Consider the following 116,236-nt stretch of genomic DNA (forward strand, 5'->3'; position numbering starts at 1 on the left):
AAAAGAGGTAACGCCGTCAGTGTGTGTTGCTGAGTGTTCCTCTACCTTTCGCAGGGGTACATTGATGATTCAGATAAATAATTAGAAATATATTCAACAAATCGATTCTATTATAGTATAATACAGTTTCATTGCTCCCATTGAAGAAAACAAATTAATTTCATTGTATTTATCAGGCCTCACTGACAGAATAACGAGTTCAGCACATCAGGGAATTCAAAGTTTTATTCCGTGATCAAACACCCAACATTCACACGTCTGTAGCCAGAAACATGCATGCATCCTTTTTCTCCTTCATGAATATTTCTACATTTCAACCCTGATATTCTCGACTAGTTCTTTCAGATCAGGTAAATCCAGACACTGGATCACCGTCATTCCTTATTTAACTTCATACACACACATAATAATGTCTCTGTTTTTATACCCTGAACAAGTTCCTTTGAGCAAACCATAACCGCCAAACCCGCCTTGACTGTGAACCACCTAGAGTACAACAAATACCTAAGATATGCTCATTATATACAGAATTACTTCATATACAAGATCAGCTCTTTGGACTACAAACTCTTTCACTTCCTTTTTCAAACATTTTGTTCAAAGATGTTCGAAATGCCTTCGAGGGCAAAGTCTCTGGATCAAAACCTTAAACATGTACATTTATTTGCACGAGGGATGGCAACAGACCAGTCGATATACTTGCCATTGAAGCTGTATATAACTTTTGTACATTTTCCATTCCAAATAAGTATTTGTTTCTTTGATTGACTGCAAATAATTCCGCATAAGATTTATAGCGGTGCTTAATACATGTAAAAAATAAACATGATGGTGTAGGCAAAATATATTTACAATATTCCACAAAAAGTACATAGGGGCTTGACATAAAACATTTCAACAGAAGCAGGCAGCTGAGTCTAAGAACAACAGAGAATGACCTTCCACTTCCAAAAGGGAAGAGATATGGCTTCAATGGCGTCTTCACAGCATGAAAAACAAAATGTGGCTGCTAAGCTATGAGATGGAGATCCACACCTCTAACTGCAACTACCTCTGGAGAAAACATTGACTTTCTTTGAAAACATATAAAAAATAACAGACAAAGACGGGAAAACGACCAAATACATGTAAAATGCCAGAAAACATTTGCATAGGATTGTTAAATTACAAATGGAGTCATTTGCCCATGTAAACTTTGGTAAACCAAAAATAAATTAAGAAAAACACATTGAATAAGAAATAAATCTTTAAAAACATTCTACCAACTTTTTGGATTCGGCCACTGATCTCAAGTAATGCAGCAAAATAAACCTTCCTCACAAACAGCTGCTGCTACTTCATGGATCTGAGATCCCGGTTCCTCCCAGCAAACAGCTGACCTCCACTCATGGACCGCGGAGCGATTCCACGATGCCTCCTCAGATGCAACGGAGCAAACGTGAAACCGAGACAGAGCGACACAACTTTAAGGCAATCAAAACATTTAGACAGAAGAGTAATGGCTGGATTAATGACTGCGACAGTCTGAATGAGGAGCTGCTTCGGCTTCATTTGGCAGGCAGCGGAAAGTCGGGGCTCGTTGGAGTCGCCAGCTCCTTATAAAAGCTGTCGATCTGCTCCTTGTACATCTTCACAACCACCGGCCTCTTCAGCTTCATGGTCGGGCCTGAGGAGGAACAAGTAAGGAGTCACGTGTCACTTCTGGAAACCACAGGTCAGACTGGAAAGGATTTAGTCCAAAAGGTGGGTCCTACGTCCTGTGGACCTCGTCTGCATCAACCACTACTGTATCAACGGTACACATGATTATTGTATGTCAGTATTACATGTGAGTCACTGCTACAATCTGCTGCTTTCTAATTTAAGTTAATGCATTAACTTAAATTAGGAATTTGGTTCATTATATCTTTTGTTGTAATGCTGTAACTAACAATTGATTCTAGTTAACAATTGAATATATGTTATTTTTTAATTATTTTTGTCATTTTGACTATGAGGTCAGAAAATAGTAAAGATGTCCCTATCCGTGTGTTAGAAAAGTCTATTCGTACTAAATCACTATTAACGTCTTTGGAATTAAGAAAAGTAATACATCTACACACGACGTTTATTTGCACTCTCCATTGTGAACACAACACTCTGCAGGTTTCACAGACACATCTGTCCTCTTCGTCTCCCGTCTCACTCACCCAGCTCTCCTCCCGACACGGAGAAATCCCGATCCAGAACGATCCACTTCTGGATGCGCTGCGCGTTGGAGCTCGCCTCCTTGTTCACTCGGTTGATTCCCTCCTGAATGGCGGCGTGGATCGCTTTGTCCTGGCCGCCTGCGATCGTTGACACTTTGGTGGCGTCGCTGCCCAACTTCTTGCAGAGCTCAATGGCTTCCGGTGTCAGTTCGTCCTCTGGTTCTCCCGACTCTGCGTTTAGCTGGCACTAGAGAGAAAAACAGTGAAAAAGTTCCATTAAACCACTTATTTCTTTTAAATACATGCCAATCATTATTACAATTTGGACTCTGTTTTCTATAAAGCCCTTTAGATGGCATCTCAAAAGCTGCATTCTTATCAGTTCAAACATGATATGCATATTGGCTCCTGTTGAGATTAGATCAAAAGTATTATAAGATGTCTCCAGGGCTCAGATGCAGAGTCGCTGACACGTCATTCTCCATCTGATGTCCTTCCCCGTGTCCAGCAGCCGGTCACATCCAGCACACATCTCCTTGAGTTCAGCTCATGGCGTAACCATTGGTCCCTTTTCTCTTTCGATGGGTTATACAATAGCGAGACTATTTAACATCACCTGGTTTCTCAGGGTAACACGAGGACACGGCATGAAAATAAGAGAACTCACCTTGATGGTGAGCAGCATAGAAAGGAACTTCCTCTTGTCTCCGATCAGCATGGCATTACTAATCAGCGGCACGGCCTCCTTCACAGCATCTTCGATGGGAACAGGAGGGATGTTCTCTCCTCCCGCAGTGATGATCAGCTCTGGAAGAAGATCCCAGTTAAGTAACAAACTTTACTGATAACAAATGTTCAGAGGCAGTAACAGGACACTGAATCCACGTTTCCATTTGAGACAGTAAAGGAGAAGAGTCTTCATCTTTCTCTGGATCCAGTGCAAATCCACCCGAGTGTTGGCTCACTCTGAAAGGAATATATGCGATTAGAAAAGAAGCACCTTTAATTCTCCCGGTGATGAAGAGGAACCCGTTCTGGTCGTGTCTGCCCAGGTCCCCGGAGTGCAGCCAACCCTCCGCGTCCAGAGCCTCCTCCGTCTTGTCGGGCATGTTGATGTAACCCATGAAGACGTGACGGCCCCAGAAGCACAGCTCCCCGTTCCCTTCCTCGTCTGGGCTGTGCAGCTTGGTCTTGCACCCTGGGATCTCCTTGCCACAACTGCAGCACACTTGGGTTCAACGAGTGGGTTCTGATTCGTTTAAAAGGAAATGGAAGAGAGAAAAATCGTACCTGGTGAGCTTGAAGGCCTCGGCGACGGAGATTGTGTGAGGTCCGGTGCTCTCGCTCATGCCGTACAGCTCGTACAGAGGGATGTCCAGGCTGAGGAAGAACTCCAGGGTGTCTTTGGTTATGGGAGCAGCACCAGTGTAGCACCTGCTGCAGCGGTCCAGGCCCAGAGCCTTACGCACCTTTTTGAACACGAGCTGTTTGGCTATTTTGTAGCTGATGGGCGTGCGGCCAGCCGCTTCGCTCCTGAGAGAAGACACAAAACCGCACAAAAGACGAGACACAATGTCATTAGAACATCTGGAGCAGAGGTTCTCAACTGGTTCTGGCTCCAGGACCCACCATCACCCCTTGATGACGAGCCGCGACCCGAATCGAGAAACATTCTCAACTTCTCAAATTTATTCAAAATCAAATTCATAAGCTGAATTTTATAATTTATAATCAGGATGTTTAATTATCCTAAAAACCCAAAGTGTCCCCCATATCAGAATGGTTTGACCCGACCTGGCACACGCTGCTGAAAACATGGACGGACGAGCAGGCAAATAAAACGACACTCCGCCGCATTAAAAAAGTCCCTTCAAAATAAAATCACAGGATGATTTTTTATTTTTTTATTCTAATTTTTATTTTAGGTCCGCGACCCATTAAAAACCCACTAGTGGGTCGCGACCCACCAGTTGAGAATCCCTGATCTAGAGAATAGCTAGTGGTTTGATAAAAAAGAAAACCCAAAGATGTAAACAGCACTTCTAAATAAAGCTTTAATTTAATACCCCATACGTACGGATTCATTTTGGTCAAATTGGTCTGCAGGCCGACATCTTTGGCCCAAGAGGCCAGTTTCCTGCGAACAGTTGACGATTTGGCTCCGACCGACTTCATCTTCTCCTGCATCTTCTCCCAGACACGCGGGACGCCCATGAAGGCCGTGGGACGCACTTCCTTCAAAGTGTTTACCAGGGAGCCCTGTTTTAGGAAATAAAGCGGAAATGAGCAGAAAGGCCCCCCCCCAATGTCCTTGGGAACTATTGCATGAATAACAAATGAGCTTTTCATGTCTACTGAATCACACCCTCGGGACATGCTGATGAATGCATAGGGGTGGTGAAATGATGCAATGAAAGGACACGTTATGGCACATGATTAGGCTTCAAAAGGCGACCATCACTAAAAATCATCCTTTCCGTTTTTTTATCCGTGAAATACCCTCCTTCCCAATTTTAGAATCTTTAAACTCTCCCTAATCATATTTTATGAGAACTGCATTTTATTGGGCGCTACATTTATTTTTATTGTACATTTCACTTGCTCAATTGCAAACAAAAAGAATCCGTGTAGAGAAATTTAGACATTGTCTGCATGAAAGGAGATATACAAATTCATATCAACGTCGCAAATCTGATTTAAATCAAACAAACTGCATGAATGACAGCTGCTGTATGAAGTTCTTCCCGTTTTATCCGAAATCTGTGCCGTTCATGATGGGCCACGTTTCATGTGTTTTTGTACTAAAGACCACTCTCATCTCACCTTCAGCGCATCCGGCTGGGCAAAGTGGGTCGCCCCTCCGACCCTCATGGTGACCCAGATGTCGACCATCTGAGCAGCGATGTGGCTGAGCGGCAGGTAGCTGACCACAACCTCCTGGTTCTGAGTGGCGTTGGTCAGACTGACGTGGCGGCCGGTGGAGAGCGCGGTCCACGTTATCTGAAGGGCACGCAGAGGGCGCCTTTATTATTTCACGTATGGGAAGTCGCATACAGACATGCTCCATGCAAGATGAAGAGAAGAACAGTGAAAGTGTTTGTTAACTCCCATAAGTTAACTCCATCTTAGCTTAATCTATAATAATGATTCAGATTTTTATTTGATTTATAACTTGAATCCGCAAACTAAGTTATCAAACTGTGAGATGTAGAAGTTCTCTTTAGAGTACTTGAGGTTACATTCCGTCACATCATTTGTCCACCTTCATTGTCTTTAACAACAAACAAAAACAGAGCCAAGTAAATTCCTCGAGGTTCTCAACTCGAACCGAAATAGAAACTTGCCCAACAAGCCGTGAGCTGAAATGTGAAGGTCTGTCAGCTCCATTTGCAAGTTTCACGTATAAGTTCCAGGAGTCAAACATGTGACCCGTGTCTATTTCCAGGGGCCCGTGTGACTCACGTTGTCGTGGCTGAGCATGACTCCTTTGGGCTGGCCTGTGGTGCCGGAGGTGTAGATGAGCGTGCAGCACTGGTTGGGCTTCTGGCCGGAGATGATGTCATCGAGGCGCGCGTCCGGCACATCGCGGCCAAACTCCATGAAATCCGCCCACTGCCGTGCACAAACCAGACCACTTAGACCAGGCAGGTTTAACTCAGCTCATTTGTTTGTGTTTGCCATGAACAAACTGTGACTTACGGAGTACAGATTTGGTCTTTTCTCTTTCACTTCATCTTTGTACTGGACGATGGCTTTCAAGTGTGGCAGCTTGTCCTCAACCTTTAACAAAGAGAACACAATCCCACATAAAGCCGACTATCCTTGACAAGTAGACTGTAATATTCATAACAATTTAATACATACTGTATTGTTCAGTCTAAAAAGAAACTGTAAGTGAAATGTTTTAAATTCACTTAATAGAAGAAGATTGTTGCCTTTTTGCCTGTCCTGCATTCATAGATGTCTGCATACACAACTCATTCTGATCTCACCTGAAGGATTTTCTGCAGCTGTTTGTGATTCTCCACCACAATGACGTTGGCCTTGCTGTTGTCGGCTACGTACTGGCAGGCCTCGGGAGAGTTGGTGGTGTAGATGCCAACAGCAAACCCGCTGCAGCGGAGCCAAAAGAAATACTCTCGCAATCAGATGTCAATCGATACCATTGCAGTGATTAAGGACCAGACGTAGCAGCGTTCCCGGCTTTCCACCGAGTTAAAAAGACAAAACATCTGATTTGGCTCTTCAGGTTTGACGAGTTAACACAGTCCTGTTGTCACGCGTCACCCAGCGCGGAGCAGAGCGTGGGAGTCTGGGATGGACGTACCGCACTCTGCATTCTCATCATAATCACAGATCAAATGGGGCAGAAAACCCCAATGTCACAGATGTGTGGTCTGGTGAAACACACACTTGACTAATCAATGGCTTCTGTTATTGATTACAAATTTCAGCTCATTTTTGCTTGCTGAAGGAAGCACAGAGTTTCTGTTGGAGGCTCAAACACTGCAGGTAACTTAGCTTGTGATCTGCCTACAGATCAGGAGTTGAAGAAGTACTCGTAAGGTACAAGCATAACTTGCAAATCGCCATGGTCATTATTAATGTGCTTGGTTGCTTTCAACTTGGAAGTTCATCCGCCGCCTGTTGGGCGCTGTGCTTTCACCCGTTATTCAAGACGTCTCAGCTCAGAGGCCACGTGCTGATCCACCGGTCCTACGCTGCGATGAACTCACTTTTCGAGTCTTGGATCACACTACTCAGCTGTGGAAGACATGCGCACAAACAAGAGCCCAGAGCCGGCAGTGACAACGGGAGTGAGGGAACCCACAGGTCATCCAGAATGACCAGCTGAGAGAAGAAGCTCACCCAGCCAAAATAGCGCCAATGTCAGAGATGAACCACTCAGCCGAGTTGAAACCCAGGATGCCGACGCCATGGTAACGCTGCAAACCAAGCTGTGAAAAAATAAAGAACAAGCTTTCTGAGTATATCACAGAGATGACATTTTCATTCTCTGATTCCGTTTGTAATTCAGCAGGTACGTTGAAGGTAGAATGTAATCTGCTTTTTGGTTGTTTGTTTGGACTGCTTGCTGTTATCGGGGGATTTTAGGGTCCCTGCAAGTTTAATAGAGAAATTATATTCTCACACATGCACTGAAATCAGTCCAACTACTACTGATACGTAGCGCTAAAACCATCCCACATAATACTGTAATAAGAACAGAGGGAGCCAGAGAATTCAATATGAATATTTATGACGACACAATTTATCTAAAATGTTGCCTCTTTGCAAACCTCTAAATAATTTGAACTGAAGCAGAGAATATTTGGTCTAAGTGTAGATTCAGCTTTAATTCAATGGATATAACAAAACAAAAACACCACATTAACAGTTTAGGCCATTTTTACACAGTCGTCCCCATTTTCAAATGCTTGGAAGTGATTGGCCAACTGTTTGCCAGACGGTTTCATGGCTTGGTGTGGCCCGTTTTTCCAAGTCAAATTAGGCAGATACAAGTTCCAGAGTTGATTCAAAACGTTATGTTTGCATTTGGTAGCTTGGAGCACTCAGCATGCAGAGTGAAGAGGGGTCAGTGTCAGTGAAGGAAGCTATTATCAGGCCCACAGCAGAAAGATAAGGATGGGACATTCTTAAAAAGAAGGAATTACTGGCAAGCCCATCGACACCAAAAGGCCCAGAAGAGCATGGAAAACATCTCAAATAGATGATCGCAGCGTTCTTTCCTTGGTGGACAAGTCGCCAATGAAGAGACCACCGCATGAATGTTACCGCTGATGACAATGAGGGACAGGAAGGTCAAATTAGACTTTGCCAAAATGTCTAAAAAAAAGCCTAATCAGTTTCGGAACCAGATTGTTTGGACGGATGAAACCCAGACCAACATGTTCCAGCTTGGAGAAGGAAAGCAACAGCTCAGGATCAGAGAATGTGGGAGGAAAGTTGTAGGTGAGCAGAATTCATCATAAGATAGAACAACTACCTTAAGAAAGCTCTTGGCAGCTGCGCGGCAGCTCTTGTAATATTCTCTGTAGTTCAGGCTCTTCTCCTGCGCGCCCTCCTTCCAGCTCAGAGCTTTGAAGTCGCCAAAGTGCTCCACAGCCGAGGTGAACATCTGGTTGACGGTCAGAGGGGTCTCGGCAGCCAAGCCCGAGTCGCCCATCCTCAGCCTCACCTCGGCGTCGCCCCGTGACGTGCACAGGCCGAGCCCTTCTGCCGCTGCCACCGGAAGGGAGTTCGGTCGCTTGGTGTTCACTGGAAGAAGAAAAAAAAAACAAATGAGCAAGGAAGTTGTTGTTTGTTGAAACGGGCAGAACTAAAAGGTTCTGCTAGTTCCTCTAGTCTGTGCAAACCTCCATTTATTGCACTGAAGGAGATGCTACAAACCCTCTGGTGTTACAATAAAAGACACACAGGCACTTTCTTCTGATTAGACTGTTCTAAGTTTCCCAAGTAGTAAATTTCTCACCATCACACCAACGGTCTTAGAGGAACAAACGTTCTCACAAGAAGGAGTTAGATAGTAAACAATTATTTTAAAAAAACACACAACGTGGCGTCTAATCTTTTTGTTAACTCTGTATGCAGAGATCCATTTGAAAAAGATGAATGAGAACAAAAGAGATAACGAAAGGACTCGGTCTGCAGAACTTCCTGGTTCCACACGGGCCCTCGTGGTGTGCACACCCTGCTTAGTGCTCCGACCTCACAAAGTGAAACCGTGGGCTTCTTTTCATTTTGTCTGATCATCGAACTGCCATGTTTCTTTTTATTTATTTGTAACCATGTTGCAGTGAGTGGAGAGGTCACAAATCACTTTGATGGGTACACAATTAACATTATGGATGTTCATTTTTCACCAAGAACGAATAGTATAATAGTAAACACAGATGATGACAAAACACAAACAGCTAAAGTTAACATAACGTGTAACAACAAACATCACGAAAGTACTCGTGTCAGGATTTTCCTTCTTAGAACACAGGAAGGAATGTCAAAGTTCGCAGTGGAAAAACCAGGCAGGAAAAGGGAAGTCAAGTTGCTCTTTTGAAAGAATGTAGAGTTCGGCCCACTTCCTCAGGGGAAAGGGTCAGAGAGACCTCGGCTTCGACTGCCAATAAACCTCCCAGTGGATCCGCCTGCGTATTCCCCACCGCCCCCGACAATGTTAAGAGTTCAGGAAGGGACAGAGGACGCTTTGAAGACACCGTTGTCTGGTGGCTTTTCTTCAGCCCCTCACCTGTTTGCGCGTTGGAGGCCTGCTCAGCAGGGACCTCTGGAGCTTCAGCCTGTGCACAGATCTCCTCCTCTCTTTCCCCAGTGGACTCTTCCTCTGAAGACTCACTGAAGACGGAGAAAAGGGAAACACGTTTCACTTGAAAACGGACACTTGTGCAACACACACTTCCTAACCACCACCCCGAGGCATCACGTCAACTGGAGACACGACCACATTCACACCGACAGGGATCCTGTAACTCAAAGCTTTGGCGTCCCGGGTGTGTTTGCGGGGGGGGGGGGGGGGGGGGACGTACTTTGCCGCGTCCACGGTGCAGTCATCCAGGGAGGCTTTGCTATCGCGTGCACCGCGGGACGTCTCCATCAGGCCGCCTGCTCGGGGAGGCTCCATCACCGCGGCTCCAGGCGTGGCAGTGGGCTCACACGTGGTCACTGAGAGGGGAGCACAGTACATCAAGTCGAGGCTTTTACAGTGGATGAATGAGATGAACAGATACAGTCATGTGTGCATACGCAACACAGAAAAAGAATATCTCAAAACTGTATCAGGTGCATCTGCAAAAAGGCAAAAGGTGTAATGGTTATTTGTGACAGTGAGTCTTCTTTGTAGAATGTATCCTAGATTGGTTACTTATTCAGAACATCACCTCGGGAATAAAATATTTCTTGGCATTGGCAGATATGTGACTGAGACAAGGAGTTTTCTGTTGTAAAAATTATCAATAATTTGAAAGGTACGTTATAGCTGTGGACTCGTGGCTCAATATGCGATGAGCAACGACTTCTAGTCTGTGTCCATTCTGGGCCAGGAGCTTTTCATCTGGCAAGGAGTCGATACACTTTTTTGTGATAAGATACCTTTTAACGTCCCTCTTTAAGAAGTTGCTCTCTTGGTCTAATTGCGACGCAGTAACGACACCGCGTGAGGGCCGGGAGCGTCTCGTACCCACAAGACTCACACGCCACTGCTGCCAGCACCAGGTCACATTACTTTATCCAGCACCTGTAGTTAAGGTTATATTTGCACATCCAGTTGTATTTTTGTGCTCTTAAGCAGGTTTCAGTGTCCAAACGTGATCTAAACTTCCTCTAGATTCCTCTAAATATGACGACGAATGGTGACTGTACACAGCTGAATTCATACAGATCAAATATGTAATTTAAACAAATGAATATCAGCTTGTAGCTGTTACAAACTGTTTTTGTTTACACGGCCATATTTCTTCACAAAACTTGGCTGCTCGGCAGAAGTTTTGGGCTCATACGAAGCGAAGCAGAAAGAGAACATTGTCCTGCTGCAAATAACGCATTGGGTTTCATTGGCCTTGGTCAACAAAACCCAACATCGCCATTGGCCGACCTTATCAATAACTAATATATATATAAATAATGCTGTACCATTTACATGGTTTTAGTGTCAGTTTCATTTTTAAAAGGGCTGGAGGGAGAATCCTAATCTTTACTTATTACCTCATCACGGGCAACACTTTCGAGCCCCCTGAACAATAAACCATCGCCGCGCCTCCAACACCAAACACACACCTCCATCATTGTCCCTCCCATTCAAAACCCTCAGTTTGATGGTTCACAGGTCTGAGCCTCTGTTTGCTCAAGAGGGCTGAAAAAATACATACCAGCAGCCTATTGTTACAGCCGCCTATCATGACCAGAGAGTCGAGGACAAACGGGCTCCAGTGAGGTCAGGGAGCAGGAAAAAAAATAGCTCCACACCTTCAGTTTAATGAAAACAGGTGAAATGGCATTTTCCATGTTCGAACATGGCTTACCAGCATTCCTGAATTTCTGCACTTTAAAAGAGACTCAAATCGCCAGCAGAATAAAGGCTTCTTACTTCCAATACAGCTGCAGATCCCTCACGACACAGCTGTCAGGTGATGTGAGGCTCAGATGCAGTGGACTGCCGTGTGGTTTGGGCAAGCACCATGAAACCAAAAATGAAACCCTAGCCTTGTTTGGTATCAATTTCAGATGTGTCTTAGATGTTGGGATCAAGGGATTCCCCTTGAACTTTTGCCCCCCCCACCTTTTTTGCCAGGAGATGGTTTTGCTTCAACTTTTCTGAGCTTGAGTAATTCAGTATTTCCAGTACAGATTAAACTGCTGATGGATTCATTTTTGTGTATAGTCAGCAAAGTATGAAAAAGCTAGAAAGGGGGATTTCTTCTTTAAAACACAGTGCAAAAAACAAGTGTATCAAATTTACAATGATATTATACAGAGGAAAACAATGTACTTTACATCACAGAAGCTGGAGCAAATATTTGGCATCAAAACAAGTAATTGATTCGTTGCCAACAGAACATCTGCCATCCAACACATGTACAACATGTACTCTACTCCATCTAATTCAATCTGCTTTCCTTCTATTCCACCACAGTTAATGCCACGTATGAGTCCATTACACTGGCACTGTGCAAACTGACATCATGGAATCAGGGGAGCATTATGAATGTAGCAGAGTCTGCAACAAGAGCAAACACAATGAGGAACGTGTACCTTTTGAAGTGGTTGTCACTGATTAATGAAATAAAGAGCGCACCCTCTCGGCCCAAGACCCAAACGAGCCTGCAAACTTCAGTTGGGTTTAATCCCCCCGTCAAGCGGTTCAGACAAAACCCAGCCCCTCCCTGCTGACCCTCCATTGTCATGCAAAGTCCCCCCCCCCCCCCCCCCCCCACCTCTTCCCAGGATGCCAACCATCTCCACTTCGCTGTCTGGACCCGATGGTTCAGAACACAACAACATGAGACGAACCGGATATCAGTGAACCCGTCCCGTGGAGGCCTCAGCAGCCCGTGCGCGCGCCGCGCTGCAGGCTTTACGCGGCACGGGGTGCGTGGTGCGTGGTGCGTGGTCACCAGCATCCCCGACACGCAGCCCGACACGTCAACATTTAGCACCCACTTTCAAATATGTGCACGACTATGCGGGCCGTAATGAGGCAAACGAGGGGGACGTCCTCTGACGGATGTGCACCCGCCCGATGGTCGGGTCACACCCTTTTACACCCTTTTACAGATGGCCACATGTTGTAAAGATCCTTTCCGTACAGATGACACACATATTGTGTATCATGTGACATCTGAGCTCAAATCGTGGTACGAGTGGATTCTTTCGTTAAAACACTGTTAAATACGAATGTATTAAATGTAAATCATACATCTGGTGTATAGAAGGAAGGCGCTTTCTGCCTGTTTCTCACCGACTACACATCAGCTACGGTTACATTCAATCACGGTTACATTCAATTTAAACATTTTTTTTTAAATGAGCTACTCACGTTGCATTTCAGGAAAATAAATATTTGTTCCCCCGGTATTTATTTCAGATTTTCCCTGAAATCCCCAGTCTTATCCGTAGAAAGTGCTGTCCGCTTAGCACACAATAGCCACACCAGCGCAGTGTTTGTACGAGTCGAGCAGCATATCATTCATTCTCTAACAGCAGCCGGCTCGCTCCATCCCGCCCCTTGAAAAAACCCCACCCAGACCAGGCAAGCCGGCTCCCCCCCCCCGCTCCCCCATCCCCACCCTTCTCCATCACCGCTAACCAACCTGATTGGTTCATACCGCTCACACCACACGATCCATCTTCCATATAAGGCCACGCGGTCCTTACGAGGGGGGGGGGGGGTTAGGGGGGAGTGGCTCAGAGAAGGCGCACACACACTTGACAGATGAGACTATAAAACTCAAACCCATCCCCCTACGCAGTCCCTTCCCTTCACACACACACACACACACACACACACACACACACACACACACACACACACACACACACACACACACACACACACACACACACACACACACACACACACACACACACACACACACACACGTTGCAGCCGTGCCGGGTAACTATCGGTCGTTTGAAATGCAGCTGTGCTGGTTTGACTTCATGACTTCCCACTGACATCCGTCTTATGCGCCACAAAGATGCTGTGACCTACATTATTAAATATGATTTCCCCCGTAGAACATGAGGTACTATTATAGATTCAATTACCTTGCTCGTTAAATTGGAGCCAAAAAGATTGATCAATTAGTCTATGAAGAATAATTTTTTTCTTCTTAAGTGTTTCAAACTGGTTTTCATAATGCTCGCTGAGCTGAAACTACTGATCAAAATATCAAAGTTGCTTACTGCATCACATCAGGAATAAATGAATTCATGAACTCCTTAGAAAATAAACATTCTTTGATTAACAGAATTTATAAACATTTTGATAATTGCAAACATAAAACTGTTAAAAAAATAAATTTAGTCCTGAAAGCACAGATCAGTACTCAATACAACAAGTCTATCCTGTACTTCTAGTTCTTCTGAGACCAGATGGGCAGGGTGCTATTACAAAGACAGCACCTCTGATAGAGGAACCACTCACAAAGAAACACAGGTATCGGCAATGACTGCACTTATACAACTCCATAAATACAGGTGTAGTTGTTCCTTTTCGTCTCAAGGTTGTTGAGACTAAAAGGAATTGCTTATACACAATTTCCTCTCACCCTCCTCCTCCAGCTTTCCATTGGTCAGGAGGTAGAAAGCACATTTCCTACTAAAAGTCATTCGAATGTGTGATCAAATTATCCCTGATCGTTTGAAATGTGAAAGCTGTCTCGTTACTCAACACTATATCTGATTGTAACAATTTATGTATCTACTCCAAAAAATATCTCACGTGCACAGATGCTTACATCACTACACCATGGACAGATCCGCCTCAGCCAATCGCCGTGAGGAACGAAAATGCAGATCCAGCACAGCGTGACACTCGGAGGCGGGCTGGTTCAGTACAACATGCTACTCATGCGCAACCAGCAAAATGCTGCAAGATGGGTCTGGTGCTGATGCGCGCTGTGCAGAGGTTACAGGCGGTCGGTGACATCCTCCTACTCGTCCTGCTGAGGCTGTAAACCAAATCTTTGCTGTTTGATCATATGTGAAACTGCAATGACTACACAAGTTATCCAAACATACAGATTAGGCCAATCATTCAAAAAGATTTCTTATTAGTGTCATCTACAAAGATGAAAATCTGCATGTTGACGTAATCATTATGATAATAAAGTTTGTGACTTTATCTAAGAAAGAACATATTTGTAATATCAATTATAGGCTTAGAAAACCTAGTTCTCAAGTAAATGGAAAAAGAAAAGTAGTTGAAGAAGAATCCAGATTTTATTTCATAGAAGCTTAACTCTCAAGCCCTATTGAATAATTCACTATTTTACTCTATCTCCATTAAGTAGGGGGGTTTAGGAAGCTCATTTAGGAATGGACAGACCAAATGGAAGCAGCCGAGGTCGAGATAACCTGGACTTTGGTCTCCTTACTTCCCATTTTCATGTCAATAGCGTTGTTTGTGTTCTTTCCGTAGGTTTGAAAAAAAAATGAAATAATTCAGTTTCCCTCTAAACCCATTTCTTATTTATGTATTATGTTACTCCGTGCTCTTGGGGATGTCACTGTAACTTATGTAAACTGACTATTGTTTTGCTTTGAATGAACTGCTGAGTAAAACGTTTCCATCCCGTTCAACACTAAGACCTGATAAAGCAACCCACTCATCTGACACACCGTGACTATCTTGTGTAACAATATATGATGCCACCATGTGCTCAAGATCTGAATCGCAGTGTCTGTTTGCACAATAACCTTCATGTGTGATAAGCTAAATATAATATAAGATATATATATATATATATATATATATATATATATATATATATATATATATATATCTGACCACTCAAAGCGCTTTAACACTACATGACATCATTCACCCATTCATACGCTAATGACAGGACCTACCATACACAGTGGGTCCTGCCCATCAGTAACTGTTGCAGGTTAGCTGGGCCTGGGATCAAACTGCCAACCCTCTGATTGGACGACTGTGCTCCCCACTCACCCACAGTCGCCCAAACAATGAAGTAAACAGTAACAAGTAGTGTAGATATATTGAGAATGCAATGATGATCAAATCCAGTAAATGAGAGAATAATGCAGGGAGCTGTTGAGTATTTATTTCAGTTTAATACAATCAATATGTGGAAGAGAATAAAAGGTATAGATCTACATTGTAATAAAATCACTCAATTATCACAATCTGTTTACAGCAAACTATGTTTCCACAAGTAAACTTTGTGCATAACAAGAGAAAATAAAAAAGTAAGTACACTGCTGAAGATGTCGAAAGAAATGTAATAGAACTAATCTAAAGGAAAACAAATGTATAATATGAGTTTTAAAAAAGAGGTCTTTACTACTCTGCTTAATTGCCTAAAATGATGTAGTATGAATAAACTAAATTAATCTGAACGATGACTTTTCATCAGTTTCTTTGCTAAGTGCGCCCTCTAGCGGTTTGATTAAAATCTACATCTTTATTGAGTTGGGCGGAGCTTTCTTCGTGGCCCCTCCCTTGTACAGTGAGGCCCATGACGTAGGCATTCAAGGGTAGCAACAGTTGCCTCGAGACCCCGTCGCGCCATAGTGACTGTAGCCGTGGAGACAGTTACTTACCAACGGGCGCAACACTCAGTAACAGCAGCCGCATCTGGAAGTCACCGTGCGAGTGGGAGAAAGGTTAAAGAGAGCAGAACCACGGCAGAACTTTTCTCAAAACAAAGGTGACTATTATCTTCAAAAAATGTAAATGCCAATGGATTCTGAATTTTTGCGGAAAATTCTTGGGGTTCGAGTGCGTTACTAGCACATCCAGGTTATATTTCACAATAACTTTCCCTTCTTCTAGGCATCCAGCCCAAGTTAAATGGTTCTACGTTAACTGACGTTCACCTATTACTAGCAAACGATTTTTGTACCTGGAAAAAAAAGAAGCTCTGTTTTTACTTCTGCTTAATCATTTGCTCCACCTAACCCACACGCCCTATAAAGCGGTGAGGTTACTCCAACTCAAAATAGATATCACTTCACACTTGTTGCTCCGTTCCGTGGCGTGTTTGTGTCGAGCAGTGAACGCACTTTCAGCCCAATCCCGGCAGGATGGATGGTGGGGCTACCAGTCGAGCTAACTTACAGCTAATGCTAACCACCGGCAGAGTTCGGCTGGGAGTTCAGCCGTTTGTTGCGTTGTTATAACGGCAGGTCGTCTGGATCGTCCCGACACGCTCACACGTGTGTGAGCACGTCACTCCGACATTTTTTTTTAAAAATAGGTGGAATTATGGCCAGATAGACGTTTGTCCCGGTGCTTAAACTGTAACTAACGTCCGTGTCGAGCGAGCTGTAACTCGACAGGGGGGGGGGGGGGGGGGTAGCTTTCATTTCACCATCTTCTCCGATGTGATGTTCATATATATTCAGATATATATTCAACTGGATCAGAAAAGGGATTTGAAGTTATTACGCGGTCGTGAACGGATATGAACTTAAAGCGGCGACGTTACGACGCTTACGAACGTTAACCGATCCCGGTGGTCTCTACCTGAGGAGAGAAATCACCAGATATAACAAATCCGATTCTCCAACACAATCAGGATTCTTCGAAGGTTGCTGTTTAAATGGAACAAACTGCTCCACAAAGTCATGGTGTTTTTCTTCTTGCAGAAGTATCTTGAAAAACTGGATGTGATGCAGCTAGGTGGTGCTGTGCTGGTTCTTCTAAAACAACCCGCTCTCGTTTTCACAATCGCAGGAGAGTTATTTAGCAAACGGTTTTATATGTAAACACGTTAAACTTACTTTATATAAACCTCAGGGGGGGGGGGGGGGTCACTGATTTCGTCACAAGCGAAATGAAAGCGGCTTCTACTAACCGTTCCCGTTTTCCTAACCTTTGCCGGTTGGTCGTACACCGGAAGGGAAACTGTCGGGACGTGTTCTGTGTCATTGTTTCAGTGACAGGTTTGATCGGGCTTGTTGTTGTGTGACCTCTCATGTCAATCTGTGCTGGTGAAGGAAATGAGCCGCAATGATTTCAAATCCTCCTTTCATTAGCTTACAGAGCAGCTGTTGCTGGGTCCCAGTCCTTATCTTTTTGTTTTCACCTTTTGAGATCCTGTCTCTTTGTGTCCCCTGTGATACATTCACTTTATGGACCGTGTCCTCAGAGCCATTCGTAATGTGGTTGGCAATTGAAGCATCGGGAGAAATCTGTCTGGCATTTATAAGATTAAAATGTAGTGTTTATGAAGAGATTGGATTGTTCAGGCCGTTCTAACCAGCTACACACAGAGATGACAGCAATGAAACTCTCAGTAACCCCCATCCACCCCACCCCCAATTTGAGCGTTACACGGTTACGTTGACATGGCAACTCAATATACAAATACAGCAAATTCATGGAAAGAAAGAGGATGGCTTGGGCCAGGGGGGGAAATGTCATCCCTTTGAAAAGTCTGTGTTTGTAATCAGGGTATTTTTTTATCTCTCTATATAGTGAGTGAGTAGCGTTGACTTGTAGAGGCAGGTCAGAAAAAAGACTTGAACAAGTGGATAGCTGCCTGTAGTAGAGCAGTTCTAATAACAATATTGCCTATTTGAAAAGGGGTGATTTCATTTATTTTTCTACTACTGCTAATCTGTGTGCATCCTGATTTCCCCTTTATTGGTCTAACCTTCAGCCCATGAATGAGGTTTTGCCATAGGCCAATTAGGCATAATGTTCTCTCATCTTGCCTTCTTTTTTAAAGTAATCTGTAGAGTTGCTTGTATGGATATTCTAAGGAGTGTCCACATTTACCCGTGTGCCACTTGGAGTGTTTTACAGTCCCATGTGTGTGGTGTAGTGCAGTTCAGCTATCAATAGGACAGCTGCAGTGGTCACTCGGGTAGCGGATGTCCCAACACAGCTTTTGGTCACATGTTCTCTCCGTGTGAGTGTGAGGCACATACATGAGTGTGCTGTGTTGATGTGCTTGTGTACGTGCGTCTGTTATTTCTGTCTGTCTGTCATTATTTTGATGAGGCCTAGGACTGCCCCTGGGAGAAGTTCTCCACCCAATAGCCTGCTACGGATACAGACCCATGTACCCAGTCACCGTATTCGTATCGGGTTGCATTTACCTCATGTTGTGCTAACCGAGGAGCCTGGCTTTTGCACATTTCATTGTTATATTTACACATTTAATGGGTTACCCCATAACCCGAGTCAAAAGCATGTCAGGAAATCACAGAGCAAAGCAGGATAAGTGAGAGGAGAATGCCTTGTGGGGCTTGTTAAGTGGAAATTAACAGTGTCATTTGTTCACAATGTTACAGTTTACTAATCTCTCTAATTCATTTATTTGTGAAGAGCTTTCATCCAACAGATGTGCTGTTACCATTTTCTAAGAATCTGTTGAAAGGAAAGTAGTTTTCTGGTGACTCTCACATCACATCTTCCAGCTAGAAAGCTTTTGAAAATCAATGTCGGCTTACGCTGCTAGGATACAAAGAAACAAATGTGGTTTTATACCCCCAAAATGTTGCTACTGATTGGCCCTTGCATATGGCAACAAGTTAAGACTTGTTGTGAAATGAAATGTTTTTCAGCTCGTCTGTGTGTCATCAGCATTCTTAACATTCCACCTGTTGTATCGTAGCTACACAACTGCTAATTAAATTTCCTGCCACAAACAGCGGACAAGGCAGGCCATTTGCATCACAATGGCTGCCCACCCCTTCCCCCCCATTTCAGGCAGGGATAGTAGCTCAGCCCCCCCCCCCCCCCACCACCACACACAGCCCATCCTCTCTTCACTTTCTTTTGTTGAGTTTTATGCTAGCTTGTTAAGAGATGTTTATTTGGCTTAAAGAAGAACTTCTGTCAGTGTAAACCTGCCACAAAAGTAATTACCAGAACCAAGCCCGCTTTGCAAAGCAGCAGACCCAGGGGGTATTTATTAGATGGCATATGCTTTCATCAAGTTGTCCATGGTGGAAGAAATCCCCATTTCAGTTAGGTTTAGTTCCTTATTCACTTCAAAGAAGAGCACATGTTAATGTTTCAATTTTAAAAGCAGCATTGTATGCTAATTGTTGTCATGTTGTGTTGCCTTTCTGAAGAGCATTTCAAATTGTAGTGTTGTACTGTGATTGCGATGTCTTGCCACTTACAAAATATGGAATCTCATCTAGGAAATGTTGAATTAAAAAACATTTTAGTCAAATGGCCCATAATGAAATAACATGGGGAGTAGTTGGTGGTTTGAAGCCTGGCTGCTCCATGTGCCATGTTGAAGTGTCCCTGAGCAAGGCACCCAACCCCCAATTGCTCCCCAGGCTAAATGGTTATGGCATGGGTTATAATGCAATGCACGTTGCTTTGGATCAAAGTGTCATTCAAATGTCATGTAATGGATAAATTCAGTAAAAAAAATAGGAATTTAAGGAGCACCCTACAGACGGGGAGACAGGATGTCTCCCGTCAGCACCTTTTGATGATTTCTAGGATGCAATTTACTGAGCAAGACCACTTGTTCGATCCTTAAGTAATGGTTAATGGTCTGGAAATGACGCTGAATAGAATTTGATGAATTAACATGTGCATGCTAGTGGTATTAAGTATCTCACAATTGACCGCTAGCTGCCACAAAGATGATTTTAAATCTAGACCGGGTTCAGTACCTCTATTCAATTTAGATGAACTTGGGTTCAATTTTGACACTACCAATTTTAGATTGACCAGAAAGTGAGTTTTAATGGTTGCTGTTTTCACATTGCCCCGTCTTGAACTGTTAAGACTGCGCCACTGGATTAAATATACATTTCGCAACTGCAATTATTAGCAGCATATTTTTACAAAAAACTTGCTCTAGACCCAGCTAGTAGGGACCATGTCCTGTCAAATGCAGAATAAACCCATGTTTATATCTTCATAATGTCTTGTATGTTTAATTATACACTTTATAAATACAAAAACAAATATTCGGCGAGAAACACCTGGATCCCTCTCAAATTTCAAGTGATGACTCAATGTTTGTGCCAGGTAGCGTCTGTGGAAGCATACTGTACATCCAGTGTGACGATTCTCCAAGTCGTGTCTATGTGGACCGACCACTTGCCAAAAAGGCCGACTCCTCCAGTGTAACAAAAGGCTGTATCTCATGCCAGCCTCTTAGGTCATCTTTTCAGAATGTGGTTCCATGGGAAGTGAAAACACAACAAGTGAAAGCATATTTAAGGAGCTTCAGTGTGATGTTTTTGTGCTTGGCGTAAGTATCATTACATTCCACGTGTTACGTTACTGGGCCAAGTGGTGATTGGTTCTGACTTCCTTGCAACCATAGATTGCAACATTACTACCTCCGAAGAGTAAGTTATGTTTGTTCTTGTTAACCTGTAAACGGATTTCATAGAATGATGTATAAAGGTAGGTCGCTGCCCAAGGAACATGGGATTCGCACTCGTCATCCAATTTGAAAAAGATCTCCTGTTTCTTGTAACGTTCCGCTTTTGCTTAAAATAAATTCATTTAAAATCTTTTGATATTTTCTATTATTAGGATTTGGCAGTCCTGGTACGGGCGTGTTAGAGTTTTAAGATTGGTTCCATTGACTTAGCTGTGGCAATGGACTATTATTCAATAAAATCTATTGGTGTTTCCGTGGAATCAGGATGAAATCCTATATGGAGATAATTGTCATACACAATTGTTTTGCAAAAATTCCTAGAATATTTAATTATTTTTTATTAAGGTTTTTAATTAAATGAGGACATGACAAGCCATTAAAATGTCACGGATTTAAGTCACACAACAAAAACACATGCTTATTCTATATATACGATTTTTGAATTATGACAAAACTATGAATAAAATGATAATAAGATGATAATATGTTCTGGGGTTATGCTAAATATGAATAATGCTGTGGAAATGAGGACCAAAACGGATCTGCAAGAAGCCCAACAGTAACTGTCAGCATTTCTCATCGGTCTCTCCTGAAGCAGCCAGGTGACAGAAGTTCCCTCCTTTGTGTCTTCTGTTTGACGGCCTCAGATAATATTCAGTGATCCCCAGGAAAGACACGGATGGCCACATGTAAAAATAGTCTGCTTGTTACCATGTCCCCGTGTCCTCGTCTTTATGGTGTTTTAACAGTCTTTTCTTGTCAAAATGTTTAGTTTGTAATCCTCATTCTGTATCTCAAGATGTTAAATGTTAAGGATGAGGGGTGGGGGTGGCTGAGAGGGGTGGGCAGCGGAAATCTGGAAAGGGTTAGAAGAGGTAGGGCGTTGGGGGAGGAAGTTGCGAGTGTAGAGCATTGGCGAACACACAATCTCCATGGCAACGGTTTGATCTTTCTCTCTGTGGCTGTTGGGCCACATGGTGACAGGTTGTGCTGGTGGCCAGTGTGGGGAGTTGAGCTGGGGGGGGGACGGGGGAGGGGGGGGGGGTCTCTTGGATCAGAGACAACGGTCTGTGTCTCCTATTTCTGGTCTCTTTCTCTCCCCCTCTCTCTCTTTTTCTTTCACTCTCTCTCCCTCCATTAAACTCTGCCGTCTACAGACCCGAAGAGCCGCTTTGATTGGATTAGCCATGAATTAATGCGACAGGCTTGAAGAACAGCCTCTGTTGTGTAAATCTCTTATCATATCTTAATTTGCTGTTTATGTGAGCGCGTGTGCCTCTGTGATCTTACAGTTTTTAAAATCAAATCAAAGAAAAATAACATTTTTGGTTAGGGAAAAAAAGGACTTCTAAAATCAGGGAACAAACACTGAATCTTTATTAAAGACGTGTTGCCCGTCCTTGTACATTTAAAGGTTTGACAAAAGAATGTCCCTTTAAAAGCGCCTGTCTCTTCTTCAGTATGTTATATCTTATCCTGAGTTAGAAAAAGGACTGCTCTGGATTTACTAACTCCTCAGCCAAAGAAAGTTTGGAGCGACTTCACTGCTTTTTGAAGTGTTGTTTTGGGGTGGCATTAACAGCAACCTTTAAGAATAGACTATTGTTGCCCTGATGACTTAAACATTCCTCCCCATTTTGAGCACCAAGTAGTTAGAAAAACAGAACACTTGATCTTATATTTTATATAACTGAGACAACTTCCTCCATGTCCCCTGGTGTCTGAAATGAATAGCTTACATAGTATTTATTATTGTAAGTTTCTACTTAGTGAGAGATAGAGGCATCAGGTGGGGGGATGGCATTGTTTGGTTTGGGAAGTATTCTGTTGGTTGCATAGCAACAGGCTCCTGGAAACGGGAGTGGACGGTGTTGCCACTAGCAACCGTTGTTGCTCAGCAAACAATGTGGGCCAATGCAAACATGAGCCAAGACTGTGGGCTCCTGCTTTTAATTGAACATCTGTATGTGTTTTTCTCTGATTGAGCCCTGTTTAAGTTAGATGTCATTGACATATGTTTAAATCTTCTCTGCACTGTTACAAAGAAGGCCATAGCATTAAGGAGGTTTTATGAGGCCACAGGGTTCTTTCTAATGGTTTTCTTCTTTTTTTCCGTTTTGCTTTTAAAAGTCAGGTAACTCTAGAAAGGAGTGGTTGTTGTTGCAATGTTGTTAAGTGCTCATCTAGGATATTCCTGAAGGAAACCAGGCTCACAGACCAGACACGACAACAGAGTGTGTGTGTGTGTGTGTGTGTGTGTGAAGTTGTCTCTTGGTTGAAGGCAGCTCATCCAGAGCAGCGTTTTTGCGGCCGTGGGTCCTGCTGTGTTCTACCTTTGTGCTTTTCAGAGCTGCTGGTGGGATACTTGTGTGGCTTTTGACCTTCTTTGAGCAGTCCGCAGAAAGACTCCTCTGCCTGCATTCTAGTTACTCCCCCTCTAAATCAATGATTTGGCACATGTCACCATACCTATTAATGGTCACCCTAGTGCCTTAATTGAGCATTAATGGATGGAAACTTGCAGGTTAGTGCTCTCTTTTCGGATCCCCCACCATCTCACCACTGGCACAGAGGATCCCTCAGACTTGTCACTTGTGCCACTTCCGCTGGAGAGAAGGAAAGGAAAAGAAAGGAAAACTGGGATTACACTCCATAGACACATTCCCCTTCTTTATAAAGATGAACAATTTTAATGGAATGGGAGAGCTTTGACATAGCTGTGCTAATTGTGCACTGCGCTAACAAATACATTGAAGATTAACTCAGAGGGCAGATTTGTGTACACCGTATGGTGCTTGGACCATGTGCATGTCTGAAGATAGACACGTATCAGGAGTTTCAACACAGGCCTCCTCCACTCAGAGGTGTTAGTCATGAAGGCAGAGAAACGTCACTGCCTGTGGCAAAATCTCCACACATGGAAAATGTGGTGACACACCCAAATCTGTTCTGTAATAGGTATACTCTTTGATTTGTATAATGAAAACATCAGTGCCCCTAATTCCTAATTGTTGATTTCAAGTTCCAACTTATGGGTAAAACCAAACACTTTCCTTAGTTAGTTGTGTGAGTAGAAGGGGCGTGTGCTGTGGAAAGTTCTGGGCTGTTGGTTTGGTTAGCCATTCTGTATTTATTTGTATTTTGTATTTTGATCACTTACATGTAAGTAATTGGTAGGGTATCGAGAATCGATTGGAATCGGGACTAGCTTTGCGATTTACCCGGTATCGTTCAAAAGTTTAAAATTCGATTCCTAGTTTCGATTCTCAGTCCGCCGGCGCCGACCGGAAATAGAAACCGCTGAACACCAACGAAGAAGCGCCCACCGGAAGTGTTAGCATAACAGCACGATCGAACATGTGTAGCGTGCGTCGGCGGTCCAAAGCGTGGTTACACTTTTCGAAACAAACCGAAAACTCGGCAATAAACTCCAGGTTGTTGTGAAGTTGTGACGCATCAGACGAGTGTGCGCGCGGGTGCCGGGTGGCCCGAGCGGAGCGGTCCTCTGTTAAAATGAGCAGTGAGGCTGGCGCTGCAGTGAAAAAAAAGATTGTGCTAGCACTCACCGCGTCGACCGCTAGCACCCCCCCCCCCCCCGACCGCTAGCACCCCCCCGTCAGCGAAAGTGTCCCTGGTTTGAGGTTGGGAGAGTTGGCCCCCCCTGTGTGCTCCGCTGCCTCTTCCTCTGGCTCCAAGGGCCCATCAGTGGGAGCAAGGTAACGTTTAAGTACCTGCAGCATCATCATGTGGAAATGTGTTTTTGTGAGGTTTCAAAAATAAAGCTCTCTTGAGGAAAGTGTACCCCTGTTAAAATATATTCATAATTTATGTTTATACAATATTCAAGTTCATAGTTTGATATTTATATTGTAGTTGAAAACAGCCCTGTTAGAAATTCATAGTAAAGTTAATAAAAAGTTCATAGAATTCACATTGATGGAGACTATTTCCTTCAGAAAGACCCTTGGTTAGCTAGCTTATTTAAAATATCTTAAACTTAAACTTTTTTGACCCTGCCTCTTAAAAGAATCTGCATCGAGAATCGCTGGGAACCGGAATCAGAATCGAAATCGTTCAAATTCAAAAGATACCCAACCCTATTTGGTGGATTGATACATTACATTTCAATCAGAAAAAAAGTGTGATTAACAGACTTTCTCCTCCTGCGAGATTTAGCATGATACAGTACTGGACAATATCCTGAGCCATGTCAGACGTGAGGTTTGATTCGGGTTAGCTCGACATTTGACATTCTGTTTTTTTGTAATCATCCTTTTTAACTGTGTGAATCATCTGGTTGCAGAACCTCTTCATGCTGTTATATTTAATGGTTTAGGTGGTTGTATAGAGTGCTTTTAATCCTCTATCGGCATAGTTTTGAACCCTGAAAATGTTTCACTAAAAAGTATGTAACTCCATTTTCTTGGTTGGAATAATTTTTGGTGGAATATATTTCCTCTTCCTATTCATCACCAGTTGGGTTTCTTGATAGAGATACGTCTTTCCCTTTTTAGATCTTCTCTTATCTGTTAGATTTTTTTCTATTCCATGTTATTTATTAATACACTACTTACTACTTAGTACTTTTCATTAAAAAAAATTGGTCGGATCTCCAGAAATCCAAAAGTCAGCATTGGCTGCACCTGTTGCTTGTATCTAACAGCTTAGCCCTTTAGATGACTGCCGCCTAAGTGGTGTTCATCTAATCTCTTCCAGTAAATTCAACTAAAATGATTGCGCAAGTCTTGTGTTCTGACTAATCACGGCATGTCCAGAGCAGGTTGCATCTTGCAGTCTCTTGCTGTAATGCTACAGGTAAACACCCTTCTCTTGTTCACCCACTGACGTTTCCTGTTGCTCCCGGATTTTTGCTCATCAATTCAACCCGCCCCCCAACTGTGTTGTGTCTCCCTCTCTCTTATTCTTATCCTCCTCCCCCTCTTCTCTTTGCAGTTGCACTCGAAAGTTCCTGTGCTAGTGCTTTATAAGGGGGGATAGAGGACTGAATGGGGAGGGGGAGGAGGAGGGTTGAGTTGGGGGTGGTCGTCATGGATTCCTCACCATAGCAACCGACAAACGTTTACAAAGCATTGAGGAATTTCCTCATATCAGCTGGATTATTGGAGCCCTCGGAGAACAGCTTCATACAAAACAATCGCTGGATATCATGAGGACCCCGTCAGGGGCTGGAGCCCCACTGCCATTTTCATCTTTTTCCCCCTTAGTTTTTTGTTTTTTCAGGGAGTGGGGAAGTTTTTTTTTTTTTAACTACTTACTCCCCCTCACAGTTCCATTCTTCTCATGTCCCACCCTTGTTCCCGCTCTTTCCCTCTCTTAGCGCTTTTAAGAGAGCCTTTGTGTCACTCATTTTTAGTTCCCCTTCTCTATGCTGTGCACACAGTCAACCAGTGGAAAGCAGAGTGGTGACAGTACGTTTGGTCCTCAGGAAGCAGCTCAGTCATGTTGATAATTCCAACTCCTGTACTGTGTGATCCGTCAGAGGGGCCAGTAGTGTCTGCGTAAAACTGTCGCGCTGCTTATTTTGCCAGTGATTTCAGTTCAAAAGTGGGCTCTGAGAGCTTCACTGATTCAGCTTGACTTGGAAAAGGCAGGAATCCCCCCCCAGGGAACACGGAAGGCCCTGGTGGCTCCAAAGAGAGAGAGGGTAGGGTGGGGTAGAAGGGCATTTATTTAACATGGCTGTGCATGTGAATAATCTTAAAATGCTTGTATATTTTTATTTCAAGCTTCAGTGTACCTATTAGACTGTTATTAAATTCCCCCTTTTCATACCTTTTTCTCTTTTGCATTTCCTCATGTGTCCACTGCAACCCAGCATGCAGAGCTCAGAAGGAGGCTCGGACACCACGACCAGCGTGGCAGCGCTGCGGACATCATCATCAGCTCAGGCCCCTGTGGTGCAGCCCGTGCCGGCCTCCCAACAGGTACGTGTGATGCCAGGACGGATGGGGAAGTCTTCAAGCTCGAGTTAGTAAACATGAAAAACATGAAAAATTGAAAAATTGACAATATTTATCATGAAGGTAAATAACAGCGTCTATTCTTAGTACTCACAGCCTTCAAACAACAACCCTCACGTTAACGGCTTCATCCTGTCTCATTAACTATAATGTTGATTCTAAAAGACTAGTTATTTTGGAAGCCAAAGCAGCTACTTTGTTATATTTGTGCTCATGCCTGGTGTTTAAAACAATTCACAGCAACAGAGGAGCACACTAAGAAAATGCGGTGAAGATGCGATACTAAACATACGAGCGGATGTGTGACTGTCACAGAGAGGTGGTCATTTATGTTTACAATGTGAGGATAAATCTATCAACGCTTGCTGCAAACCTCGGTGGCTGTGGGGGAAATGTTTACCCCGACCTGTGTTGACTGTCATATGTTTACAAAGAAGTGTGTATGTGTGTGATTGTACGTGCATACCTATGTAATTGAGTTATGTCTTGTATCCACACAGAGGGTGCTGGTTCAAGCTACAGGCTCAGCTCAGAAGGGAGGACAAGTACAGCAACTGTCAGTACCCAGGGTTCAACAGCAGGTACACAGTGCTGTACATACTTATACAGTACTGTGAAAATACTTGTACACCCCTTGACGTTTTTACAGTTTTTTAAGATCAAACTATTTTGTCCTTTGTGACTGAGCTGGAGACATATACTGTGTTTTCCAAGAAAGTAACACAAATACTACATAAGCAAGTCATTATTTAGCTGGGGACACCGGGGCTTTATTGTGTCACTAATATGTGATTGATGAGTTTCTCATTCAAGTCAGAATTTACTTTAAGGTTAAATAATAACAGACGGCGGCATTGTAGCTTTGTTGTTAATGAGTAAACAAGTTAAACAGTAACCAAACCATGTTGGTTTAATGCAGATCCTTTCACTGCTCAGAAGGTCCTCATCCCAAGCCAGTGCCAAACTGTTTCTCATGCTTCCTGGGCCCCTCCCGGGTGTACAAAGCGTCTTTCTCTGGCTGAGCCTGACCCACTGCCTGCGTACATGAATAACATAGAAATAACTTCTTAATAGATATTTATGTAGGTTTTAAATCGACTTCGCCCCAATGAGTGTTGATTGTTCTGGGTCTCAGTGTATATAATGGCAAAGCTTGGTGCTTTCTGGGGGCTTGAACCACATCCCTTCATGATTGTATGTGTTGCATCGATTCCAGTGGTGAAAACCAGCAGCTGACCCAATTGTCTCGTCGCTATCTTTATGTATATCATTTGTTATAAATGTTTTGATGTTTGTCAAATCAATCCTGTCTTTATTAAAGTATATTTGAATCCGTTTAAGTTAAAATAAATTCAATTATGATTTTGCTAACTTTGTTCTTAAATAAACCGTAAACGGTAAACGGTCCAAATTAGGTCCCCTTTTAAAATACAGTACTGACTTTGCTCCCTGAGTATAGTAGAACCTTGGTAGTAATTAAATAATAATAATTATAATAATATAATAATAATTTAGAAAGCAGTGTATTGTTTTGACACAAAAAACAAGGGGTGTACAGAGTTCATGTTTGCACATGCCTACACTCAAACAAATGTTTTCATTTGTACTTTTATGATTAAAAAGAGCCAGCTCGGCTTATAATTCCAGTTTGACTTACATGTGTATAAATAGGGAAACATAAATAAAGATTTCCTTTCCCTGCCCTGATTTCCTGTTGTCTCTTTGTAGGTGCAGCAGGTGCAACACGTCTACCCATCCCAGGTCCAATATGTAGGAGACGGCGCAGACGCTGTTTACACCAACGGAACTATGTAAGCAATGTCACATGACTTCATAAAACAATTCAGAATGGCTTCAAAGTATACATTATTTTTATTGTGTGTTCAAGTGGATGTGAAGTTCAACTCAGCGATGTATATTTTTCCATTGAAATATAGATTTTTGGTAATAAGATGTCATCTTTGCACGATGATAAAGTTTTGCTTTTCGAAAGTAGCTGCACTCCAAAAGAATTTATCTTCAATAATGAATGAATATCTGCTCAATGGAAAGCAAATGGCTTTCTAGACCACTTTTTTCATTTTTTGTATAGCCAAATGCTTTTACAGAGGCTCTGCTCAAAAGACAATTTGAGCTAATTAAATCTAAAGTGATTTTTTTTACATTTTGATTCTAGCATGTTCAAATGTTGCGTACCAGTTATATTATTATTATCATAACCCAGGGAACGGTATTCTGGTGCCCTTGGAAAATAATATTACGAAGATTAGAAAATGCTCCTAATCAGCCAATTATTTTTTATGAAATTGGTTTGCCAACATCTTGGGAATACATCCTCATTCCTAATTACAACCATCTCTCTCCAGCCGAACCGCCTACTCCTACAACCCGGAGGCTCAGCTGTACGGACAGAGCAGTGGAGGGACGTACTTTGACTCACAGGCTGGTGGAGCCACGGTTGTCTCCTCTGCGGGGGGTGGGGTGCCCTCTCATGGCATGGTGGGCATCGCGATGGACGTGGGCAGCAGCCACATCATCTCCAGCGGAAGCACCTACCTGATTCATGGAGGAAGTATGGAGGGAAGCCGCAACCACATATCCCACTCATCCCGCTCCTCCTCTGCTATGGTGAGTAACTCCTATACCAATGTTTGTGATACTCTGAAGCTCTCTGAGGGATTCATAGGCTAGTAAAGATAACAAACAAACGTAAAATCAGAGCTTCACAACCAACAAAGATCCGTGTCTGATCTCATATACTTCTGGGAGTATTTGTCTTCCTCAGCTGCCATGTGGCCAAATTCTGTTTTCTAAAGAATGTAAAGAAGTTGTTACTTCTCTTAGTACAACTGAGCAGACTCTCCAACTACAATGTGGCGTCGTGAGACTGCTACCTGAGCCTGTGTCCTGACTGGCCTGAAAGACAGAGAGAGACACACGGTTTAAGGCAACCTGAGTTGGGGCCTCGTGGCTCTGTAGTACCGCATAGAGAGAGCGGCGCAGTACGGCCCAGAGACCTGTAGAACCGGGACACTGGCTTAAATAATTCAGCGATGCCTTGTTTCAGAGGTTTTCACAGCCACTTGAGCGCCTTGCGAAACAAAGCAACCCCTGGGGCTCATTACCATTTGGCCATGAGCCCTCTGGAGCCTTCTTAAGGTTTGGAACGCTGCCTGCTTCTTTTCCTCTTCTTCTACGTCTCCAGTTTGGCTGCAGTACCACATATCTTTTCTTTTTTGACTTTTTCTTCTGCAGCTCAACAGAATGGCCTTGGTTTTGTCATGCATTTGCCCCAAAGGTTGGAGTTTTTTTGTCTAATGACAGGATAAAATGACAGTGGGTTTTATACCACTCCTGCTTGTCTTGTAGGTACAACTCACTCTCTGATTTTCACCTGATCTATAAATTATTCCCAAGTACTTTTTTGATGGGACTAGTGTGGGGTGCAGTTAAGTTAAGCTTGTTGACCTGTTGTCCTCACCACTTGATTTGACCTTTGCCCCTGTTTGTGGTTTACATTTGCATACATTAGAGTGCCTGACCACAAACCATCACTGAGCAGCTTAACCCAATGAGTCCATTGATTTGCATGCTTTTGTCAGCCAATAACGGGTTTGGCTACAACACTGATTGATTTTAATGGAAATGCAGAGATCTGGCTGCTTGCTAACAGTCTTATTTCCTTTTATCTGTTTTAATTTTTTTTTTATTTATGTTCCCATCTCCTTTCTTACCTCTCACTCTCCTGCCTTTTTCCTCTTCTGTTTTTATTTTTTTTTATTTTTTGCATGCTTCTTCTTTCTTTAGCTTGAAATGGCGATTGAAAACCTCCAAAAGTCTGAAGGAATTGCAAGTCACAAAAGCAGCCTGCTCAACAGCCATGTAAGTCAACCAGGAACATTCTTCCAAAACCACATAAAGGAAAATAAAAACAACAAAAGCTGAACCTAAAGGGCGTGTGTTCTACTTGCTCCATGCAAGGTCGAACACACAACCTTCTGCTAAGTTTACTTTGCTCTGTCCCACTGACATGACGAATTTTTCCAAATAGTTTTTGTCCTTGGTTTGAACTTGCGTATGCTATCTTTTTTTTTACTTTCTTAATACCCAGCATGGAGTTCAATTGTTTAATCCTTTCCCAAAATATGTTTTACATTTAGGCATGCACTGTGTCTCATTAAGTTTATTGCAACCAAACTGGTTTTTGATGTGTATATATATGAATCTTCTTAGATTACATCTAAAAAGATTAATGTGTCCATCCAGAAGACATTTGTGGTTACGGGTGGCTCTCTACCAGCTCCTGACCTCAGCTGGGATCTGACGATATCTGCACCTAGTGTCTGAAGTATCTGCTACGCAGCTGATTTGTAAATTATAATTGGAGTTTGAGTTTATTTAATTGGGCTGTTTCAGAAAGACTTGAAACTGTGTGTGCCTCAATTTTGACTTGTGTTGGAATGAATAGCACTCACAGATGTTTGAGTGTTCACTCCATCAGCATTTCCCTGTGCTGTAGTCACTTTCTGGTTCAGTCAGAGTAGCCTCAGCAAGAGTGAAGTGATCTTTTTGGTATTCAACCCCCCCTAATCATGTGATGCGTGTGTGTGTGTTATCTGTATTTTGATGCACTAATCAGATGCACTGCCCCTCTTCATTGCTGGCTACATTTCACAGAGCCTTGTATCACTGCAGGGTCTCACCCATTGTGCAACTGTGTGTTTATAGCTGCAGTGGCTGCTGGACAACTATGAGACAGCGGAGGGCGTGAGCCTGCCCCGGTGCTCCCTGTACAACCATTACCTAAGGCACTGCCAGGAACAGAAACTGGATCCGGTCAATGCGGCCTCCTTCGGCAAGCTCATCCGCTCCGTCTTCATGGGCCTGCGGACCCGTCGCCTCGGTACCAGGTACAAACAGGAAGAGGTTGTCGCTGAAGATGCTGATAACTGTAATCATGTAATCATTATAGATATGACTCGTGTGACGATGCTTATAGGCATGGGAGACTAGCTGATGGAAGAGGATAATGATGGTGATTACACACATGGCAAGTCTTCTCCTCTTCACTGGTTTCTGGCTTTTCTCTCTTGAATCTACCAGAGGCAACTCTAAGTACCATTACTACGGCATCAGGGTGAAGCCAGACTCGCCCCTGAATAGGCTGCAGGAAGACACCCAGTACATGGCCATGAGGCAACAGCCTGTCCATCAGAAACAGAGGTAAGCCCTCCCCCCCCCCATCTGTTTTTTTTTTTTAATTTGTCACAACAATTTTCCAGTTTGCCTATTTGAATAAATATTAAGTGTTTCTTTGCCTCTCTTTCTTGTCCTTTTCACTTTCATTCGTGGTTAGATTTGTTTTTTCTCACCAATCTTCTAACATCTGCACCTTTTGTTGCAAACAAGTGAATTCATAGAACTTTGTTAGCAAAGATCTGAATGTATTTTCAAAGAGCAAGAGACTCCTTGCTGCCACGAGGTAGGATGGACCTTGTGTTAGAGGGAAAACAGACTTGAAACGTCATAACCGAGTGGGAGTGAAAAGGCGCATTTCAGCCTGGTTGTAAGTCACTTATGCAACAATGAGTATATCAGTAAACCAGAATAATATTACAAACTATTTTTAAATCGTGATTTCATTTTAAACACACTCCTGGTCAATCAATAAGTAGCGTTTGTAATTGTTGCAGGTGCTCTTACCTGGGGGGTTGAAAACTTTCCTTGTCCCAGCCCTCAATGGCACATTCATACCTATAATGTGTTTTGTTATACTTTCAAAACCCAACCAACATAATTCCTTTGTCTTTCGCTGCATGTATAGATTCAAACCTCTCCAGAAGGTGGACGGTATGTCTGACAGCCTGTGCGGGAGCTCACAGAACTGTAACAACACTCCAGAGCAGTCTGTGGCGGCTCAGAGCCAACACCACCAGCAGTACATCGGTAAGGGGTCAATTAACAACTAAACATTAAACATTGTTAAGCATCTTGACTGTTTAAGCAACACAATGTGATCTATCCAAACAGCTTTATATACAGTAGATGGAATTATAATGAGTTGTTAATGTTGTATGTAATAAAATACAAGTTACATTTGGTAAATAACCAATTTTATCACCATATAAAAACCTGAGAAATATTAAAGCCCCTAATCTGGTGCTACCAATCTCACATTATTAGTGAAACAAAGTCCACCTGTGTGCAATATTTGTAATAAAGATTAAATTCATTATTACAAAATGAAAAAAATAAAGCAGCAAAAATAACCCGCCAAAAGAGAACTGATACACACGAGACAGGAAGTGGAAGGTAATAATCAGAGAGCCAACAAAGAGACCAAATATGGGAAGTTTGGATTGGAGTCGATAGGACTCCTTCATTGGAAAGTGGGCCAGAAGAAGTCTTTGCTTAAACAGGAAAATAAGGAACACACACACACACACGTGCATGTGTGCAACTGAAATGAGTGACACCTGTCGACATTTTTCACACAGATACTTCCCACAACTTGCCTCCTTTCCCCTCTCCTGACTTGGGCACCCAGCCCCTCCCTGAGCGCATCAACATGAATGATATCAAGAAACTGCAGACGCTCTACAGAGACCACTGTGAGGTACAGCTCTATGCACACGTTTACACATGAACATGGGAATCTGGTATGAACAGGAGGCTGATTCTAGGTCATTGTGGAGCTTTTGTGTTGAGTTTGACTGCATCAAATGGTGAAACACTTTCTTTCATTATCAGGATAACCAGCACAAAGTTTATTTTGACACAATCACAACAGTTTACAGCTCAATCACTAAAGCAGTGTTTTCTCTACCGTTTCTCTACCATTTAAAAAAAACCTAAATAACAATGTGCAAATGATAATGCACAGTCAATAATAATTATTTTTAATAGGTAACCTTTTATTATTATCAGTGGGTAAACCTGTCATTTCAAAGAGCTACACGTTTAACAAAGTGGACGTAGTGGAGGAAGGTGACACTTCTCTACGGCGTGAGAATTAAGGTCATTTTCTCCAGGCCGCACTATCGATAAAAATGTTGAATAAATGCTATTTAGGGAAGTCTACACCTTGTCTACCACCACAAAATCTCACTTGTTGGTCCCGACCCGGTCCTTGTGAATGACTCCAGTAAAGCGCTAAATGTGTGGGAAGCCACTGCTGAAAATGGTCCACTAATTACAACAAATCCACTAATTACTCCTGTTTGAGTGGCATTTGCTTAAAACAGCAAGTTCTAAGGGCAGAGGCTCAATGAGAGGAAACTACAGGAGTCACGGGGTGTCCAGCTTCAACAGACCTACCTATGACAGACAGTTAGAGGATGCATTAGGAAGAGCAAGCGCATTGCATAATGACATTTCACAGGTAGGTTGCAGTCTCACAATGAATGTGAGTAGGCAGAAGAATAAGCCGCCAGGATTAAATGCACTAGCGTACAAATAACATTAAAATCTGGGGGGTGGGTTTCAGACAGGAGAGTGGCTGTGATTAAAGAAGCGATGCTCTGCCTTTATCATATTATCCCTGCCCTTCCCTTGTCCAGCCTCACCACGCTCCCTTTGTTCCAGCCGTCTTTTCATCTCTGTGCAGCTTTCAAGACGTGCCAATTAACCTTTCAGCGCGCTGGGTGGACATCTTGGTGTCTTTGTGGTGGCCTCCCCTTGGGCCTTTGTGTTGCCTTGTCTGTGGACAGGCACATGGGCTCCTGTCTTTGTTTGCCAGCACATTTCTGTCCCTCTCACAGCTCAAATGCCTCTTTGTGTAATGTTTATGCATTTCAACCAACCAACAGTGACCTGTTAACTCATTAGCCAAAACATTTAAAGTTACAACACAAATACAGTTGGCTAAAGTATTCTCATATTTCTATTTGACTTTCATGCAGTTAGAGTAATGTTTTTGAGCAGGACTTGACTTTTATCCGTTGTTGGCCATGTATTCATTAACGTCATGGTAACGACAGTCAATTCTTAAGGTGTCAGCTGTAGCAATAAATGAATGGTTGAGCACAGATGATTAGGTGTTTAATAAAACTTTGAAGGGGGTAATAAATCTCACTGTAAGCCTCATTAACTGGGATGTGTATGTGCACAGATGAGAGGGGTTAAGATACGTGATTCCCTGCCACAGGCCGCTCATTTGTGGGACTGTGCACATGAGCGTCTTATTTCTCCTCCCTTTTTTCCCCCTGCAAGGCACGTTGTTTTTCCTATGTGTCGCAAAACACTTGTTCAGTGCGGACGGGGAATTCTCCCTTTTTGTTTTGGAGTTCAGTGTTTGACCTGTTGCTTGGGGCAACCGTAAACAAGGTTTCCATGGAAACAGCCGGAGAGGAAGCAAAAACATATCATGTGATTGAAGCCAACGCGGCTGCGTAACACGATCCAGCAGCAAGTGCATGTCCGGCCACAAAGAGTAAGCAGAGAATGTCTGCGCAGTGCGAACCGTGAGCTCAATGCAGAGATGGGCTTTGACCTCTGCTTCATGTGGTCAGGCTGACAGTTTAACTTCCACGCCGCTGCTTTTCTTTGATTATATGGGTTTAAAGTTTAGAGTGAATCCGTTGGCTCTCGTCTCAGACTCTGGTTACTGCTTCCTCTCCAACCGAGCCCTCACACTGTACTTTTATCATTTCGGATCACCAGCTTGCCGCTGCTTCCCATGCACGCTGCAAAGTGTTCACTCGAGTGCAGCCGGCTTCGCTTTTCTGAGAGCCTCATGCATATGAACAGGAAAGAGGAAATCAAGTGGGTTAGTTCAGGTCATCACCTCGCTGCTAAACGGAGACAAACGCATGCAAAGATCTACGATACTAATCTGCATTTCAAAGGAAGCCAAGATAAAAAAAATAACTGGGCAAAATCGGTCCAAAAAACTGCCGATGAAGCCTTCTCGGATCCTCCTGATGATTAATGTGCGGGGAGCTGTGCTCATTGTCTAACCAGCAGGGCCGGAGTGAGCGAGAGGCTGCTTGCCTGCCTGTAGAAACTTTGTTGTGTGTCTGGTTGCCATGGTTCAGCTCTGTATGTTTTGTCCCCCCCCTCCCCCCTCCCCCCAATCCCTTGCAGGCTACTTTGGATGTGGTAATGAACCTCCAGTTCCACTACATTGAGAAACTCTGGCAGACATTTTGGTATTCAACAGCGCCATCTAGTGACGGAAATACAACCATCCCCAACAGGTCAGATGACATACACTACTACTGTGCTTACTTTTAAATGAAGCTAAAGTCAAGTCTCATTTTCAAAAGCATATTATTTGAACCATTTTAATCCACAGGTCGCAGTATTTCTAATGATTGTATTTGCTGTGTTCTCCTCCCGTCGGTGTGTAGTGACGATGACATGGATGGTGTGATCCCCAGAGAAAAGCTGGTGGCTCTGTGCAAATATGAACCAGTCCGACTATGGATGAGGAGCTGTGACCACATCCTCTACCAGGCTCTGGTCGAGATCCTCATCCCTGATGTGCTCCGTCCTGTTCCCAGTCAGTACTATTCATGTTTGTATTCATTAGGATTTAAACAAGATGCTATTACCAAGTAATAATAAGTTCTCAATGTTCCACCATAAACTATTTGAACCCTCAATAATTCACATACCAGCTCCCAACATCTGATGTATATAATGGCTGGTTTATGCACACAGTGTAGTAAAATACAGGCAGGTTTTCCCTCCTTTTGTGTGAAAGTTAACACATCAACCAACATTATACAAACATGAATGGCAATAAGGGAGTTCTACTCAAGTTGAGGGAGTTCTACTCAAGTTGGGGGCGTTTGCTTGTGGTTGTAGTGAAGTGTGTTTGTAACCCAGGCTGCTGTGTGTGTGCAGGCACGCTCACTCAAGCCATCCGTAACTTTGCCAAGAGTCTGGAGGGCTGGCTGACCAACGCCATGACCAACTTTCCTCATGAGATTATTCGCACCAAGGTAACAAGAGCTGTTCCAACGGTTTGATATTAAAGAATGTGCAGTGCACAAATCAGCTCCTCAGTTACTTATAACCATGTCATGTGACTCATTTACAATGCACAGAACCCGTATCGCAGTAATCTGAACACCAGATTAGATCCACCCATTAAAGATGGCTGTAGTTTTTTAAGTAGCTGCAAGTCTCACATTTCCACCATGTTCACGTTGGACTGACTTCTAGACATCCTTTTGTCATTCTAACACCTCTGCTGTAGGTGGCGGTGGTCAGTGCATTCGCCCAGACGCTGAGACGTTACACCAGTCTCAACCACTTGGCCCAGGCAGCCCGCGCCGTGCTGCAGAACACCTCCCAGATCAACCAGATGCTCTCTGACCTCAACCGGGTGGACTTTGCCAACGTCCAGGTCAGCATGTCACAGCGTCCCTGTTTAAGCAATGTTTCTTTACCTTACCCGCCTTGTGGTTCCTTGCTGAATGTGGTTGTGTGTGTTTTGTCTAACAGGAGCAGGCATCGTGGGTGTGTCAGTGTGACGAGAGTGTGGTTCAGCGCCTGGAGCAGGACTTCAAGGTCACCCTGCAGCAGCAGAGCTCTCTGGATCAGTGGGCTACCTGGCTGGACAATGTGGTCACTCAGGTCCTGAAGCCTCACCAGGGCAGCCCCAGCTTCCCCAAAGCGGCACGCCAGTTTTTGCTTAAATGGTCCTTCTACAGGTGCGAGGGGAACTAGTGAGGCTCTTTTCACTTCCCTCCCCGCAAACGGCACTTTGTACATGATGCGTTTGTTTCTGATTTCTTCCTGCAGCTCCATGGTGATCAGAGACCTGACCCTGCGGAGCGCGGCCAGTTTTGGCTCTTTCCACCTGATTCGCCTGCTGTATGATGAGTACATGTTCTATCTGGTAGAGCACCGAGTGGCTCAGGCCACCGGAGAGACTCCTATTGCTGTCATGGGAGAGGTAGGACACAAGATACTTCTGTGTAAACTGTTGGAGTTTCACTTCATTGTAATCATGATAATAACTACTGATCTTTCATATGTTGAACCCAGTTCAGTGACCTGACCTCTATGATGCCTTCACTAATGGAAAAAGGTAAGTCTATCTGGGTTTATCTGTAGTTAATGCAACCAGTAAAAGGAACAGAATCAATGGACCAGGTTCATTACTGAATGAAACATATTTTAGTCTTTTAAATGGATCTGAAATGTTTTGTCCAAGTTGCTCTTCCTATATTTTGGGAATGGATTTTTATTAAAACTTGTTCTGAAGATGGGGATTTGTTATAGGCTCACAGTTGACATTTGCTGGCTGTTTTTGTGCCACTAGATGCGTCCTTCTCTGATGAGATGAGCGACCTCGGCAGTGATGCCGATGTGTCCCGGGGGCCGACTGAACCGGCTGTGAAAAGAGAGCGGATCGAAATGAACCACCCTCTGCAGGAGATGTGAGTTACGTTACTGAGAGCAACAGCACCTCCCCAGAAAAAGGCGAGCCCACAGTGGCATTTGGGGCGTTCAGTCGGTGTGCAATGTACATACACACAAGTAGCAACGTCAGTCCTTCCCTCACTAGCAAATGATACGGACGGGGACCTTTCTCCTGGAAGCTCTCTTACTATTATTATTTTTTATTCACAGGGGTGTAACACAGGTCTAAATCGTTTGTTTTTGTTGCAACTGTGAATGACTATGTGCAGTACCTTTTTATTGGATGTGTAACTTTGAGTGGTGGTGTGTGGTGTTTTTGTTTTTAAATTTTAACTAGCTGTGCCATAGTGTCATTGGAGTGCCTTAGATCGCTAACCTTGAAACCACCACTACCGATGTCGCTGTGCCTCTACCGCAGTACGAATGTATCCTCTCCAAACCTCAAACATTCAAAGCACCTTTAACATTGAGAAGCGTGTAGGCGTGTGTACTCGTCGTTGCCTCTGCTGCAGCTTGTAGCGAAAAACAAACGCACAAACACAAAGTAAATTCAACAACAACAACATGCAACCTACTGACCCAAAGGACTTTTCCCTCAGTCGTCCCCACCAGGCAGGGAGGTCTGTTTACCTCAATAGATTTATATTCCGTTTGGCTAAGATGACATTAGGGACGTATTCGATATGTAGCCAGCGTTGCAGTTGTGTGTCTCCCAGTGTGAATAGTTCTCTACTAATGTTTTTAAACCCTGTGACGCTCCCCAACGTAACGATGCATTCGGTAGGTTCAAATGAAGTGACTCGTGGTGAATCTGGTGTCTCATACTCAGCCTCCTTTCCCAATGAAAAAGGAATACGCGTCAGAGCGATGGATCTGTAAAACCAAAACCCTCCCGACTTCAGATATTTGACCTCATGCTGTTACTGAGATTAAAGACTTATGTTCGGTTTAAAATATATAGAAGAATGCAGTGTGTTGTTTGGGGAGTTTGTCCATAATACATTTTAAATATATATATATATCTTTGTGTGGCCTTTGCCTAATTTCTCTCCTCACACTGTATCAGAAGAATATCCTTTGATGTGTAATTGATTAGACTGGTTTGTGTTAAAAATCTGTTTCCAATGTGTGAAATTCAATTATTACTGTGGCGTTACTGTGCCCGAGTACGCTGTTAGACAAAATACATTTTTATTTATATGAATGATTCGGATTATTCCTTGAGCTTGAGTTATTTAAGGCTTTTGTCACAGTAATCTGCCTTCAAGTGCTTTGGAGCATATAAAGTCATTTCTGTACGTACTTTGTAATGTTGTTTTAGATTTTTGGCGGAGGATTATTTTTTATTGAACTAGATTTGGTTCTTCTTACAAGTATACTGAACCCTTATTTTTGTGCATTTTCAAACCTGTTCTTGACTACACTTTAACTATCCCAAGGAAAGATGGTCTGTAATAAACTGCATAGTTCAGCTGTATTTTGTACTTGGTCACAATGTGTAATAAATTGGTGTAAACCAAAATGTCTAAGAACATTTATTTTTATTTTAAACATCAACATCAGATTAACAAAGTTTTTTTTTCTCAAGGTATTAACATAATTTAAAAATCCTATAGTTTAAATAGCAACTCAGTTCCAGATAAATTTATTCCTTTTGTCTAATTCAGATTCAATAGGAAAGAGTTTGCTGCTTAAGGCAGGAACAGTAAGTGTACAACGCAAACACATTCAATGAGACAGGAAGAAGAAAAGGCTTGGTCCTAAAGCAGCAGGACACAGTCAGAAGTAAGTGCACATTGTCTTCACCTCTCCTCCATCTTCATCCTCTGCCACTGGACTTGGAAACAGTGCAAAGTTCTGACCCTGCAGCGATGTTCCTCCACACGCTTCACAAGGAGCAGCTGGCCATGTACTTCCCTATAAAAACACAATAGATTTAACAAAGGGGAAAAGCTCTGCCCAGAACACATACACTAGACTGCTGATTGTCTTTAAGATATATTAAGAGTTATTTCATTTTATTGTTTATTTGGTTTCCATGGCATGCCCTGCTATGTCTTTGTAGGACTGATCCACTGGTACATTTTAGTACAAAAATAATTCACAGTATAGTGTTTCATAAAGACTCATGGTAATAAAATGAATGTTTTTAAAAGTTTAAATAAATGCAATAGTATAGTACGTTATAGAAGTCATTGTATGTCATAACAAAAACGCAAAGGATACAATATTGTAAAAAGAAACCCCCTAAGAAGGCAGAATATTATATATACATATATATAAAATGTACCATATGGTACGCATAGGTACGGCTGCCAACCGTCCCGTATTACCCGGGACAGCTCCAGTCCCGATTCCCCCCCCCCCCCCCCCTCTTCTACTATAGTCTACTATAATTTACTATACATTGAATTATCTAATTTTAGTTGCTATCAACCCCACAATCCCTCTCTCTGTGTACGTACCTGTGGCAAATCTCTTCTTGACCAGCGACATGCGGTAGCGGCTTCCCACCAGCTGCACGTCCATCCCCGACAGCGAGGCCCCGGAGCCCAAAAACTGCACAGCCAGGCTGGGGGGGGGACCGCGGGGGACTTCGAGGCACTGCCAGCTGGCACACAGAGTCCCCGAGCCTGGGACAACACACGCAGGAACCAGCTTAAGAAATTATATTTGAACTTAGTACATTATTTAATGACGTTACATTACAAATCAACAATTTCATTTTCAGGAATGGTTTTGATTATTGTAAAATTCAGCGCGTGGTAAGAAAGTTTAGATGTGGAAATGGAGCCCAAAAACAGGATTTACATTAACAAAGGGGGAGTTTTCCCTGTAGTGAAATAATTCAGATGTCATTTGTAATAGTGTTTGAACCGTTTATCGCACTTTGTTATTAAAAAAGTCAAAGTTTTTCTTCTCCTTGTTATTATTATAGTGAAGAAGAAGGGATACCTAAACACATCTGGAGTCACTTTTCGACTAAATCCACCGAGACGTAACGTCACAAATACAAATGTTCATAGGTTTCCAATGACAAGAACTTCTTTTTAGTCATTAAGATGTCCCACAAAATAACCCGCCCGACCCACCAGACGCTACTCGTGTAAAGCAGCGCAATCCAACAGGGAGGAGCTCATTCTAACAACTCTGGACAAATAATGAATGAGGCGTGTGGCCTCGTGCTTTAGTGACATGAGCGTAAAATGAGAGCCGCAGCGCTCGGACCTTTGCTGTGGTTGGTGGGCGAGATGTTTGGGAGTTTCCACAGCAACCGTCTTTCCTCTGCGTTCCTGCAGAGAAAAAACAGTGAGGTCAGTGAGGCTTCGGCCCGTCAGTCACCTCGAAATGCTTCAATGCCAGGTCCCCATTTACAATGAGCGCCTGCACCGTTATCTTTAGAGCACGAATGAATCGGTTTGGGTTTTTTTTGTCACTTAGTTCATACGTTTAATTAGAAAATTGGAAAAAAAGAGCCCATCATACTAATTATGTTTGATAAATTCAGTCTACATAATGACAAAAACAGATAACAATAGCAAAACAATACTCCTAACATAAGCAATGGTGGGCTGGTTTGCCACTTTGCTCCAGACTGGATGGATTAACATGACATTTTAGTCCAGTCAGGCTCCCAGAGGACATGACTTTTCCTCCTGGGCCCCCATTAGGTTGACATTTATGCTCTTCAGTGAAATACTGTGACAACTTTTAGTATGGCCATGAAATTTAGCTATTTGCATTGAGGATTTATTGGGAGAACTTTATAATCTTTTCCTCTTTCACAAGTCGTTTTAATTTGTCCAATACTTGGATGGATACTCTTGACATTTGGTGTGAATATATCTTTGCTTTATTATTCATTCAATTAATTTATAATTCAATTTAAGTGTATAAAACAACCACCCTGGTGAACACAGAAGCTGCTCCTTATACATCCAGGATGACATCATCACTAACCAGGAGGCGGGAGGCTGGCACTGCACATCGGTGGCAGCGTGGTCCAGTGGCAGCAGCACCTGAACGGCAGCGAGCTGGGTGGAGGGCGCGGTGGCGGGGCAGCAGTGGTAGTCCAGTGACACCCGCGTCACCGTGCCGCTACGCTGACACTCTGCCGACAGGAGGAGGGGAGCCCGACCCGGGTCCTGGGACGACACCTGAGGAAACAGAACTTCGGTTCAACTGGGTTTAAGATTAAAAGAAATAAAAAATAAAAACATTGGCAGTGGGTTTTTTACGGGCTCGCAATTTCTCAATAATTAATTGACAGTTGTCTAAACACTTTGTATTATAGTCTTAGTTCATACACTTCCATTATGCATAAAGACATCACGTAAGAACAAAAGTCACAAAATGGAATAATAAAATACAACAAATATTGTATAAAGTATGATATACTTAATGAGCGCTTTTCTTTCAAGGAAAATTCTACATTCCCAATAAGCTTTTGGAAAAATGTGTGAATTACAGACTGTTAATTTACGTAACAACATGCAGAACAGCGAATTACAATTGTGCTTAAAATATGAAGGACAAATTGTATTGGCTCATACTAATTTCAAATCCTGACCTGATACTTGAGCAGCGCGATGTTGTAGTACGAGGCCTGAGGGTTGAGCTCCGCCTCCCTCTGCAGGTAGAGCTGCAGAGCCTGCATGTTGAACCAGAAGTCTCTGGTGTCCGGGTCACTCTGAGACGGATCACTGCAGGGACAGGAGGACGGTGAGGACTGCCTTACGGTTTAAAACAAAGTTGTGAATAAACAGCTGACCTGTACAGCAGCTTTTGATTTGGCAGGAAGTGATCGATTCTTGAGGTGTTGACCAGTCGGAAACTGAGCACGGGAACGTTTGGGTTGGCTGTGAAGATCCGGGTGATTCCAGCAGGGAAGGACATGGTCAGGTCTCCTGTGATCTTCACCAGACAGCTGGAGAGACACAAGTTCACAGGTTCAAATGAATCCTGTTAACAAGCAGCCCATCTTTAAGAGCAGAGAATGTACAAAATGTGTTTTTCTTGGATTTTTAAGAAAGGGGTTGAATGCTCACCGGTTGTGTTGTCCACCTTTGAAGTAGGCATTGATATATTCTGTAATGGCTGCAGCCACAGGCCACGCCTCCTGTGCACTGAGCGAAATGGGACTGGGACCTCGGGACAGGTGCACTGCAGAGAACAAGTGGGATAATTCTACCGTTTTACCTGAGTCACTTTGAAAGGACAGTTTGACATTTTGGAATTACTCTCCTCATTAGCAAGTTAGAGAACAGTTAAACATGAGCAGCAGCTGGTTAGCTTAGCTTAGCATGAACAAAGACAGCAGGTAGCCATTCTGTTCCATGGGAACCGAATGTGCAACATCTGAAGGTCAATAATTAACACAATACATCTTGTTTAACTGACATTAAATTGCTGTTTTGCAGGGTTGAAATAGATTTACTACCCACACGAGATCAAAACACATGTCTGAATACGTCTCTCTTGCAGTAGAAGGCCCACTTCACCAGAAATGAAACTGCGTTTATGCGGAGGCTTACACGCCCTTTGTTGGTGGTCCTGGTGCTGGTAAGGCAGAGGTGAGGCTTGTCCAGCTCTGCCGGGACTGGGCGCTCGGTTTTGGCCCCCCCAAGTGTTGTCCCTGACCTGAGGACCCCACTCGCTGGAACTGGAGGAGGAGGAGGAGGAGGTGAGGGAAGGGCTGGGCTCCGGCAGCGGAGAGGAGCACAGAGACCGCGACTGAAACACAAGAAATGGCAACATACATTACAAGATACATTTGGTCACATGCTATTAAGAATCCTGACAGTATAGCTGAGAAATGAACGTTACTCTCTCGCAGCCGCCGAGTCGGCCCGACGTCCTCCTGGCTCGCGTTGCTCTCTGAGGAGCTTCACCCTCCGCCGTGTCCTGTCTGAAGTTGTGCTGGGATCCTTACAGACAAAAGGAATCACACAACGAGGCAGATTATGAAAAACAGAAATACGAATAATAAAAAGTCAGTTTCAGAACAGCCGGGGAAATGCTGCCAAATACAAGCTGGCACAAAACCTAATGATTAAGGGATTTAGGGCCCTGTTGCTGTCTGATTGTTCTTCATATATTTTGTCCTTTTGTGAGAAAGAACCCCCCCAAAAAACTGCCTTCCTGGTACTAAGAGCAGAGATTCATTCATCTGTAAGAATTCTTGAGGATATGATAAATATTGAAGCTTGTTAAAGGAAGGGGGGGGCATTGCATTTTAGAAAGAAATATGGTTATATTGTTGGAATTCAGCAATTAATCAATGAAACACTCAGTCTTTGCTGCTAGCTTGAAGCTGTGAGCCCACAGCAGCTATATCTGTTGGTCAAGTTCACTTGAACATTCATTCATTTGGGAGGTGTGGTCCAAGAGGGAGGCCCGAAGGGACGGGCTGTCAGCGATACTTTAAAAGTTCCTAAAGCTAGACAACGTGACGGTTAGTCACATTCATCTGAAAGTGGATTTTCAGATATCATGGCTGGTTTGATTGAACCGCGTGAATTATGTGAACAGCTAAAGCTGCACATTTAGATGATTGTGCTGCAACGGCCTTCTGGCAGGACTGCCAGCCAGCACTCACAGTAAAAAGCTCTTTAAATGGTCCAAAATGTCCCTCTCCACTGGCAGGTCCCTGCTGCTGCTCCCGTTAAGCTCAAGTTGCTAATGATCGGCCATAAAGAGGCCACTAGCACAGCACAGTGTGGGTTTACACACCTTCTCATTAAATACAAATGAACCAAACTAGTCATCCAATCTTTCAAACTCTTATTCTGCTGCTTACTTGGTGGTGGAACAAGGTACTGAACTCAATTAGCTTCAACAGGATCCCTGAGATACCTCTCCCTCTTCTTACTCATCTTCTATGATCTATTTACCACTCTCTTTAAAATGTAACTGTGCACCTTTGCTACCTCAAACACATGCTGCCATGCTATATTTATGTTGAGAGGAACATGCAACCGTGTGTTGCAGGACTTTGGCTTCGCCTCGATGTACTGAGACTTATAGATTGTACATCATTTATACATTGCTTTGGAAATAGATAATGTAATCTTAGAATCAAAAGACCAAAAAACCCTCAATGTAAATAAATCAAAGAATCAGTACCCTTGTGCGAGCTGATACTGCAGGTTATCTGAGAGTTCAAATCCAGGCAGTCTTGATCTTTATCTGTGGAAAAACACAAATCCTCCTGTGGTCCTGAATGCCTCGTGAGGGGGGGGGCGTTCCTGCGCGGCTCGCTGTCTGATGATCGATGCTTCTTCCTCTCGCCACCTACTTTGCCTTTGCCCCCTCCTTCCTGTGCTTTGGAGCCGCCTTCGCTGAATGGGTTGTGGAAAGAGTTCCAGTGAATCAGCTCCTTCTTGGACTGACAGGTGGGCAAAGAGCTCGAGTTGGTATCAGGTACCAGCCTGCTGCTGCTGTGTGGAGGGACGAAGCCAGCTGCTGCCGCCGCCGCCAGCGACGACTGGTGCGTCGGGCTGCCAATCATGGTGATGGCAAACGGGTCGTCAGGTGTAACAGGAGGAGGGAGGCTCTGGTCTCTTTTCCTGTCTTTGTTTTTACGATTGGAGGAGGAGGAGCAGCAGGAGGAGGTGTGTGGGAGTGTCGTGGTGTCGTTGAGGGCGACGGCGAACGGGTCTCCGCGCGCATCCCCCCGCCTGCCCTCCTGGGTCCCGCGAGGCGGGGGTCGCGCCCAGGCGTCCGACAGGTTCAAAGTCTCCTGGGCGGACGGTCTCTCAAACGCAGCAAGGAAGGGGTCCTCGGGGGGGATGTGTTTGCAGTTCCACACCGACAGCTCCACCTCGGACGGGGGGAGGGACTGGGAAAAAGCGGGGAACCGTATGGCTGAAATGTCCCTATCTGGGGGGACACGGGAGGGCCGCGACGAGGCGACGGACCAGGCGCTGGCGGCGTCGTCCTGCAGGCGAGGACCCCGCCCGGGGGAGGGGTCACGGAAAACCGAGAGGAAGGGGTCCACGGGCCGTCCGAGTTTTGGCATGTTCTCTTTGCTCTGTGAGAGCGGAGGCCAGGCCGCCCAACCCGCCGGCTCGGGGGAGGGCCCAAGGGGCTGATGGGAAGGCGAGTCCAGGCCGGAGTCTTCAACGTTCTCTGGAGAGGAGGAGTCCGACGAGAAGGCAGCATCTGACACAGCACACACATCGCAGCTCATCAACAGCAGGAAGCAACAAACCAGTCGCTACAAGTTTCAGAACAAAAACTAAAGCGGCCTTTCATTGCATGTCACTTGTATTTTTATCTCCTTATACTTATTAAAATAAATTATTAAAATATTCACTTCCATTTGTGTCATAACTCCTGGGTAAGCTACAGCAATGTGGGATTTATTTAATTTAAGTATATAATGTTTTGCTTCAAGAATGAGGACAGTTTAAATTGCCTGTGACAAAGTTAATCAACCCTGTAAAAAAGTGACAATTTAATCGATATGAACAGAATGGAAATGTACTAGTCTTACATTGAGAGGCATCAAAAGTGCTCTGCTCTCGGACTTGTTCTCGGCTGTCAAAGCTTTTGGACTTGAAGGCCGAATCCAGAGGTGGTCCGAACAGACTGTCTGCCGCAGATGCTGTTGAACTCAACCTGGTGCATACAAGGAGGGGATGAGAAACAAAACAGGGAGGGGACAGGAATGATTCAGGTGGTGGAGATGAGCAGCGGCAGAGAGTGTGGGTCAATGCATTCAGACAGAGCTCATGTCCACATGTGTAAATCTATTTAAAGGGTCTATTTAAAAAGGCACTTTCCTCACAAACAAAGCTGTAAAAAACCTGGGAGGCGGATCTTTGGGGAGCATTTTCATCAATAAAGACTGAAGAGTATAAACCGCTGTTTTATTAATTGAAGGACACAGTTAACACAGTGTATAGATTACATTTCTCCTGTGTTGACAATATTCAAACAATAAACCTCTGGCTGAACTTAACCACTGATTGTTTTATCCGTTTCTTTATTCTGTTAAGTTTGTAAAAGAAAGCTTAATGAATCATTTTATTTTTAAAAGTGGGTTAGATGTATAAGATGATGACAATGTGGAGGGGATTGTGAAGCATGGAGAAATAAAGTTTCATACCAGTTTTTTCTTCCTGTATCTTTTTGAAGAGGTAACGTTTTTCCATCTGTGTCCGACTATTAGCATAACTTTCCCAAACCAACCATCTGTCATCCACACCCACATCCCAGCAGGACTGTCAGCTTTGTGGTGGTGAGAGAAAATGCCTCCGACTTCTACTCCAATGAGATCTTTTTTTCACAACACGACTTGGCAGCAGGGTTGGGTATCGTTTGAATTTGAACGATTCCGATTCAGATTCCTGGTTTCGATTCCCAGCGATTCTCGATTCAGATTCTTTTAAGAGGCAGGGTCAAAAAAGTTTAAATTTAAGATATTTTAAATAAGCTAGCTAACCAAGGGTCTTTCTGAAGGAAATAGTCTCCATCAATGTTAATTCTATGAACTTTTTTTTGAAACCTCACAAAAACACATTTCCACATGATAATGCTGCAGGTACTTAAACGTTACCTTGCTCCCACTGATGGGCCCTTGGAGCCAGAGGAAGAGGCAGCGGAGGACGGGCGGCGCAGCGCGTCACAGACGGGGCACACAGGGGGGGCCAACTCTCCCAACCTCAAACCAGGGACACTTTCGCTGACGGGGGGGTGCTAGCGGTCGGGGGGAGGGGGGGTGCTAGCGGTCGACGCGGGGAGTGCTAGCACAATCTTTTTTTTCACTGCAGCGCCAGCCTCACTGCTCATTTTAACAGAGGACCGCTCCGCTCTGGCCACCCGGCACCCGCGCGCACACTCGTCTGATGCGTCACAACTTCACAACAACCTGGAGTTTATTGCCGAGTTTTCGGTTTGTTTCGAAAAGTGTAACCACGCTTTGGACCGCCGACGCACGCTACACATGTTCGATCGTGCTGTTATGCTAACACTTCCGGTGGGCGCTTCTTCGTTGGTGTTCAGCGGTTTCTATTTCCGGTCGGCGCCGGCGGACTGAGAATCGAAACTAGGAATCGAATTTTAAACTTTTGAACGATACCGGGTAAATCGCAAAGCTAGTCCCGATTCCAATCGATTCTCGATACCCAACCCTACGTGGCAGTGGCTCCCAAACGTTTCTAGTCAGGGCCCATTTTGAGGATATAGGCACATTGTGTCATGGGAACAACAGAGAGGAGCACTATGAAGGCTTTTTGGGCGAAACTGTTTGATAACCTGCTCCATTATCTGCATGTTTTAACGAATATTGCATCAACTCCACCCGCTTCTTTGCTTCTCTGTGCCAGTCAAAAGTTTGGACACACTTTTAACTGGCACTGGGCATCGAACCTTCCCGTTAGGTAATAAGATCCAGATTTCCAGATCAAAAAGCTGTTTTGTGGAAACAGCTTGGTGATGAATCCATCCTGCGCCTCCCAGCATTAAACCAGGAGTAGAAGAACTTCATTAGGCCTAAATAGAGCCCCGACATAAACCCCGTCCACCAGCTTTAGAAAGAACTGGAACATGTACTACAAGACAGACCTAATCGGCCTGAATTAGTGACACACTTCTCTGGCCCAATGGAAGCAATTTCCTTGAGGCAGAATTCTAAATCAACAGTTCCCGTTATTGTAGAAGAGCAATGGCCCGGTGTAATGTGTAGGTATTGACAGGTCTGGTCTTTTATGGGGGGGGGGGTTGTTTCTGTTTACTAGAATCAAGCTAGATTAAGACTTTGCACTCTAATTAACCTGCCAAGGAACGGAATGTGGAGGAGAGAACAGTGAGAAGTTAAAACGGTGACAGAGGAAGAAACCAGAGGAGCTTCAAAGCTCTGAAAAGGCCACAGATGACGTAATTTCACCTCCAAATAAGTCTCTCTAATCCATGAAAGAATATGAAAGGTAGAGCCACCTCACCTGCTGTGATCAGGACTGGAGGTGGATCGGCGCAGACCCTCCTGCTCTCCATCTGTCTCACACACACACACACACAATGAGAGAGAGAATTTGTCCTAATCAGATCTAATCAGCTGCATGTGTGCTTCGTCACAGCGATTGATGGGAGGCGGAGCTCAACGGAGATAGAACGACGCGAGAGAAAACCCGTTTGGAATGACCTTCCCTGTGATAAATACCACCAATTAGGTCTCAGTCTGCTCCAGCCACCGCTGCTTTAATCAGGCGCTCGCCGTTAATCCTGCAGCCTCATAAGCAGGAGAGACTCCACACTGCGGTCAGGTTGCAGCCTGCGGCCCAGACGACTGGCGGCTGATCGGTGATAAAAACGTGTCCGAGAGCACGAGGTAGAAGGCCAGGTGCGACAAATGGAGCCTGGCTGTTTACGCAAGGTCGGCCCAAGAGATTTTCTGTCTAGAGGGAGTCATGGTTACACAGGCTGGAGGTGGGGAGGTTCTGCAGGAAGGACAAGTAACTGGCATCCTTCATATGTGGTTCTCTGTGAGAAAAGATCCTGCATTCTCTTTAAATGATCCAACATGACACATGACAGACGTTACCTCTCGATGACTGATGACATTTTGTCATTTCAGTACAGCTGGCTCAAAATGAACTATTAATCATCTTTTTGTAATTATCAATTAATTCACAATTTGCTCAATACAACGTAGAATAATATGAAAAAACAAAGAATCATCAACAATGTTGTATACTAAAATGTATGTAAAAGAAAAGCTTGACATACAAACAGATAAATATGAAAATAAGAGACTAAAACCAGACTCACCCCTGTGGGATGCAACTTCTCCATCTTCTGACAGACCTCCTGCAGTACTCGAGTTCCCTGAAGAGACACAACAGCTTTCACGAGAACTACAACACGCAGTACACAAAGAACAGTGCTGGAAAGACGATAAAAAATAACTCATACACATTTGTTTGAACTTACTGGAGAGGTGCCGCTTGATTGACACCTGAAAGTCAAGAGGGGGGGGGGGGGGGGGATTGGGTCAATAAAGGGGCCTCGTGCAAAAGGATGGTGAAGCACGGCCGAAGAAACAAAACGACAAATTAATCCATGTCCAATTACTTTCTGACTCTCCTGCCTAAGAAGTACGTTCCTACACTGCATCTAGGTCTCTAGTGGGTCTATAAAACAGGTCTTTAAGCCCATGATTATTGCAATGTCAGATTTAACCGTACAGTTCTAGGGTAAAAACACACAGCACCTTACAAAAACCACGAAAAACAATCCCGACCTGCTGGCGGACCCCTCTGTTGGGCGGCAGCGTCAGCGCCCCGACGGTGGCCTTCAGCTCCTTCTCCGTGGCAGCAGGGTTGCTGCGACCGCTGCTGACCACCGGTCGGATCTGGATGTGGAACTTCTTGGGCTCCTCGTCATCAAAGTCCGAGTCACTGGAGTAAAAGTTGTTCTCCTTGTCTTCAGAGCAGCGTAAAGAGGAAAGGATGTTAAGGAGAACAAGCTTGCACCGTATAATAGGGATGGACGGCGGTGAAAGGCGAGAATAAAGACAGATGATCAACATACGGTCTGAATGTTACTGAATTTTATAAAGACGTGCAAGAGAAGATTTTGAGGACAACATTTTAAAGCTATGGTAAAGTACTGTAGAATCCAATTCCCCAATGAGGGAAAAATACATTGAAAGAAAATATTTTAACTACCTCAGTTCATCAGTGAATGTTAGTATTTGGAATAATTCAATGACTTGTTTGAAGAGTAAATTTGGAGTCACTATTAGACTGATTAAGTCAGGACAGCTGTGCCACAGACACATATGAAAACAGATGCCCTGCAGAGTGAAGCGGACTGCTGCAGAGCTTCAAATAATCCAAAGTACCACACCCCGCCTCACCAACGCCGCCTCCCCTTCCTCTTGGTCTGGGCTGCACGTGGAAGCGTTGCGTCATGTGCATTTTTGTGTTTGTTCAGATAAACTGAGGCACACGTGCAGCATGAGGCCGTTTAAATCACAAATGAATAGATTCTGCCCACACAGAGGGTCAGATACACGGGATCATGAAATAGAGAAGAGTTGTTATCTAGTAAATGTCAGGACGGGGGGCCGGTGCCGATAAATCAGTCAGGGGGTTTGGTTATGAACACCATTTGTGAATGTCCCACGCAGCCATCTGCTTTGTCTCTATTCAACAAGGCTGGTGCATTTAGTCATTTGTTTCAACTCACTCACTCATTAATATGGCAAATCTTTTTAATAGTTACATGCTTTCTTAGGAGTCTATTCATTGGTTTCTCTAGTTTTTGAAATCTTTCAGATATCTTTGTCTCCAACTGAAGGGAATTTAAAGAAAGCTCAAGTTGTGCTTTACATTTGTTAACATTAAGGTCCAGATGCTTATCATTAAAATCATTGTAATATATAAAGTACAGTTATCATATTGGACTTTATATCACTTTTAAATTGATCAGCATGAAAAAGTTCCTTTCAATGACACCGCAGATGATGCAGCTTCCAAGGGGATGAATCATTGTACTCAAACATTATGATACTTACACAGACCTACAACAAAGAATAATTATAAGAAATAATTAACCAAGGAAAGGAAATGTTAAAAAGTGATACCATTTTGTTGAATTGTCCTGTGAAACACCTGAAAAAAAGGATATCATTGTGCGTGCTGTCTGCTCGGATGACAAATCCCTCATCATCTACTTCCAGGGGTAAATTCTAAATGAACAGGGACACACACACACACACAGGAGAAGGAGAGGGAGTCAACAGCATCGGGGCATCAGCATATGTGACACGCTTGGTCACACAGCTGGAGCCTTCATAATGACCAATGACAGCTTTCTATCAGGGTGCGTGAGACAATAAACAAACACTAACAATGTTGACGGTGGGAGTCAGTAACAAACTTCAACTGTTATTACCGGCAGGTCAAACAAAGCTTTGTGCTAAAGGGATCCCCGACTACATGTCACATCATATTCAAAATAAGAAACGAGGAAGGCCTTCTTCACAGTGCAGACAACACGGGAGCAGATATTTTTAGATTAGAGTGTGGACATAGACAGATGGTGTTTGAAATGATGTGATCTCAGTAGGTCAGGTTCACATCACAAGTGTAACTGTGGCCATTGATGATACATTTTGTATCAAATCACAGTGAACGGAAATTGTATTTATGAATACAGTATTTATGAATAGACAAAAGTAAAGCTGCAGGAGCCGCTTAACTGCAGTTATAATTTCATTATGATTTCAGGCAGCTATAGTCAATGTTTAATAATATTAATGAATATGAATTAATATAAATCAAATAAATATAATAAATGTGAGGAAAAAGCTGTGATAATGAGAAAGGAATTTCATGTCCCAATAAACCACAGGTTAATTATTATTATTACATCTGCTGCCACTCTCAGATTTTTCTTCTCCTTCTCTTCTATATTTAGGGATTTCTGACAGAAGACATCAAATACTGTCAAGTTGTCCAGGCTGTCACTTTGCCCTAAATTCCTGTCTAGATTTTATTCAAAACACCATTAGCATATTGATATGATCTAAAAGTCAGATTAGTTTTTAAGATTTATTCAGTATGAATGCAACTTCTGCAGACTACTCAGTCATTAATAACCATTATAATACTGAACACATGTGTTTATATCCTGTTGACTCTACTGTTCAGTCTTAGGTGGCAGCGTCCAAAGCAAACACATTTTCATACTCACATAGTAGGAGTAACTGCGCACACACACACACAGACACACACAATCTCAAGAACCTCTTCTCAGAAGTACCGAAATAAACCTGGGAAACCCCACACCGTCAGTGAAGTCATTACCACACGCGCTCTTGCGATTTCCCGCTCAACTCTGTTCCACAAACACACACCAGTACATGATTTGCCTTTCCACCAACCCCTAAAAGAACACATGTTGTTCTCGCTGTGCAGAGGTTCCTTTCAACACATTAGTCTGCGGGGATCACTGCAGCTTCAGGGACGATAATCGGTTTAGAAGCTGCAGCGTTTTTATTTGGATTATTAGGTTTGATACTCACCAGTGTCTCCGTCACAGTGGAGTCTCTGCAAATACAAAACAAAAAACACATGAGTTTTATTTTCATTTATCAGTAATTACCCAAACCAAGGCTGGTAATAAAAAGCACTGTGTGAGTGTGTGTGTTTGTGCACACGCTCACGTAGAGTCGGGCTCCTTGTCTCGCTTGCCGAGGCCGGGGATCCTGAAGGCTTTTGCGCGACTCTTTTTCCCACCTTCTGGTGGCAAAGCCGTCACGTATTCCTCAAAACCAACAAGAGCTGCAGATGACACGCAGTAAAAACACAGATATGAGCATGTAGCACGCTCACTCACCGCGTTGTGTACTCATATTTCCATTGTTACGCAAGCTGGAAAGAAAGAAAAATGTCCCCCAGGTGCGCCGTACCTGGCCGGTCTTTGCCCGTCCCCTTCGACTCTGCAAATTTCTGGATGAGGCTATCGATGCCGATGTTCTCCACATTCTGCTTGAATTCCTCGTGGACCTGCGGCAGGGCAGAGTGATGGTTTGTTCAATACAGAAAACCTTCTGAAGGACCAAAGTAACGTCAAAATGATGGTTTTTGTTATCAGAGCTTTGTGTGGTAATGTTGCATGTGTCTGCATATATTGTCAAAATACTACCACCACCACTACTAATAATGATAATTGAAAGAAAAACTGTAACATTAGAATAATTTTGCGTCATGGGCTGTAAAATCAAACAAATGCTGCTGATAGCGTTGACAGAAATCAACATGCGTGGCAGATCTACAATTGTAAATGCTGAATATCTGACCAGTGACACGTTATCCTGTTCAGCTTTAACTTAACGTCAAATGAAAAAAAAAAAAAAAAAAAAGAAGAAGAAACTGCTGTCAATGGTGGTCCAGGATTCAGGGGACACAAAGGATCCTTCGGTCGTAAATTATAGCATAACGAACGGCATGTTCTCATTTAGATTTCAATTCTGATGTAAGAAAAAGGGTTTTGGTGGAGAGTGCAGTGCAAAGTTCAGTGTCTGCTACAGCGTACCTGTCCCACTTGAACATGCGTGTCTTCTATGGAGTGCGAGTAGCCTTTAATCAGCTGTTTTATCTGGCGCAGGTGGGCCTCCTCGATTTCCTGAAACTTCTGCTCACCAAACACGCAGTGGGAAAGACAACAAGTCACAATGGGAGAATGCTTTCTTGTTGAAGTTGATTGATTGTAGTATATTTTAAAATGTATTTCAGTGTTTCTTTCAGTTGATCTTTTGTCTCTTAAGAAAAAAACTATTCTTAATTCACTGAGACGCACCACAATCAGATTAAACAGAAACTTTTAGAACTTTAAACAGAAGCATTCAGGAGCAGAGGAGCAGCCAGCAGAAGGGTCGACTTTGAGACGGTTTAGTATTTAACTTTCATCCTTCCTATAATTCAGCCGACTCGGGGGGGGAAATGGTCTTGACATAACGCCAGTGGCCTCCGACTCGTTTCCACTGCGGTCAGCCTGCAGCAAGGCACTGTGTTTACTATTTTATATGTGCAACTTTCTCAAAGATGTTCAGACATTCTTTATCTTAAATTGGACTAATGAAAGTTGGACAATTCATCAGAACATAAAGACTTATTTAAAAAGGGAGTGCTGTATGAAATGCAGAGCGTATTTATTTTGTTATTGTTTATTTTCCAGCTTTATATTCCATTACCAGGAAAGAAGACCTTTGAGTAGCCTTGATGTACGACGTGTGAATTCTGTCTCCCACATGCAAGTATTATTTGATAAATGTCCTGTATAATAATATAATAATAATTTTACAGCGGTGTCGAGACATTTTCCCACTGGAATAAAGAATCAAGATTTGTGGGTTTAACACTGACACTAATGGAGCAAACAGACTGATGGTACGTTCACACCGAAGGCGTCGCCAGCGCTTTGTGCGACAGGATTACACACAAAGTCGATGCACAGGCGCGACGGCGCTGGAGGGACGCCAATCGGCGACTGAGCAGCACGTTTCTCGCGTCGAGTTTGCGCCGAAGTTGAAAACGATGATAGAACTTTTTTTGGCAAAGCTGTTTCCATAGTCTACTTTTAGAGTGTCCGCTTTTCAACCACTGGACCAGAAAGGGTCCCTCATCTTACCTTGTTCTATAGAAAATAAACCAAGCGACAGGCATGAAAGTTGCCTTTGGATGATTTATCTTGTGATCCCCTCTAGTTTTATGCCTGATAAAAAAAGGCTCTTAATTTCTTATTTACTTAGCTGTCTTTCATTTGGTTTACATATATTTTCCCTTTGATCTTTTGACACATTTCTCTCCAAGAACAACAAAAGCCTTTCATACTAATGAGCAAATCTCCCACCATAAAGCCATCTCAAGAAATAATTGGTAACAAGGATTTCAGTCATCATTCCAAATGTAAAACGCAGCCATACACATTAGGGTCTGTTGAAGATCTCCATGGAAACAGCAGCAGTAACCATGGAAGTGTGGAGGCAGTGATTAAAGGTAATGAGAGAGGGTCCGGATGTGCTTTCGTGTGTGAGCAGGTGGGTGTTTAGAAGGTTTCCTTTTTTGGGGGGAAGACACGATAAAGGAATAAATTAAGAGGATAGTATGGAGTTCTCGCGTGGTGTGAAGTTACAGAGAGGGTGAGTCAGAGAAAGATAGCGCTTGAGAGAAGAAGATTTACATCACAAACACCAGATCAGAGGGTGGGAGGGACACAGAAAAAAGCTGCAGTCGGCGCTGACCTGGGAGGACTCGCTCATCTTCTGCTCAAACTCTCCACCCACGCGGTTGTACTTCTCGATGCTCAGCGCAAATGACTCAGCGGCTTTCTTAGACTTCAGCTCCGCCTAGTGAGAGAGGACAGGAAAAGGATAATGATGGCCTTCAGCTAGGGACTCCCATTCACAGAAATAAATGGGAATTGCAATTTCTGCCCCATGATTACAAGAAGCCCATTCAGTATTCAGTCTGTACTTCCAAAGCAAGAGAGGACATGGAGAGCGGAGCAGTTAGAAACTGTGGTTTTCCATAATTGTCATGGGTGAATAATGCATTTAACCTCTATAGAACACACCATCATGTATTAAGTGATTCATTTTAGGGGCACGTGACACTAATGACACGACATCCCAGAGTTAAGGATCAGTGATGCACAACACTAAATCACTTCCAGCTGTCCACGAGATGAAAGACACACAGTGATTAGCTTTGCACCTATTTATACACTTTTAAAACAAATTAACAAAAATAATTGTATCTATACTTTTTTTTATTCGTGCTTTTTGGTAGCGTGTAGTGCTAGGCCTTGTGTTTGTTGAAACCAAAATGATTTCATTGTCAGTAATTAAGCCGGCAAATAAAGTCACAATTAAGATTTCTTAAGACAGCTTGTAAAGTATTGACTGCTGCAGTCACAGGCATTTCACTGACACTGCTCCCTCATGGCATCGTTGTGAGCTACTCCAAGTCTCTGTAAAACTAGCTTCTTTTGCAGCTCGACCACAAGTGTGCAGCGTAGCGAGGGGAGCAATATGCCCTACGTAGAGAAACCTTCACTCCATCCGTACACATACTAAAGATCAGAGGGTTAGCTTGTGCACACATCCTCCGACATAAATACACATGCATCATCTGTCTTCTGCTCTGTTAAGAAATGGCTGAGATATGTGAACAAATTCACTTGTTTGTAATTGTTAATTGTGTTTATAGTGTGATCAAATTGTTTATTCCAAAAGTAGTGCAAACCGAACTTCTAAATATTTTTTGCAAACCCATTAGCTTTCATTCGTTTGAAAAACATAAAACTTTTGAAAATATAAAAAGTTGTGGCTAACCTTCTCCAGTTCTTTCTGTGGAGCTCCCTCCTTCCTGAGCCGATCCAGCTCCGAACACTTGGTGTGATACCCCTCCTTGGACTTCTGGAGGTGGCCGTTCTGGACCTGGACCGCCTGCACCGCCTCAACGGTTCCCACCATCTCCTCCTTTGTCTGCATGAAGAGGAAGAACACCGTGAAACCATCATCAATGCACTTTGAGGGAAAACCTACAGGTTTCCACGAAAGAGGGAGACAGTGATGAGATATTGACAGGGCCTTCGATTAAGGGCAATTGATCGGTGAGTCTTCACAGGAACATACAAACACAGGCACATTCCATCCGCCACGTCGCAGGCAGGGTGGTGGCAAATCCTCTTGAGTTTCGGTACCTACCCTGCGGTGAATTTTGACCTGCTCGTCTCCGTACTTGTTGATGTCCCGGATGAGATCGTTCATCTTTCTCATCAGGTCCAGGTGGCAGAGGGCCAGTTTGTCCGAAGACACCCTGAACACATCCCACATGGGAGCAAAGGTCCTAGAAATACATACACACGGATTAAGACACACAGGAGACTGGTCTCCTCATTTAAGACCCATTCCAGTACCAAGAGTCGCTGGTAAAATGTTAAAAAGTTGTTGTTTTTTAAAGCATGGTTATGACATTCTCCTATGCATCATCATAAACTATGACAAATAAATAAGTAACATTCAAGGGTGAGAAGAGAGGTGTGTCGCCTAAAGCACCGGAGGTCAGTGAAGGCAAGATTTTCTACCGATGGTCAGATTCCTGTTGTTTAACAGTCAAGACCAATTAAGGAGCAATTTCCTTTTTAAAAAAACTGTTTCATGGTGCTGAGAAAACGTGATGAAGGGGCTGCATCGCTCATACTACAAAGGTTGACTCATTTTTAGTCCCTTTAAAAAAGGGGAAATGTGCTGTTCGATAGTATCTATGCTGTCCCTTCATAGAACATCGGTCACATAATAAACATGTGTTTAGGCTAAGAAGTCTTTTTAAATCAGAAATATGGACATTTGGTGATGCAAATAAACTCCTTCATATCTCATCTGCAGCCATATGACCATAGAGGTAATGACAGCAGCATACACCTTTCACTAGCATACATATGCTACCCTACGGGGGGAGAACAGACGCGGTGATACGTACCCCAGTGGACTTCCGTTGCTGGCCATCTTGGCTAGTTTGCTCATTGATTTGGAGTAAGTCTCTTCAACAGCAGCACTGCAAAATAAAACACCAACGATAACCAATGGAGGACTTCAAAATCATGGACATGCAACATTAAACATATGTACTGTATACATACAACGTGCACTTCTCGTTCTTTTTGCTCCTCCACTGAAGTTGCCAGTAACCCCGGAGGAAATGCGTGCATTCTTTCAAATTAAAAAAAATCTTGTAAATAACTTTTAGACTGGTGAACGCAAGGTTCTCCAATAACATTCCCCCACAGGGCTAACGGCCTCGTGTGTTATGTTCCATATCTGGAGTCACACCGATAAAGATTCATTTTCATCTTCGTGAGATCATTCCTGCAGTAAACAGTCATTGAAATGAAGATCGACTGGTTCTTCCATGCCGGCATGAAACTTTAATAACCGTCATCTGTTGACCCCGAAGAGAACGAAGGAGTATTGATCCAAATAGCCTCAAGGTGAACAGAACTTGTTGCTACGGAGAGTCATTAACAATAAACAAGCAGTGATAAAGATGTTACTGGAACTCATTTGATCACAAGCAGGGCAAACAAATACTTTACTTTATTTTCAAGTTATCATCAATCTGAATCTGTTTATTTTGATCTTTTGCTTCAGAATCAAAGCAAATATCTGTCAGGACACTAATTGATTAACTCATTCTGAAATCTGGTAGTTATAACGTGTCCACTAACACAAAGTAGCAGTACATTGTGTATAAAGTACATTATTGTCTTATATGGTGTCTTTTATAAAATTGACCTTAAAAGCGAGCGGCGGAGGAGAAAATCTATGAAAACAATTGCCTTTCCTCCATCCTGCGGGGTGGGCACACGATTACCTCGCAGTGGCCGTATTTCATTTCCTGACCGCTGATTTGTTTCTCTGCTGCTGTCCGAGCAGATAAGGGAATTTCCCCCGAAGAGAAATGTGCACGTGGGCTGAATAAATGTATCACACACACCATGTGTGCACGTTGACTTCCAGCTGTGAGAGCACAAACTGCAGCGCGGACCTCATTACGAGCCTTACATTACTCACTGATCGGTTCCTAATTAGAGGACAGAGTGTAAATCTACCCACTTTGAGGACAGTTTAAATTAGTTTAGTCACTTCCCTATTTAGGAACCCATTCAGTGTATGCACAGCAGTAGTGGATTTTACAATGGTGAAGGGATTTACAGTTATAAATATTTATTATTTTGATTTCAGATGGAGGGAATGCATGCCCTTTTTTTTCCCTTCATGTTGCCGTTTGAGTAGTTGTGGTACAGAACAGATCGCTGTAGCCAGTTAGCAAAGTTTTTTTTAGGCTTTACTTTAAAGCCCATGTCAAGCTACGAGTTTTGCATTATATTTTGTGATTCAGTATTGAACATTTACATGTGGACAGGGCTTTGTTTCGTGTCATCAAACATAGGGTTCCAGATGCTGCACTAGTGAGGACACAGGCCGGAGATCGGAGCGGAAAGACTGAAGCAGCTGTAAAAAAAGACCAAACACCTCGTTTGATCGAGCGAGAGATAAAAGTCCAAAACGGGTCACTTATCATCGCAGCGCATTTCAACCGACGGTGGCGTGGTCTCATCTTTCAACCCAACCGCACACATCCAAGAGCGTGAAATTGCTCCACCCGAATCCCATCGCGAGCACCGTCTCCAACAGACGCACACACACACACACACACACACACACACACTTACCTCTCACGGACAAACTCGGCTAGCTCCTTGGTTGCCAGCTGGCCGTGCTTCATATTGTGGTAGAGCACGTCAAAGCCGGCATTTTTCTCCCCCTGCCAAGATGGAAATAAAACACACACACAGACGTTTGTTAGCACCACAACAACAAATAATAAGTGAAAGAGTCACTTTGAGCTTTAGTAATGCATCATCCCGTTTGTTTGGACTTTGAATTATTACATTTTTGCCACTGATGTCGGTCTAAAGAAAGTCTGATTCATCCCAGAAAACATTAAGAACAGAGTGAACATTCAACAACATTCAGGACTCTGCACACATTCATATGAAACCGGTGTTGGATTCAGTTTGGACCTGAAAACCACACAGGAATCCATCGACCTTTTATGGATGTGTGTAGCGGGACGTCGCACATACAATATTAGCTTTCGGGAGACTAAACATGTAATGGAGGTTTTATTTAAATAAATAATTAGGTCTTTGTTTCTCAGCTGATCAGAATGTGCATAGAGGCCTGTTTTAAACAGACCCGGGTGATTAGCTTCAGTGCTGATGACATGATTTAGCCCCATAAAGCTGTAAAACTATTACTTAACTTTACAGGTTTTTGGCACAGTTTGTGCTACATTTTCTCATCGTCACAACACACAAAGATATACAGATAGTATGTCATCAATACAGATAGTATAGCCTTACATGTACTGTCAAATGGTCCTTTCTTGTAAGCTCTTTGGGTGATTGGGTGTTTGTCTACTGTAACTTTAACTACTGTGCAACACCGAAAACGACCTCGCAGTACATCGGTAGAGCAAAGGCCAACATGTAAAATGTGAGAAAACCCCCGCACAGGAGAGTGGGGTACCTTGCACATCAGACAAAGCTACACCTGTGTTGACACACGCCTTCATAACCGTGAGCAGAACACGACTGAGGCAGCGCTGCCACCAACAGACCTCGTCTGTTCCTCCTTGAGCAGAGACACATTTTTCAGTCCAGAGACAGCCGGGACGTCTGTGCAGACAGAGGCAGCTGCCTCCCAGAACCTAAAAATACCCAGCCGGAGGAGAACAGACCATTTCCCAGGTACCAGGGGAATGGCTGGAATGCCACACACACACACACACACACAACCGGGAGGCGACAGACAGATTGACGACAACACCTGACAGAAATCACCCAACGGGTTCAGGTACTGAAGCGTAACTGCTGAGCTCATCAGACCTTAAAAACACAAGAGCATACCGGACTGAAAGTGTTATTTTTGGTATTTGCAGCATTGAAAATTTGATTGGGTAGAATTATTGACTTCATTTCAGTCTGATAATAATTTGGGATTTAGTCAATAAATGAAATTGATTAAACTTTTACTCCTGAAATAAGTTTACCAATGAATTAGTAGATAAACTGAAATATTTCAATAAGCTATGCATTCAGGGAATAATACAGTAATGTAAGGATCTAGCATCTCAAATGTGAGGATTTTATTCTGGTCTTTTTTCCATGTGGTAATAAACCGAATGTCTTACAGCTTTGGGTTATTTGACAAATAAAACAAGCAAACTGAAAATGTCACATTTGGCAATGTGCACACAACTGCCTTTGTGGATCTTGTTTCCATAATAAAAAGCAAATAACAAAGTTTGGGTAATATTTGCATCTTCTGAAACAAATGTCAAATCCGCCGTTTTAAAAAGGTCAGCTGACCCACAGAACCACACAAAAACACACGACACATTTTTAATGAAGGCCGTTGCCCTGAGGTTCATTTGGAAGTCATTTTAGAGTATTGTCAACACAGGTTCAATTCTTATCAGAAGTGTAACTTAATATTGATCAAACTTTCTTAGATCAAAACAAACGGCCCGTGTCTCTGGAAGGTAGTTTTACAATTTGGATAAACTTAATGCTCCTGTGTGTCATTATGTAAAATGAAGTCTCCCACTGTTCATTAGCAGACGCCTTTATGTTGAAACTCTAAGCTGACAGTCTAACACACACACACACACACACACACACACACAAATATTTAAATGATTAAAGGATTTAGCAAACCATTTTTTATCCTAATTTTGTTGCATATATATATATATATATATATATGCAACATATTAGCAGTTTAGCCTATAATATAAACTTTTTGGAAAAAGACCTTATATTTATTTATGACATGGTGTTATTGTCACATCGGATTGGTGGCAACATTCACACCATCTATTATTTTCTTATTTGCTACACAGCTAATTCTGTCACTTGTGCAACACTATGAAGCCCTCAGAGAGACGGCGTGTTTATCCCCATAAGTGAACATCACAAACGGGCTTAAGTGCCATAGACCGGGTAGGTATTAACAATTTAACGGCGATAAATGTGCCGTGGATGAACTTTTGTTTAGGCGCAACAGAAAGGACATCTCTCTCTCTCTCTCTCTCTAAGATAAGAGAAGATACTCGTGGATGTCGAGTCAAGCCAAACGATCTGATAGCACACGATGGAGAGCTTGCAATCCACAGAGCGATCTTCTTCAAGGGTCCTCAAGTGTCGTGATGTATTCGTGAAGCCTTCAGTGAAGGAGCATCCCTCATGTCTGATATATGCAAACCCCCCCCCCCCCCCTTCTCTCCCTCTGGGTGATCTTTCTTTTATCCATTAAGTTGACCGTTTTGGTGACGCACGATGAATTCCATTACCATGACAATAGGGGGGACTGATGGGAGAGAAGAGGGTGGGGGGGGGGGGGGGGGGGGGGGTGTAAAATCTGTATAGGGGCAACTTTCTCATAACTGAAGGGGATGTGTAGGAGTTTGTTAAGGGGGATGGTGTGCAGCAGGGAAATTATAATTTTATCTCAGTAAATCAAGCGCCCTGCTTCCTCGGTTACAACGTCTGGTTTTCCTCTCATTTCCTCAAACGTATTCCTCAGTTATTATGATGGTAATGGGATATTCAAAGGAGCATTAAAAAGGTGCTGTGCAGATCTTCAATCTCAAAAGCAAAACAAATCAACGCATGACATTTGCTCCGTATTTGACGTGAAAGGAACCGCTTAAAATGACAAATCCTTCCTCTTTAGGAAAAACCATCAACGTGGGTCAACAGCTTGGTTCAGTTGAGGAAGTCTTTCAGCCTAAATATTTACCAATTGTTTTTTGTATTTTTATGAAAACCTGAATCAATTAAACAACCTTTGCTTTAGAAAACGGACTGGATTAATGTTGCTGTGTCCGATCAATGATCAGCCATCAGTGACGGCCCCTCCTTTTTAAGACTTGATGCTTCCAAAATCCTGCAAAGTGCAGAACAATGAACAGAGACGTATAACCGCAACAGTTAAGTCTGTGTGTGTTTTTGTAACAAGAATGTTATTTTACAATATCAAAAGCCAAATATCCGTTGTATTTGAGATGCGGTTCTCTTTTTGTCAAGTTTCCTGTTCTAACAGTTTTTAAAGCCTTACTTGAGAGTTGTAAAACATAACAAGGCCTGATCTATCCAGAGATTCTAGCGCTATTGTACAATATCTTTGGCACACAATGTTTTAGGTAAAAATCTGTTTCCTATCTGAAACAAATGGTACAACGCTCCACTTCAATCACTGACTGCTCCTATTTGACGGCAATTAGACGCATTGTCAGACTGTTCAAAAAAGCTTTTCACTTCACAAACACCAACGTGTGAAATCGTCATGATTAGAAGTATAATTAGTTATGACCAGTTATGTGTCAAAGTGACCTTCAACCACCAAATTCTACAGACGGACAATCTGAAAACATGATGCACCCGTGTGGCTGTCACCGGCGTGCAGTCACAAAATGTTAGATTTTAATTTGAATGAAGTTGCCATTGTGGCAAAATTGTACTTTTCTGTAAGAGCAACTGCGACCGATCAAAAATACGGACTAAAAGTGATCCAGCTCTGCACGACACACAATGCGGCCGCAATATATCAGGCAGCTGTCAAAAGTACGGCTGGAAACTTCCCACCTCTGCATCAGACCGCATTTCACCGAGACATGAAGCCGGGCCACTTCTGCCACTTTCGCTGACTCACAGAAACCTTTTCTGCTGATTGGGCAGGTGGAGCAGCCCAAACAGTCCCCCGGCAGGGACGTGTCAATAACCCCAGGAGCAGGTAGCAGCAACCTGCCACTGATGGATGTGAACTAATTGGATGTGTGGCCCGGTCGCAGAAAGCCTCCCCTGCTGCTCAAAGACGCTTTAATTCGCCTTTTCAGAAGATGGCGTAACGGCAGAATAGTTGATGCACTACATTCTGTCATGGTGGCTGATAATTGCATCACGTTAAAATATAACATACAGTTCATTTCCAGAAAATGTTACATTGTAAATCAAATAAGCACGTGAGATCGAGCCAATTGAGTGAATGAAGGTTTCAAAAAGTAATTCATCACATGCTGTAAAATCTGATCGTTTAGTTGACAATTTACGTTACCAACTTTAACCTGTCCACAACCATTCTGTGCCGAGAGCGTCCCATCACACAGACTGGAACATCTTGTAATCTTGGCCCTTAAACTTGGCACAGAGCAGATAGTCCAGGAAAAAGGGAGAAAGAAGGAAGTGGACGTTGAAAACAGAGGTTTGGTACGAGAGATACAATCGCAGTGTGAGCACAGGCAGGTGAGAGAGGGACAAAAATAAAGTTTCTCACTGTGTTTTTACCCCGGAAAGGAAAATTACTCAAAGTGATGAGAGAACGACAACGACGGCATCATTAAACTGCAAAGCAGGAGATAATAAAAATGAAATGACTGTTTGTGTGTGCGTCTCGATGACAACACATCTCCACTCAGGTAAGACCTAAAGAGAACCAGGTGCTGCACTTTGGTTTATTCCAGTTGTATTTGGTTTATTCCAGTTGTATTGGGGACTAAGTTGTATTTTACGCCCGTCAAAGAGAAACGGACTTCGTCCATAAGCCGTTTTGGCATATTAAGATCAAGTTATTCAGCTGCATCAATCTCATCCACAGCACTTTATCCCTTCTTGAGCCAATAATTTGAGGAACTACATGAAAAAGAGGAAACTATCCTTTTCCATCGTCTCTCACGGGGCAATTTTGATGTGTTGCATTCAATATTTAATAAAATGAAAAATCGCAATTCCAAGAACAACTAAGCAGCATAAATCCTTTAAGAAATCATATTCATAATGCTTAACAGGGCCTTAAATTACTAAGGATGTCCTTAATTACAGCCACTGGTCCCCCTGTGGGCCGCGACCACATCCCCTGTGTAGATAATGGGAAAGAACAGCGTGCTTCGTACGAGGAGGCTTTGAGAGCGGCTGTGAATGTTCTTGAGCCAAAAGAGACGAGGCTCTGGGTGTGTGTGTGTGTGTGTGTGTGTGTGTCACGAGTGGCTCTGAGGCCTAATCAACAGCAGGGCTGATTTGTATTACACAGTTCTTTGTGTCTGGTGATATGCAGGGCAGGAAACACAGTTATGGAAGTGTAAACCCATGCAGGCAGTATTAGTTAAAAACCACTAAGGGGTTGCAGGCTGAAATTCTCCCTGTGAGCTTGATGGCCTTTTTTCTGCCCGTGTGCTACTCTTCCTGAAGCACGTACACTAATAAAAAATAAACAAATACAACATCCTCATATGCACACGCATACCTGGATTTTTCCACCATGTTCTCCGAAGGCGTTCCCAAAGTGCTACGAAGATATTGTGCAGTTATGTTTGTGACTCCTTTTAGTTTTGCCGTTGCCTAAACCCAATAATAAAATTGTTCCAGTGGTTCACTGCACCTCATTTTCCACAAAGTTATATGCTAATAATTCCCGGTCATTTCCTGTACCTTTCTATTGACTCGTGTAGCATGGAAAATTAATTGCCCTTCCAGGAACTCATTGCTGTGTCTGAATTTTAGTTCAGCGGTTATAAATTCACTGAGGACTTTTCTAAGTGTAATGAGGCAAAGTAGGAAAAGTAGGGCACACCTGAAATAGACGTACCAGGTGTGCAGGTCGGTGCATTTGTTTCTGGCTAACATCTGTACAGTCGGTGCAGTGGCTAATTAGGGCAAATAATCACGGAGCAGCATTACAACATGCTACCTGCACGCAGCATGAAGGTTGTTTTCATGTTCTTTGAAGATATCATTCCATATTGAAAAAAAAAAACATGTGGCTGAAGGTGTAAAATCCGCCTGCCTGCATAATCCCCACCATTAATATGTATATGACTCATTTACAGGTGTTATCCAGACACTTACCCAGAAGTTGCTCTTAAAGAAGGCCATCTCGACGCAGAGATTCACAGAAATCTATAAAAGAGGTGGAGAAAAATAATTATCAGTAAAAGAGTATTCATATTGACCTCCGTTATCAGACAGTGTGGGAAAATAACCTGGAAAGATGCCTACTGCAAAGTTCATTTTTCCAGCCTTTTCAGCTTCCTTTTGACAATTAACTACAGCTTTGAAGCTTCTGCAAGTTATACATAAACAAGTTAGCAGAGAGCGCTGACTTTATTTATCCTCCGTGGACACCTTCCATGCAGAGAGGGAGGGACAATAGAGGAGAGCTTAACACATTACTTCAAAAGGATAAAGGCAAGGGATTGAAGGAAGCTGAGGAAGGAAGCAGGAAGGAGCAGCGCGAGGGGCGGAAAGGGTGGGAATTCAGGAGAGATAAATCGATGGAGGGAAGGAGGAAGGTAGCCACCAAGGAGACCATCAAAGCTTGTGGAACTGGAGGTTGCAGCACTCAACTGGGATTAGTCCCACGCTGCTTTTGATCAGCTCACACCTGAGACCACATTTTTCATATTTTCATACTTAGTGATTGCTCTTAAACTCCGACCGTGTGTGGACGCGCAGTATAAACCTAGCAACCTTTTATACACTTACACAATATTTTTCAATACACAATATTGAAAGTCAGACTCAAAAGTCTGATTAAAAAACTAAAAGTCAAAGACTTTAATTGGCTGATGTTCAGGAGAGACGACACTTTAGCAGCTGCTGAGCCCCCCCCCCCCCCCCCCCCCCCCACACACACACACACCTGCCCTTTCCAAGGGAATCTATAATGCATGCGTTTCCCCAGGGATACACTCCTATTCGATTGGTTATTCTGCTGACTTATTGTGTGTGTGTGAGAGAGAGTGAGAGAGACCCCTTACTGCATTGGCACAGACTCTGCACAGTATTGGCGACCTGGCAGCGGCAATACCAACAGAAACAAACACAACAAGACTTGCTGTGCGCCCACACACAGACACACACCTTGTTGATTAGCTCAGCGGTGGCACTAGAGCTGCCTGCTTCTTCTGTTTGGCACAGAAGGTTAACTCGGGAAAAGAAAGTGAAATGGTATAGCGTTACGGTCCAGGCTGTGATGGTTCATCACTGGTTGTTGTAGTTATTTACAGCCGAGTTGTATGTGCAGAAACACAAAGACAGGGAGAGAGGAGGGACCCCACGTGGAGCGCAGCCACGCTGGGATGTATACAAGTAGCTGACATCCAGCATTCTCCATCTGCTTCCAACTAAACATTCAGCTGAAATCAGCTCCCAGGCAAACAAAGCCCAAAGTAGGACACGGCCTGACCTTCATTTCTCAAGCTCAAGATCATTTTTTATTCAAAAATCAAATCCATGAACATATGGCTTGATCACAGGAGCAAATTAAAACGACTGCAGACACAAATGTTTAACTGTGAGAATTTGACTCAAATATAAAAAATTAAATGAATGGATGCAATATCTTCAATAAAAGACGTGCTTCAGGGAAGCCTGTTATTTTCTGTGGCTGATGAATGAGAAAATTCAATTCCAGTAATGGATTTTCAGATGATAACATGAGCCATTGTGTGGGTTTAAATGAACAGAATAATCACACGCAGACGTATTAATTGGGATTACTTTCAATCCCGAGAAAATGTCGAAGGAGAAGTTCTTCTCTACTTTGAGGCAAGGAGAAGGTACATTTTGAAAAGTATTTATTTGGTCCGATACATAATTTAAAAACTGGTTTCGACCTAAAACCCTAAGATCTTGAAAAGGGTGAAATAATAAACAAGACTAAGGCAATGCAGCCGTGCTTGAGGCCAAGTTTTGTGTTTTTGTCAAGTAAATGGATCCTGTTCTTAAAATGTTTCAGGAGACCCAGAATGTCAATGTTTGCCCATGGAAATACCTCTCCTGGTTCTTGGAACTACGAATGGTCAGGTTATGTTGGCGACAGAGAGAAAGTTAGAGAATCCCCAAATTCTTTAATATTCATTATCAAAATCTAGCAATCCACCCAGTCGCTGTTGGACCAAAATGCTGACATCCCCTCTGCCACATCATGCTAGTGTAAAATAACAAATTAAAAACCCGGAACTAGGTTTGAGGTGAGGTTCATATCGCCCACAGACAGACAGCAGGTCAGAGACACAAGGCGAGCCGCCTTATCAATGGACACACTGACCTCTCCTGCTCTGTGCCGCGCGCACACAACACACACACGGCTGCTGTGAGAAATTAGGACCGAAGAAAAGCACATGGGGCAAAGTGAAAAGAAGCCTTTTACACAGACACCCCCCATTTATTTCCTCTAGGAATCCCATACTGCGCATTTCTGCTTTTATTTCCCTCTCCACTTTCCTCTTGCCAGAGAGACACACGTCTCTCCGAAGAAAGAGAGGGCGGGAAGGTCAACACAAATATCCGCCTCCGCACTACCTCCACCTGCCTCTCTCCCTCCTCTGAGAGATGAGTGAGGTTGGATCGGAAATTACACCCCCGCGTCACACTGTCAGAGATGGAGCCAGAGAACAGCCTCCTCCTCCACCTCCAGCGGCTCGAAGAGCCAAATAACAGCAGAAACTGGGTTAAATGAAATGACACAGCCAAGCGTGGCATAAAGAGGCTTCACTAACCCTCCCAACAGGCACATTTGTCACAAGCTCAGGTAGCAAAAAAAGGAGGGCGATGGAAAATGACGCAAATGAGTACAGCAGAAAAGGAGAGTTAGAGGGCTAGGTGGGTGGAGAAAAAAAAACTAAACAGCTAGTAATAAACAAGCCTCCAAACGGGTGAAGGACAAGATGAACCGAAAAGTGCACCGACGTAGAGTGAAGGCCAGGTCAAGGAGTAAAAGATCAGCAAGCCATTTCACCTGAAAACAGCACGTTTCCATTGGTTTTACACTTTGTTAATTACATTATCAGAAATAACAATTGAAAAATTGTAATTGACCGGGTGAATTATTCAAGGTGCTATATTTGAGATTGGGATCTCTTCTATGAGAGCAGGCGTCTCGCAGCCACGGATGCAAACAATGCAAAACGGTGCAACCAGCCAGAAACGCTGACACAGCGAAACGTGTGGCCCTGTTTCCTGCTCTATCAAAGCTGTATCGAGTGTAGCACCATGGAGAAACAAGACCTAGTTCAAAGCCGTACAAGTGGCTCTGTGAAGCTTTTGTCATCATATTTACAACATACCAACATTTGCTTTTGAGCACACAAAGTATAGCTCAGGGAGATAGGAAGGCCCCTACCTACAGTATTGGACACATAAAAAAATTAAAAAGTGATATCTTTATGGTCATTGCCATTTCAGACGGCAGCAAAGGTTTTCTATTTCTAAAGTCCAGAGAAGTCGACTGCAGCGCGGATCGAAGCGTGTGTCCCTGAGTATTGGTTTAAAACCTTATTTGTCTCAGTGGAGGAGAGAGGACTTTGTGTCTGGCCCAATTTCCCTCTCCCTGCAGCCAGAGCGCCTTCCGCACTCCCCTCTGCCACCCCCCCCAGCAGGGGACGGCTCACTGCGGCGGCCGCTCATTCGGAGCGAGACTTTACCGTGGATCTCTCTGCTGGCAGGTCTCCCTGCTGCCGCCATGCGACCACTGCAGCTCACCCAGAATGCAGCAGCTCGACTGGTCCTCAACCTTCTGAAATCCTCAGCTCTCTCCACTGGTTACCAGTGGCTGCCCGCATCCAGTTCAAATCACGTACCATGCTGTGAATAGATCGGGTCCAGTCTACGTCCAGGACACGGTCAAACCCTACATCCCAACCCGCACACTCCGCTCTGCATCTGCCAAGCGGCTTGTTCCTCCCTCACTGAAAGCAAGACACTCAACAAGATTATTTTATTTTATATTTTAAATAAGCTAGCTAACCAAGGGTCTTTCTCAAGGAAATAGTCTCCATCAATGTTAATTCTATGAACTTTTTATTAACTTTACTATGAATTTCTAACAGGGCTGTTTTCAACTACAATATAATTATCAAACTATGAACTTGAATATTGTATAAACATTACAATTATGAATATATTTTAACAGGGGTACACTTTCCTCAAGAGAGCTTTATTTTTGAAACCCCACAAAAACACATTTCCACATGATGATGCTGCAGGTACTTAAACGTTACCTTGCTCCCACTGATGGGCCCTTGGAGCCAGAGGAAGAGGCAGCGGAGCACACAGGGGGGGCCAACTCTCCCAACCTCAAACCAGGGACACTTTCGCTGACGGGGGGGTGCTAGCGGTCGGGGGGGAGGGTGCTAGCGGTCGGGGGGGGGGGGGTGCTAGCGGTCGGGGAGGGGAGGGCTAGCGGTCGGGTGTGCTAGCGGTCGACGCGGTGAGTGCTAGCACAATCTTTTTTTTCATTGCAGCGCCAGCCTCACTGCTCATTTTAACAGAGGACCGCTCCGCTCGGGCCACCCGGCACCCGCGCGCACACTCGTCTGATTCGTCACAACAACCTGGAGTTTTTTGCCGAGTTTTCGGTTTGTTTCGAAAAGTGTAACCACGCTTTGGACCGCCGACGCACGCTACACATGTTCGATCGTGCTGTTATGCTAACACTTCCGGTGGACGCTTCTTTGTTGGTGTTCAGCGGTTTCTATTTCCGGTCGGCGCCGGCGGACTGAGAATCAAAACTAGGCATCGAATTTTAAACTTTTGAACGATACCGGGTAAATCGCAAAGCTAGTCCCGATTCCAATCGATTCTCGATACCCAACCCTACTGATGACATCAGGACCGTAGAGAGCCTCTACATCGCATGATGCAAACTAAAGACACACCTCAACTAAAAACACTAATTGTAGCAGTTAAATTGTACTTATCCAAGTTGTAAATCGGCTTATTTGATGAAATTGCACTCTCTAATTCGGGTTAATTATTGTTAATGACAATAAAACCTATGTGGGGTGATCAATCATGCTACAAAATAGAAAAAAGCTCTTTAGAATATCCCACCACACAGGTGGGCATCTTTAAATTTATAATATCCATTTATCCAGGTGCTGAATCATTGTGTGTCTATTATGAAAGAGAAAGATGGCTGTCATCAACAACAAATTCAGCGCCCCCAAATTGTCAGCACATCCCACAAAGACAAGTGCGTCAACAAAACACTCGAGGACTTAAACCAGAGGCTGCACTTTAACAATGACGCAGCGGAACCAACGACCACGTCAGCGCCATCACCGGACAGATGATGATGACAGAATGACACCCTGTGTTTAATTACCAAGACAGCTTATTGGTGTAGTCGAGCCTTCAGTGACCGAGACCAAACAAACAGAACAGTGAGACAGCAAACACAATAGGCGAGAGAGAGAGAGAGAGATGAACACAACTGGGGCCGTCAGCTCCCCATTGTCGTGGCCTGAATGTGCTTTTGTCACAGCAGCACACAACCCCAGTCGCGTCCAGTCTATGTCAACGTGCCAGGCGGGCATCGCTTCCAAGCCCTGGCATGACGGGCCGATACGGGCGAGAGAGCAGCGTGACAGCAGACTCGCTCACCGAACACGTCGACGTGCTGCGCGGAGGGAGACGAGCACGTTTGCAGCAGTGCAGCTGCTGGTGAAGACCCTGCAGGTTATTGTGTACGACGTGCTGCCCTCTACCTGAGATGTGTTCTTTTATTCTTAGTAAAACAATTGACAAATTATTCACATTTGGTGTTTGTTACATAACGGTCAAAAGTTCAAGCTAAGTAAACGCGAACTGCTCATGAAATGAACTGAATTTTAAAGCAAATGATAATGAAGGTCACTATGAGGTCACACTGTGTTTAAATACACAGTTTGAACTGTTTATGTTCAAAGGTTCCATCCTCTGGGCTGATTGCTTTTTAATGAAAATAAACCTTGAAAGTTTGAAAATCACCCTTTAAAATCGCCCTATTAAACAACCCTTCTTTCCTTTCCGCTCCCTGTTTGAGCACAGAAATGCATGAAATGAACCAGTAACCTAGAAATAGATGCAGGACCATCCTGCCCCGGGACCCTGCCATCTGCTACGAGGACAGTTTGGCTGGGTGTCAGGTCCTGGTTTTACACTAAGCTACACGATTTCACAGCAGGGTGACGACCCTTTCTTGCCTGGAATTCTAAACAAATATTCATAACAGCACTCGGTATTTGCTGCGCTGCAAATCAAAAGTCCTGAGAGTTTTGTTAGTGTGGTCATCAGCTGGACTGTTTACTGCCTCGTGCATCCTGCCTCTGGGTTCTGCCCTGCCTGGCAAAGCAAAACGAAGGCCTTGCAGCACTATAGCCTACATATGCAAGGCTACACATGTATAATTCATATTCGTCATTGGCACCATATAATGTGTTATAGGAGCGCCATTTGGGGGGTGTGGGGGATGGTTCACAATAAGTCAAAGTAAGAAGATCCCTACGGGTCACAAAAGGGAACAGAGTGGTCATCAGGGGAGGTGAAGAGTGCGGCTGATTAAGGCTGCAGGCGCGTGCATGGCAACACCGTTGCTGCATTCAAATTGAAATGCAAAACCGGTCGGGTTTATTCGTCGGCTCCATTTTCTCTCCCTACCTTTACCCCTTCTCTCAGACACCTGCAATTTCTGACGTGCGGAGATGTCAAACTCCTCAAGCAGCATCGGACCTTGATCGAGCTGCATGACTGTGAGGAAACATCCAGTCAACAGAAACTGGTGCCACCCAGAGGGTTGGAGACCTTTCTAACATGTTCTCAAGTGTCCAACCTCACTGTCTGCGACAGCCTGAAACTACACATTTAAACTGGAGTATTTCTCCTTTCTGTCGGGGGGGGTCATACAGCAATTTCACCATTTGACTACAAAACAGTCTGCCTGAAACTGACCATTCCAGCGTTGAAAATGAAAGGGCCTCCATATTGCACACGTCAAAATAAAAAAAATGGTTAACACTGCCATCTGAAATGATCCAAGATTTAACTTGGGCATAAAGTGCTTTCACGCACCCCAGATGTCCTCTCCACATCTACAAATGTCTTGGCACTACTGGGAATCACAGTGCTGGGTCACTGATGACCCATCAGCTAAGATAACTGTGCAATATGTTGTCATGTAATATTCAACATACTGTCTGGCATAGTGACAATGCTAGAACCCAACCTGGAGCTCACTCACAAGGCTAACACAAATTAGCCAAATTGTTATCTCATCCATCCAATATTGGTTCATATTTTACTCAAACCCCAGCGGCAAATGTGAGTGGCCAAGATTGGGCCTGAGAGGTGAGAGTAGGAGTCTCTGATGGAGTTATTTTGATTCAGTGATCATTTAACTCGTCTCCCTTCTCTCCATCCCTCTCAGACCTGACGCACTGCACCGAGCGAGGAAAGGGTCTCACTCCTGTTGAAGCCGAGGCACCAGGGAGAACCTTGTTTACCGCTTTGATATCATTACACTCACTTTTCAACCCCTGCCATTTGCGCTCAGAAGCAGGCGGAGGGAAACGGCGCTGGCAGTCTGACTAGTGAAGCACAAGAAGACAGATGGGCCGCGTCGAGATGCAAATACGGTGGAGTTTGTTATAACGATACGAAAACCAAACCTCTCTCGGGCAGTCAAAGGGCAATTGGAGTCTGGTTGTTTTAGTGCAACATCCTGAGAGTGATGCAAGCGTGTGACAAACTCAACCCCCCCCCCAAAAAACATTTATTTATTAAACATTTTATTTCAGATAAGATAATTTTTCAGATCGAATTTTTTGCATACATAGAAAAGAGCACGACAGGAGGTGTTAAGTGGGAGGAAATCAAGGATGTTGTTGCCATGGACCAATAAGCCACCCCCCCCCCCCCCAATAGGTTTGTTTTACCATAAAGGTTTGAGGCATATCTGCATCTGCGTCCATCCAAATGTTAAAGGTACGCCCATAATGCAGTATTTTAAAAAAAAACCTACAAATCAACAATATGAAACACAATCCAAGTTCAATCACATATCAAAACCCCGACTTGATCAGATCCTTCCTCTGTAGAAGTTTTTTATAAATAGTTGACAAGAGCTGGACCATGTGGGTCTTTAAGTACTATTCTCCAATGCAAGGCATTAAATACCTGCCATACCTGGAGCCTTCACATGGGAGATCTAAGACAGAAGAGTTCATCTGTTCAGACATGAACAGATGAACTCTCTCTAGTGTTTTTCAGTTTAACCCTGACAGTAAACCCTAAAACAGGTCCTGATCATTCATTAAACTCTTTTTTTTTTTACTTCTCAAACAAAGTAAAACCAAGGGCAGAATCATCAGCGATTTCAGCTTTGCTCGGTTTCAACACAAATGTTGACTGATAAGCAACAAAACATTAAAGTAGTGAAAAACAGAATACATATTTGAGGCCATTTAAAAATCTAGTCTAGTCCAAACCATGGCAGGATTTAAAAAACCCTCAAATATCTGCCACAGCATTGATCGTGATCAAGTCACAGATCCACATGACTGTAGAGAAATGACAATTTACACGAGCTGTCATGTGTAAACATGAGGACCATATGAACAAAAAGCCATTCAGCTCCCCTAATGACTTTGAGCATTAGACGGCAGAAAGATGAGTAACTATCTCATGAGTCCACCGTCCCCTCCACACAGACGCTTCTGGAGACATGTCGGTTCTCGAGAGTGAACATTACCTACTACGTTTAAAATTCTGCATTTACTGTTGTATTTAACGCACTTTTTTTTTTAAGCCGACACGTCCGCTCGTCTCTCATCAACTTTCTCGTTCGTGCTCATTTTATTTCCGTTCATGTGTCAAACAAACGTGTCCGTTAGTGCTGGCGGTGTCACAAGCGTGCACGAGCCACTCGATGTTTTGAATAGCCTAGCATTAGCCCAGTCCTGCGAACCCATTGCCGAATTGTTGTACTCACATAATCGAAGGTGGTAAAAATGAAGAAAAAAAAGGAGTCGTTCAATACCTGTACGGACTTTTCCAACTGCGTTTATAGTGCATTTCCCATCCCCGGACTGCTCGTCAGCCGCCGTCCGACACTTGTTTGCAGCCGCCACGGTTTGATCCCAGTAGTAGAAAAATCGACCAGGCAGTTTTCAGTGTGTGAGCAAACTCCCGCCCACCTCGGCGCTGATTGGTTACCCTTCCTGTCCACCAAAGAGAGACGCGTAGTAGGCATAGCAACTGTGTAAAAAGGTGGGTCTAAGCGATCACACTAGCACCGTATTGGGTATTTCTTTCGAGAGTGACGCCCATAAAATACAGAATGTAAAAAAAATAAATGAAGCAAACCTGAAGGACGTGGCTTCTGTCTTCTGTTCCCCTAGAATCAGATTAAACGTTAGTGTGAACATTTGATAACTTCTGTACCCAGTGTTAACTTTACACTGTTTGACAGCATGATGCATGTATTATGTATCACCTCTCAGTGAAGCTATTTGTTGATGATTAAACGGGATTTCTAAAAAATACACTTCACATATCGTTGCCTGCATACATTCATTTTGTATATATAATAAAATCCACTCACTGGGAGAAGATCACGCAAACCTCCCCGCATCACCCAGTGGCTTTGCAGTTTGGAGTAGAGGTTCACAGCGTGGTCAACCCCGGCTTTTCATGACTGTGCACTTCCACCTAATTGAAATATTAGCTATGTTTTGCATGTCATTCTATACAAATTCTTAAAAGGTAGCCGGGAACAGGCCTCCAGGTCACCGTCCTTATCAAAATCAGACACGGTGGCTCCGTTGCTGGGAGTCATCGTGCAGGCCATGGCAGCAACACTGGGGAAGTGCATGTTGATTGAGAGTGAAGTACCACGGTTTTCTGTCAGTTCATTAATAGTTCCTGTTTCATTTGCACACAGTTATTTTTTGTTCTGAAATATAAAGCTGTCTGTGAATGATTGGAGGGAGCAATACAATCCTGATACTCTGATCCTCATGAGTGTTAGACGTACATTCTTGCAAACAAGCAGGATGTCATCACCTTGGAGTCAATAACTGATTCAGGATCAGGTCACTCAGAACACATGGAGATTTAACCATCAGCGACACTCGCACTCTAGTACTGTCAAGACCAGTTGATGAAAGAATAATCAAATGAGAGCAGGCCTCTCGAATGTGTTTTATTTTTGGAGTCATTTGAACATCTACAACCAGCAAAGTACTCCCCAATCAGGTAGAGGACTTGGAACAAGTGGTTGGTGCTGAATGTCCTTACATCATCCATTGACTTATGACTATCCACGGCTCGGGTAATGGGTCAGCGGGGTCCAGACGTCACATCCCCCGACAATGCTTTCCTGCTCCTCCTGGTCATGTTCCCAGAAAATCTTTAAAGTGAGACGTCCCGTCCAGGAGGCATCCTGATCACATGCCCAAACCACCTCAGCTGGCCCCTTTATACGAGAAGGAGCAGCTGCTCTACTGCGACCTCCCCCCCCCCCCGATGTCTGAGCTTCTTACCTTATCTCTAAAGCAGCGCATTGAGGAAGCTCTTTACATTCATTTTTCTTGGTCACCACCCAAAGCACACAACCATGAGGTGAGGGTCAGAATGTAGATGGACTTGACTTAGCCTTCTGGAGGAGCTACCTCTTCACCACATGGTTCTGGTACAACGTCGGCAGCTCTGCTAACTATACGCACAGAGCCGCCTGTCAATCTCATGCTTCATATTTACCCTGCATCACGAACAAGACCCTGAGATACTTGACCCCCACCACCGCATCGTCTGCAAAAAAAGCACGGATGCAATTCTGAGGTTATCATAGTTAACATAGTTATTGATGCCAACACTCTGGAAGGCAGTCTGATTAGCAGATAATTGGAGCACACTCTCTGTCCCCCCTTGATTCAAACCAAGGGGAACCTCCTCAGACTTATCCTCCATGTGACACTTGGAGGGAAGCTTCAGCTCACCATTTATAATATCTTGATATTTAAAAGGTGTTTTTATCTGAAGAACATGCAGCTGCCACAAGCACATCTGTTGATGACTCACTGCTTGAACTTCACATGTCCTTTCAGGTGCTCTGGCACATCAAAGATCTCTACTGGAGGTGTTGAGGTTAAAATAATGCTTAGTGAGGCAATATGGAAAATCAAGACAGACTGCACCATTTCATAGTGTCAGAGGGGGTGCACGTATAGAATACATTTCCTGTGGTTAGATTTATTTATTTTCACTTTCGCCTTCAAACTGACTTTGAGCTCTGACAAGACAACTCTCTACAAGAATATACAAGATATTTCTGAGGGTCTGAAAGAACTCATGAACAAAGAAAGCTTCAGAACACAGGGAATATGACCTATCCATATGGTGACAAACAGGAAGGTAAACTCCAAGTTGTTTGGCTGGATACAATCTCTATCTCTATCTAAACAGTCTCTTAGCAATGGCCATCTGCTTATGCAAATCAAAGGATAATACAAATTAGCTTCATACAACAGCCAATAGCTTCTCCTCTGTCTCCCTCTAAAGGTCCTTTTTGATCATGCTTCATTCATCATATCAATGGAAAAAAAGAAAAGGTTTTAGAGACAAAGTGTTCAGCCTTCTACTGACCGTTGTATTTCCTGTTTTGAATTCTACTTCAGCATGTACATTTTTTTGCAGAAACATTTTGATCGCAGCCAGAAAGTCTAGCATGAAAGAAGGGTTTTAAGTGGACCCATTGTACACCCACACGCTCTCCTCCTGTGTGGCGCCGTGTTTCTGCCTTTCATCGAGCTCTTTGAACTCGCTGACAAGCTGCCTGGACACAACATGGTCTCCACTGCTGATGAAGCCATTTGGACCCAGAAGAAGAAGCTGACCGTCCCATTGGGGCGTCCTCTCTTCTCCCCAGGACATCCTGCATGTAAATCATTCATCTGTGATAATAAGTGCTTTGTGCCTCATCTCGGTGATATTACTGCCTTTTCCTGGCTCGGGGGGGTTGTTGACCTGGAGGGAGGGGAACGGGTTATAGGATACCCCTTCTTCTTGTCTCATTAGACCGATGTCCAGTGCCAAGACAAGACAGTGACAAGAATTCATTTTTATCAAGATAAGTTCATCCTTTTTCAGTCTTGCAGCGGGAAATTCACAGGATTTAAAGCAGGATTTAAGTGCAAACAACAGACAAAATATTATAAATATGCAGTAGCAGAGAAAAAGAACAAGAATCCACAATAACTGAAATGAAATATTATATATATATACAATTACTATATTGCTGTTATTGCACAGTTTGTATATATGCACAGGATTTCAGTCTTTCATGTGCTTTGTGGTCTACAGATGGCAGAGCTGGTTGTGCAGCCTGACAGCAGCAGGAAGAAAGGACCCGCAATCACACACCAGAGGGGGGGGGGGGGGGGGGGGGGGCAGAGCTGCCAGGGTGTCCTGCATGGGGTTGGAGGTGTTGTGTCCAGTAGGGATTGATAACTTTGTGCAAAGTTGCACCAGTCTAGTTTCATACCAACAGCCTGTGAGTGTCCTCTTGTGCGTCCTCGTCCCCTGCGTTGCCGCGTGCATAATAATAAGATTTCACATTGTAATTGTATAATAAAGGACTGCATGCTTTACAGTTAAAACAACCTTGTCAACACAAGGGGGAGCACTGCCTCTACTTTCAAAACTCTCAAGACTGTCAGAGCCAACTTGTCAGCGTGGTGCTGTCAGGGGCTTTTATAACAGCTGTCAAGGGCTTGATACTTCCTCTTTTCATTTTAGTTGACCCAGTCACTTACACCAGATTGTGTTATCATTATTGCCTTGACACAAGTGCCCTAGTGAGCGCTTTTCCTCTAATTGAACTGTGACATAATGGGAAAATGCCACGGGCATGATATGGTCCATCATCACTTTCAACCTCACAATACCCAGAGTGCAGACTATTAAAAAACATCAATCAGAACTGTATCTAGTCGTCTTATGTAAGAGAGGCTCTGCCTGCTGTCCAAAAACAGATGGATATGTAAACGTTTTCTTTAACGTAACCTTTATAGGGTTAATATATTGGTGTAAATTTAGAATTTAAAATAAGCGTAGTTACCTGAGAGAGCCGTTGGGAGGAGATAGAAATGTTTGGGCTATAGCATCTTTTAAAGGAAATAAATGAGACAAGGAAATGTCATTATTGTACAACATTGGTTGAGTTGGTCACGTCACATGCACACTGATGAGGAGGCACACAAATATATTGCTTGTTTCGGGGAATCCCATTTTGGTCGTGAACACTTTTCATTGTGATTGACAGGAAAAGTGAAATGTTTTTCTTACGTCAATAAATGCAATATTAAGTTGCCATTCATTTCTCGTCTTGCAACAGATTAAAACAGGCATGCATACAAAAAATTGCACTGAACTGTAATAATCTGAAGGGAATATATTCAGATACAAACCAACAGATTATCTTGAGGTTACAATCCTGTAAAGTCATTCTACTGAAGGGTTACGGCATTAACCCAGAAAACAGGTTACCTGAGTGTGTCAAACCCCAAAGTTTCATCACATACCATCCCCCTCTCAGCATAAATAGCATATTGGAGGACAATCTTAAAGGACATACAGTGTATTTATGTATTTCAATGTGCTATTTTGCTATTCGGACACATTTCACACATACAAATCACATATATACATATATGTATGCCACTGACCCTGACCCTAATTTGTTGCTTATGCACAAATTAATAAAAGTTTTTACTAGTACTTTTGATACTTTTACTTGAGTCACATTTTCAATGCAACACTTTTACTTTTAATAGCTTTATAGTGTGTATTGCTTAACCACATGGTGTTGCTTTCATTTGCGTCCCAGTAGAGGGGAAGGAGTCCAGTTCACCCATCGTGGGACTGAAAAGCTGTTCCCCCTGTTGCTCAGGAGTATGTGTCTGGCACAGATGTGCGTTGATGTGCTTCCAGCCGTTTGTGGGAAACCGTGACGCCTGGGTCATGGTCTGGGCCGGTCTGGACCGGAGGATCCTCCCTGCGGGCTGTGAGATCATCACACATTTAATTAGCCAGGATCTACCAATTAACAGACAGTCAGCTCTCTCTGCCTTTTAAAAGCAGCCGAGTCAAGCATCCAGCAGTTGTCTGACAGAGGCTCAAACAAGGTTGGTTTTCTTTTTGGTCTTCTTTTATATCTCAGGATTTTCACAATGAAATAATACTATTCTATTAGTTATGTGTGTGTGTGTGTCTCATGCTTTGTCTCCTATTTGCAGAAGGATGTCTTCCACTGTACTTTCTACTGTTATTTTGCTGGCGTGTGCCTTGGCATTTAGTGCTGCTCAGAGTGAGTGAACGGCATAGAGACCATTTAACTGTATTATTTTAGTATTTATTATTCAAGCGTCTTTGAGACTATTATAAAGCTAAAGCTATGTAAATCCAATTTATTATTATTATTATCATTATTCCCAATGCTAGCAAATTCTGGAATTTCCTGGAATGTATCCTGGATGTTTTCTGTTCTTGTTCTATTTATTCTGTTAATAATCATTGACTGGTTGACTAATCCTTGTATGCGGATTTGTCACTGCTTCAAAAATCAATGTCTGGCACAATTTGTTATTTACACACTACGCCCTAGAGTACATGTTATTGGACAAAAGATGGGACGGGTGTTGTAATGTCCTTCTCTGACATGTTTTCATTTGTACTTTCTCACCAACAGCGAGTTGTAAAAGTCGATGTGGTGCTGAGTACTACAGGGGCTACATGTGTCAGTGTGACTACAACTGTCTGTCTTATGGAGAGTGCTGCAAAGACTTTGAATCCGAATGCACCACAAGTGAGAGTTTTCCCTTCTGCCACAATTTAATACCAGAATGTCGATTTCCGAGTTGGCTCTATTTCTTTTTCCATTTTCCAAACCGGAGGAGAGCATCATTTCCTGTACCGCCTTTAATGTTTCATGTGAATAACAAAATAAGCATGTCGATCTAAAATAAGCAGCACTGAGCATTCATGTTGAATATGTGTGCAACAGAAAACTCGTGCAAAGGACGGTGTGGTGAAAACTTCAAAAGAGGCCGGCTGTGTACCTGCGACCCGAACTGCAATGAGTACAAACAGTGTTGTCCAGATCACAAAGCCCACTGTGAAGCAGAGGGTGAGCCTTGCGTAAGAGAGTCAGCATGCTGATATTTGGGAATGCATTTTCTGCACGTTAACCTTGACAGATTTCCCTCACAGTTTTGTTCGCCATGTTATTTGCCTGATCAAGATAAGCATGGGTTTACATTTATGGCCTCTTTTTTTTGACATTTCTTTGGTCATTAGATGCAAACGATCAGCACATACAATGAAGGTTGAAGGTCACAGAATGGCTGCATGTTGAAATCTCCCCACCCCCCACATCTCATTTGCACTGTAATGCATTAATGATTGTTTCAGTTTAGTGTATTTGTATGAATACTAAAGTGCAAAGAGGATAGAGTTAATCTGACATGGCATGTCCACCAGCATGTGCAGTGACATGAAATGCATGCAGTAATGTGCACTGCTACATTGGGATCAATTTGACCATAATTTCTGTCTTGATTAATCATCACAGAAGAAATCATCAGTGCAGCCAGTGCAGCAGCACCAGTGAAGACTGATTCGTGCAATAATGTAAATGGTAACAAGCCTAAAGGTATATTTGACAGCAAAACGTTAGCAAAAATATATATAATTTCAGTTATTTAGGATTTTGGGCTATTCTTTTTGCACAGGCCAAGCCCTTAAACCTTTATTCGTGAACGTTGCCACAGAGCCGACTGTAAATGAAGCAGCAGAGCCTTCTACACTCAGCAAGGGAAAGCATCCAGGTGACTGTGTGTTTTACATCAGAGCACTTTAGAGCATGTCAGGATGATGGCAGAAAGATGTTTACTGTTGACCGTCAGGTTTGCCAACAGAACCACAAGGAAGCAATGTTGTCGTGGGTGAGTGGGAGGGAGGGAGGGAGGGAGGGAGGGTGGGTTACGGGCACATGCTAAGTCACAAGAGAGGAAAGCACGAAATGAAGCCAAGAAATTATGACACAACATTTTCTTGGAGGATTAATTTCAGAAGTTGCGTTGGAATAGTTTAGCTGGTGGTGATACTCTTGCATACGTGTTACTTCTCTCTCAGGGGGAACACAAGTTGTGACATTTCCATCGGACATTCAATGCAGCACGAGCTCAGAACAGATTAGTGTTTATTTTAACACTGTATCTCATTGTATCTCATTATTTGGGCCGAGCCACAGATGACCATGTCCATATCTAGCTCACAGTGTGACATCTCGTCCAACTTCTGAAATTCCTCCAGATATCGACGAACAAATTCTCCCCAAAGATGACTCCTCCAATAATGAAGTGGAGAACCCAGAGGACGTTCAGCTCCAAGAGAGCACCAGTGGCCCGTCACCAGCTGACCTGCTGGATCCACTCCCTGTGGACCTCACTGAGGCTCCAGATGCTCTGGAGTTCACTACAGAGACAACCACAGCCTCCTCCCAGCCACAAACCCCCGCCTCAGACCACGGACCAACACGGGCTGAGGCCTCCCCGGACCCCGCCGCTGTAGACGCCCCCAATGAGAGCGAAGGTACGTGATATCCAGGGAGGACCAATGAAAGTTATATTCATATTTGTATATTCTTTACAAAATGTTTTATGAATGGTTTTTAAACTTTCACACTCAGTGGCGTATGTCTCCTAGTTCTTTACTACCATCATTGCTTTGTGTTATTTATACATTTGTTGAATTTCCAATCAGAACATTTTGTATTCTTCATGTTGACAGTCCATCACATGGACATGCTGTGCATTCTTGTGTGTTTCTCTACTGGTTAATTGAGGATCATATTTCATCTGGCCGAGTTGTCCTTGATTCAAAGATTTTTTTAAACATGCATTGAATTGGTGATCATGTCGCTGCTCCTCCAGTTGCCAACGATGCTGAAGATGTCTCCAGCCAGCCGACTGCAACTCCAGTTCCCCAAACGGTACCCACGGAGGTCGAGGCGGAAGAGCAGGAAGAAGTGGACCCTGAGGGTCTCCCCGAGTCCCCCCTTCTGCCTGCAGCCCCCTCTGATGAACCAGAGGTAACATCTCCCTCCAAAACATCCTCACACACAACTGTGGCCCCGATGTCCACAGAAGCCACACAGGCCCCCCCCTCCTCCTCCCCCCCTGGTGGCCCGGACGACTCTCAGATCCCCACCGTCCCTGCTTCCACGCCGGACCCGACACCCGTCCCCGAGGCGACCGCTTCCAGCAAACTGGAAGACGCCGACAGCGTCACAACAGGCCCCGCTTCTGCTCTGGCGGACCTTGAGGGTCCCGCAACCCCGACCCTCACGCCGGAACCGACCAAACCCGCACCATCTGAGGTCACCCCAAAACCCCAAGATAAACCCGACGCGGATGATTCATCGCCACTTGAACCGGGTCCTGCTAAACCCAGCTCCAAACCTGAGACCAAGCCCCTGATCCCTGCGCAGACCCTCAACACGGACAATCCCAGAGAATACCAAGCAGGTGAGAGATGATGAAAAGGTGAATGATGGTGTTTCTTGTTCTGACTTTTACAATATTGCAAAAAAGGAGACTGTTTACTGCTCTAAGTCTCCTCGGTGAGTTTGGGTGTTTTGTCAAAACTCCTCTGGGGGAACAAATACCGACACCGTTTCAAGTGAAACATTAAAACTAAAGCTTAGACACTTTAACGAGTGGAGAAGAATGATTACGGTTCCGTTTAAAGCCTGTAACTCCTGTCTTTAATAGCTGTTTACACAAACGTTTTTCTCAAAAAAAATGGCGTTCTTCCTTCCCAGATGACAGCAACGATACTGACCTGTGTAGTGGGCGGCCGGTCGGCGCAGTGACCACGCTGAAGAACGGCACCATGGTGGTTTTCCGAGGTGAGTGGCAGCCGGGGGGGGGGGGGGGGGGGGGGGCTAATCATCAGCCCTAAAAGAACCGTGACGGGTTGGCAGTACAATACATTTCTGATAAAATACAAGATTTCTCTATGACTTATTAGTAATTCTGCATAACAAATGAATATGTCCCACAAATCATTTTACAACCCCCTCCCAGATTGAACTGGAGGGCCTTTCTCTGGACTGAGCCCCCTGCGTTGGAAATAAAACTGTAAAACTATGCAGGAAACTTGATTAATTTGGGGACATTTTTCAGGGCACTACTTCTGGTCTCTGGACAAATCCATGGTTCCTGGTCCGGCTCGCGTCATCACACAAGTGTGGGGCGTCCCTTCCCCCATCGACACCGCCTACACCCGCTGCAACTGCCAAGGCAAAACATATATATTCAAGGTATAATTATTCATCTGCATTTAACAAGGGAACATTTGCCAATGTGATCATGGATGATCTCCGATGTCACATTCCCTCCTGCGGCGTCTTGGCGAGTCGTTGCTTGAGGTTTGATGTTTCGATTGTGATCTTTGCAGGGATCCCAGTACTGGAGATTTGAAAATGATGCGTTGGAACCCAACTATCCAAAGCCCATTAAAACTGGCTTTGATGGGCTTCGGGGTCAAATCACAGCTGCTCTGTCTGTGCCTCAGTACCAAACGAGGAGAGAGTCAGTTTACTTCTTCAAGAGAGGTGATCCAGTGCTGTCGAGCTTACTTAACCTTTATCAACAGTTTATATCTGCTGTAACTACAATACAACCACGCTACAAACATGCAAAATACATTCTGAAAATGACTCCTTACTGGTTCTTCCAGGAGGATCGGTGCAGAAATATTCATACAAGTTTGGCCCCAGTGCATCGTGTGGAAGGAAAGTCCAGTCCCCTGTTTACACGGTCCACAGTCGAATGGTTCGATCAGCAGGTATTCCACGAATAAAAACTACGCAGGACAACACGTGTTTTAGCTTCGAGTTCATTAAACAATGACAGATTCACGCCTGTGTGCAAAGGTGAGGAATATAATCTGTTTTTACCAGAGCGTTTTAACAGATTCACGTAAACTCACATTTAATGAGTTTCGACACATGAGGTCACTGAAAAAGTGAGTCCCGCTTTGTGACTGTGAGAAGGGCAGCAAGGTCCTTCCTGTTAATATTTGCCAAGTGGAAATAAATTGCTTGGGTAATATTTATGCAGCTGTTTAAGGGTTTAACAAGTGAAGAGTTAAATCTTACAAACATGAATGTGTTCATTTCCTTATTTTACTCTGAAATATTTGGTTTCCAGCATCTCATCTTGAGCCAGCGGTAAACATCCGGACATCTTGGAGAGGGTTCCCCTCCACCATCACAGCTGCCGTGTCCGTCCCGAGCAGCAGAGATCCAGAGAGATACAAATACTACGTCTTCTCAAGATGTGAGTCATCCATATTGATCTGTGAAGACATTTCTTTTAGAATGTCTTCTGCTAGGGAAACGTTAGCAGACAAAATTAAGCTTTAAGCTCCGTGTTCCGCACAAATTGGGTTTTAACGAGAGAAACTCCTTGCCTTGTTTTTGAATTGATACAAACAACCAAGTTAGTGAAGAAAGTTCAAAGGGTTGTGACAATCACAAGACATTTAATTACTCTTCAAAAGAACAACACGTCCTTATTCCGTCTGTCTGCACTTATTCACATGACGTCTGTGATGCCGAACAAGGACCATGTGTGTCAGATAAAGCTAATTTAGTGTGGCGGCCTTTTACCTACAGCTCAAACAAAAAATATTCTATTTAAATGATGGCAAATATTGTCTAAAGAAAACTGCAATTCCTGTCTGAGAAAATAATTAGTTAAATTGTACAGAGATGGTCTTAGCGTCTAGTGGTTTATTGATTTGAAATAAGTCTCTGGCACTTTAGTTCATGTTTATGCCCGTTTCTATTTCGGGGCTTAAATCTTAACACCCTGAATACCATCCATGAGTCAAAATGCTTATTGTGCCATTGTTTGTTTTGCAGCCACATCGTACAACGTGAGGATTTCTAGCAATCGTCCTGTCGTTTCTGCTCCTTCAGCCAACGAGCCTCCTCAGAGCAACAACTTCGTCAAATGCCCAAAGAAAGCGTGAGGAAGGAAAGAGGCATCAAATACAGCGTTTATTACATGTTTATTACGTACTTCATAAAACAATGCTTAAGCATGGACTGATTTCACAAAACAACTTTAACAGTAGAGAAAAAAGAAACTAAAAACAGCCTTTAAAACACGCAAACATAGTCGTGGCTGAAAACAATATGAAAACATTGGTTGGAAAATATCTTTTATGTTTTTGAAGGGAATGGAAACTTCTTTCACCGAGTTTTCAAACGGTCGCTTCATCTTGCGAATCGTCTCCCATGAACTCCCCGAGAAGGAAATCCCTGACCTGTGGGGAGATTAAAAAAAGTCAACCTGCTCTAGTGACGTAAAGAATTTGTACAGCGGCTGTACAAGATGTGTAGGAAATGTTAACAATGACATGTGTTTGATCCAATATTTCTATCAACAATAAACTTGTACAACACCAAAATATATGAATCACTTTGACTAGTCATTAAAATACAACAAGTGCTTCACCAGGATGTGGTTGGGGGCGGCAGATGTTTAACGTTAGGAGACCACACATTGGATGTGATCTAGTATTACAGCAGGAGGACCTGCTCCTCCTCGACGCCGGGTTAGAGCCAATAGAAATCTTTTCTTCTAGATCCAACAACAAGCACAACACGTAATGTTCTTCCGTGTCGACAGAACTGCTCCTTTGCAATTTTTTCAGCAGGATTCATATCATACTATACATATAGAGAAATCAAAGTTGAGATTTGTAGATCTAAATGATAATAAATGGCAATAAGGTTCCAGAAGAATGTGTGGACGCCTTCGGTTTGTTGGCATCACACGTTGTGTGAAACGATCGTCCTGTGTGTTCTGCATCTCAGGTCATCATTAGACTGAACAGAGATGACCGAAAACGAGAAACGTGAAATGGTGTGAAAGAATAGTTATATAGTTATTATGGTCACTTTGATGTGAAAATACAAACACTGTAAAACAGTGCCTGTTGGAAAGCAAAACTATTATAACAGCCAAACAAGACTAGTTCTATACAATTAGCTAATCAACATTATCAAAGTACAGAGAGCATCTTCAACCACTAAACTGTATATGAAAACCATCCTAGTGTGCGTTTGCAGACGTTACCTCTCTTCATGCGGCCACCGCGGTGTTCTGGCCAGCGCTGCAGCTGTCGGCTGGTTCCAAGTCGAGAGGGTCTAGGTGGCGCACTGCTTGTATCTACAAACACAAACCAAAACAGCCTTTAGAACTGCGCCCTAATCAGGAGACATGAGGACAGTGACGTAGCTACAGTACCTGCAGAGCTGGAGGAGGGCTCCTGGCTGGTGGAGGGGAGGCAGGCCTTGTCAGGTTGCTGGCCTGGCTCCTCTGAATCTCCCTGCGAGACCACTGGGTCTACAGACACTTCTGCACCGGGCCTGGAATCAACAGCGCAGCAACATGGGATCAGATAAAAGATTAAAATGAGAGAACATTTTTAAGCACACACATAAACCAGCCAACTTCTTTGATTCAACTATCAAAAAAAGAGACTTTTAGTAAATCAGGATTATTCACATCTCATGTCAGGAGAACGTTGGCTGCCTGCTCGACATCTAAATTCCAAGAGGAGTTAAAAACAAACAGATGAAAGGATTGATAATAAGCAGAGAGGAGTGAGCCTCACCTGTCAGTGTCTGGCTCCAGAAAGACGTCGTCTCTGTCCTCCCCTGGGCACGAAGCTCCTGGCACAACTGGGCCGGGCGTGGACGTGCTCACCGTGGGAGCCGACTGGGAGGCGAGCTCACTGGTGGTGTCCGACTGAGCCACCTCCGAGAAGATTGTAACTGGGAAATGAACCAGATAAACCCGGTGTTTAGTTGTTGCATGTGAGGGAACTTCCAAATCTGACTGTTTCCATCCAGAGGCCTATTTTCAGGGCTGTAATCTGAGTTAGATGTGGAGATGAAAAGGGTGGGTCTTTGTTAAGTCTAAATGAACAGATCTGACCTTCATATCAGGCTGACAGACAAAAGGAGACAGCTACCTGGTGCTGCAACCTGTAACGGAGTGGTGGGAACGCTGCGTCCACCAGACTCCTCTTCATGAGTTGCTAGGAACAACGGGCTTTCATAAAGACCTGAAGACAAGTAAAAAAAAAAAAAAATGGTAAACTACATTTTAATGTTCCTGGTAAATGAAAACCATCTTTGTTGCATTTAACTGGTGGGAAGTCTAATGCGGTTTCACATAAACATGTGGTGGTGGAGTACCTCCTTGTGAGGAGAGCTGCCCCAGGTCCGAGTGCGAGGAGGAGCTGGTCTGTGGCGCATCGTCTGAAGGACCGAACCTGAAGCGAGACACGCCGGCTACTTGGGGAGAACTGAAAAACAAAAAGTGGTTTATGCTTTGAGAAAGCAGAGGGGTGGAGGTTCAGGTGCTTTTTTCTGACAATTTTTACATTTATATAAATATCTTAAAACTCAAAAGGTAAACGTCCTTTAAAATGTAATGTACTTGAATTGATCACATATGTTTTTCTATCGTTTCCCTGGCGTTCACTTCCTAGTCCGACTTACAGGATGGCCTGGTCTAAAGCGTCGGAGCGCTGTGGCCACACCAGAGTGGGGGTGCTGGGGACCGTCCGGTCATCATCGTCACAGACGTGCTGCTGCAGAGGAAGACATTTAAAGGAAGGGGGAAAAAAAAAGAAAAATCAAACACAAGAGTAAAAAGGTTGCACGCAGACGTCTGTGCACGTTGCGTAAAAGGACCGACTTACGGAAGAAGTGCCCGGCACCCCGGCAGCGAGCTGTGGGACCCGGCCGGCCGACTGACGGCGAACAGGGACGCGCTGTGAAGTTGGGTTTCACACAATTAATCAGAGCTGGTGATCGACCCGTCAAGATGAAGAGCAAGGAACAGCCGCATTTGAAAAAAAAAAAAAAAAAGGAAAGTTCTTTTCCATTCCCGGGGAGAGGTTTCTCTTCCTTCATACCTGTGAAGGTGGTCCCAGTTCTGACGTCGGGGCGATGTTGAGGCGAGCGGGCAGCTGGTGCGTCGGTCTCCGTGGCGACTGAGGCATCCGTGTACCGGAGCTTGTGATAGGTTGTTCGATAGAGTAGGCCTCCATTGTACTGCTGTCAACTGAAACAGTAGATTGTACTAAAATAAATGTCCATGTTATTTGAAACATTAGCTCAAAACCAGGTGTTTACAAAACTACTGAAACCAAACCGAGCCACTATTTATTAAATTATTTGAGATCTGAATTGGATTTTAATTTTTATTATTTATAATTTCACAAGATAAAATGTCAGAATCGTGAAGTTATTAAAAAGAGAAAGTCATGGACTGTGGCAGATTAGGTTTTGTTGGTATAATATACTAGAGTCGAGTTTAGTCTCCCAACAATTATTATTAGATTCATTTTCAAAGTAAAGCAACCCTTGTTGGAAATTACCTTTATTTGGGCAGACACACGCACACACTCTTCCCGTTCAAACAGACAACAACATATTACATCTTTCCCAGCCACCGTCAAATGTCCGATAACTAATTGGGTGGCGGGACACTTTATGAGCACATGTGTAGAGTCAGAGGAGGGTCTACGTGTGTGAGTTTGACAGGTTTTCCCGGATCTTACAGCTGGGTGTCTGGGAATCGGCTGGCCTCTGGGTGGAGTCGGACGCCCCCAAACTCTCTTCTGTTTCAGTGCTTGGTTCTGTTACATCAGCTCCCTGGGAGAAGAAAAGAGAACAGAACACAAGGAAATAATAAATATAATTGGTAGTAAGAGAAACCAGGGGTTAAATGCAAAAGTGAAATGGAAAAAAGAGGGAATAGGAAGAGGAGTTAAAAAGAAAAACAGTATGGTCCAATTGGAGGCAGCATGTTAGGACACACTGGAGATGCCAGGATATACTGGCAGGACAATACAGTTTTCCCTAAATGCAACAAAGAAACCTTTCAGAGAAGAGAAAATTGAGTGAAAGCAAACTACTTTGATGTGTAATTGGTTTAAAGGTTGAGTACAGGAACATAAATATGTGTAGATTTTATAATGGAAAACCCTTTTCCCAGCTCTGTGCATCTTTGTGCAGTTTGAAGCCTAATTTAAGTTTGCATTTTTATTAAACTCAACCATGAGATGCACAATCATTTGAGCATTAAATCTAATTTGATGTGTAAATAATATATATGTTAAAGAAAACTATTTCATCATTTCTGATAAACAACTGTTTTACTGTATATCTGCGTTTACAGAATACAGCTTAACAAAAAACACTTGTGTCTGAAATGTCTCATTTGCAGTTTAAATAATAAACTTTGGATTATTTCAGCTGGACATTTTTCTTCAACTGCCTTCAAACTTAATTTATTAGTTATGACCAGAGCACCCACTCCCAGGACCGTGGTTAGCAGATGCCTCAAAGGTAGATCACAAGTGAAAGACTGTCACTTTGTAGACACTGACTCATCCTGCAGAACATGTGCAACCGAGACTCGAGTAAAAACTTCTCAAGTGAACAAACGCAGCCTTCATGCAGACAGAACGTTACAACACCGGCACAAAATGTCAAAGGGAGACTGTGGAAAAACTGTGAGCGGGAAAGGGCACATCAATCTCTCCCTGAAAGCGTGGGAAGGGTTAACATTGAGTGTGTGTGTGTGTGTGTGTGTGTGTGTGTGTAACTAAAAACATGTCAGTTAATCGAACCTTTGCGTCGTCGTCTTCGTAGGCCTCGTTGCCGTCGCCACTTCCCTCGTTGCTGTCTTCTCCTTCCTCCCCCATCTCCCTGGCATCTTCATCCTCATCTTCTTCCTCCTCCTCCTCATCCTCCTCCTCCTCCTCTTCTTCTTCCTCTTCCTCTTCATAGTCCTACATTGAGCGTTGATGAAATTAGTAGCAGGAATCCAAGTCAATAAAAAACAAAAACAATTCTGGACCTAGTGTCCAATGCCACGTTACACAGTGCCGTTTGAAAAGTACCTGCTCCTCCTCCTCTTCTTCATCCTCTTCCTGGTCATTGTCACTCTCTGTGTCCGTTACTATGACGATTACTTCCTGCTGTAGCTGGTGAGGAGCGTCACTTTGGGTCAAGGTAAGCTCTTGTTCCATCATGATGGTCTGGGAGGCTGCAGCATCATCACCCTCCTCGAGTACTGGAAACTCCTCCTGGAACAACAGGCACTATGACCGATATGCAAAACTAATGACTTAAAAATGTGTGATTCGTGTACTACAAAGTAACAATCCCAAATAATCCTGCCTGTAACACTGCATTAACCAGCACTTTATTTTCACAAGAAGTACTATTAAATTTTACTTATAGTCCAACGGGAAGATAACTTATTGATGGCAAAAATTGTCCAGCGGGGCAGATGTCTCCCAGCATAAAGAGAAGCGTTTTTGGTACAATGCAGAGAATGTAAAACACTTGCAGGATATTTATCTCCCGTGAAAAGCAAAAGAGAAAGCTGCTAATATTCACTCTAGATCCTGACAAGGCACATCTATACAACCTGTGATGTATAAATGAAGGCGATTGCCTACCTGCGTTGCTTCTGCTCCATCTTGACTGTCTGTTAGCACCACCCCCTCAGCCTCGGCACTGTCCTCCACCAGCACCTCCTCCTGAGGAGATCACATAACACTCAAATGAAGGCCAGGACAGAACTAACATACTTTAGATCATTAAAAACACCTAATAAGATGCCAACGTATCCCCCCCCCCCCCCTCACCTCTGGGCCAACTCTCTGGATGATACGCAGCTTTTTAGGAATAGGAGCCCTGGAGGTGTCCTCCTGGGTGGCCTCTGTGTCAGTCACCACGGGGGCGATCTCCTCCTCCTCTCGAGGTCTTTTTGACATGGACGATGTTCCTGGTGTTGCTGAAACTAGATACAAGGCTATTGTTTAAACTTTCACGTCAGGGTAAAAGGATGCTCTTCAAGCCACCATTTAGATATTGTGTTGTTTTATCAAAACACAAAAAGGAAAAGTATGTATGGCTCATACTAGATTAGTTTCTTACCAGTTCCAAACACAGAGGAGGTGGAGGACGTTGAAGGCCATTCCACCTGCGAGCTAGGTGTCGCCTCAATGACCATAGGGGCTGGCTCCTGATTTGCCGGCTCTGCGTGGGTCATGCTCTGTTGTTGAGTCGGTTGGACAAAAGCGGTGGCCTGCGTCTGGCTCTGCTGCTGCCCCGTCAGCATGGGGCTTGCTAAAGTGGTCTGGACGTTGGGGCTGGCAGAGCGCACCGAGCCGCTGGCACTTCCGTACACAGTCACGTGCTCCACTGGGGGGCCTTCAGTAGACTGCATGGCTGTGGATGCGCAGTTGGTGAAACACAGATTCAGTTTTTCTTAGGAAAAAAAAAAAGGGAAATGTCAAAATCCTAAGTTAAACTTACCTTCCTGGGTCTCCACCTGTGTGGTGGGCATGACGGTGGCCGTGGGTGTTGGGGTGGGCACAGTAGCTGGGGTAATCATGGGCCTGATGCTTGCTCTGGGAGTGGGTTTGTTCCCCGGGTTGACGGGCTGCTTGCTTGCTGAAGCCACAGGTGTTGGCTTGATGTTGGCAGTGGGAGTCTCCGATGTACTGGCACTGATTGAAGCAAAGATCAGGACATGAATAAGGACCCTATTAATGAACATTTCATACAAGACCGGCGGGAACAAGTCAAAGCAAGTGAGCAAAAGAGGATCCCAAAATGCAGGAAAAATATGATGTGTTCACATACTGTATTCACCGTCTACTAGTATTGTAATCTTATAGACCAATACGCAGTTTTAGGGGTTGTACATCATACCTGCCCCGGTCTGCAGCTGGGGTCGTCTTCAGACTGATCTGCCTCTGTTCAGTCCCCCTCTGCTGCTCCTGGGTCTGAAAAATCAGGCCGGAAAGACTAATGGTCAAGATGCGAACCGGACAAGATCATAATACCCTGGTTTCATCCAACAACGTCACTTATAAAATTAATTTAATTCATCTAATTAAATCATCAAATATCTTTGATCTTGGATGAGCAGTTGTTCAACACCAGCATGTAGAATCACAATGATGAAGTGTTGGGCGACTGAGTATAAAATTTAACAAGAAAATCTAAATGTCCGGCTCTCACCTTGCTGGGACCTGCCTCAGGTGGCTCGTCTCTCTGCTCTTGTCTCTCCTGCTGACCTCGCAGGTCTCTCAGTTCTCTCTCCTGTCGACTCAGGCGGCCCTCGTATTGAGACTTGAGAGCGCTGACGCGCACCTCCAGCTCCTCACGCTGTTGCTTTAGCTCTTCATTTTCCTTTTGCAGCTTGTCTTTGGTGCCTGGACACAAGTTATTTGGTCTTCAATAAACAAAGAAAAGGGCAACAATAGGTGCAAATAGAAGAGGTTTTTATAAACAACAATGGTGGCAATGTGAGGGACATCTTCTCACTCGTGAGGGACATCTTCTCACTCGTGAGCTGGTTGATCTTCTGCTTGGCATAGACGATGGCCTTCCTAGTCTTGTCCTCTTTGTCTGTCATCTGCTGTCTCAGCGTGTCCTCCTGAGAAGCTTTATCCTGCAGCTCCTGCCTTATCCTGTTCAGCTCGGTCTGCAGCCTGGATGACTGTTCCTGGGCATTACGCCCTTCAGTCTCACGCTCTGTAGCCACCTGTCACAGGCCGGGAAGACATAATACATAATATAATTATATATATAACGACATATTTGGAGCATTGTACCTCCTTTTTTCAAGAATATTTAAACAATCAATGATATAACAACTACACGAGCTATATCAAACTGATCAGTGTTCTGTCCAACTCCAAAAGGGAGTTTAATTAAAAAGGTTGTGGTTTGACCTTGTTGATGTTCTCCAGCTGTCCTTCCAGCTCTCTCGTCTTTGTTTCGGCCTGGTTCAGAGAATCTCTGAGACTCTGCAGCTCCTGAACTGAGGCTTGACGAGCCTCCTCGTCTTGGGATGGCGCTGCTGTGGCCTCGGCTACCAACTGGAAACGCGGTATGAAAGACGATTAAGTTGGTGCCAGCACAACAGAGGTGGCATACAGATGTTATTTATCGACTGACTTAAGACAACACAGTGAGAGGAGCAGCTGCTGATCTCTGACCTTGTCATGTTCCACCTTGAGGTCATCATACTGAGTTTTGTAACGGCGTCCAATCTTCTTGACCTGAGTGATAGTTTGTAATTTTTCCTGGAGCTCCTGGTTCTTGGTTTCCACTTCCTTCTTCAGCACATTTCTTTCATCATTCATCTTGCTCATATTGTCACGCAAGTTCTGTATCTGGCTTTGCAAGGATGTTGTTAGATTATTGGTCCTGTAGACAGAAATAAAGAGTTTGAAATTGAAGGTAGTGACAGAAAAAGGACCCGCAGAGCTATACGGGAGGAAAAAACGCAAATATCCTGGTATATTAAAAAAAATCATGGTAATACTTTAGAATTCCTCACCTGGCCACCTCTGCTTTGAGTTTGGAGTTCTCCTCAGTGAGCTGCAGAATGCGTTTGAGATGGGCCTCCTTCTCAGAGTGCAGACGCTTGGTCTCTTCTGGGTCTGAATCCTTTTGTTGGCTCACCAAATGCTGAAAGGATTTGAGAAAAGGTTGTGTCAGTGGTGTGAAATGTTAAAACATTAGGAATATTTCAAGAAAATCTGCTTTTCTGATGGCAGATGCATTTCTCCTCCTTCTTACAATCAGCATTATTTACTGACCTGAGTCCGAGCTTTCCAGCGCTTGATCTCCTCATCGAGTATCTTCTTCTCAGCCTGCAGCATGCCACTCTTCTCACTCAGCTCGGAGTTAGCCTGCTGCAGTGGCATAATGTCCGACTCCAGCTTTTGGACCTGAAATACACACACCATGAGCTGAAAACTTCTGGATTTGGCGGTTTACTCAGAAATACATTTTCAAAATACCAGGATAATGCAGCCCCTTTTGAAGTGAATACAATTGCACAACATCAAAGTTATTTCAAATATAATTTCACTTAATTTGACTAAATAAAAGGTATATTAATGGAGCAAAGCATTTTGAAAGAGGGGACATTAAATTCAACACAACATCTAAGTTTTTTAATAAAACACAACCGGTACCTTAGCCTGGGTTTGGTGCAGTTCTTGCTCCATCTTGTCCCTCTCCTCTCGCAACATCTTGTTGGTCTCCATCAGGATGCTCATTGTTTCGGTCTTCTTCATCAGCTCATCATGCTGAGCCAGGGTCTTCGCTGTCACCTGAGTCAGATTGGCATTGAGCTTTTAGTCATATGTGGCATCTCTAGGTTTGACTTTTAGGCCGGTTGGACTCGTCTCGTATATTTAATTAAGCAAACAGTCCTTGACGGTTTTTTCACACGGAATGAAACAAAAGTCTCAATCTCAGAACTTAAATAAACGGGAGAAATAAGTAAAGTAAGATTTGTCCGTTTTTTTGCACAAACACAAACCTGCATCCTCTCTTTTGCAGCACTCAAGCTGTCCTGCGTCTCCTTCAACTCTCGCTCCAGATGCTCCACCCTCAGACGGTAACGCAAACTCTCCCCTTGGGCAACCTCAAAACGAGATTCGGAAATCTCCTTCTCTCTGCGTACAAACCTTCCGTGGAAAAAAAAACACGGGTATCAAACATAGTGGCGAAGGTGGAAGGACAGTTACAAGACCACCGGCGAGCAGCAAGATTGCAAAGCTTCTCAACTAAAAGAAAAGATTATGTGATTCGGCATGAACATAAATTACCTGAGAATCTCAAGGACCTGGTCTTGAGATTTTCCCTCCTCAGTCAGGGAGATGTTCAGTGGACTCTCACTGGCGGCATGTTGCAACTTCTCAGCCATCTTGCTGCTTATTGTCTGGATCTGCTCATGCAGAAGGGTGTTCTGCCTTTGGAAATCCTCATAGCGGCTCTCCATCTTTGACATCTCTTCCTTTAATGCGAGCAAAAGATATAATAAATTATTTATTTTATTTTATGATAAAACTTACACATTTAAATCAAATAGCCCTGTATAAAATGTATTTGTTGGGCTCTTTCCTCCAGTTTATTTATAGTTCCGTCATCACCTGTACTTTCAATCAAATTACCAAATTACCTTGAGGATTTTTTCCTGCTCTCCCCAGGAGACCCTGGCCTCCAGCAGCTCTGCGCTGACTCTCTGGGCTCTCTCATCGAGCTGTTTTCTGAGCTCGACGGCTTGAATGGCCTGAGCCTTAGCAGCTTGCAGTGCCTCCACATCTGCTGCATGCAGAATCATCTCCCGCTCATACTTGTCTTGCGCTTCAGCTGCCAGCTTAGCCTAGAAAATGGGAAAGAAGATTTGACACAATCATTGCATGCTTAAGTCAGTCAAGTAAGGTGACAAATATGTTTCAATTTAATATAAACTATTTGAGATACACTAAATAAATGAAATAATTTTTCATACTTTTGCTTTGTGACCACTCAGAGGTAAACAGAGAAGGGAGACTTTAGAATCTTTAGTGAGCCTTAAACAGGAGTTTCTAATGTCAGGGATTATACTTAACTTCAATTAGCAGCTAACAGGAAAAACATGAGAACTTGGCCTCGAGGATATGCAACATTAATTCACAAAAAACCCAGTGTAGACGCTACATTTACACCCCAATACTGTTCTAGCTGTGCAGCTTGTGTTGCATTTTGTGCTGCATCCCAGGTACCAATCTAGTTACTGTTGAGTAAGGGTAAGCCATCGTCCCTCTACATTAAATTATCCAATAGAATCTCACCTGCTCCTGGCTGTCTTGCAGAGCTTGCTGCTGCTGCGCTTCAGCTACAGTCACTCGCTGGAGCACAGCCTGGTGATCTGCCTGAGCGCTGCTCAGACATCCTCTCAGACTGTTTATCTATGACGAACAACAAAAAGAAAATTATTCCTATATAAAACTAAATATCAATATATAGTGATCAGACAATTGGAGGGGAAAAACTATAGTGAACTACAATTTCTTAAAGAGAATATATTATACCTGCTCTTCCAATGATGCCAGGGCTCTACTCTTCTGCTCATCTGAATTATGTTTTTCCTCTTCTGCTTGCAGAATCTTTTCCTCCAGCACGCGGTGCTGCCTCTCAGCCTCCTTCATACGAACTTCAATGGATGATCGTGCCTGCTCTGTCACCTGGTCATTTTGTAAAAACAAATGAGTTTATAAAACGGTCATCACCAAAATGTAAAAAAAATGTCCCTGTGTGTTTGCCATGCGTTTCAAATCCCACATACAAATGTGCTTATTTTTAACAAACTATTTTTAACAGCTGTTTTGGTTCAATTTGCACCTGTTTCTCTTTGTTGAGGGACTCTTCCAGGCTTTCAGCCATGGTTCTGTACTGCTCAATGCTGGAGGTGGCCACCCGGAGGCTCTCTGCAAGCTCCTCTGCCCGGGATTCAGCCGCCCGCAGTCGGCCCTGTAAGTCTTCTCTGTCTTGATCTGAACCGGGTAGACCTGAAAGGAGGATAAATCAGTGGCACGAAGGAGAGAAGACATTTGCAAGACATTTACAATTAGAATGCACTTTTAGGAAGGGAGTGTGGTTTGGGAATAATTGCATTGTTAAAACCCCAAAACATTTGAAAGTCTGCGGCTCAGACATTTCATTATGTCTAAAAACGTGTTTCTTTTATTGCCTCCGGTCTTAAATAAACTATTAAACAAAAACACAAGCTAGTGCAACTACAGCATTTTAGCGTATTTGCCTTGTTTTTAAAAAGGCATGGTATGAAACTAGGTCACTTGACTACAAAAATAAACTAAACCTGTCAATATTTTTGAATTTGTCTTTTTATGTCCCTGATTAACTTCTCCAAAAACACAAACTAGTAATTTAATTATGAATAAGTGCTCAATAATACAGGCCGACCTCTGATTATTGGCGTGGTGGGGGAGCTCAGGGTGCGACACGCTTCACCGCTACCCAACTGCAGCCTGACGGTGTTGAGCTCGAGCTCGGCAGCGGTCAGCAGCTCCTTGGTCCTCTGGTGTGCTTGTCCCTGTTTCTCCAGCTGCCTCTTTGCATCCATCAACTGGATCTGTGACATTGAGAAGTAAGCAAATCTCGTTATTTCTTTGTCTGGGTGAAAATGAATGCGTTTCATTCTGGGTCGGTGTTCAAGATTTAACCGAGCCTTAACTATGAGAATGTATCAATGCACCACAAATCTGTTTAACATAAATAAGTCTGACATGATTCAGGTTAAACATTCTTTTACACTAGAAAATAGATGGGCAACTATTCTGTTATTCTTACTTCATGTTTTCTGATGAGCAGGTGGCGCTGTTCCACCTCGTGCTCCAGCCTCTTCTGCAGCTGGGAGATCTCTCGTTCCTGCTTCTCCAACTGGCCATTGAGACGCTTATGTGTCTCAGTCTCTGAACGCTCAAGAGTGTCCTAGAAAGAACACAGCAGTCATCATTTTGAACAGTGTGTGTGTGTGTGTGTGTGTTTGTGCGATCTACCGAGTGACTAATGTAATAATTCTAGATTACCTGAATAGCTTGGAGGTTGGTCAGCAACAGATTCTGGCTCTGTTGTTGGCTGAGGATCGACTCCTTTTCCTGATTCAGCTGGGACTCCACAAGCTTGAGCATTTCTCTTTCCTTGCGTAGACTCTGTGCCTGGCCCTAAGTGAAAACAAGACTAGATGACTAACAAATCCCGATCCAGCCCCACTGTCATTCCTCCATCACGATGATGAAAAAAAAAACAAAAAAACACTGCCACGAACAAAAGAAGAAAATTTAAAAAGGTTTGCCGGAACGAAGACAAACCTCAGCCATGGCGAGTTTCTCTTTGGCAGCTTTCAGATCTTCATTTAATGTGTGGATGGTCTGCTCATGCTTCTGTGTTGCAGTGGTCATCTTCTGTCCTTTCTCTCGGAGGGAAGCGATCTCTGTCCTGTAGTGCTCAACATTGTCCTGAAGCATCTCATACCTGATAAAGTTGAGACATTTTTTAGTGGCTGAATGTTCTCTTCTATACAATTGTTTCAACACAAACAAACATACCTTTTAGAGGCAAACTCTAGCTGGGTTGATATCTTAGCATTCTGGGAGTGGAGGTCAGAGAGCTGCTCCTGGAGCTTCTCGTTCTGCTCCGTCATGACCTTGGTGGCCTCCATACGCTCCTTCTTATAGGCGGAAAACACCTCCTGCAACTGTAGGTGCAAGCAGACATTTTTATTGTCAACAAAGTTCAGTTATTGCTGTGTGAGAAATACCAGTTTAATGAGACAATCGAAAAAATCCCTGCTTTAGGGAAAGCTAGCTCTGCAACTGTAAACTATACACACAAGATTAGTTTCTTTCTTGCCCACTTGGTACGGCTATTCCTTCACTTGATCTCACTTAAATTCAGTCTGTAGCATGATTTGCAAAGAAAGGTTAGATTATTTTCGGCATGTCATTTAAGTGAATGTTGCTCCTTCATGTAGACACTGCCATCTAGTGGCGGACACGGGAAAGTGAGCCAAGCTCATCAATGAAGTGGGTGGTTGCAGTGAGTAACCCATAAATACTGATCGACAGATGGCCCGCCATGCTCAGTAACAAACAGAAATCAGGACAGATGCAGACACGAGACTGCTTCAACAGTGAGCTAAACACAAAGCAGAAGCATGCCGCTAACTAAAAGGGAGCCATTGCCCTGGATCTTGGTTGAAATAAACTACACCGCGAACACTGTGACTGTTGCATGGCTGAAGTAAAGACACCTGCATATGTCTTATTTCAATGTTTACTCACCTGACGCAAAGCTGCCTTAGCCTCCAAGGCTTCGGCAGACTCTGTCGTCATGGAGACGAGTGCAGTGGGAGTTCCTGTGTTGGATATGGCTGCAGGTGAGCGTCGGGGGGTGGAGGTTAGAGAGAACTCCTCGGGTAAAGCACCTTAACGAAAAACATTCAAAAAGTCTTAAATAAAAACAAGTCTTCTAACACCGTATCAAGCATTTGAATGATACTGTCATTTTAAAATTGCTTAATGCCCTAATTGAAGCATTTAAATGTGCATGCATAGTAGGGCTGGAGCGGTATGCCCAGAAATTCCCATCATCGTATATTGTAAGATTCTGACAGTATCCGTGTATATCTTGGTTTTTTTTTATCAAGTAAACACATTCTGTTAGCGTGTTAGCTTGTTGTGGCTGCTCGTAATACATTTTTTTCTGATCCAACCTATGCCGGATTTTTCAAAACCAAACAGCACACAGCTGCTCTCTTGGGCACAAGTTGTGTTGGTGCATTTCTGGATTCTGCATTTTGGATAAGGCATTCTCTCATTATCATCGTGAATCGTCATGAATGTACGTGGGGAAAAAAAGGTGAAATCTGATACCGGTTGAACAACAGGATGCCACGTCTTGTGTTAACAGATGATAAATGGGTTATTCTCTTGTCCTTTACCCTGCTGCGGGAAGCTGACTCCGGTTGCCTGAGCCAGCAGCACGCGGTACATGTCCCTCTGCCTCACAATGGACTCAGTCATCTTGACCTGCTGGTTGCGTTGCTCCTTCAGGGACTCCAGCTCAAGGTGGGCTTTGTCAAAACTCTGCTCCAGTTCACCACGCCTGTAACAGATTATCTTTCTTAGATGTAGCCAAGTTTGACACATTGTGATAAGATTTTTTTTAAATTTATGACATGAATTTAGCAGTTTATATGCTGATCACTCTTGTTCTTCAGCATTCCTTACCCCCAATTTTAAGACAAAACTCTTTGTCAAAATTTTGTACAGTTGGGCAACACAAACCGGAAAAAGGCAAACAAAAATAAATAAGCACACATTTTAACATACCTGCTGCCAGCAGCCTCTAACTCCTCTTTCTCCTGGGCATCACTGAGTTCCCTGAGGGCCACCAGAAGACGCTGGTTCTGCTTCTGTAGCTCCTCTACACCACGGAAGGTCACCAAGTGTTGGCTGATCACCTCTGACGTGCTGCTGATGTCGGCTGAGCTCACCTCCTCCTCATGAATTACATGGTTTCCACGAGCCTCTTCCAGCTCGATCAGCAGCACACGCACCTGACAGGAAAGATCGAGGATGGCATAGTAAATAAAAACTAGGAGAAATCGGATGATATAAAACTGTATGAAAATAACCAAAAATGATCCTTTTAACTGGATGAGTACTCACCTGTTGAGCCATGTCATCAAGCTGAAGTTCACACCTCTGGTTGTTTCTTTCCAGAACAGAGGAGCGCTTGTTAGCTTCATCAGCTTCCTTCTGCAGACGATGCACCTCCTAAAGAAGTACATGAAAAACATCAACATGTGTCAATTATAAGTGTAGAAGGTATTAGAAAATGACCGACGTAGTCTTCAGTAACCAGTTTCCCACTAATCAAATTAATTTGCCTAAATGTGTTTTCCATCGCCGCAAGGTGCGTTTATTAATTGATTCAGTGTGCTACCAATAAAACACATTTTAAACCAAATGTAACATGATGGAAAATCCCATTCCACTAAACATATGTACGTGTCTGTACAGCCCACCATAACAGCCTGCTCCAGCTTGGCAGAAAGACTGGCGACGGACTTCTGCATGCGCTCATGTTCGTCCCTCTGTCGTTTGAGGATTGGTGCTTTTGCTTCCACTTCTTGCACTATGTCATCCAGGTACTTGTTGACTCGCTTATTCTCCAATCTCTCCAACTGCAGCTGCTCCTGAGTTTCCACATATACGCTGTACAACTGCAAATGCAAAGGATATCAAATATCAGGATGAGATGGTTAAAAGGGGGAAATAAGCAGAGGAGACTTCTGTGCTCACTGTTGGTACAAGCAAGGTGTTTACAAATGAATATGGTCTTTAATAGTGCATCGCATCAAAAGGTATTGGGAATCCATTCTGGGAGTCTATTGTACCTCATCAATAAACCTTATCTTCCACATGGCATTTTCAGAGAACCGTTTGCCAACTATAATAAGGTTTATAATGGACTCATTTTGACGTCCAGCTGCACGCACCTCTGTCAACTTCATGTTGGGCTTTATCTTGGATACAGCAGCAGCTGTTGGGGACATTGTCGTCATTTGCTCCTCTGCGATCACAGACTTTGTACCAATGGGACCTGAATATTCAAAACGTAGTTGAGAGATCAGGCATTTATAAAAAAAGATCTACCAGTCAATATTGTACCAGAATCAACCAAACAGACCTCTAAGTTTAGAACTTGATAGCAGCTCATTGGCATTTTCCAACTCTTTCTCAAGGCTCTGGATCCTCTCTTTTAGCTCAGCCACACTCTTGTCTGTGGCACCATTCATCTCCTGCAACTTCTCTTCGAAGGCCTTGTTGGCTGTGGCGTAAAGAGTAAACAGAGGAGGCGTCAGGAAAAACCAAGAGACAAAAGGATAAGTTACACCACTGTGCTAAACAAACTAACAAGTCCTTCTCTAGAGAAGTCCCAAACTGGTAGAACTGGTCACTTTGTCGTAGCGTCACACCTTCTCCAGCATCCTTCAGCAACTTATGCAGCTCCTCCACTGCCCGACTCAGCTCTTCACTTTTTGCCTCAGAATCTGCAGATGCTCCCTGCCATCACAATAGGTTTAGTTGGCAAAAATAATGACTATGACATACAGTGAATAATTTCAGTTACTGCAAATTTAAGTGCACTAATAAAACCAAAGCAACATGAGGCATTTATTTTGTATTCAAGACAAACTAGATTTCACAATTCAAGTTTCAACGAAATAAACAAGTTGAACATTTAAGTTGCATTGTAATGTTCGGAAAAGGCGACAGTCCATGGAAAGAATCACTGGGATGCCTTGGCAGTACGCAGTAGAGGAGTCATAAACAAACCTTGTATAGATTGCAAAGCTTAATGTTGGCATTCAGCTCGTTTCTGAATTTTTCCTCCATTGTGGCTTGTTGTTCTTTGGCCTAGAATAAAGAAAGATGGGTAGGAGAATATATTAAAGTATAAATATACCACAAAAAGACTTGGGATTGACTGAAAGAAATAGCACATACTTCTTTCAGTTTGCTGATCATGTCCTCATTCTGCTTCTGATGACGCTCATTTGAAGTCTTCAAACTGGCCACTTGGTCTTGGAGTCTGTTCAACTAAAAGTCACAAAAAATGTTTTTATTGTGGGTACACAACCGTTGGTCTGTGCATCACACACAGTACTACTTATGTCATTTGACAAATAACTGTTGAATGTAAGCAACAACATTACATTTCTGGCTACTGCCACCAAAGCATTTTTCCCAGGCATTTAGTCTTATAAACACCTTTGTGTAAATAAAGAGACATACCTCATCTTCCTTGTTCTCGAGGTTGCATTTCAGTTCCAGTATCTCGTTTCCCTTCTGCCGGGACAGAGACAGCAGTTCTTCACTCTTAGCCTTCAGTTCTTCCTTCAGCCAAGATGTTTGACCATTCAGCAGCTCTTTCTCCTGGTTCATACGTTTCTCCTTGTACTGTAATGGAAAATCAATCAAACTGTATTCAGTTGGATGTTTATGGGTGAAACAAAGAATAAACATTTTCAGTGTAGTTAAGATAAAAGCTGTGTGGAAAGTCAATCCCACTCATAACAAATGTGATATCAAAGTAATATTCAATCAATGCAGAATATAGCTCACTTTAATGTTGACTTCAGCCGATTCAAGTTCATCCAACTTCATCTGCAGGGCCATTTTAGAGGTGTTAACCTCCACCAACTTGTCATTGAGTTGCCTGAAGTCATCTGGGGAAGGAACAGAAATAACACATGTGCCATGTCCAGTGCATGGTTAGCATGTACTAATTTAAAAAAATAAAAAATGAAAATAGTCTCCTGACTAATTCATTGGTCCAAACCATTTAAATGCTCCACTTCCAAAGATCTTTTCTCCAGTGTTCGAACAAGTTCTCGCTTTTCTGCCTCCAGTTCTTCTTTGGCCTTTGCCAGCAAAGTCTTAAAAAAGAAAGCATTATTTGACCAGTGATTGCTGCTATTGCTTACAACTTGCAAATTATATCTAAACTTTCGGTGACATCAACATAACCCCTGATTGAAGTATCTCATCAATTAAAAATGTCCATTCTCATGTCCACGGTGCGTGAATGTTAAGATAGTACTCATTGCAGGTGGTAGGTCATGCCATGAGTTTCTGAATAACAAAGTGTTTTGAGTGGTTGGCAAACTAGAAAAGTTCATATACTGTTAAAATAGTTTGACAGCACCTTAGAGTTTAACGTAATGATATCAAAGAGGCTTGTTGAAATCAGAAAAAACGGGGTTAACCCATAATGTCGGTAAGCTTAACATTTGGGATAAACAGAAAATGGGGAATAAGGCACTACTTCTGCCTCAAACACAGAATAGAACCAAACAGTAATATGACTGATTTGATTTGGTCGTCTTTCTCACCTGCTCAGATGACAGCCTCGCTTGTGCGGATTCAAATTCTCCATTCTTCTCACGCACACGTTTAAGATCCTCCTCTATTTAAAGATTTAAAGTAGAGCAAACTATGAAGCTATGCAATCCAGATAAAACAAATCATGTAAACCCGTATAGATATAGCATTAGGTTCAGTCTTACCTTGTTTCCTGAACTCCTCTTTGAGATTAAAATGCTCTTGGGTTTGAGACAAAAAGTCCTCTTGACACTGAGCAAGTTGTTTGACTTTTTCAAAGAATTGTTGTTCTGTAAGAATAGTGGGAACAAATACACAACGCGAAATGTTTACTTGATGACTAGATCTGTGTTAATAAGTCGTACCGTTGTTTACATACAGTTCAATGCCTGCATGTTGAAGTTAACGTTACGGTTAGCTCGACAGGTTAGCCCACCCTAGCATTAGCGTCAAGTTGAGCTCAGTCAGAAGAGATAGCTCACTCCAGCTTTCGTCCAACATCCCAAAGCCTAACATAACATGTTACAAAATGAATAATGTGAGCTCAATACGCCAGGAACCGCGTCGTATTATTCACTTTTAGCTAACTCTCATTCAGTGGGCATGGGTGCAAGATGTCGGGCAAAGCAAAACATTTAGCGCTTAGCATCGATGGCTGTTATAATATTAGGCAATAGCTTACCGCTGTCAACACGATATTGTTCCTGTTGTGCTTTTAGACAATCAATATCATACTGCTGGTCCGAAAGGATCCTTTCGAGTTTGTTTTGAATGTTTTTTGGAAGCTTCGATATCTCTGAACCTTCCAACTCTTGCAGGAGCAGTGCCGCCATTTTTCCGACAACGCCGCGGCGCATGTGCGGTTTAAAACATGAGTTCGTCATTGCTCCTGAAGGATTGTGGGAATTGTATTTCTTAGAAACGATCTTTTCAAAGAAATACCTGCATATTGCGTCAAATATTCAAATATTATTCAAATTGAAGCTCATTCCAATTGTATAGCGCAACTAATGCTCTACTTAATCTTAATCGGTGCACTTACCTTCAAGCTTTTCTTATTAGAGAGAAAACCAGTTAGTCTCATTTTATGTAATTATTTGTTCTATAGATTTGTTTCCAAGTTGAGGAATATACTTTCGTTCAAATTCCATTCTTTCTACAGGCAATTTTACAGGATAGATTGACTCGTACTCAGTCTTTTACAAACTTATAAGTTAAATAGAAATGTGGATTTTTCCAATGTTGACCTCTGATATTGACTGGTGCTGTAATACTCAGTCAAAGATGCAGATGGAGCCAGCACATACTAAAAGACAGCTGAATGTGTGAAAGGCGCACAGTGTGAGCAGTGTGTACAGAATGTACTTCAGCAAAGGATGTTGGGATCCTGGGAAGTCCAGAGTTGACCAAACAGATTGACCTCTGATACATTCCAGTTAAACTAACATTATTTTAAAAATACCATATAACAAAATAGCACAGAAGCATCTGATTAAGAAGGTCAGGAATCAGGCCTTTTGTGCATAGGATACTTGAAACGGTGCAGTTCCATAAGAAAAATTAGAAGTCAGTACTTTTTTTCAATGATGTTAGTTCCAGATTATAAACATCTTACATTTATTTCTAAACCATTCTTATATTTTCTTGTTAATTGTTAATTTTCTTGTTTTCTTGACATTTCCTGTCTAAATACAAAACATAGTATTGCGCAAGTAATAAATAAATAACAGGATTATATGTCCCATTATAGATTCAATTCCTATTTGTGTGCTTTATTTGCTCTCACAGTTTCTGTTTCAGTCATATATTAACCGTGTCGCTATATGGTGATACATACCCAATAGGTATTTAGACCCTGTCTGGACTTGTTTTAACAGATACCTCAGAGGTTTATTGGTTCATAACTAAGGTGATACTTCCCTAAGAAAAAATACTGATGGCACGAACATAGGAAGTGTTAAAGAAGGAAATTGCTCCAGGCAGCAGGACTATTTTATTACAGTTGACTGTCACGCCTGGTAACCAAGGTGTAGAGAAACCTATAGTAACATTCCTGGGCAAAACCTCTTGATCTGACTCAGCCACGTTGGTTGTTGTCTGCACTTGTTATAAGAGGGGAACTCAAAAGCAATGACACACAAAGACACCCAGCAATTTATGATGTTTGCAGGAGTTTAGGTGTGATCCGTGCTGAAACGTTTCTTACGACATTGGCAAACAGATGAAGATGTGACCTGCATTCATCTGCCCATTCATTTAAATTATTACTGAAGTCAACCTAGCGTGAGAAACACCAGTGATACCAACCCCAATGTGGACTGTGATGTGAGAGTTGTAAGTGCACTGCAATTTTTTTTTCTGCAGCAGTTTCTGTTGTGTTTCTCATCCTCATACCTCTGATTCTTATCTCTTCCAACCTCTCTCATGTTATATTTAACTGTTTGCTCACTCCACCTTTGTTTAACTAATAGAATGCTAGCCTTTGTATTGAATTGTGTCCATTCGTTTCACTCATTTGAAAAGTACTTTTTAGTTTTTGGTAGTTTTTTTTAGTTTTTTTTTTTTTAGTTAATTATAAGTTTACCCGTATCAGGAGTAAATTAGTCAAAAGATAACATTTGCATCATCAATTTATCATTGAAAATAGTGAGTCACAAGGAAAGTACAAATATCTAAAAAAAGGAAACTTTTACGTCTGTGGTCACAGCTCGTAACCACCGATAGTGATTATGTCATCTCGCTCACATCCGCTTCCATGTTTGGTCACAGGGGCCATGTGTGCCTCGATCCAGGTCCCCACGGCCGTGACGTCACCTCCGTAAAGTTGTTTCTATGTGGGAGAAGTAGAGCGTGGCAGCTGGGCTTTACAAGCGTCCAAACAAAAAAATCACAAAAGTTTTCCAATTAGCGAAGCAGTAAACAACGGGTGAATCAAAATGTCAGATGTGGGGGTGGGATCAGGTGGTCATTGCTTCCGTAAACATTACGGTAAACATTTGTTTGAAGGGAGTAGTGAGTCAAATCATGCCCCGTTTTTTCTTGCCAAGAAGAAAGTTCCCTGAGGTAACTGGAAAAAACGAACCATTCTAAAGCTGTTCTGAATTTTACTGTAATTGTCATGCAGATGAATCTGTAAAACTCATCTTAAAAGTGCCCCGTGCTTTGATTATGTTAATGCTCTGCAGAATATTGAGGCAAAATACGTCACCTTACTTCTTGATGGTTTATTGTTTACAGCGAGTCATCTGGTTTTGAAGTGGTGCTGGACCCTTGGTTGGACTCTCTATAGCGTTTCCTACACTCACTGAACTCTACACCCTTGTTGGAAGAACGCCACCCGTACTTTATATGATTCAGCCCGCTCGGAGGAATATAACAACTGGTGTGAACATTGTGTGTCAGCGAGGGCACACATGCACTGTCAGAATGGAGATGTTTTGGTGGTTGCCTGCCACCAAGATCAGCTGATGTCTGGCTGACATGTTTGGGCATTTCAGGCAACCTCACACTCCACACAAAGCTCCTGTGGGAGGCATCCAAAAGGATTTGATCAATCTTAGACACGCTACCTGTGAAGTAATGAGATAAGACCAGCCAGAGGCTGCGCAAGCCGAGCCAGATGTGGTACACTGACATATGTAGAGTATATCCTGAGAGAAATATCTGTATTCGTGTCACAGTTCCCTTAGTGTTGAATTTGGAGTAATTCAAAATGCTCTTTTGAAGACAATGTAAAGATAAATGGTTGTATACTTAAATGAAACCACGTATAAGACACCTTGAAAACTGCTGTGAGGAGGAGACAAACAACCATTCACTCGCTCTTATTTCTTCTGGACACAGCATAAAAACAAAGGTTATGATTTTTACTTTTTGATTTCTGAGCATCTTTTTGTCACTCAGAGATCTAATCAACGAGCCTTCAATCACAATGGAATGAAATGCAAAACGGTTTTATCAAATTTTATTTTATTCAAATGTGTGGTAGGCTCGGCCTTAACATAATCCAGTACACTGTTTAAAATAGTAACCAAACCCAAGACAAAATCAAATATGACAAAGGTGCTAGTGACCCCCCATGCCGAGTCATATTACACTAAGAAAACCTCATGGTGAAGACTCATGGTTTCCTTTTAAGTAGACTTTCTTCACAAAATACACATAAAACAGTCATGGACAAACTCCTCACTGATGATAGTAATATACCAGAGACTCATGGATGGACAACCCCCACCATGATGGCTCAAGTACGTCAGATGGAACACAAGCATAACAATGTTTCCACATCCAGAGTGCTTTGACCTCTTAATCATTAAGGGGTCCTGTCCTACTTAGCTTTTGTAAGTTGTTATCTAAAAATCTTGGAAAAAAGCGCCGCAGAGAACTGAAGTAGACTCTTGTTGAAATATAGTTCTATTTCATCCAGGAGTCATGGAACCGTAGTTACATACGTAACTTTCGTTTGACGATGTCACTTTGTAAAACCCTGGATTTAGAAATAGCTTGTTTACAGATCATCCCAAAGAAGTGCTACAAAAGAAATGTATTTGATATATTTTTACATTAAATGCAAGTACATACACCATGTAATATTCTTACCATTACAAAATAAGACATTGCAATTACATTATATTACAGGTAACTGTCTGGGTTTTTTGCTTGGGTGGTTATGGACCACCTTTTAATGGAAAAATGGGATTTTCACACATGCAAACCCTATGTCCTGTAACCCACACTCGTTTAACAAGTTTTCTGCCCCAACTGGATGTAAGATTTCTCATCTCACTAGCTAGTGGAGCTACTGGAGATGTTACGGTATTTCTATTTGTTGTATGTACTATAGTGTCTTTTATTGCCCTCTATCCAGCCATCCTAAACAGCTTCCTGTGCTGCTTATCAGCCAAACTATTTGTTTACTCTACATCGTTTTCTTCTTCATCTTCCATACCAGGCAACTCTTTTTCTGGAAGCAGGCCATAGCTGTTGAGGAAGGCCTCCACATCAGTGGCAAAGAACTCCTCAGTAAGGTGCTGTGTGCAGGCCAGGAAGTTCCCTAGTAGTTCTCCAGCCTTGTAGACCAGAAGAGTAGGCAGTACCTCATCTGAGAACCGCTCGCTTGCCCCTGATGACACAGCATCTATCCTGCAGAACTTTACAGTGGGGTACTCAAGGGCCAGGCAATCCAGGCAGCTGTTGATCTCCTCACAACCTTTGACCCCAACCTTGTAGATGTGGACAACCACCACTGTGCTGTAATGCTCCTTCTCGATGACTTCTAGGAAGGCCTCACCACTGTCCAGCTCATGCACACCTTCAAACCTGGGCCCAAAGCTGAGTTTATCATGCATGTCTTGCATGCATCTTTTTCTGTATTTTTTTAAACATCCCTCATCCTCCTCTTTAAGCAGCTCATATTCTTGGACACTCATCTGAAAAAGGAAATCAAAGGCAAAGTTAGAATTAGACCTGAGAAAGAGCGGCAAGTTTTTAAGCAAGTAGTAATTTTAGTTTTAGGGTTGATCGCGTGACGTCATGGGGCCTCAAAATAATTTATCTTTTGACTTTGACTGTAAAAGAAACTCAGGAGATACGTTTTTTTAGGTGAATAAACTTTGCAGCCTAAACTCATGAGTAGCCAAAGGTCCACCTCTGCTCTGATTGGTTGAATACGGTACCTTGCGGTTAATGTTTGCTCTGGCATCATCTTTTGGTCGGCTCGGGGAGGACATTTGTCTCAGCAGTTCTCTTTTGGCAGCTGGCAAGGACTCCTGGTCCATACTTTCCAACTTAAATCTCCTCCAATCATTGATGACTCCTTTTGGACCTATAAGGAAGGAAAATAGCGTTTTATTACAGGTATTGTAGCAGACGTAAATTTCAATTTATTCTTAGTCCAGCAGGAGCAACTTGGGTTTTGTTAAGCAGCATTCATAAAGTGTACTCTCACGGTCCAAATAATCCATTATATTTTGGTGTTCATGCTAAATGAATGGTTTCTGTTTATGAGTGATATAAAAAATTCTTTATCACTCACACCACAAATTTATTTTTGCAAATATTGACCGGACACACTACCGAACGCACAAAAACAAAGAAATGTCACCAAGTTGTTTAAATATGAAGTTGTTGTGTTTTATTTGGAAACACTGCTCCTACTCACCTGTCTGAGTCGGGGTCTCCGGCAAATCACTCATGTTGTCAGACATGTTTGCAGCCTATAAGATAAGGAGTTTAAATTAAAAATAATGTAAATGATGTTCGTGATGCACACTTTTGAGGTTTGAAAGTGTTGATGTCGTGTTGTTTTTTCAATTCTGTTCAACTTTTCAATTGGTGCAGTACAAAATTACAAATTCTAAAATTGTTTGTAAAGCCCCTTGAGGGCTAAAGAAAAAAAAAATCCCCAAATAACAATCGAGATTCAAAATCCCTTTACCGTGACTGTGCTACTGTATACCAAGTGAGTCTTATTAAGTACTAAGAGGATTATTGAGCTGCAACAGATATCTCTCTCTCTCTCTCTCTCTCTCTCTCTCTCTCTCTCTCTCTCTCTCTCTCTCTCTTGCTTGCTGGGTTACAGATGGAAGCGACCCACTGCTTTGAAATGTCTGTGCTTTCTGTTTCTGGAGCAGTTTGTGACGTACGCAGAGCCACGATGTCATTGGATTACGTTGCCTTCCACACTGTTTCAAATTAGTCCTCCTTCCTATGTGTAGTCAAAGTGCTAATCTGAGCTGATGATCTTCTTCTCCCTAACTACCAAATCCAAATTAATGAATTAGAGATTTGCTGTGATTATTTGTACGAAATAAGTCACATTTGACCCAGTGTTTCCGCTGTCTGTGTGTGAGCAACAGATAGACAATAAACTCTTGTAAGCAGCTGACTTTCGATTAGACACAGACCCATGACTAAATTCACTACCAGAAGAAAAAATCTTTTGTTCTCATTCAATGCAGAGGCAAACAATTTAAAACAAGAAATAAACAAAAACATATATACAATACCAAATGATACAACGAAATGCAAATTGAATATTATATACATGAAACTCAAGAGGGAACTCAAAATCGATCTGAAGAGTATGTAAAAACATACAAACAAACGTATCTCATTTCATCCGTTCAAAATAAAATTCCCTTATTGTGCAGATTTCAAACCCAAGTCGATTCGACAATCTTCCCAAAATAAAAGAAAGGAATAGAGTTTTTCTTACCAGTAACAGTGAAAGCCTCCCTTTGTGTCAGTAGTTAGATTGCACTGGTCTAAACTCGAGCACTTCGCCAAGCTATTTGTTGCTGGATGGTGTGTGATTTTGTGTGCATGCGTGTTTCGTTTTCAGCCAATGAGCTTGGTCTAATGGGGATTTAAAAAAGACCCTATAGACCAAACAGAAATAGAGCATAGATCCTAAGAGGATTTCACTTCAGGAATTAGAAGCCTTCACCAGATAAAAGTCCGACTGTACACAATGAAGAGTCAAGGCAAGATAAAGAAAGCAAGCACAACAAACGATTCTTTCCAAAAAATAAACTGAGAAATCACTTTTTTAGGCAGCCAATAATATTGTGTGCAAATCTAATCAAGAGCACAACACCAACTATATTGTTCTACGTTTCATTATTATGAACCGCACAGTGAGAGTTTAATAAAAACAAGTGCACATATGTCTGAGAAACTCAAATTATGTTATCTTGTCTAGAATTCCAATTTCTATGGGGCGTAGAATTTGCATGAAAATGAACACATGAGGCAAACCTTTAAAGGGACACAACACTGGTAGCTATGGGTAGGAGATGTGATCGTGTGATGCTTTATCATGTGCCTCTTGGTTACAGAATCCCTTTGTAGTCTACCTTCATTATTAATCTATTCGTTTTCTTTGGCATTTTTATACACAGACAGGTTTTTGTCATGATAAAATAATATATTCCACCAAGACTGGTAAAATAAGTTTGATTGATTTGATTTAGATCTTAAGTCAACTGTACTTTAGTACAATTTAATTTCTGCATTCAAATAATTACTAATATTAAAGTACAGAAGTTGCAAAATGTGATAAAAGTATCAAAGGTAAAAGTACTAACAACACAAGTATATAGTAGTATTGACGAAATGTAAGCAGTAGTTCGATATTAAAATGTAGGGAAAGAATATCCTTTATTTGCCTCTGAAACGTAGTAAAGTCAAAATGTCCTGGACCAGAAACCTCAAGTGAAGTACCTGAGCTCAGGTAAAGGTAGCGAGTAACCTTCAAACACTGCTGCTTTTAAATTGAAAAGAAAGTACATTCTCATCAGTGCAAACACCCACAGACATTTTAAGTATGTTCCTTTGTCTCTGCGACATATTCTTGCAAACAGGTGTTTTATTGTGGTCAGTGACGACTGGCTGTAAGGTTGACCTGAGAGAGGTGATCAATACTGCACATTCTTTGGTATCACTTTAGAACAACACTCATTGATCCAACACGTTTCAGGCTGCACTATTGATTTGGTGCAGTTCAAACAGGAGCAGTGAATGCTCCCCACACCCTCGGGGTATTTATTTTCTGGAACAACCCTGTTTGACTTCTGTCCTTCATCTCTGGCTGCATCCTGTATTTATGAGCTTAAAGGATTACCAGACTGTTTTATTCAGGCACTCAAAGCGTTGACGCCAGGCGGAGTTTCATTATTAACATTTCAACAAGCCCACAGAGCAGTGCACGGAATAATCTCAGTGGAATAAGACGCCTTGCTAAAAGAATGTCTTGCATGGGAGACTCATTTCAGTGTCGCGACGGAGGATCGTCCATCTCGACTAAATTCAGAGTCACTCTGTCACATGATCACAGGTCATTGGATCAATGCTCTGGTCTGGACACACAGGAAACTAGATCAACACCTTGCTTTTAAAAGCTAGAGGTCAGCATTGTGCCTTTGTGAATCGCCTGCAACGCGTCTGCTGTTCTTTAAAGAGCTGTCCGAGAACTTTTCAAGATGTTGATGTTCAACACAAGTCCCAGGGTTCACATTCCAGAAAATACCGGAAGCCGACTGGCCGAGTTACCAGCACATGCACATCAGATTGTCTTTCTAATACAGCCACTAAACCAATATATCCAGTTTATATAATTAGTCCTATCGATTTGATTAGCAAAATATATATCATAATAAGCACAGTTTCATTTTTGAATTCACCAAAGCAAAGACAAGCATTTATAATTTTGTTGCATCTCCACATCAGTTCATACATATACCTCGTGAACTAATTATACAATGTACTTTTTTGTGGTGTGCTCTTAAATATCAAAAAGTTAAGAGGTTACACCTGGTTATTTGTCACCTTACAAAAAGAATAAAAAAGCTGCATGCAGCATCGGTCGGATCCTCGCACACACACGCATGACAAGAATCACTGCTGAGTGATTCAAAGCAGAAGAGTCCAGGAGAAATAGCCTAGAGGTGACATAATGTACTGCAATCTATAACAATACCTAGGTGATCATTGATTTGATTTAAATGACTTCACGTCACGTACATTGTTTTTGTACATTGCGTTACAGCCTGGCTCTGGAAGATGCACGAATAATTCACTTCACTATTGATGAAAACTCCATTCATCAGCACAATTTGAAAAATAATTGTATCCAATTTTTTCTTACCAAAACACGTGTTTAGCACAAACACTTTCAAAAAGTTCAGTTTTTGGACAACCGTAGTCATCCTGATTCTGTCCATGGTTGACAGTCAGTGGGGCTGTGACTTTCAATTGATACAATCATGCAAAAGTACTCAAACCATGACTCTCATCAAGCATGTCAAGATTTGGAAATCCTTGTCAAAGTATGTTTGTCTTTTCGTGAGTAACGTAAAATGGCCGCACAACGTCTACGTCGTTCAATGAACCTACAAGCTTTTGATAACTTTTAATCACAAAGGTCTCTAGATTGTATTGAACAAATCTGACAATCAGATCAGTTAATCAGATTAATTCCCTCAGAGTAGTGGCCATCTTCCTGTTCTGTATAGAGCATGGCCCCAGATTGCTATGTCCAATGTGGAAACACATTCCTATCAAGTTCTGTAGATCAAAGGTCAAACGTACAGCAGAAGCCACGCAGTATCATTCCATTCAATTTTACTTCTTGTCTCGTCATGGATTTGTTGCAACTGGACAATGAATAAAAAAAGGTGGTTCCCTCTTTTGCTGTTTTAATCAAGACATGGAACCACACAGATGTGATTTCCCATCAGACATTTTATTCGCATGATGTGCAGAGTTTCCCAATGTTATGACAGCAGCAAGCTATTACAGACCGCCTGAAAGTCCTGGCTTTCTCTATTTGAAGCTCGCTGCCAACATATTTCTGAGCTCATAGGAGTTTTCCCTTCCTGGTTAATGATGCAGACGATGCCGCGGTGAAGGAAACTCACGCTGACTCTCACTTTGGCCTCTGTGGTTTGAAATGAAAGAAAACGTGTCACTTCCTACGGCAAGTTACGAATACGTGCTCCAAGTTCTGCTCCGCAAGTTATTTCTCATCCAGTGTTCACATGACAACTTTGGCACAGTACCACTCAAATATGGACACATTTTCTCATTCAATTCAATGAGAAAGTGGGTCCAAACCTTTGCCTGGTACTGCACATGCAGTTCTCTGATTTATTTATCACCGAAATGTTTCACTTTCTAGGCTCTGACAACAGTATAAAACCCCACTGGCAACGTATATGATCGTGTTTTAATCAACTCTGAGCTCATTATGAAAAAAAATACATTTGTTTTTTCTTTAGCGCCAGGTTAATGAAATTGAAGTTGATGGATTTTAGCCCAAAGCATTTAACATGCAATTAGTGTGAATCTGAAAAATAACTTAATTGTTTTCAACATTCAATATTTCAATTACAGTTTTAACTAAAGTTTGGCTAAAAGGAGGCTGAATGCTGTCTTATAGAATTTACACTTCCTAATGAAATAACAGCATCTCATCACAATGTGCTAACATAAATGTTATTTACAATATATTAAAGTAAAAATAAAACAACCCGGTTGCAATGGAACAACCCTTTAAACACTTACTGCCTTCACCTACAGAAGAAGTAGTGAATGCAAAGCGCATTGAGTGCAAGTTAACTCTGAAACAAACAGGTGGAAGTCATCAGGAAGTGAGGGCGGAGGACAGGTTTGAAATGGATAAACAATGGAGACAAGGGTGAATCCATGGCATGAGAGACCCATCTGGTTTCACATAGAAAAGAACATTTTTGTATGAATGGTATGTCTCTGCTCTGTGTCGGGTGTGAGTTGTTTCATCTTAGGGCGAAAATCAGAAAACAAGCTTTGTTTCTTTAATTATTCACTGGGGGGAAAAAATTCATGTGTTTCTAATGTAAAAATAACATGTCAATGAATTCTTAAAGGTTTGAATTAGAATTAGAATTGGGAAGGACATTACTCACCACTGTATTACTTTTTGTGTGCAACAATGAATAAATTCAAAGGAGTCTCTAAAATGTTTCAAAAGACTCCTCCATAAGTGTTTGTCTGCAATAATTCATTTAATTTGGTTCAACACTTTTTACATCTACAATTAGGACTCAGAAATTTGATGTATCTTTCTGACGAAACCATTGTATGACATATGTATTATATGGTAACTAGATTCATGGACCGTACTTGGACTCTCCTTTAATGGGAAGATGCAACATCATTTTCCCTAACATCATCAGCATCATCACTATCATAATTGTTCATAGCACGTAGACAAAAAGTCACAGGGTCC

General features: G+C 43.0%; 6 protein-coding genes across 13 annotated transcripts; 2 read left to right on the forward strand and 4 right to left on the reverse strand.

Moving 5' to 3' along the window:
* Nucleotides 1–207: 207 nt before the first annotated feature.
* On the reverse strand, nucleotides 208–12,949 carry acsbg2 (acyl-CoA synthetase bubblegum family member 2). Its single transcript, XM_037469684.2, has 15 exons — nucleotides 12,754–12,949; nucleotides 9,749–9,884; nucleotides 9,454–9,557; nucleotides 8,197–8,468; nucleotides 7,059–7,147; nucleotides 6,182–6,302; nucleotides 5,889–5,969; nucleotides 5,652–5,801; nucleotides 5,013–5,189; nucleotides 4,267–4,448; nucleotides 3,480–3,722; nucleotides 3,190–3,407; nucleotides 2,857–2,996; nucleotides 2,190–2,436; nucleotides 208–1,666 (listed from the first exon to the last, which is right to left on the reverse strand). Exons 1-15 carry the CDS (start codon nucleotides 12,758–12,760, stop codon nucleotides 1,548–1,550), a joined length of 2,286 nt encoding a protein of 761 aa, XP_037325581.2. The 5' UTR covers nucleotides 12,761–12,949; the 3' UTR covers nucleotides 208–1,547.
* A 2,981-nt stretch (nucleotides 12,950–15,930) lies between these two features.
* Nucleotides 15,931–39,658, forward strand: rfx2 (regulatory factor X, 2 (influences HLA class II expression)). 4 transcript variants are annotated; one of them, XM_037468943.2, is made up of 18 exons: nucleotides 15,931–16,114; nucleotides 26,616–26,724; nucleotides 27,261–27,341; nucleotides 28,489–28,571; nucleotides 29,127–29,388; nucleotides 30,568–30,642; nucleotides 31,489–31,670; nucleotides 31,864–31,983; nucleotides 32,585–32,706; nucleotides 33,258–33,376; nucleotides 35,845–35,957; nucleotides 36,111–36,262; nucleotides 36,610–36,707; nucleotides 36,965–37,114; nucleotides 37,213–37,421; nucleotides 37,513–37,666; nucleotides 37,759–37,801; nucleotides 38,036–39,658. In XM_037468943.2, exons 2-18 carry the CDS (start codon nucleotides 26,617–26,619, stop codon nucleotides 38,155–38,157), a joined length of 2,193 nt encoding a protein of 730 aa, XP_037324840.1. In that variant the 5' UTR covers nucleotides 15,931–16,114; nucleotide 26,616; the 3' UTR covers nucleotides 38,158–39,658. The 4 variants fall into 4 exon arrangements, with proteins under 4 accessions (XP_037324840.1, XP_037324841.1, XP_037324842.1 ...); XM_037468946.2 differs by lacking the exon at nucleotides 15,931–16,114 and adding an exon at nucleotides 26,151–26,244 and having other exon boundaries at nucleotides 26,615–26,724; XM_037468944.2 differs by lacking the exon at nucleotides 30,568–30,642.
* fcho1 (FCH and mu domain containing endocytic adaptor 1) lies at nucleotides 39,659–75,205 on the reverse strand. The gene is made up of 27 exons (XM_037468941.2): nucleotides 75,071–75,205; nucleotides 66,121–66,171; nucleotides 59,887–59,978; nucleotides 58,134–58,208; nucleotides 57,359–57,500; nucleotides 56,984–57,136; nucleotides 55,892–55,996; nucleotides 54,184–54,282; nucleotides 53,558–53,654; nucleotides 53,312–53,429; nucleotides 53,171–53,195; nucleotides 51,772–51,832; nucleotides 50,381–50,574; nucleotides 50,071–50,095; nucleotides 49,909–49,965; nucleotides 49,083–49,134; nucleotides 46,634–46,758; nucleotides 45,262–46,299; nucleotides 43,963–44,063; nucleotides 43,671–43,869; nucleotides 43,185–43,299; nucleotides 42,908–43,063; nucleotides 42,707–42,839; nucleotides 42,097–42,293; nucleotides 41,365–41,429; nucleotides 40,602–40,769; nucleotides 39,659–40,053 (listed from the first exon to the last, which is right to left on the reverse strand). The coding sequence occupies exons 2-27, from the start codon at nucleotides 66,145–66,147 to the stop codon at nucleotides 40,025–40,027; spliced, it is 3,648 nt and encodes a 1,215-aa protein (XP_037324838.2). The 5' UTR covers nucleotides 66,148–66,171; nucleotides 75,071–75,205; the 3' UTR covers nucleotides 39,659–40,024.
* A 4,760-nt stretch (nucleotides 75,206–79,965) lies between these two features.
* prg4b (proteoglycan 4b) lies at nucleotides 79,966–86,574 on the forward strand. 4 transcript variants are annotated; one of them, XM_037468802.2, is made up of 14 exons: nucleotides 79,966–80,216; nucleotides 80,328–80,398; nucleotides 80,780–80,896; nucleotides 81,095–81,217; nucleotides 81,662–81,742; nucleotides 81,822–81,917; nucleotides 82,405–82,683; nucleotides 83,025–83,618; nucleotides 83,915–84,001; nucleotides 84,279–84,415; nucleotides 84,553–84,709; nucleotides 84,835–84,942; nucleotides 85,308–85,436; nucleotides 86,024–86,574. In XM_037468802.2, the coding sequence occupies exons 2-14, from the start codon at nucleotides 80,332–80,334 to the stop codon at nucleotides 86,131–86,133; spliced, it is 2,085 nt and encodes a 694-aa protein (XP_037324699.2). In that variant the 5' UTR covers nucleotides 79,966–80,216; nucleotides 80,328–80,331; the 3' UTR covers nucleotides 86,134–86,574. The 4 variants fall into 4 exon arrangements, with proteins under 4 accessions (XP_037324699.2, XP_037324701.2, XP_037324700.2 ...); XM_037468804.2 differs by having other exon boundaries at nucleotides 81,861–81,917; XM_037468803.2 differs by having other exon boundaries at nucleotides 81,662–81,727.
* Nucleotides 86,154–105,314, reverse strand: tprb (translocated promoter region b, nuclear basket protein). Of its 2 annotated transcripts, none has more exons than XM_062563704.1 (51): nucleotides 105,152–105,314; nucleotides 104,655–104,759; nucleotides 104,481–104,554; nucleotides 103,928–104,024; nucleotides 103,711–103,814; nucleotides 103,381–103,545; nucleotides 103,093–103,185; nucleotides 102,922–103,002; nucleotides 102,561–102,648; nucleotides 102,272–102,412; nucleotides 102,081–102,184; nucleotides 101,607–101,804; nucleotides 101,248–101,355; nucleotides 100,909–101,135; nucleotides 100,518–100,681; nucleotides 99,859–100,001; nucleotides 99,124–99,272; nucleotides 98,887–99,049; nucleotides 98,605–98,739; nucleotides 98,366–98,506; nucleotides 97,979–98,147; nucleotides 97,397–97,563; nucleotides 97,087–97,239; nucleotides 96,847–96,963; nucleotides 96,192–96,395; nucleotides 95,839–96,026; nucleotides 95,550–95,697; nucleotides 95,200–95,337; nucleotides 94,819–94,950; nucleotides 94,557–94,687; nucleotides 94,213–94,423; nucleotides 93,946–94,092; nucleotides 93,557–93,755; nucleotides 93,230–93,423; nucleotides 92,918–92,991; nucleotides 92,519–92,712; nucleotides 92,138–92,431; nucleotides 91,846–92,000; nucleotides 91,657–91,737; nucleotides 91,093–91,278; nucleotides 90,820–90,981; nucleotides 89,746–89,839; nucleotides 89,098–89,246; nucleotides 88,882–88,953; nucleotides 88,679–88,770; nucleotides 88,373–88,482; nucleotides 88,147–88,239; nucleotides 87,787–87,946; nucleotides 87,417–87,538; nucleotides 87,246–87,338; nucleotides 86,154–86,430 (listed from the first exon to the last, which is right to left on the reverse strand). In XM_062563704.1, exons 1-51 carry the CDS (start codon nucleotides 105,300–105,302, stop codon nucleotides 86,381–86,383), a joined length of 7,110 nt encoding a protein of 2,369 aa, XP_062419688.1. In that variant the 5' UTR covers nucleotides 105,303–105,314; the 3' UTR covers nucleotides 86,154–86,380. The 2 variants fall into 2 exon arrangements, with proteins under 2 accessions (XP_062419688.1, XP_062419687.1); XM_062563703.1 differs by having other exon boundaries at nucleotides 93,536–93,755.
* Nucleotides 105,315–108,428: 3,114 nt separating this feature from the next.
* Nucleotides 108,429–111,795, reverse strand: pdcb (phosducin b). The gene is made up of 4 exons (XM_037469980.2): nucleotides 111,686–111,795; nucleotides 110,630–110,684; nucleotides 110,145–110,293; nucleotides 108,429–109,898 (listed from the first exon to the last, which is right to left on the reverse strand). The coding sequence occupies exons 2-4, from the start codon at nucleotides 110,673–110,675 to the stop codon at nucleotides 109,383–109,385; spliced, it is 711 nt and encodes a 236-aa protein (XP_037325877.1). The 5' UTR covers nucleotides 110,676–110,684; nucleotides 111,686–111,795; the 3' UTR covers nucleotides 108,429–109,382.
* Nucleotides 111,796–116,236: the final 4,441 nt, after the last annotated feature.

The sequence above is a fragment of the Pungitius pungitius genome, chromosome 7, assembly GCF_949316345.1.
Source record: "Pungitius pungitius chromosome 7, fPunPun2.1, whole genome shotgun sequence".
NCBI lineage: Eukaryota > Metazoa > Chordata > Actinopteri > Perciformes > Gasterosteidae > Pungitius > Pungitius pungitius.

Coding starts and splice junctions, on each gene's coding strand:
- acsbg2 (XM_037469684.2), bottom strand. Junction 4,449..5,012: donor CCCAGCCGGATGCGCTGAAG/GTGAGATGAGAG, acceptor TTCCTAAAACAG/GGCTCCCTGGTAAACACTTT. Junction 3,723..4,266: donor AATTTGACCAAAATGAATCC/GTACGTATGGGG, acceptor GTCTTCTCTCAG/GAGCGAAGCGGCTGGCCGCA.
- rfx2 (XM_037468946.2), top strand. CDS start 26,166: ATGCTGTGCACACAGTCAACCAGTGGAAAGCAGAGTGGTGACAGTACG. Junction 26,245..26,614: donor GGAAGCAGCTCAGTCATGTT/GATAATTCCAAC, acceptor CACTGCAACCCA/GCATGCAGAGCTCAGAAGGA. Junction 32,707..33,257: donor ACACCACCAGCAGTACATCG/GTAAGGGGTCAA, acceptor TTTTTCACACAG/ATACTTCCCACAACTTGCCT.
- fcho1 (XM_037468941.2), bottom strand. CDS start 66,147: ATGGCCTTCTTTAAGAGCAACTTCTGG. Junction 59,979..66,120: donor TCTTTAAGAGCAACTTCTGG/GTAAGTGTCTGG, acceptor CCATCTTGGCAG/GGGGAGAAAAATGCCGGCTT. Junction 55,997..56,983: donor CACAGAAAGAACTGGAGAAG/GTTAGCCACAAC, acceptor CTCTCTCACTAG/GCGGAGCTGAAGTCTAAGAA.
- prg4b (XM_037468802.2), top strand. CDS start 80,332: ATGTCTTCCACTGTACTTTCTACTGTTATTTTGCTGGCGTGTGCCTTG. Junction 84,002..84,278: donor CACCATGGTGGTTTTCCGAG/GTGAGTGGCAGC, acceptor GACATTTTTCAG/GGCACTACTTCTGGTCTCTG. Junction 84,416..84,552: donor GCAAAACATATATATTCAAG/GTATAATTATTC, acceptor TGATCTTTGCAG/GGATCCCAGTACTGGAGATT.
- tprb (XM_062563703.1), bottom strand. CDS start 105,302: ATGGCGGCACTGCTCCTGCAAGAGTTGGAAGGTTCAGAGATATCGAAG. Junction 101,356..101,606: donor AGCTGGAGCAGGCTGTTATG/GTGGGCTGTACA, acceptor GTACTTCTTTAG/GAGGTGCATCGTCTGCAGAA. Junction 96,964..97,086: donor TGGCATCATTGGAAGAGCAG/GTATAATATATT, acceptor TGTTCGTCATAG/ATAAACAGTCTGAGAGGATG.
- pdcb (XM_037469980.2), bottom strand. CDS start 110,675: ATGTCTGACAACATGAGTGATTTGCCGGAGACCCCGACTCAGACAG. Junction 110,294..110,629: donor GGAGACCCCGACTCAGACAG/GTGAGTAGGAGC, acceptor CCTTCCTTATAG/GTCCAAAAGGAGTCATCAAT. Junction 109,899..110,144: donor GAGCAAACATTAACCGCAAG/GTACCGTATTCA, acceptor TTCCTTTTTCAG/ATGAGTGTCCAAGAATATGA.